We start from the raw sequence: 135,124 nt of genomic DNA, 5'->3' as shown, positions 1-135,124 counted from the left end.
GCCGCCTTCGTGACATCCTGCCACTGGCACTGCGGCGCAGCCCCCTTACTGTGGCATGGTTGAAAGAGGGCATGCCGCCTTCGTGCCATCTTGCCACTGGCACTGCGGCGCAGCCCCCTTACTGTGGCATGGTTGAAAGAGGGCATGCCGCCTTCGTGACATCTTGCCACTGGCACTGCGGCGCAGCCCCCTTACTGTGGCATGGTTGAAAGAGGGCATGCCGCCTTCGTGACATCTTGCCACTGGCACTGCGGCGCAGCCCCCTTACTGTGGCATGGTTGAAAGAGGGCATGCCGCCTTCGTGACATCTTGCCACTGGCACTGCGGCGCAGCCCCCTTACTGTGGCATGGTTGAAAGAGGGCATGCCGCCTTCGTGACATCTTGCCACTGGCACTGCGGCGCAGCCCCCTTACTGTGGCATGGTTGAGAGAGGGCATGCCGCCTTCGTGCCATCTTGCCACTGGCACTGCGGCGCAGCCCCCTTACTGTGGCATGGTTGAAAGAGGGCATGCCGCCTTCGTGACATCTTGCCACTGGCACTGCGGCGCAGCCCCCTTACTGTGGCATGGTTGAAAGAGGGCATGCCGCCTTCGTGACATCTTGCCACTGGCACTGCGGCGCAGCCCCCTTACTGTGGCATGGTTGAAAGAGGGCATGCCGCCTTCGTGCCATCTTGCCACTGGCACTGCGGCGCAGCCCCCTTACTGTGGCATGGTTGAAAGAGGGCATGCCGCCTTCGTGACATCTTGCCACTGGCACTGCGGCGCAGCCCCCTTACTGTGGCATGGTTGAAAGAGGGCATGCCGCCTTCGTGACATCTTGCCACTGGCACTGCGGCGCAGCCCCCTTACTGTGGCATGGTTGAAAGAGGGCATGCCGCCTTCGTGACATCTTGCCACTGGCACTGCGGCGCAGCCCCCTTACTGTGGCATGGTTGAAAGAGGGCATGCCGCCTTCGTGCCATCTTGCCACTGGCACTGCGGCGCAGCCCCCTTACTGTGGCATGGTTGAAAGAGGGCATGCCGCCTTCGTGCCATCTTGCCACTGGCACTGCGGCGCAGCCCCCTTACTGTGGCATGGTTGAGAGAGGGCATGCCGCCTTCGTGACATCCTGCCACTGGCACTGCGGCGCAGCCCTCTTACTGTGGGATGGTTGAGAGAGGGCATGCCGCCTTCTCATGCATGTATGTAGGCATCATGCATGTAGGCATCTGAAGCCGTTAAACGAAGCATAATCGGTTCGCGCTTCATGAGCTGCGCTTTTTTAATTTTGTCTCGACTATTGTGTTTCTGTTTGCTTTCGTGTTTGTGTTCGTATTCTTGCCACTGTTAAGCCAGGTTTCCCGTTGTAAATATGATGTGCATAATAAGAAAAACTACACAGAGGGACCCGCTGAGTTGTTTCTCAATTGTTTTGCAAGTCCCGTATTTGCTTCGCAAAGTTGATGCAGTTTGTTTATTGTGCCTCGCGGTCCGATTTCTGTTTTATAGATGCCATTGTACAGGAAATTTTTTAACGAGTGCGCTATAAATAAATAAGTAACGTTAAATAAATTCCTGTATAATGGCATGTATAAAGCAGAAATCGAGCTGCGAAGCATCCCATAACATAGGCATTGGTCATAAAGACTAGCCGCAAAGCCAAAAATGTGCACGAGAATTAACGGGGTGCACCCATAGGCATTATCATGGCAACATACTTTGCCAAGCGTTGTCCAATATTGGCCTTCCAGAGCTTGGCCAATTGTTGGCTTGTCACCTTTCCCAAGCGCCAACCAATAATGGCCGCCGAGGTATTGCCCAGCTCGGACACATTGGCCACTGATGATTTGCCGTGCTTGGGCTTGGCAATTTCTGCTGCTTGGGAACGTCTTGTACACATTGAGGTTCGTGTGTCTTCTAGTCATCTTAGTAAAGATGACTTATCAACATCTCATGGAGCTCAAGACGTCGAAGATCTTGCACAGGTGTCCTGTAGATATCTCTCTTAAGACATCTTTGAGACATAAGAAAATACACGTCTTATAGCTAACTCGCATAGCGCAAGATGTCTCAGACCTTGCAAGACCATGGTAGACATCCATAAGACGTTTTGTGTTCAGTGGGCCGCACGAGAAAGCTTTGCGATAAACTATCATCGTTGTTACACGGAGGAGTGCATGATTTTTCAAGCGTAGGTGGCAGCTTGTTAAACCCGACCGCAGCATTCAGTTGTGAAACTGAGGGCAAGTTTTTGGACCCCTCCTGTCTCTTGTCCTTCAGCCACGCAGGAATTGTTTTTTCAAAAATCATTCACCAACTAGTCAGCAACAATTGCAAGTCTTGTAAAGCAATGTTTTTTCACGACAAGCAATCGCTCTACTATCGTGCGGTATTTATTCTGTATAAACGATTCCCGGTTACTGTATTAAGCGTATTTCTGTGATGTTAAACACGTTTCTACCAAAGTTGATGAAGTTACGGAGCGTCGTCCATCACAATTCTTGTTTGGGAAAAATATTAAAAGCCCCTCCGCCTCCTCCCCCCAAACTTTGTCTTTCGCTTATGCACGACGGTGTTTCGTCATCAACTGCCAATGGCGAGCGCCACAGCATTCCTGATTCGGCTGCACACACCGGCTTTGTAAGAGCATCTGGCTGCAATATATTCCTCGATACGTCAAACTGCATGCATGAAAAATGGGCACGTAGGAACGGACTTGCACTTCCTGATTGACTCCCAGCTTGTCGCATGAGCGTCGTCTGCTATATGTATTACTGAGTATGGGCGTGAATACCACACTTGGCATGCCTCGTGAAGGTCACCTCTACTTGCGAGCTTTCCCGGTCAGAAAAAGTCCTTGTGTCTATCTACGTTTTGCAAGCCGCGCCGCAACAGAACGACAGAAAGCCGTGCACAACTACGCTGCACTGACCGCCACCGGCATTCCACTGATGAGCGGTTCGCCACGGGCGGCGCTGTTCTCTGAAGCGACGGTGGCGCCATACAACGGCCGCCCGGTCCCCCGCCTTATCGTTGAAGAAGTCATACGGATCGGCACTGAGAAACGTGCGGCCGCGAAACTGCTCTCCACTTACAATGGCACTATGAAATAGGATGGTGGTTAGCGTAGGTGTCAAAATGTACGAAAAATGAGTTGTACTTGTAATAGCGAGGGAATGGTAGATGGTGGTCCTGCGCATTTTTTCATTGAGTTGCAAAAATTGGAGAAAATCTTCACGTGTAAGCGTACTTTGTTACTCATGGGGCCTTAATTTCTCAGATCCTAGATGTAAATGGAGATAAGCAGTGGCTTCACGGGGAGTTTTTTTTTTCTTTTGGAAGGAGGGGGATCCGCCGTGGTGGCTCAGTGGCTAAGGTGATGTGCTGCTGAGCGCGATGACGCAGGTTCGATTCTGATGAAGGAGAAAAGTGAAAACGCCCATGTGTACAAGATTCCGGCGCACGTAAAGATCTGCAGGTGGTCAGAATTAATCCGGAGCCCTCCACTACGGCGCGCCTCATCGCCTGTGTTGCGTCGGCGCGTTAAACCTCGTAATCAATAAATCAATGGAAAGAGAGGGGGTGCTACACTCTGCGGTAAAGGGTGCGGACAGAAGCTCAGGAGTCAGGCGGAATTAAAGATGATCAGCCAAAGCCAAAAGCTCGGCGGACATAATCTCCTTCATTCTTCCGAAAGCTGTTGCGAAGCAACCAGTGCTAACTTTACGAAAGTCCAGGTCCCTGAACTTAATACCCGCTTTTTAATACCCCCTTCGCACTTTTCTCCAGGTGCCTGAACATACTGAACATAAATACCCGAGAAAGTGGAGGGGACCACAGTACCACCGGTAGCGTAATGGTTTTCGCACCAGACGCGTATTCTGGAGGTCATAGGTTCGGATCCTACCCGGCGGGCATTTTTTTCCTCCAGTTTTTTTTCTTTAAAAAAATCTGCATCACTTTCAAGGATAATAAATGACCGACCACATTTTCCCCTTTGCTTTCCTTGGCTTTCTTGACTGCCTACCGTTACCGTTATATCTATATTTATTTACACACGCACACACACACACACATGCATATATATTGTCACGAAGACAATGACGAAGCAGTTGTCTTGAATGAGAAATACGTTTATTGGAGCGAACTTGTGCTCCCCTAACAACTCAAAAGAATACAGAGGCGGCGAAGCAGCGGTCAACAAAGTGACTTGCACAGGCGAGTGTCGTCGAATCGAATGCCCCGGCGTCCGCACTGCAGGCTTTTTATCTTACGGCGCGCATGGTTCTCGAAACGTCGATTCGCATCGAGAACATAGTAGATCCAAGAAGATTATTCTGGGTTGTTCACGTTAGATCGGAATGCTCTCCCTATCACAACAGATAACACATGTGGCACAGAAAGAAAGAATGGACCACGCGCTTCCCTTGGCGCAGAGATAACGCAGACCGGCGCAGCCGGGCGGTAAAAGCAAAACACAAATAAACAAACCCAATGTATGGTTCGCGGCATTACCCCCCCTCTAAGAGTGCATCGACCCGATGCTAACATAAGCGACAGTCCGAACAAATGAAAATAAAAGTTCGTCATCGTCCGTAGAAAGGTTTTAGGCGAACCACGTGGACGACTTCAGGCCGCCTGCGTTGTCGTGATGTGCCGGAGTCACCATCAGGGATCACTTCGTAGGTAAGTTGGCCAACACGTCGTAGAATCTGGTAGGGTCCGAAATAGCGTCGCAGGAGCTTCTCACTGAGTCCGCGTCGTCGGATGGGAGTCCAAACCCACACACGATCCCCTGGTTGGTACTCGGCGTCTCGGCGTCGGAGGTTGTAGCGGCCCGCATCCACCAGCTGCTGGTCCGTTATACGAACTCGAGCGAGCTGGCGGGCCTCCTCCGCACGTTGAAGATATCCGTGGACGTCGGCGTTGAGGTCGTCGTCTTCTACGTGCGGAAGCATGGCGTCGAGCATCGTAGTCGGCCTTCTACCGTAGACAAGCTCGAACGGCGTCAGCTGCGTCGTCTCCTGGATAGCCGTGTTGTACGCAAACGTGACATACGGGAGCACTTCGTCCCAAGTCTTATGTTCAACGTCAACGTACATTGACAGCATATCTGCGATTGTCTTGTTCAGACGTTCTGTTAGTCCGTTCGTTTGGGGGTGGTACGCCGTCGTTCTTCGGTGATCCGTGTTGCTGTAGCGTAATACTCCTTGCATCAGCTCCGCAGTAAATGCCGTTCCGCGGTCTGTGATTAAGACTTCCGGGGCTCCATGTCGCAGCACAACTTGGCTTATAAAGAACTTTGCCACTTCTTGTGCAGTCCCCCTCGGAAGAGCGGCGGTTTCTGCGTAGCGCGTCATGTAGTCTGTCGCTACGACAATCCACTTGTTCTGTGATCGTGACGTAGGGAACGGGCCTAAAAGGTCCATTCCAATCTGTTGAAATGGTCTCGATGGGACGGCGATCGGTTGTAGAAGTCCGGCGGGTCTTGTCGGCGGCGTTTTTCGTCGCTGGCAGTCACGGCAGCTCCGGACGTAGTGGGTGACGTCAGAGGTAAGGCCGGGCCAGTAGTAGCTCGCCTTGATTTTTCCAATAGTGCGGGCTGTGCCGAGATGTCCGGAAGACGGGTCGTCGTGGCACGCTTCCAAAATTTCGTCACGAAGGTCCGCGGGGATGACGAGAAGGTAATTCGCTCTTGTTCCGGGGCTGAAATTCTTCTTCACGAGGACGGAGTTTCTCAGGCTGAATGCTGGTAAGCTGCGTTTGAAGGTCCTAGGAACGGCAACGTTGCATCCCTCGAGGTACTCGATTATGACGCGTAAGTCGGGGTCGGCACGCTGCTGGGCGGCTAGGTCGCTCTCCGTCACGATCCCGAAGAACGCGCTGTCTTCATCAGAGTCTTGTGGTGGTGGGTCGACGGGTGCGCGGGACAGGCAGTCGGCATCGGAGTGTTTCCTGCCGGATTTATAAACGACTGTAACGTCGAACTCCTGCAGGCGCAAGCTCCACCGCCCAAGACGGCCAGAGGGGTCCTTCAAATTGGCGAGCCAACACAGCGCATGGTGGTCTGTTACAACCTTGAATGGCCTTCCATACACGTATGGGCGAAATTTTGAAATCGCCCATATAATAGCCAGGCACTCTTTCTCAGAGGCAGAATAGTTTTTCTCCTCCTTCGACAGACCACGGCTGGCATAGGCGATTACCCTTTCGCAGCCGCTTTGCTTTTGGACAAGGACGGCACCCAAGCCTATATCACTGGCGTCCGTGTGCATTTCCGTTTCGGCATTTTCGTCGAAATGAGCGAGCACGGGCGGGCTTTGCAGGCGTTTTTGCAGCTCGCAGAATGCTTTTTCTTGGTCGTTTTCCCAGCTGAAAGGGGTGCTGTCTTTCGTCAAGCGCGTGAGTGGCTCTGCAATGCGTGCGAAGTTTGCGACGAAGCGCCGGTAGTATGCGCACAGCCCGAGAAATCTTCGCACGCCCTTCTTGTCTTTCGGCCTAGGGAAGTTCGCGATAGCTGAAGTTTTTGCCGGGTCAGGTAGGACTCCCGCGGCGTTGACGACGTGGCCCAAGAACTTGAGTTCCTCGTATGCGAAACGGCACTTTTCAGGCTTCAGCGTCAACCCCGACGTACGAATGGCCTCGAGTACAGACTCCAACCTTGCAAGGTGTTCGTCGAAAGTCCGGGCGAATACCACTACGTCGTCGAGGTATACGAGGCAGGTGTGCCACTTAAGGCCAGCTAGCACAGTGTCCATGACTCTTTGAAACGTCGCTGGTGCTGTGCACAGCCCAAACGGCATCACCTTGAACTCGTATAGGCCGTCTGGGGTTATAAATGCAGTCTTCTCTCGGTCTCTCTCGTCCACTTCAATTTGCCAGTAGCCGGTCTTCAGGTCCATCGATGAGAAGTACTTCGCGTGGCAGAGGTGGTCGAGGGCGTCGTCGATTTGGGGGAGGGGGTACACGTCCTTTTTCGTGATTTTGTTCAGTCGCCGGTAGTCAACACAAAACCTTAATGTGCCGTCTTTTTTCTTTACGAGTACGACGGGCGCAGCCCAGGGGCTTTTCGATGGCTGTATAATGTCGTCGCTGAGCATGTCGTCGACTTGAGTCCGGATGGCTTCCCGTTCGTGTGAAGAGACGCGGTACGGTGACTGTCGGGTAGGTCGGGCTCCATCTTCGGTTATTATTCGGTGCTTCGCTAGAGGGGTCTGACGTAGTTTTGCGCTCGACGAAAAACATTCGCTATTGGCGGTGAGATCTTTGAGTGGCGCCCTCTGGCTCTGACGTCGGCTTAGGGATTCGCGCCGCTGTCGTCTGCTACACTCCGCTTGTGAGGGGCAACAGTGCCTGGGCTAGAAATCACCCGCTTCGTTGCTGTAGTGCGTTAAAAAGCGTATTTCTAGCGACTCAGTTGTTTTGCCAGCTTCTGACGCATCTGAATAATTTGAAGCTGTATCCCCCACAAGTTTGCAACACACTAAGAGATAGAGAACAACTTTCTTCAGAGTATCGGTCAGAAGATGTGTGTAACTCGTCCTTTCTTGCTTATTCGCGAGGATCAGCGATCAGAGCTTCTTGATAAGTATTCAAAATACGTAGGCTTCCCTGCTGTATTTTTGAGATGCTCCTATGAAGACTCAACAGTCTAATACTACGTACCAAGCAGCGGCCTCTACACGCTCATCGCACAGCAGGAAATAAAGCGGCTTTCTTCTGTTTCTTTCGTTGTTGTCTTGTATCGGATTAATGTTTCTTGCTTTTTTTTCTGCCCAATGCATTAATTTTTCTGCGCCGTCACCAACTTCTTATTAGGAAGTTTCGGGATGTTTGGGAGCCTCACAAAGGTCGTGTGGATATTTCCTTCATTTTGTGTGGCATACATTCCCTTCTTCACAAATTGGCTTTCATTACGGCTGCGTGCAAAAAGGTTCATATCCGCAGCGTGCTTTGTTTATTCACATGCAAATACAATAAGAAGGTTTGTGCTACGCCACCGCGATCGTGCCCTAAACAACGTGGTCCACAGCACTTGAAGGCGGCTTTTGTGCTCCGAATTTCTATCATTATTATATAGTTATCAAACGAACTGACTCTCAACACGAACAATAATGACATGGTTACAGTGTTGAAGGCATGATATACTCGCTAACTAACGTAATAAATAGTATACCTGCATATATTACAAGACTCGAAACCGAAGAAGAATTCCATGTAGCTCTTTATTGACCCTTCCAGGCGCGAAGAACAAATCCTATTTTACTCGGGATGGCGTTCTATGATTTGAAGAAAATTACTTTTACTCTCTTGTCCTGGACTGAGGACCCGGCCCACTAACCAGATCGATTTAATTGTTAAACAAAGTTTTCCCCTCCTCCCCTTATTCCTCCTCCTCCTCTTGAGTGCAGTTTTCCTATAACGCATATCCGAATATCGGGAAGATGTGGCTGTGCAAAATGTTCCGAAATATCACTCCAGGTCTTAACAAACATATATGTGTTACTATAAATTTAACGAAGACGTGACTCGTTTTGCTCAATAAACCTCCATACTGGTTAGATGCCTGGTATAGAGTCAGCACGCGCGTATATACACACTGGGTTATTTGGAACTCAACCTACACTTTTTTGCAGTCTATAGTGCATGTCGGCAAACTTTCATGCCTTGACAACGTAAAGTGATGTGACAAAACGCGTTCGAGCGTTCGGCAAGGTTGCAAAAACTGTTTTACCTTACATATGATTACCGGGAATCGTGATACCTTCTGCCAAAGCCGACAGCCCTTAAGGACTAGAATTTGTTTTGGTCTTCCATTTTCGCTGTTGTCGGTTATTAGCAGATGACTGTTCCTTTTGTTCGAATGCTTACATGAGAAGCTGACGCGTAGCTCCGACTCTTCGCGCTCCGCACAGGACCGGCTTCGCAAGGAATGGGGTGGCGCCGGCAATGTTTCTCCCGTAGCGGTATCCAAAACTATACTTTAATTGACACCATGAGCCCATGAGCTAGTGTATGCGATTTTAAGCCTATTATTATGATAAAAAGTTACCCACACGCCAATTCTGGTGCGGTCAAGCATAAGACGTTGACCGAGCGCAAAGAAACAGCAGGGAGAGCGATCCTGAGTGAAGCAGACGACAAATGCAAGAATCCCTAAGCTGACGTCACGGAGGCGCGCTTCGCAGCGCCGCCTGTGTCGCGCTCACCGCCAATAGCGACGCAGCAAAGCCAATAATTTGTTCCGTTGTTGTTGCGGTAGCGCCGGATTCACGTCGAAGGGCTGCGGGAGCTTGAAGGTTTCTACGGGGGTGCGTTCAAAGTCGGCGACCGCGATCACGTCACTTGCTTCTTGCGTTTCTTCGAGGAATGCAATTGCCGCGCCCTTGTTTAAATGCTGGTACTCCTCGGTGAAATTAGTAACCAAAATGTGGGATTGGTGTTCCTTGAAGCGCGCAATGCCTCTTGCGACAGACACACCGCGGTCGAGAAGCAACCTTTGGTCACTCTCCACGATAGCGTCAACGTCAGGAGCAGCACCTTCACAGTAGACGGTGATCATCAAACTTGCGCGGGGTGGCAGGGTGACATGATCATCGGCTATCCTTACAGCTGCACGGTGTTCGGGGTTCGGTTCCGGCGTCGTGGAGTGATCGGAGGAAAAAGTTATCGACTTGGTCTGCAGATCAATTATTGCGCCGTTGTCCGTCAAAAAGTCCATTCCGAGAATTACGTCGCGGGAGCAGTTAGGCAAGATGACGAACGCGGCAGGGTACGTCGTGCCGTCTATGGTGACGCGTGATGTGCACGTTCCACTTGGCGTCACGAGGTGGCCTCCTGCTGTGCGTATATGCGGACCGTCCCATCTGGTCATAACTTTCTTCAGTTTAGACGCAAATGGTCCGCTCATTACCGAATAGTCAGCTCCCGTGTCTACGAGGGCGACTACGTCAAAGCCGTCGATGGACACCTTGACGTCAGATGCAGTCTTCCTCGAGTTCCGGGTTCGTCGGGGCGTCGTATCTCTGCTTGTACGTGTTGACGGTCGGGCACTGTGCATCGTCGTTGTCGTCGTCTTCTCAACGGACGTCTCGGTCAGGTCGGGTACGCGTCTCGCCGTGTAGCTGTCGTCGTGTTCAGAAGTCTCGTCAGGGCTGGGTCGGGTCGTCGGGATGAGGGCATGTCGTGAATCACTGTCTTCGGTGCGTCCTTGCGTCGTTGGAGGGTTTCCAGTATTTCGCCGAGGAGCAACTTCACCTCCAGAAGTTGCCGCCTTTAGTTTCCCCCGCGTGGGCTGGGGGACCTTCCACGGGCGAAGTCAGCGTTGCTACGGCGGTTCGGCGATTGGTAGGGGTAGGGCGACGGCGAACGGTTGAAACGCGCTGGGCCACGGCTGGTTTCAGATAGATACTCGTCGATCTCACGTGGTCGTTGGCCAGGGAGAGGGCGAGGTGCGTCGACGGAGAAACCACGCAGTCCGAGTCTCTTGTATGGGCAGCGACGGTAAATGTGGTCGGCCTCTCCGCAGTGGTAGCACAGAGGACGGTTATCGGGAGTTCGCCATACGTCCGTCTTCCTTGGCGTCTGGTTTCGGGCTACCGGGGGTCGGGCGGGTGACAGTGGGCGGCGGTACGGCGGGGCCTCTTGACGGCGTGTTGGAGCAGGGCGGGGTCGACGAACAGCCGCGGAGTATGTCATAGCTTGTGGCTCTCGGGGTACCTCGGATGGCGTAGAAGTTCCCAACGCTTGTTGCACTTCTTCTCTAATCACGTCGGTGAGGGAAGCGACCTGGGGCTGCGGCGGCGTTGGGAGAAGTTTCCGCAGCTCCTCTCTCACTATTGCGCGGATAGTCTCGCGTAGGCTGTCGGCCGGGATCCGCGTGCTGCCAAAGTCGTTCGCATTGGCCGCGCCAACAAAGTTGCGGTCATACTGCTTAGCACGCATTTCGAGGGCTTTCTCAATGGTGCTGGCTTCGGTCACGAATTCGGCGACGGTTTTGGGCGGATTTCGGACAAGTCCAGCAAACAGTTCCTCCTTCACTCCGCGCATTAAGAAGCGCAACTTCTTTTCTTCCGTCATTTCGGGGTCCGCGCGGCGAAATAGCTGCTTCATCTCCTCAACGAAGATCACGACACCTTCGTTCGGGTGTTGCGTGCGCGTTTCCAACAAAAGGGCGGCTCTTTCTTTCCGCACGACGGTAGTGAAGGTCTTAGTAAACTCGCTTTTGAACTGAGCCCAGTTTGTCAAGGAGCTCTCGTGGTTCTCGAACCAAGTGCGAGCCGAATCTTCCAAGTAAAAGAAAACGTGCCGGAACGTTTCTGCGTCGTCCCACCTGTTGAATTTCCGGACGCGCTCCAGTTTCTCCAACCATTCTTCTGGGTCTTCTGCGGGGGCTCCTCGGAACGATGGCGGTTCCCGGGGCTGCTGCAGGACGATTGGCGACGTTGTTTCTTGCACCATGGTGTTGGTTGCAGCGTTCCTTTTCTTGGGCCCTTCTGGCATCAAACCGAACTCGGGCGGTAAATCTTGCAGGCGGGGGCTGGCTCTTGTTGGACTGGCTTGGCGGCTTTTCGAGGTTGTAGTGGGCATGAAGGGTGCGTACCCCGCACCTCCACCAGATGTCACGAAGACAAGGACGAAGCAGTTGTCTTGAATGAGAAATACGTTTATTGGAGCGAACTTGTGCTCCCCTAACAACTCAAAAGAATACAGAGGCGGCGAAGCAGCGGTCAACAAAGTGACTTGCACAGGCGAGTGTCGTCGAATCGAATGCCCCGGCGTCCGCACTGCAGGCTTTTTATCTTACGGCGCGCATGGTTCTCGAAACGTCGATTCGCATCGAGAACATAGTAGATCCAAGAAGATTATTCTGGGTTGTTCACGTTAGATCGGAATGCTCTCCCTATCACAACAGATAACACATGTGGCACAGAAAGAAAGAATGGACCACGCGCTTCCCTTGGCGCAGAGATAACGCAGACCGGCGCAGCCGGGCGGTAAAAGCAAAACACAAATAAACAAACCCAATGTATGGTTCGCGGCAATATATATAGCGAATCGGAAATGGAAAATGAGGGGCTCGGTGAATTAATACAGAAATAAGTCAAGAAAACTTCGGAAAGCAAAGGGGGGAACGCGGTAGGTCATGGAAACATGAACTTTTTGAGTCAGAAAGAAAGTGGTGAAAAAATGCCCGCTGGGTGGGATCCGAACCCGGGAGATTAACAGCTTCTTACCGGTTCACGACAAAGGATAAACGAACGTGGTTGTTTTCTGCTATTGGAAACGAAACACAGTTTTAAAGAACGGGACGAAAGACAAGTTCGGGCCTGGTGGACAAACGGGGGAGAGGGGGCAGCTGGCATTCCCTCTCCGGACGCCCATGACCGACAGTCGTTTTTATTTTCGACGTCGCTGAGAAACACTAGTGGGCGGTTAAAGACGTACGTGGCGCGTACGGTATTTTTAAAGAACACCATTATTGTTTTTCTTGTCTTCACCAAAAGCATGATGGAAAAGAACATTCCCTAAGAATTATAATATTCCCGTTCGCTTTTATTCAATTTCTCACGGGTAAAAACTAGTCGCACATCATAGGGACACAAGTATACTGAACAATGGTTTGCTGTCATTCTCCCCACTCCCCGAAGAACTGTTTCTGCGGCCTCTCATGGCCAAAATTCTACATTGCTCCTGGACGAAACAGGGTACTTGTATATCTACTAAATTCCTACTATATTCAGTAAAATGTGCTGTTGCCCTAGTAGGTATTATGCCTTACAAAATATATCGCTAACTGGACGCACAAAGTGAGGAAGGCAAACAATGCGCATGCTGAAAAGTGATACGGACCGTGCGCTGATCCACCCTTCGCGATTTTCTAAATGAACTACGCTTCGTAAAGCTCACGCAAATTGTTTGTCTTCCTTTCTTTGTGTGCCCTTTTAGCGATATATTTTGTAAGGGCCGACTAAATTGATAGTGGGCGGTCGATAACCTGAAGAGTTGCCATTCATTGCGACGATCTTGAGATAAACCTTGCTAGAAATAACTACTGAAATAACACTCAGCGTTAAGTTCAGGCGGACAGCCCAGAACGCCTAGTTCAGTTAGAGTCTGTACTTCTGCTGAAAACTCTTGCCAGACGTCGTCTGCAAATACACCGCGCCTATTTCCACTGTTTCCTTGATGTGATTTTTATGTGCTAACGTTCGATCCGGAATTTTTCACGGCGCAGAAACAAAATTTCTAGTTGAATAAAGCGCTACTGCCGATGCGTGGTTGCACTTAAATTTTGGCGCGAAAAGCGTGCCAAAACAGCGCCGCGGCAGAGCGGTTGTTCACGTGACCATGCACGTGACACAATTTTGCCCAATCAGAATGCGCACTTTTTTTGTATAAGTTGACTGCTGGGAACGAAAATTTTTTATTTGGTGCTACGTCTGCTTTGGCGGCAGGAGATAAAAACCTAAAAGTAAGTACTCGACAAACTGGTGTGGCGCGCGTCGCAAGCGTTCGTGCCTTCTCGCGGCGTCTCTTTAATTTCGCGTACTCTCAGCTGGGGGGCGGGAGTCGCTGTTGACGCGGAAGCGACGTCTCGCCTCGTAGACGGTCCTTCCCCGCCAAGAGACGAAAAGGAGAGCGCGAAGCGTCGTCTCCATGGTGAATAGCTGAAGCCGGCCCCAGCGCGGCGTATTTTGAGGACGTCGGTTGGCGTGGGACGGCTCGGGAGCTCGTAGGCCTAAACCTATCGCTGGCGACGCTCGGCACGTCGCTGGGCCAGCGCTACGCTTGGGAGCCCGTCTCGCGGACGTGTCATCGCCCAAGTCTCACTGGATGGATCTCGAAGCGAGCTCGGTGGCCCGGTAAATAAGTGCCCGCCCCATATCCTTGCCGTCGGACGACGTTTACGGAGCCGCGATGTTGTTGCGGAGTCGTTGCGGCGAAAACTGTCGCTGCGAGGGGCCGCACGAAAAACACCGTACCAGGCATCGGTGAGTGAACGCAGTTTCCGTTTGCGTGTTTTAACGGACTTTTATCCCGGATAAGTGACCAAGAAAACGGAACGAAGTGGACCTAGTTGCGTGCAGGTGTCGTTCAAAAATACCGCAACCTGTTCCGTTTGTGTACATAGGCGCGCTTGAGACGACGTGTTGGGGCGCGCCTCTTTTTGGTTCAAGAACGCGGATTCCAACATTCTGGTTAGTCGTAACTGGCAGACGGAGTGGTAGCGCGTGTCAGTTACGCTTGGTACGTTATTCTTGTCTAGAACGCGAGACACCTGTCGTGGGTTGCTAGGAAAGGAGGCGTCCAAACTCGCCAGGTATTTATTAGCCGTTGTAGTACTTGAAACGAAACACGCCTCTCAGCGTTCCACCGTTGTGTTTGCGTAACCCTCTCGTTTATTCGAGAGCCTCGACCGTGCGGCGGATTGCGACGTGCGAGAGAGAACAGGCGATTATAAATTTGCTGGCCTTGTCACTTTTTTATTTTCGTTTCATCCGCCTACCGCGGCACCATGCGCACGTTGAGGACCCTTCAAGTGTTGTTTGTGGTGCAAAGTGGACGCAGTCTCGCTAGGCGTAAGATGGCGCGAAGTTTGGCGTCTTCAATCAGCGCGCGTGCAGCGGCTGCTATTTTGAACGGCCACTAATGAACGCGCCGCTCGACTTTATGGCTTCGGCGCTGTTCCGGCGGGGTCGTGCCGAACGGAAATAAAATGCGGCCAGCTGTCTTCCGAGGGATGATCCGTTGCGGTGATTGCGATCTGTCGAAAGTTCCGCATGTGGTCGGAGCGGGTTCCAAAAAAGTAAAAAACAAAAGACGGGGCACGGTGATCTATAATTAGTCTTGCGTAACGGTGCCGCTCTTTTTTTATTTTTTTGTTCCATAGCCGCTCCGGGGGTCTGGTGTTGCAGGGCGGTGCTTGCAGTTATTCAAATGACTCGTTGCTGCTCCGTGTGAGCTGACTCGCGACGTGTAGTGAAACATGACGTTTTCCTAGCGCTAAGTCCGTCATGACTTGTAGATGAAAAGCTGTTACAAGATCGTCGTAGCCAGGCAGTTTGAAAACGGGGATTTCAAAAAGGCCAGGTTGCCTTTGTGAGATCAACACTTTCAACTGCTTCGAGGTGCTTGGAACCCGTTTTTCGTTAATTGCGCTGGGCTACCGCCTCTAGCAATAGGCACTGTTAAAATAACTCGATCTGCTAGAAGGAACTGTTTGCTTTCTGTGTCTGTAATCTCGCTTCTCATTTTACTTGCTAATAATTTAGCTTGCAGGTGGATCACCGAATGTAAATCGTAGTGACATTTGATAAAGTTGCAGTTGTTGGTGCGAATGGCAAATTTAAAGAAAATTTGCTGTTCAAAACAGCAAGAAGTGAACAGAAAGAAGGCTCGGCAGCACAAGTTGGTGTCAACATCAACATGAACAATGAGTGGTAGCTTGCTTGAGCATGTGAACATATTTTCGTATATGTCAAGGCTGTCCATTGTCTGCAAAATTGATGTGTGGCGGCTGGGTTTGCCGTGAAGCGAAACCTTGAGCTTGGTGTCGGGGCCAAATTTTGAGTTTTCCTGCTTTCAGTGAGAGAGAGAGAGAGCTCTTTATTAGATGAAAGCAGAGAGGTTTGCCGGCATGTTCCCGCCTGCATGCTACTCTGCGGGGATGGGGAAAAGGGGGTAAAGGCCCTAAAAGAAGTAGGGCAGAAGAAAGATGGGAAAAGAAGAGATTAAAAGAAAAAGTGAACACGAAGCTTTGCGTGGTGACTTAAAAGTCCACACGATCTCACACGTAAAGTTCTAAATTATCTCTGCAAGGCCGATTTCGTGTAAATAGTCAAATAAAGCAACCAACACTTTTCTCTGGGACGATGGAGAGGGCCAGGGTACAAGATTTGAAGTGGTTGGTGGTGTGGCCCGGCTTTTTGCAGTTTCCTTAAATTCTACAAGTACCCTTCGACGCAAAAACAGTTTATAAGATGTTTTCTCGCGCGAAAAACTTCGATTGCAACGAGTCCTTTAGCTGTGAAGTAATGGGTCTTGAAACCTGTAGGTAGTTGCAAGTTATCTCCTGTCCATGTAGTTGGCACACAACATGTAACCACATTGTGCTTGGCTCGCAGCACTCTTGTTACGCTTTGTTTGCTCCAACCTAGCCTCAGAAATTTGCAGGATATGTAACAAACATCTGGGAAAAACGCTTGCGTGGAAACAAAATTATTTGACAGAGTATGATTGCTGGTATCGGGGAGCTGTGTTGAATCCAGCATGCGTACGTAGCGCAGAGAGAACATGAAAACTTGAGTAGCATCCCCCGGTGGTTGAAAGGAATCTGGAGCACTTCACGACGGTGCACCTCACAGCCCAGGAGTAGCTACGGTGCGTTAAACTTCCAAATTTGAAAACTTCTCTTACTTTTGGTAGGTGTTAGGTTGCATGTGTCGGTACCCGTGCCACGCGTACACAAAAAATGACATTAAGTGGTTAAGGCCTTAAGATACCGAATGACATTTGGGTGGGTCAGGCTACACGCGAAAACGCAAAGGCATTAGATGTGTTAGGCACCACATAATGACCAAAAAACAGAAATACATGTTATTTTAGAAGTTAACACAGAGAAAAGCATTTTGCAAGGGCAAAAAAATGTTGTTTGTGAAAGAAAACATTATTAGAAATAGTGTTTTCTAAAAAATGGTGCGAGCCGTTTCTGAAAGTGGTTTCAGCAGCTGCCATTGCCTGCCAGCGGTAGCATTGCAAATCTGAAAAATTCAAAATGACTAGTTACACGATGTTTTGCCTTTTGCTGCTGTTTTAGTGAACTTCATCTTCAGAACTTTGCGACCAAGAGGGCACAAAAAATCATATTTTGGAGTTCAGCTACGTCTCCACGTCAATACGCTGGTGCTGAGTTTCCTGGGTTCCATCAAGGGCAAAAAAATTTCTTTTCGCGCCCATTGTGCTCGATAGTAGCCAGATTTGAGGCGTTCGTGAAGGCGAATGAGTTGTGCGGAACCTTTTAAACAAAAAATGATATTAGAGCGAATGGCGTTAGATTTTTGCGTGTAGCAGTGAATTAATGGCATTAAAACTTAAGGCATTAACACTTAATGTCATTTTTCGTGTGTGGCACAGGTATTAGGTTGCATGTGTTGGTAGAAAATGGAGCTGAATTTGCATATATACAAATTTGTCATGACATGGAAAAGTGCTTTGGGGCTGTGCAGTGTGCTTAATAAGCATGTTGAAAATATAATTTATAATGCAGAATAGCCTACAGCCTGTTCTGTAATGGCCTTATTCATCACTCGGTTACAAAACCATTTCCCTTTTCACATGATGCAAATGCTGAAATTGCCAATTACGGCATGGTGGAAATTGTGATTTTGTTCGCTATTTGTTTAGCTTTGAAACTCTGGTACTGGGAGGGGCACCTGTTGCGAGCCAGTCGCTTGTCAGAGATGCATTCCTTGCATGGCATTTATAGCCTCTGTGTTATCCTACTTCTTGCAGGTGTTGTATTGCATGCGATAGAAAAAAAAAACTTCCCGCAGGCAGCCTAATTTTGATGAAAACCTAATTCTCACTCATTTTTGTATGCCTGAAATATGAAAAAAAAAATTCAAACAATTCTGGCTTCATATTTGCTGTCTTGAGAGTCAACATATTCCATTCTTCGTTTGGGATCAGTATGAAAGAATGGGAACACTATGAGGAGTCCAGAAATGTCCACGTTTGTTCTCAAGTCATGTGTCAGAAATCGAGGAGAAATTTGAAGGGCAAATGTCCACGTATGGTGTGAATTTCATTGTTAGCTGAAGTTATTATTGATTGAAATTATTCATTTAGCTACCAAGGTTTGTCAACCCTGCACTGCAGCTATGTTCTGTACAGGTGGTGCATTTGTGAGCAGTAACTGTACATTACAAACACTACAATCCCAGCACTGAGAGTGAATGGTGTAAAAAAAAATGCCCCTCAGAGGAACCTGTTCGAACCCAGGCGAAAAAAACAATTGGAGGCCCGATTGGACCTGTCGGAAACACAACTGGGCCAAATGGAACCATTTGCATTTTCAAATGGTTCCAGTTGCGTTTTTGTAGGCCCTATTGGACCTTTCGGAGGTCCATTTGGAGGCCTAGTTGGAGGCCCAATTGGACCTGTCGAAAACCAACTGGGCCAAATGGAACCATTTGCATTTTCAAATGGTTCCAATTGTGTTTTCGGCAGGTCCAAATGGTCCTCCAATTGTTTTTTTCGCCTGGGTTAACAAAGATTAGGTGCTATACATGCGGGCACATTCTGTTAGCTCTAGGCAGTGTACTTCCAACGGCCGGTTTTTTCTCTGGTATTTACAGTTCCAGAGATAGCGAGCTTGCCTTCCTTGTGGTCCTTATCAGCTAGTTCACACGTGCAGCCATGGAAACAGCTCAAAGGTTAACTGTTCTGCCAATGCTTAGTCAGTAAGCTCCCTCAAATGACACTGGTAGGATTGAGCGATTTGCAAATATCTTTATCATTTGGCATTCATGTTATTTTATGAAATTGGATAGAGCTTGTAAAGTTTCGAAAAATTTTGAAATTTTTTTTTTGCAGCGTGATACAATGGTGACATGTGGGTTGGGTTTAGGCAAACAGATTCCAGTTTTGGTCAAATTCTTGAGATATTTGGACTGTAAATATAGTCGCTTAAATGGGTTCTGAAACATGTTTTGATAATGGCATGGCAAAAGAAAGAGAGTTGTCGTTAATAAAACGTGCTCAGCGGAATTTGTGCCAAGTATAACTTTTTTTGCGTACAGTTAGAAAGCTCACGCTTCATCCACAAAAAGTGTAACTCGCATTTTTTTTCCTGTGCGTTTGAATCGTTGCCGTCATTCTGCACATTAATGCAGCATCCGCATGTTTATATCGCAGAGAAGGGATTTCTGTTTGACAGTGTACGCCGGCACATTTATTCAATTAGAATCGCATGCGGCATGCCTATCCACTGTTGTATTCATGTAGGTGTATCGTTTTTTAAACTTTGTCACTCCATCGCAAGATGTGGGCACAGCTTGTCAGAATACGTGTGTATCTTGAGTGCGATGATTGTCTGCCCTGTGCATTAAGGCTTCTTGTGAATGCTGAAATGGTAGTCTTAACAACTGACTGCATTTACAAAATTCTTGGTACAGTAATTTGCTAAAGTATTGTTCAATGCCATGCGCCACGTAGTGTTGGTGGCATAGGGTGCTTCAGAGTTCTGCTTAAATTGTGTACATAATGACATCTACACACACACACACACAAAAAGTAAGTTTCTTAAGAACCTTTTGAAAGACTCCTCTTCTTCTGTAATTAAATTGGTTTCGGACTTCTCCATCCAACTGGATATGAAATTCTGGGATGGCATACTTGAACTGGCGTTATTTCTTTTTTTCTTGCGGCATGTTTTTGATGTGGAGAAGATTTGCTGAAAACTAAATTGGAGCTCCTTTGTAGGATTGCACTGGGTGTAACGCAAAAACAGACTGGAAAGAACACACACACTTAACGTAAAGACTGCGCCGAAACCACCTTTCCTCTTCCACTAGAAATGACGAAACGAGATTTTAAAAACGAGTGAACACTTGCGAGGCTTTTGTTTGCTTACCATCTCAACTATCCTGTTATAAGCTGGGGGAAATAGAAAGCAAGCTCTGTTCGCCGAATGCATAGTTTATTTTTCGAAATTGTTCTGCTGCATTTTTTTTGCATGTTCTGTGTCTCCTGCATAACACACTTCGCTTGCGATGCAGCGTCAGTGTAACCGTCCCTAAGCACTAATTTCCTGTGTACTGAGGCCTTTTTGCCTTTCATGTACATGCCTGTTGAGTCACAGAATTGTTTCAGAGTAATAAATGCAGGGAATTTTGCCAGCTGTTATCTTCCAACCAAACAATTTCTCATTTTGGATAAAATCTGATAAAGAGCAGTTGTAGCTTTTTATCATGAGCATTCTATTCAATGCCTGTTTCAATTTATTTTTTACTACAGCTTATTTTTTTTTCTCCTCATACTTATCTTATCCGCGTGGTGAAGGTATCAAAGCTACGCAAAAGATTGCGTCGGTGTGTTCCTCAATGCACTTTCAAAGTCCTGTTAGTCTGTTATCACATTGCAGTGAACAAAGGCATGGCCCTCGTTTGAAGAGACTGGGAAAAGAATTGTAGACGTGGCCTGATTACTTTAGTATGTCCAAGTCCAGAATGTACTGTCTGTGATGAGAGTTGGTTCACCCAGTGGGTGCATGTTTTCACCAAGACAGGGCATTCAGAAGTTCAGTTTCTGATGCGCTATCCTCATGGCGTATTTTGGATTCTTCAACACACAGGCGGTGGCATTTGACAGATTGAAGGCATGTTTAACGTGTCTGGATGGTTCGAAAATAAGTAAAATGGGTAAGCATCACAATTTGGAATGCTAGGGAAGCTTTCATGCCAAGCAAAAAATCTGCCTGGATTTTTCTTTTGCAATGGTTGTAAAGGTGCAATGGATATAGTTTCTGACATACCGACCTGCTAACTGTGGGAAACTAGATTTAACGGGGCCTCTTTTGACCACCCCTCCATCTGTTAGTGAAATTGTACGACTTAAAATACAGGCGTACGAAAGTATTTGTTGGGATGGCGCGTTCAAGCTCAATGAATGCGACAATCAAGTGGCGCTATGTAGTGGTTGTTCATGATTAAAACCATTAACGAAGGCCGTTGTGAAGTATTGGCTATAGTAATGTGGTTTTGGAAGGTGGGGGCTGATTACACGAAGGGCAACGAGCCTTTTAATTTTTGCAAATGTGTTTTACGTTAAATTTTTCTAACATTGTTTGAGATTTTAGGGTTGCTACTTGTCTAAGGTCTCGAGGGATGCTTCCGACTCCCTTTGGCAATGTCAACAGTTCTAACGAACACAGCGCTGTACTGTGTAGTACCTGCAACTGAAACATTTGGGCCTGGAAAAATCAGTGCAGTAGTCTTTCCTTTTCATTTTTCGTTTCTTTTACTCAGGAGGATTATCGCTAGTGTTGCAAGCTGGGAAAGTAGTGTTCTTATCCAAACAGGAGTTGGCAGCTGTTTTGAGTGTGGCGTGCCATCTTTGGGCATCACTTGTGCATGCAAGCTGCTTCAAGTCACCATCCCTCCAAATGAGGCTGGTTTCTTTCTTACAGATCATTGCAAAAGACGCCCTCATACTCGGGCGTGGAGAAGGAGCAGAGTGCGTGGTCGTCACATCGGACGGAAAGCAGCGTGGTGGCGGCCTCTGAGCTCTCTTCAACTGACCTTTCCTCGCTGGCTGGCTTTTCACCGCCCAACAGCTCGACACCTAACTGGGCGGGAGTCTCTCGCCGGAGGACCGTTCAGGACCGAAGGGTCGACACTTCACTCTCCTCAGTTGACCTGTCTGCAGCGTACACCACAAGAAGTAGCGCTGTGCTGGTGAGAGGCTGCTTTCATTTCGCCTTGCTCAGAGTTCTTTCATATGGGAAGCTGCGAAACTCCCCATAGGCCCCATATATATATAAAAAAACTGTCTGTGGTTGGGCTTCTGCACCGGCAGCAAGCCACAGGCAATCAGATTAGCCTGCCATCTGTCAATGTCGACAAAAATAGTGTAATAATCAATTGCTTGCGGATGCTGCTGCTAACCATAAAGTAAACGCCATAAAAACAATATGAGCAATGCCCATTTATTGATTCCTTACTTTAAAGCACGTTTCATAAGTTTTATTTTAAAGCGAATGTTTAGCAAAGTTAAATTTTCCCCCCTCGAGATTCCGAGCTGTTACACTTGCCCGTCATTTGCAACAAAGCAGGGGTGCTTGCACGGTCCGGATTGGGAAGCAGAGTTTCACAACTGGTTTATGTTGAGGAACTTTGGTTTTTCGTGGATGTTGGGAAGGAGATGGGAGAATGGAATGAACTTCGTCGGAGGCAAAAGAACGGCGGGAGACCTGTGGACGCACACTCGCCTAAGTCCAATTTTAGCTTAAAAAGGGCACTCGCAGCACTGCTTTGGTTGCTTGGTTTCCTCTGAGTATGGCATTTTGCGGGCTCATTTTCTGTTTCTGCGAAAAGGCCTCTGTTCATGGCTTTTGCTCTGAAAAAAGCTGTAATTTCTCTCCACGCATTCCCACTGACCGGTCTCAGCCCTCTTGTTCATCTTCTGTTTCTCTGTTTTGCGTCGTAGCGCCAGGGCATCCTGAAGTCGCCGGACGAGACCGAGCTGCAGAGCGTCAAGCAGGTGCGCTTTGACGGCGTCCGGAACGGCAGCGTGCACTGGGGGGACCGCTACAGCGACGACTCCGACGCAGACGGCGCACAGGACGGACGGTGGGTGCGGCCCTTGCTCTGCCAAGGTTCATGCAGCTCCTTGTAAACCTTGAACACCCTTGGAAAAGCTTGTTTCCAAGGCCTTGGAAGTATACTACAACATTTAGACAGCCTTGAAAATCTTTGAATTTCTTGAATTTTTATTATAATGAGACTGCCGAAATGCAGTGTGCTATTGAAAGCAGGGCAAAAACGGAAAACCTGTGTGCCCGAGCATAAAGGTGCGCTAATTTTCCTAACTGATTTGCGGTGTGCATGCTAGAGGCTGCCAGAAACGGTGCCTGACGTTTTATGCTCTCTCGAGCTTCAAAATATTTTACCAGCTTTAAACTCCTGCTAGAGAATAGAGAAGAATGTTCGACTGCATGATGCAGCAGCAAGTAAAAGTGTGATGTGTGTATTACATTTTAGCCGTTGTGGGTTCCCAGCCTTGCAGGTGTCTTCTGTCAACGCTACATTTATGAAATGAGCTTTGACTTGCTTTTGCATATTTGTGCATCACTAGAGACTGTTCTTGTTTCCTGAACTGGTGCAGGTGAGTGCAGAATGCTACTGGAGCTATATTCTAGTAAAAAAAAGAGCGTATGCTGCACTGCTTGCACCTCTTCCACGAGTGCACTTAAAAAAAAATAGCTCTACTCTGCAGCCCTCCTCTGTTTTGCAGTGTGTCGGTGACTGGTCTGGTTCAGCCTGTCTGACTGCTGTCCTGCCTGTTGCAGTGCCTTGAACGGTGTGCTGAAGAGCAACGGCCACTTTGCCGGTGACTCGGCCACCCAGGCCACCAGCACGACCACCACCACCACCACCACCAGGACAGTGACCACAGAACTGCCCAACGGTGACACAATGGGTGACATCTATTCGGACGACGAGGACGAGGGACAGGCTGTGCCACGCATGCGTGGTGAGTCGTCCTCCCATTTTTTTTATATGCGAAATGCACTTAGGCCACTTGCCCCGCAACTCATGTGTCTGTGTTCACCCTGCCATGGTGGCTAAGGCGTTGCTCTGCCAAGACCAAGGATGCGGGCTCAATGCCCGACTGCGGTGGCCAGTTTTCTGGTGGAGGCAGGAAGTGAAAACTCTCGTGTGTTGGGCCTTTGGAAAGCATTGAAGATCCCCCCAAGGTGTTCTAAATTAACCGGAAGCCCTCCTACAACGTGTTTCATAGCCCAGGTGTGGCTTTCGACACATTAAGCCCCCAAAACTTTTTCTTTCTTTTTGTGTGTGTGGTGAACGCCACGTGTATAACATTGTCTGTCGCGTCAGCTGGTGCAACAATCTCTTTCCTGTTTGTTGTTCGGTGTATGCTTCCCTGCGCGCTAGCATTCTTTCCTGCTGCCGGCCACAGCATTGTCCGTCCACCTGTCAGCACAACTTCTCGAAAACCATACGAAACGATTCACAAAATTTCTCCGCCCTTTGCGAGGTAGTGCTCCTACTGTTCTGTGTTTAGGGACTCTAGGGTGGCTGATACCTTTGCATGCCATGGACATGCCTCAGCCATCCACCTCAGGCGTGCACCTCAGGCTCCCACTGGAAAGGGGCTGACGCGTCAGACTGTTATATAGAGGCAGCATCGAAGAGGGTTTCTAGCCAACCAAAGAGTGAACTTGGGCCACCTGTGAAGGGGAAGCTGCTCGTGTGGTGGCCGAATTGACGCATTGATTGATTGATTTACTAAAGAGAGAGAGAGAAAGCTTTTTATTAGAGAAGAAAGCCGACAGGCTTGCCAGAACATCAACACCAACATGCCACTTCGGAAGGGGAAAGGGTAGGGGAGGATAGAAAAGGCCCTATGGATAACAGGGCAGAGGAAAGAGGACAAAAGAAGCAAAAACAAAGCAGACAGGGCGCAGTTTGTGTGAACAGTTTGATGAACATCACGGTAGTATTATATTAAATCATTTCAGTGACGCCGATCTAGTCCAGGTACTCAAATAACCCCCACTAGTGCTTCGCGTTGAGCGGAAAGGGAGGGCCATGGACCGAGGAGTACTTTTAAGCTGATTGGTATTGGGCGTAGGTGCTCGATCTCCTGCGTCCAATGGCACCTTGCGAGCATATGAGCGGGGCACCCTGACAGTTCGTGTTCCACGGTTTCCTATGATCCGCAGTTACCACAGTAAGGATTTGAGGCTGCACCAAGTTGAAACAGGTATGGTTTCGTAAGCGCTGCGTTGAGGTGCTAATTCACTAGTCTGTCAATTATGCATGCATTGAGATGTCTGATTCTGTAGATGGACTCAGTTTGTGCATGACTTAGAACTCCGAAACAAATAAACAAACAAAAAAGAAAAATGTCCTTTTGGGTGACTTTTGAATCGTGGCCCGCTTGTTTGCCAGGGGAGCACGCCATCTGCTGTGCCATGCTAGCAGGATACTTTCTCTGTGCGAACAGTTGGAGGTGATGGCTGTGCATTGCATGCTGCTGTGAATGCCACAGTCTCTAGGGTGCACTGCTCATGGTGTGCGCCAAGAGTGTGCTTGGATGGAGTTGGATTTGAATGGAGCTATGAGTCAGGGAAACTGGGAGTTGCCAATGTTTTTTAAGTGACATGTGCTATCGTTGTTGGTCTCTGTTTTGTTATGCTGCATACCTGCTGCAGTGGCTCACTGGCTAAGGCGTTGCGCTGCTGAGCATGAGGTGCGGGTTCGATTCCCGGCCGCGGCGGCCGCTTTTCTGATGGAGGCGAAAAGCAAAAATGCCTGGGTGTAAGATATTTCGGCGCACGTTAAAGATCCCCAGGTGGTCGAAATTAATCGGGAGCCCTCCACTACGGCGCACCTCATCGCCTGTGCTGCGTCGGCGCGTTAAACCATACAATCAATCAATCGTTATTCTGCATTGCCAGTTGTAATTTGCCATTACTTTCCTGTTCCCCCCATCTGCGCTTTGCACAGGAAAAAGTGTTACACGTGCAAGTGACAGGCAATGCAGTTTGCTGTAATTACTGCAGTACTACACGCGGGGTGGATTTCTCTTATCACCCTTGCTTCTAGTGAAAAATCTTAAGGAAGTTTTGCGCACAGAAACTGCGCGCGTCATTTCTGTGTTTGAAGCTTCCCTGTGCTTAATGGCGTGTAGCGCCTGCCAAGTGCTTTCGTAGACATCTCCCCCTCTGACAGAGCGAAATTTTGTGAATGTCTGTATTCGTTTCTTCTATGAAGGTTCAGTTTTCAAGTGCAGCTCGAGCAATGGATCGTGCAGCTTGTCGTTACTGTTCTTGGAAACTTTTAACCGCTTGGCTCTGTGTGGCAGGTGCAGCAAGCTACTTTTGCAGTATCCAGCCTCGGATGGTGCAAAGGCTCTACACTTGTTTTGAAAGTGTTGTATTGCGTGAAATCTGTCTTAATATAGCTAGAGCATCTGCCATCTTAACTCTTTCGCTACCGCAGAAAATTGACCAATTTTGGGGGGTCCAAGAAAACATTTTTTTTCCTGCTAAAACATTATTTAGGCACTAATTGCAGGCGCATAAAATGTAGATTATTTAATGGCCTTTCCAATAACACCAGTTTTTAAAGGTTTTCATATATCATAGTTGTAAAAAAAATATCAAAATCAAACTTTTTGTCAAGTTGTCGAAAAAAAGGATAAAAAAGGAGTTGTGTATATCAAACCACCGGTAGTAGAAAAAAATTAGAATATACATTTTGTAGGGAAACATTTCAAAAACACAACCTAAAAAAAATGTTGACTTGCGCGGAACAGTTTTTCAGATATAAAAAAAAAAAATGTTAGCACGCACGGTGCTCGTGTCATGCGGTGAAGCCCAACCTCTAATTCAAAATGTGCAATTTCGGGTGGTTCCGTGGAATAAATCTGGCGGTTTGACGTTATCAGAGGCACCAATTTGCCCCCACATAACGTAAAAACTTCTTGTCAATGGCTGACTTTGCATTTACAGCGACCACAATATTTGGGACAAGCACGCGATGCGGAAAAAAACATGCATGAAGTTGAAAACGGAACGCCGTGGCTGATGTTTGTTGTCGTTCACGGTCAGTTATCTCTCAAAACATAAAGCTGAGCTTTATTATCATCTTCTTACTCGCAATTGTAGCCTTGCTCACAAAAATGAGGTACGATGAGCTAGAATCGTCCCCTGCGATCTTTGGCCGAGTAGCAGTCGCGCGCTGAAAAAGATCAGCACAACGAGCCTCCTCTATTGCAGCGCCACCTAACATTTTTCAAATGAAACAGTACAAAAACTTATCAGAGACTCCGTCCGAATAGATAGTTCAACTAAGCAGCAACATTAGACACCCTCGCATGAAAACGAAACTGGAAGGCGAAAAGCTGGCAGTGTAAGGCCGGTTTGAAGCGCTGTCCTCGGCGGAACAGATATCTGGCGACTGGGTGTGACCTTTTGACTTGCATCTGAAGTTCTTATCACAGAAATCGGGTTACGGTGGGGGGAAATGAGGAGCGGCGTGCTTTGTTCGAGGATCAGTCGCGGACGCTTCGGGCGCCATGGCAGTTAGCCTTGAAGTTGGGTAACTGCGTAGTAGCGCTAAATATGAATTTCGCGATGCAGAAACGAAACCGAAACTGTTGTAAACTGTTTGCGAATGGTCCTGGGGTAAGTAGAACTACCACAGTACTTACAACAACTTGCGCAAAGGCAATAAAACTGCCTAAAATCATAAAGTAGCTTTGCAACCAGGCACTGCTTGACATTTTCAGCCGATTTCTGGGATTATTACTGTCAGAGCGTGAACCTGACGATTGAAATCGTTTGCTAGTTCCCCATTCACGCCCTGATAGCAAAAAACAAGCGCTGGTGCAGAGTAATTACGAGTTGCACGCATTCTTCGTTGGTAGCCTTGACGCGCGATGACCACGCCCCTTTTCCACACCCAGGTGATTGAAAAGCGTGTCAAAAATCACGTTTCCGTTGCAAAAATGAAAACAAAACTGATTTTGAAAGGCCATTTTCTGATCTAACTCCGAACAGCTTTACTTGTTCGAGAAACGCCTGGAACGCTATGAAAAGGCGCTCCCAAAAGTATCGATCAAATTGATCGATTTTGATAGGCGCGGTAGCGAAAGAGTTAATTAAGCGGCCATCAAGGGGTCGCTCGCAGACTTGACATTCAGTCAATTAGTCGTTGCATCAGTCGATCAGTCTATCAAATAATGAGTGTAGAAAATATTTGTTTGCAGAGACACCCTGCTACATTGTATGAAATGCACTCACTACAGAACAGGCACCTCTTTTACAGGCTGAAAAAACGAGTAAAACGACAGACACCAGTTAAAGGTTTTATCTCTTAACAATGTGAAATATTAAGCCTCACTTATACTCTCTTCAGGTGGCTACAAGAGAGGAGAATGTGGTACGAGGGGCAACGTGATCTGAAACGATACTGAACTTAAAAACAGTGAGACCGGGCTGTTTCAGTGCAACTAAACGCAGCGACCTGGAATGCTAGGGGGGGGGTCTTACTGTGTTGAGAATGACGTCGCCGTCCCCTCACTGTCCGAACCGCTACTTGACCCAACAGACTGCACAGTTGAGACCCAGCGGAGGAAAAGCAACAACACTTGTGGTGGGGCCCCCTCCTTGTGCAGGGCGTCAGCGGCCGGCTGTCCACCGTGCGGTGTACGTCGTGGGTGCCCAGAACGCGGCCGCCGCAGGAGGGGCAGCGCGAACAGCGGGTGCCGACTGGCGTTACCGCCATGGTGGCACGCAGCGGGTGGCCTGGGCAGAGGCGGCAGGGGCCTGGGGAGGGCCCGTCGTCGAGCAGCTAGAGGTCTCATCATCGTTTTGGCGTGAGTGATTGGAAAGGGCTCTATGGGGCTGTACAGGGGCCAGTGACTTGTGCATTGCGGGTCGGACCGCTTTGCAGGCGAGGCTGCAGTTTTGCATTGCTTGCTTTCTTCTGGTAGTGAAGTCATCCTGCCAGTTTTTTGTTGCAATCGACGAAAATGGAGGTTGAAGCCTTTGTGTTGTGCAATGATAGCAGAAGTGCTTCCAGTAGAACAGATAGGGCTGTTTATTGAAGTGTTTGAAAGTGATGATCTTCAATTGGTGTGTGCATGAAAGCGGGCAGACTGTGCCTATTCAAATTATGCTGAGTTTTGAGTCTGCTTCGACTCTTATACCGGAGCCTGATGATACGGGTGGGTGTTTTGCTAAGACCTACTGCAGCAAAAATGATTGAAGCTCGCTGAAGGGGTGTCACTCAAGCAGTGGCTCATTGGTGGTAAAAAGAGTGCCTACTCTTGTCAAGTCCGTTTGGTTGTTCTGTCTGTTCATTTACAGGGGCGTTAAACAGGACTGGGCCATTTGTGGAAACTCTGGAGGAATTGCCAATAATGAAATAAGCTTGCTGAGCCTGGGCATTTTGAATGACCCTAGCGTTGAGCTGCAGTGCTTGGTTCAAATACTAGGCGAGAGTTCAGTGATAACTCTGCAATTTGAGTTAGAACATCGGCAACTTACTATACCGCGGTACTAGTGTATTCCCTCCTTAGCGCATTATTCTCAGTTTTGTCTGTTTTAAACAAACCATGACAAGCTTGGCTCATTAAAAAGGCTTCTTTGTCCCAATAAAATTATAACAATGTTATTGCAAAGCTCAAACAAATGACAGATGTCAGTGAAAACAGATAAGCAGTAATGACTCCCCAGCCATTTATGATGTCGCAGAATCCTGTTTCTGTGATTGGTGCCCGTCGGCCAAGGCCACCGCCCGACAACATGATTGGGTGATTGTATTGGGGCTTCTAGTTGCACTTGATCGTATAACTCGAATGCTAACGTGCAGTGCACACACTGTTTTTAGTGCTGGTCCAGGTTATGCAACTCCTGGCCATATTGCATCACTGCAGCCCGAAACTTAGTTTTTCAGTGTTTCTGGCGTATTTTTTTCATTTAAACATATTTCGTGGCTGGGATGTGTGTGAAAGAGTTATCAAAGGCTCGTTTTTTCTAATTAATCACAGTTGTATTCTTGATTTGGTTCATGGCCCCTGTTGATGCATTCGTTACGAGTGTCGTAGGCCACCTACCACCAAGATGAAACAGTCTCAAAGGTCAGGCCTGTGTTGTCACTCCTTGCATTACAGCTGTGCAAAAGTTTTTTTTACAAGGGGCAAAACTGGGGAATTGTGCTCCTGCACTTCTTATTAGCCTTGTGCTGAGTTACTTGAATGGCAGTTTGGCACTACAGGCTTGGTCTATTCCATGAATGGGGTGTCTTCTGCCTGGTGTGCAGGTTCCCTGTGGGACTGGCTTCTGAGCATCTGGAAGGTGGTGTACCTGGCAGCGGCAGCCCTGATTGTCTGCGATGCCTGGCTGCTCTCGAGGTGAGCCATGGTGCTAACGATGGCAGCAGTTTTCTACACTCTTGTTGTGTGTGTAGTGTGTTTATTCAAACATAAGGCGAGGTTTTTTTCCAAAATTCCGTAGTCTCAAAGTCGTACCCCGCCTTATAATTGAAGCTCAGTGTGTGCACGTGTGTGTGTGTGTGTGTGTGTGTGTGTGTGTGTGTGTGTGTGTGTGTGTGTGTGTGTGTGTGTGTATGTGCGCGTGTGTGAACTGCACCCCTGCCTTATAATCGTGACTGCCTTATAATCAAATAAATATGGTACTCGCAAGCCCCCTCAACCTGTATCGTGAAGTTTCTACCCCCAAAACTACCATACTTGTAGACACGGTGATGAGAAATTTTTACTGGCCATGGAGGAGGGATGACGGGTGTAGCATTCTGGAATAAAAACCAGGATCAGGGCAAATTTGCCTAGAAGAGCCTAAAGTAAGAAAAAAGAAAAGCTGCCAGTTCTGTTGTGCGAAAGGCCAGTGATAGCTGGACCACCCCGGTAACTGAATGGCATTTGTTGTACAAGCAAAGGTGAAAGAGGTGAGAGTGGGGCAGCAGTGTGAGAATGAAATGATGAAAAGGGGAAGTAGTTCAGCTGGGCTTTCAAATATTACCGGGAGCTTCAGCGTAAGTTGCGGTAGATGAGACCCCTCAACTTCGAAACAGGCAGTGTCAGGATTGAAGGAAAAGGCAGGTATACCAACAGAGCGCTTTATTCAAGGGGGTCCAAACATTTCAGAGCTCGCTCGGCCCCTTTATCAGGGGTGAATGTTCTCAAGCACAAGCACCACTTACAAAAGAAAGCCTCTTTTTGTATTAGTTTCTTGCCCTTGCGCATCGGGGGCCATGGGTGCAGATGAGGGCTATGGCAACTAGGGGTCTGTTCAGCCTTTCCCAAGTCCCTTGTATGTGCCAGGACACGAGGAGTTTTATTGTGGGTAATGTTTTTTTTTTTTTTGCCAGTCACCTGCATGCCATTGTAGTTGATCCTGTGGTCAGCTTTTCCACGGTTTTTGGCCAATGACTTCCGTGTACCATATTTGCATGATTCTAACGCGCCCCTGATTGTAACTCGCAGGAAAGTTTACTCCAAAAAAAAATTTTTAAGTTTTCTTTTGATCACATCTATTTGTATTTTTGGAGGCGTTCGTGTACATTGAAATGCGCCTTGCCGCTTTGAAGCCCCTTTCGGCTTTTTGCACGACTGTAAAAGCAAAAACGGGGGGTTCGCGTTATAATCATACAAATACGGTATGTCAGTCTTGCAGATGTCGTTTTTGTGCTGCCAGAGGCGTTTTGGGAAATTCTGGGTTTCACCCGTGTAATTGGCGGGGCATTGGGCCCATGGAATTTTGTAAAGGACCCCTTGAACTTTTTTGTTTTGGCGGACACTCTTTTGGTCGTGGTATCAGCTGTTCAAGGGCTAACACCGGCTTGTGGGTGACGGGAATACCTTCCTTCCTGAAAATGCACAATATTGTCTCACTCACTCCATTAGCATAGGGAAGGTAAATGCAGGTGGGTTGTCAGGTGGAAGGGAAGTGGCGAAGGCAGAGAAAAAGTTGTTGACCAGCGGCAATGAAGCGAAATTTTTTTTAGTTGCTGCTTGATCTGTGGAGATGGCATTTGACTCAACGAATAAAGTTGCTGGTGTAGCCATTTTTCTTCAGGTCTGCGATGGCTTTTACTTTTTTTTTTTTTTTTTGGTCCTTGGTTTAGTAGACAGTTCTTGCTCTCACTAGGAGACCCAGAACTACGGATGAATTGTAAGAATTTTGGTGGTTAGAATCAAATTGCTGGTAGCATCTGGAACAGGTAGGTTTCCTGTACACTGTGCAAGTGAATCGATCTGGCTAGACGTCTGTCTTTCTATCAAAATGTTGAGGAATGGTAAGGTGTTATTTCTCTCTTCATGGTGAACTGAATTTCTGGCTCGGTTGAATTGAGGTGCAACAGGTTGTTATCTGCTGTTGTTTCTTTGAGGATACAAAAAGTCATTTTTGTAGCATAGAAACACCTTGGGTTTTTTGGAGAAATTTTTCAGAATGGTTCTTTCGATCTTCTCCAATAGCAGGTTCGCTGTAGTTGCAGAAATAGCAGCCCCCATCGCAGTTCCACTTGCTTCCTTATAGAATTCTGGCATTCCACCAGACAGAGTTCAATCGAAGATGTTCATATTCTAATGTCGGGATTGTGTTCTGTGCTCCGACATAGCCTCCCACTGCTGGGGCTGCCCTAGCTAACCGGATACTGGGTGCAGTCAACCGGAGATCAACCTGTAGGTGGGTCGTCGGGTTGCCATTCCACTTTGGCCTTGGGAACAAGTGTAAGGGGTATGCAGGAGTGGTACCGAGTGTAGTTGTCGCTCTCTCTCTGTCCCAGGATGAGCCCGCGATCGCGCAAGCGCCTGGCCGTGGCAGCATTCCTGCTGACAGCACTGCCACTGCTGGCCTGGGTGCTCTGGGAGGAGTGGGAGGGGGAGGCCTGGGCACCCCTCGCAGCGGTCACTCCCACCCTGTCATCCATTGGCAGCTCTGTCTACCAGGTGCGTGTGCCTATGTTGGCTCGAATGGCCCCACTTGTTATCTCTCTCTCTCTCTCTCTCTCTCTCTCTCTCTCTCTCTCTCTCTCTCTCTCTCTCTCTCTCTCTCTTTTGCAGCGTGTGATTGATGCCAGAGATCTTAATATACACCAGTTGTGAAACTCCACTTCACAACCCAGGCCATGCCTCCCTGCTTTGTTGAAGCTGGTGGGAAAATATATTGGCATGGCACCCTGGGGACAAAAACTGACCATTGCAAAACGTTTACTCAGTAACACAACTTGGTAAAAAAGAGCTTTCTTTTCAAACCAGAGAACATTAAATCAAGTGCTGTTTACTTGTGTGTCTGCAGTTTCTTGTTGACTTCCAACAGCAGTCGGCAATGCTTGAATACTACAACTTTCTGCTGACAGTTAGCGGGTTAAACTTGATCTGTGCTTGCTTCTGTTTGCACCCAGTGCAGGGAACCCACCGCGAACCGTGTTTTGACACAGAAGGCCTACGGGGAGTTTCGCAACTGGTGGACGTTGAGCAACTCTGATTGACGGCTGGCTGCTGCAAAAAAGTTGCCCAAGCGCAGTCGAAAGCAAAAGGCTCGGAACAGGTTGCTAGCACGTTTAACCTGTACAAGTTGAGCGTGAATGAACAGAAAGTCTGTGTTCACCGTGCAATTGGTGCAGATTAAAATTTCAAAGGCTGAGGTAGCATAAAGACACGTTGCAAACTAGTAGGAAATCATCATGGGGGGCGTTTTCGGTTCTGCCGCCTATTACTTCCACTGAACTAAAGTGTACAATGCAGCATAAAGGATGGTTCGACATAGAAATTGCATTCCCATGATCAGGTGCCACTCGTGTTTGCAGGTGTTGTCACGGTCTTTTAAAACTCGGCAGGTGATGTTTTTTCCGGTGAACAGTTCTTGCTCTCTTTGCGAAAAATTCCTGACTTCATGTCCTTTCTGTGACAAGTGTGTGGCGCCCCCCATCCCTGATATTCGTTGGCCGCTAAGTTCAGTGGCCCCACCAGGCTCGGTGGGCAACATTGTGGGTGGCCGGGCAAAAAACACCGCCGAGCACGGCTGCTCGGGGGTCAGTCACCGTCACCACCAGCACGCTGCATGTCGTCTCTCGGCTGGAGGGTACCCCTACCCTCCCAGGTTCACGAACGCGGGTCTAAATCGTGACACTGGCGACGAGGGAAGAAGCCCGCGGAGCGGCCGAAGCCACTGTGAACGCAGCCACCGAGCTTGGTGGGGCCACTGGACTTAGCGGCCAACGAATATCAGGGATGGGGGGCGCCGCCACACACTTGTCACACTTTCTGAAGGTGAATGACATCAATCGAAAAGTAAGGATTCAAACACGTAACTTTTTTTATGCTGCCTGGCAGTCATGTTAAAAAAAAAAAGTGAGGGTAAGAAGTTCTTAACCTGTTGCATTGTTAGTCAGAGGACCAACCTCTTTCAAATGATTGTTGCGGCTTGTACATGAGTAACACTCAGCCATATCCCCCCCCCCCCCTCTCATATTTCAGTTGTATCCAAGTTTAGGGCGAGGCCTTCGTGCAAGTGCAACTGTTTCCAGTACGTCTGTACGGCACTCTGTCTTCCAGGCGGTGTTCAAAGTTCCGGGCATGCTGGGTGGCGCTGTGGCGTCGCTAAACCTGTCCCTTCCGTGGCTGGCTAGAAGGAATGACCAGCCTGCTGTCTCCCAATCGATGACCGATGCCGGACCGGGATTGGCCGCCTCGCTGTCGCAGCTCTCGGACGAGCAGCTGGACACCCTTGCGCAGAAGGTGTCCGACCGGCTGGCACTCGTGACCCCTCCCAGCAGTGACCGGGACCACGACAAGCAGAACGTGAGTGCTTTGAAAGGGGGCCATGAAGACTAAATGAAGTCTTGTTCAGCTTGGAAGAACTAACCTTTAATAACTCACTCAGCTCCATTCCAGCAACGGAGGAGGGTTTTTTAAAACCAGAAAAACTCTAGAAATACTCAGATTTAATTAACAAAACTTGTATTTTGTCTTCATGGCACCCTTGAAGCGTATCATTGAAACTGGGGGCGCTGTCAAATTTGTGCGATGCCGTAGCATTGCAACGTCTTCACCGACACTAAGGCGATATGGTTAGTGTTCTGCTTGTGTTTTGCTCTCGCTCGGTCAGGCCCTTGCATAAACCTTTCTTATGCTTTAGAGCAAAGCATGCACTGACTGCATGGAGGGTAGAATATTCCGGAGAGGCCCTAATGTTACTCCTTGTGAGGCCACTCCCACCATGTCAGGATGTCCACGGACCCCTATATATACCCTTACTTGTCCTCGGACCCCTATACCCTTGGCCCCAGTTAACCTTGCGCCTCTAAAATCCAACCATTATCATCATCACCATCGTTGTGATCGTATACTCTTTCTAATTTTCCTCTGCTGTGCCTTGCATTCTGTGCTGCTACCTTCATTCAAAGGACAGCTGGAAAGGCACGTTGGGGTACACGGACAACAAGTAAACGTGTGAATGCTGTGGACTGTCTTGAAAAATTCGAAAACAGCCGTACTTGCTTCCTCAGCTGTTTATTTCATTCACACCTATAACTCTGCCAAAGGGCTGTAAAAAATTGTCCATGGAATTTCACCAAATCTAGCCGCCGTAACTGTGAAAAATCAACCTGTAGTGGTCACTGAATTTTTGGGCACATTTTTGTTGCCGAAGTGTGAAAATTTGGCATTGCCATTGTGTGCATCACACGATAAAGCATGCCACTGGTAGTTACGGTGCATAAGCATCAGATATTATGTGGTCGGGGCACAAATGGTGAATGGGGAAAATTGTGTTCAGTGTAATTGTTGGCCAGATACTTACTATGTTGACATGTGCCCGATAGTAAAGTTAAACTTTGATCCCAGTGGTTTTATTGTTGTTGCGCGTGTTGTCGTAGGTTGTACTGCAGTCCTAAATAGCGTTAGGAGCTTTCGCAAACTGTTTGCAACAGTTATAACTTCAATTCTGTCCTGTGAAATACAATTAGCACTGCTGTGCAGTTATTCAACTGTGAGCCGATTTCCCATGACACCTTTGTACGTTATACAGTTAATCGAAATGGTAATGCTGCTTGTGATTTTTTTGCATCGTCGCCTTGTTCAGTGATAAGTGTTCAAGCTACAAGTTCGTTCAGAGATAAGATGGAGTCATTAGATATCAGTTTGGGCAAGCGTAGCTTTTGCATGGCTCTGTAAGTGTGCCACTTGTTTGCCTTTAGGTTTTGTTTCTGCGAGGAGGTATTTCTAGATGTCTTGTGTATTCTCACAAATCATGCAAAAGTTTGTTGCGATTCAGAAGGCTTTTGTTGCGTGGCACCTTCTTTGTAACAGTGCTTTGGCCTCCATTCTAGCATGCTGTACCTCATTTCTGAAACCGGGCAAAAACTGAGTCATGATGACAGTGGGTTGCGAGTGTAAGTTCTGATGGGCGAAGTGCAGCAAACTGACTGAACATCGAAAATGAAATATACTTTGTTGGTCCTTGCAGGCTAGCCCCGAAGTTTTGTTCTGGACATAAATATTAATTCAGTCATGTTATGTTGGCGTCTGGGAGCTTGGGCAGCGAGAACAACTCAACACGGGTGCCGGGAAAAGATTATTAAAAAGCGAATATGAGGTTGCTTGAAGCGAGGGGGAAAACCTGAAGGGCGCATAGCTGGCAGGCGTGGTTGCTGTTTATTGGAATCATCCGGCTCACAAGTGCAGGAGTGGTTAGGCCATGGAGTGGCCATGCGTCGCCTGCGTAGGCATACACAAGACATTCACAAGGTTTTTATATCAGTGGGGAGGATTAGCCGGTATTAGTGGCAGAAAAATTCTTTTTTTTTTTTATCAAGACAATCTAAAATTGTACAGCCAGCCTAAAACGAAGGACTGGCATCACTGCATGGAACAAGCACCACAAGCGTGATGTTTATCTTTTTTTTTATCTGGAAAACTGTTCCACAGAAATCTTCTTTTTCAGGAAGTCTTCTTGAAACATTTATCTACAAAATGTATACTTTAAATTTATTTTGCCGTCATTCGTTTGTTTTATCGAACAACTGTTCTACCAATGTTTCAAAGTCTTCACAAAAATTTTGATCATTTTTTAGTTCTGCCAAATTGCCTTGCTTGTCTTGGAGACACCTCAAACTCGAGAGCTTGCACATAGAAATTGCCCATCAACACGAACTTTGAACAGGCGTGGTAGCAAATGAGTCTACCAGGGTGACACCTGTCTGGTGTCCTGTGTGTGGCAGGAGCATTGGGACTATTCGGAAGTCCGTCGCACGAGCCCGTTAATCCGGATGGATGGCTTTGCAGGAGGCCCGGATGAATCGGCTGGCACTGGAGCTGCAGGCACACAGGACCACGTGAGTATGGATCGCCTCTCCCTCTGATTTTCAAGTCCTCCACAGTTATCTGCTGTGTTTGAGGCATTTGAGAATGCTGGCACCTAACAGGTGTGACCAGTTTCGCGATGTAGTTTTGTGTTGCCAGAGAATGGGAAAAGCAAGGAAAAATAGTTTAGTAAAAAAATGAAGGAAGCTTATACTAATGCGCAAGAGTTGAAGGTAGGGAAGCTGTACACAACCTTTGTGACCATCACAACAGAAGTCCACGATTGCAGCCAATTTGCTTCTTTTTCGCTGCCACAATGACGTTTACTTCATCGTTGTTGCTTACGTGTGAGCTTCTTTCTTTTTTTCTTTTTTTAAGTTATAATTGTTGGACAAAACCTTGAAGAGGCGCATGCTACGACTTCTTTCTCGTACCGAGCGAATGTTGCCACAATTACGACAAATACTGGAATTCTTTTTTTTTTTTTTTTTTTTTTTTTTTTTTGGGCCAATCTTGGCTTGGCTTGACAAACGTGCGCAGGGGACTCTGGGCAGCCGTCGCGAGGCACACACACACACGAGCGCTAGGTATTTTCTTGGTTTTATTGACTTCCGGGTGGTCGTCGCGAGGTTCGCGCTCACGTGCACGTGCTCGGCAATTTCTCGGTATTTTTAACTGCGGACACGAAAAATTACGATTAGTTGCTAAAATAAGGGGTGGAGCGGTGTAATTTGTGCTGTAGCCAATAGACAGTGCACAATGTGGCAATAACTGTGCGAAGGCTATCGGGGGCTGTAAGAATGGTCCGATGCCTTTGTATATGAATCGTACATGAGATTCAAGAACAGACTCTTCTTCACTAGGAATTAGATTGTCGTTTACTTGATGTATTAGCACATTGATTGATTTTATGAAATTCTCCATTTTACGGGGAGGTTTGTCTTTTTCGGCCGCCTTTGTAAACTTGTTTTTCAAATGTGGCAAGCTAGAAGAGGCTGTAGTGCATGTGCGCCCTACAGGGCCTTCAACTTCACGTCCTTTAAAATGGCATAGTGTGTATAAGGCTGGCTTTCATTGACCACATAACCAGCCCTGTGCACAGTCTCTAGGCATCAGTTTGGAAATACCAGCAGTTGCGAAATTCCGCGGACAGCCAGTGCCTCAAATGCTAATTGGTAATGAGATGGGGGATTCCATTTCATTTAAGGTTGGGGCTAATGTTTATTTTTTGAAGGTGCCCTAGCAATAAGTTACAGCTCCTCTAGACAATGCAGGATAAAAAAAAGTGAGTAGGTCAATAAAGAGACATGGCTTCATAGGGCAGGGGGTAGGAGAGCTTGTATTGTAACCAGTATTCTCCTTCCCTGCATACACAAGCGGGTAGAGTCATTACAATCACTGAAGGTGGATGACCAGTGAAGTTGTACATAAGGTAGACATCACACAGGTGGTTATAGAATGCACATGTACTTATTGATATCATTTAATGATGTTGCTATGGCATTGTGTCGACTTAATTAAACTTGGAAAGACTAGTTTTATCCTAGGAGGTAAACGTGGTGCTGTCCGTGTCCCTCCTGTTGAAGCCCACGTGTTTACAGCAGACGCGAATTCCAAAATGTTTACAGCATCACTGCAAACTACCTAATAATGACAAGGGAATTAAACTCAGTCATGATAATGTCCCAGCAGCGAGGGGTCATATTTGGTTATTGTTTTGGGGGAAGTTTTGGTAAAAAAAGTGTTACATCGATTTTTGCCAACATTAACGGATGGCTTTGCTGCAAGACGTTTTTGCCGCCCCAGATTGGTTGAAGGACACGAACAATCTGCAGAATGCTTACCTTAACCAGCTTCACCGGGGGATAGGTGTTGCGTGCACATCACGTGGTGCTGTCTCAATGGCATAGTCACCATTGGAGTAAAACTTCCGCTCAAAACTTCCGCTCTCTTTTACGTCGAATTTTTAACGGGAATGGTGTTCGGTATTTCTTTATGGAATCAATGGTGTCAGAATTGCATAGAAGGTGCGGGACACGCAGAGGTACAGTAGAAGTTGTGGGCACATAGGCATGGAAGGAACCAGGACAGTCTTGTGTATCTCAGCATGGGAAAAAGGAGATGTCTGCTGTTTCAGGGTGGACCGCCTTGTTCAAAGGTTGGGCGACCGGGAAGACTGCTGCAAGGACGTGGCAGCGCTCCTAGCAGGCCTGGACACCAGAATCGTCGCTAAAGTGCTCGAGGTGAGAGGCGCCTGTTGTGTGGGCTCTCTATGTACGCAAGCTGGCAGGTTTGTCTGATACTGCTTCAACAGGTGCTGCGTACTTTGGTAGTGTTGGGGGCCCGGGGAGGTTAGAAGTCTGTGTTGCCGAGCTTCCGTTTGGAATCGCAGAAGAGTCCTTCGCTGGCTATTCTGCAGAGGCCTGATGAGTGCCTAATGGTTGGATGAAAATTGGTCTGGACGTTTATCAGGCATTGTAAGCATTCTTTTAGAATATTGACAGTAGGCCATAATAGCCACTTTGACAGCTTGAGGAAAATTGGGTTGATGTGCTGGCTATCTGCGGGCATTGTCTGCTAGTTGACAGATCCTGTTGACAGGTCAGTCCTGTTGACAGATTGGCGGCCAATGCAGAATTGCAACCTAGGAGATGATGGGGGCTTATGTTTCAAAAGAGGGAACCCCCACCTATCTCCTACGTACATACCTTTATTTCTTAACAAATCGTGGACTTGTGCTTTCTTACCTCGACACAAAAGTCAAGGCGTGTGCAAACCTGCCGTGGTGCCTCTGTGGCTAAAGCATTCTGTGGCTGAGCCCAAGGATGTGGGTTCGATTCCCGTCTGCGGCGGCTGCTTATTAGATGTAGGTGAAAAGGGAAACGCCCGTGTGCTCGAGATTTCAGCTATGTTAAAGTTCCCCAGGTGGTCAAAATTAATCCAGAGCCCTTCACTACGGCACGCCTCATCGCCGGTGAAGTATCGGCGTGTTAAACCCTCGTAATCAATCACGGCATGTGCAAATACTAAGTGTTTTCTATAAAGCAAGTGAAGAGCAAACAATGACTTGCTTCGAATAGTTTGGAAGAAAATGATTCATGGATTGCAAAAAAAAAAAAAAAACAGGTAGCCGGCCACAAGCATGAACATGGCAATGAGAACTCAGCAGAACTCGGCTGGTTGTTTATGTGCGTTGCTACACGTGCAGTGGTTGACCTCATCGGGAAGTGTGCAGGACAGCTCAAGATCCCTGGATGTGGTCTTGAAAAAAGCTCTGCATTCAATGCACTAAGCCGTACTTGCGAGCAGGGTTTTTCTTTCTTTCTTTTTTTTTTTTACTTTTTTTTTTTTTCCGATAGCTCAAAATGTGTTAAGGTATGCAATGTGGTTAGTTGCCTAATTTTTTCTGACAGGATTTTCTATAGTGTTCTATTGTATCCAACTGCTAATAATGGCCCGTGTGCTGGGTTTCGTTGCCGTTTTGCGACGTTGCTTGAGCGGGTCAAAGGATATTCGTAGCTGATATTGCGAAAGGAAAAACAGGCTCACTTGCCTTGAATAGAGAATGTACCCTAAATGTGTGTCGTGGTGGGGTGGAAAAAAAGAGCCATACTTTCAGTGTTCTCTAGTACGGAACACTCGAATGCTGAACTCTGATTGAACTTAGTGTTGGTTAGCGTGCTATTCAAATCGGTATTTAACTCTTTCGGAACTGCTCCATAGGCCATCGATCACATATGATCGATGGTTTCACAAGCCTGCAGAATACAAATTCTCGCTCGATGGAACACCTAGCGACATCTAGGAGATAGTTTGAAAACTGGAGTTTTCAGTTCTGTGAAGTTTCTTTTTTTATCGCCAGGTGGCAACGCATCAGATATTTTATTCTGGCGGGCAATGGTTTCGAATGTAAACAAACATGGTGTCATACTCGCGCGAGCGCGATAAGAAATCCGCCTCATCTCGTCTCGCATATATTCGCCTTCTACTGTGGATTTTAACGATGAGAGTGGCAGTTAAGAGTCGGAATGCGGCTTTAGAGATCTGATTTCAGCTCGAGTGAGGATTCAGGTGTCGATCAGCCTGGAGCATCAAATCGCGCTCAAAGGTGGGTGTTGGTTTCGGTTTCAATTGGCTCTGGAGTAGGTATATGCGCTTGAAATATGTTCTGGCTGGTTTATATTTGTTCGCTAGGGTGTTAACTACCTATGGTGGTGATCTCCTGCCATCATCTCAGAAAGGGATCAAGTTTTCGCCGAGACGAAAGCCCGGCGTGTACCTGGGTGACGACGTAGCCATGGCCCTAGTGCCAAAGAGATCACGCACAAAACAAAAAAACCAGTTACACCTAGCCGCATCAAACTTTCGCGATGAAGAAACAAAGCATTGTGTTAGATTTTGTATATCCTGAAATAATTTCGTTCTTTTTTAAATTTTTATTTTTACGCTTTTTTCTATCTTTTTCTGTAGTTTTTTTTACAAAGTTCTTACTTTAAGATTTTTTCATGGTTCTATCGTCAGTGTTGAAGTAAAACTTGGTATTGTATGTCAAAGAACATATAATTAGCTGCATTTTGGTATATGCTAAGGTAGGATGGTGCCTTTGCTTTATGTAATAAAAAATTTGTAGGGAGACCTCACTTTTTCATCACTTTTTCGGGCGGTCCCGAAAGAGTTAAAGAGAAAAGTAAAACTGCACTTGCGTAGTGTTAGACAGAGCGTGATGAATCTGCTACTGATTATTGAAGAGTATGCATGTATGCTGTCTGTGATAGTATCTGGCCAGTGTGGCCGTACTTTACCTGTAATCAGACTGTCTGCTTGTAATGTCCTAAAGCCAGGTCTGTCGTTGAAAAAAGCTGCGTAGGATCACAGCTTGGAAAAACAAGTCAGAGGCTGGTGACGTGCTGCGCAGTTGGTAGCTGCTAGGCATTGACTGCGAATAGATTGCAGCAAGTGCAAGGCCTGACTGCGAATAGAGGATGCTGGAACTGGAAATGAGTCGCTGCACATGGGGGGCATTTCCCATTCCCCTCTTTTGCTGTTTCGTGTGCGTTAGTGAATGCATTCACCTTTTCGTGTTGTGTCCCCACCTGGCTTAGGCTGGCAGCCAACACTTCACTCGGGCGCAAGTTGAGAACAGCAGTAGCTCATGTAGTGGATCACTCCGCTGAAGCGATGGACCCGGACATCAATGTGCGCACGTGTTTTGAAAGGAGAAAGCGCTTAATGTGGGACATTGTCTGCCTTTTCTAATTGCGTGTGTTTGTGACCGCTGCAGTATTTTTTTTGTGTGTGTTTAACGCTCCTATGCAACGCAGGCGATGAGGTGCGCCATAGTGGAGGGCTCTGGATGAATTTCGACCACCTGGGGATCTTTAATGTGCGCTGAAATCTTGTACACATGGGCATTTTTGCTTTTCGCCTCCAGCAGAAAAGCGGTTGCCGCGGCCGGGAATCGGACCCGCGTCCTCGTGCTCAGCAGCACAATGCCATAGCCACAGAGCCACCGTGGCGGGTCATCGCTACAGTAGGCCATAAGCACGTTAAGTTTGAAAAATCGCTGAAACGACTCATGTCATGTTGGCTGCAAGGTTGCAAGATCTATTTTTAATTCCTACAGTAGACTCGCGTCCCCTACAGCGCTTTTGCATACTGCGAATTTAGAAAGTCTCGCAGTTAGACGCTACCGTGAAAGATTAAAAACATTTTATTTGCTTTATCACCACAAATTTCGAATCGACACCAGCCCATACATCACCCCGTTTATGCGTCGGCAGACACGCTCGCACCACCCGAAAAAAGTCAGCGATTACGCATGCCAAACTAAATCTTACCAAAATTCCTTTCTCCCCCGAACAGCACGTGAATGGAACCTGTTGCCTGCACATGTTGTACAATGCCCAGATGTTTTATCATTTATGCGTGATCTCCCAAACCCACCGAAATGTTGATTTGTGCTTGAATGATGTGCTATTTTTTCTTTCTTTGTTGTGCTCTTTCCTTTCGTTGTACCGCCCACTCCTGCTTAAAGCCTTGCCCCAAGGCTAGCAGTACCCCAATAAATAAATAAATAAATAAATAAATAAATAAATAAATAAATAAAATAAAATACTCGTAATGCATCCTTTGCTCTGCTAGGAGGCACAACTGGCTGTGGTGACGACACACAGGAGCAGTTTTCGTTGTTCTAAATTGTACTTAATTGAGTATAGTGGTTGGAGTTGAAACTGGGGTGCAGTTTTGTAAATATTACTTGAACCCACGTGCTCGTGTCCACTGACAGAGGCATCCAAAACGAACAAAAACGCACAAAAATGCATGCACGCATGCATGTGCACACGCGCACTTACACACACACTCTTCATCTAAAAGTGTGCTCCCGGATGCTGGTGCAGGTGCTGAACGACTCGTCACCAGCGGCACCACGGAGCGTCCTTCTGCGCTCATTCCTGGAGGCAGTGGAGCGAAGAGAGGGCCACTCGGCCACCGTCCTCAAGGCCGGCCTGGAGGAGCTTCGCCACAGTCTGCAAGCCGAGCTGGCTCTCGCCATGCAGTCGGCGTCTCAAGCCCAGCAGATGGCGAGGGAAGCCAAAGAGGTAGGGGAGGCCGTCCTTTGTGTGCTTGTGCTGGTTGCTTGACATCAGTGCTGTGCAGACCTTCTTTGCCTGACGCTGTGTTCCTCTCCCTGCTCTTCCTTTACAAGATTTGAATCTGCTACCTTTAAACCCTGGGGCTTTGGGAAGGCAGAGGTTTCCCTGGTACAGGTTTTAGATGGATACAATCGCGTTCTGTCCCAGTGGGCCGAATCGTTTCAAATTTTTTTTTGAAGCAGGCCATGTTTTGTCATTTTAGGTATACTTCCCTTCAAGGCTGTTCGTTCTAATGCAACCGGTTCTAGCCTCAAAAAGAATTGCATTGCCATTGAAATCATCATATTATCCTTTCTGAAATCAAATTTCTCTGCCCTGTACATCCCCGAGGACGTTTTCGTTTCAGGAACAGCACCTGTTCTTGGGTTGGCTTCCCTGCATCACCAGCATGTGCTAACCATGGGAGGGGGTGTTAGCTGAAGGTTAATTGTGTTTGTATGTGAAATATTGAGAACTACAAAAGGCGTTGCTCCTTATGGTGGAACGAGGGGGTAGCCTAAGAGTAACTATAGTTGGCTGTACTCTGCAACAGAATACTATTTATTGCTACCCACTGGCATGCCTGGCAAGCATGCCTCTTTCCCTGATGGGAAGGACTGAGGTACCGGTCAGCGATGCCTCCTGCGCTCGAGAGAGTCTTATTTTTGTGACAATGCCAGCCAAGTTTCTTGTTCACCTGCTGCTTTTTTCGCCATTAATTTATAATTTCTCGGAAAAGTTTTTTTGTGTCGAGCGTTAATGCACGAAATGACAGATGGGCGTAAAGTCATGAGTGCTGAAATTATCCTTTTCTTGTTGCCTATGTTTAGAAGCTCTGTACACACTGAAGCAGCAATATTCTCAATTGCAGTTGGTCGCTTGTTAATTATTAGTGTTGGCGGTTGCTGGTCTTCTATTTGGACACCTCCAGTGCCCTTGCCTGGCAAGTCCTGGTGGTGTCCTTGCTAAGTGGGGGCTGGTTCTGGCCAGAGAGTGCGGGTGTGTCAGCCTAAGCTAGTTGTCTCAACAAAGATGTCGCTCTTTAGCAATGCAGTGTGTGCTCATGTGTAAGCTCTAATGGAAGCAGGCAGCAGTGCTCCTCCTAGTCAACGTTTCTGCTGATCTTGAATGCCCTGGTGCTTTTGCTGGAACTAAGCTGTGGTATGGAGGGAAAGAGGCTCAGGCAGCACATCCGCATGGTGTCGTGCGTCGAAGGATGTTTTTAATGGTGCAGGAAAAAATACACGGCCAAAAAATGTATGGCTTTGTCCGCAACAAGGTAGTTTGGCCTTTTGATCTCGTACTTGGCATCGGTAACTTGGTTTCCTTTTTTCCGCCTACAGCTCTTCCTTTTCTATGTTTAGAGTTGGGCATAGTTGTGGACAGATTTCTATAGCGTACCGTACTTATCCGATTCTAACGTGCACTTGATTTTCCAGGCAAAAAACCGAAAAAACTTGCACCTCCTATCGTAACGTGCACGGAACTTTGTGAACAAGAAAAACGAATGCAAGCGAAACAGGCGATTTACCGTAATTACTCGCATAATCCTCGCACGTTTTTTTCGGAAAAGTCAATGCAAAGTTAGGGGTGCGAGAATTATGTGGGGAAAAAAAAATCCGGTGCACAGTGTTGCCAATTTGCCTTATGCCTTTCCCGCTAAATGTAGTGGTCGTTTTTTGTATAGGTAAGCTCAGCGTTGCCAACAGCAGCTATTTCTTTTTATTTTATTATTTACAACGTAAACAGTCTTCCGTCGATCAGCGATCATGAAATTGCCGCCTTTGCTTTCTGGCGTGCGCCCTATCTCGTCGTCGTATGTGCGTGCCCTACTCCAGTAACGCACGTTGAAGTCGGTGACGCCGAAGTGCCTGCCCGCGGCACGGTTGCCGTGTTCGATCGCGCACTCTTTCGCTTTCAATTTGAAAGCGGCAGTGTAGCTGGCGTTCTTTCCCATGGCGAAGCGGCACCAAGCACAGAACAATTAGATCAAAAAGTTCTCAAAACGGCAGCGAGCTATCCACCACTGACGCGAGTGACTCACTGACTGCTGCTGCTCAACGGCGGGACCACGACGGCGACACGACGACATGACAGCGGGCTGCGCGAACACCGTCTAGTTGCGCGCACGCGAAACATGCGCGAAACCGGCTCAAGGACAGTGTGAGTAGAGTGTTAGGGCGCCTGTTTGGGAGTAGCCATGCAGGTTGTTAGGGCGCCTGGATGGCCTTGGATACACAGCGCTCTCCGCCGCACGGAGAGGCGGCGGGGGAGCGGCGGGGGAGGGCGCGCGTTGGAGAGCGCGTGCACCATGCGGGTTTCGCGATCAGGCAACTTTCGCCGCTGCAAAGTTGGGGGTGCGAGGATTATGCGAGTGCGAGGATTACGCGGGTAAATACGGTATTTCCCGAAGTAATCTCGCTCCTCGTCGCTTTCCGATGACCACAACATCTCGTCCTCGGTGCCGTCAAGCACGTTCGCGATGCCACACTTCTGAACGAACGTTCAACCATGGTCGATGGGATCGTGGCCGACGCCTCACACGCCCACCCCGCGAGCTTCTCCAGAGGCCCGTGCTTCAGCAGACCGCTCGTTTTGAGCGCGTGGGAGCCGCTCGTAAGCCGTGGAAGCGACGCACTTTCGTTGCCGCTGCTGCCATTGCTGTTATCAAGCGCGCAAGTGGAACAATTTGACGATTTCTGTGAACGCCGATAGAAAAGCCTAGGCACCTAGCCTTCCTGTGTTCGAAAAATCATGATCGATGCTGAAAGCTTTGGCGCCATCTTGAGATGGCGGCGGGTGGGACGAAATTTCCGCTGTTTCGGCAGTTTCGGTTTCGTATCCGATTCTAACGCGCATGCAATTTTTCGGCCTATTTTTCCGGAAAAAAATGCGTGTTAGAATCGGGTAAGTACGGTATGTTGTTTGTCAGACAATGCTGGCCACGGGAGTTCCATCTAGTCTATGCGGTTCGTGTTTCGACTCTTTCTTCTTGTCAAGGTAGCTGTTGTACAGCACTTTAGCACAAACATAACTCGTAGTACAGCGAACCGTAGGCTGGGCTACGACCCACTGTGTCTCACCCGTGGTATGTGGCACTGTTTTAGACTCCCGTAGCCTTTTACTTCAGCTCACAGAGGACGTTTGTGTTTATCCACTCGCTTGCTGGTGCATTTTAACATGGGGAAGTAATAAGTGCGCCTATGCTGGCTATCGAAATTTCAGGTTTTTTCCCCTTTACAACAAACATGTCACCCTCTCTAGACAGAAAAATTTGTCTAAAATGCGGCGTTGACTGTATGCCCATTGCACAAGTTGCCCGCTGATAGCCATTGGGGTGTAAAAAGCACTCCAGCACTTGGAACCTACTGCACCTGTTAGTCACCCTCCGTGAAAGCTAGCTGGTAGCAGATATAAGGTAGCGCTACGAAAGTAAGTCTGCCATACAAAAACATAGAAGGTTGTGGCTTGAAGTAAAGATTTCAACTTTTACGTGGTGCTCGATCGTACCCAAGTTCTGGTCACGGCATTTGTGCTTTGTGTGTTTAGCTAATGTTCGATGACCATGGTCTTTAGCGTGCGAAAAAGATCCAATGCTGATATCTTAATTAAGCTAGCTTAAATTCGCTTTGAATAAAGTTTTGCTATTTTTAGACCCACTCACTTCAAAACTTTCAAAATTGGATAGTGTTATGCTATTCAGTATTACTGAATGTTTGTGGATGGTAAATAGAAATTTCTTTCATCGCAATGCTTCGCAAAAGTTTTAAGTTTGTGATACACGAGTTGCACGTTGACAATATAACAAAGTCAGACTTGTGGATGACTTTGTTAAATTGAAAAAAAAAAAAAAATTGCCACAGCTTGTGGTGCAAGGCTGGAGAAACAGAGGAGCTGAATCGTCTCCATGACAAGGCAGGCCCGGATCGTTGCGTCTGCAGCTTTTCACATCTTTCCCAAGGTAGATCGCATTAGCATGCGCTAGAATCTGCAGCAACTGGCTTCACAAACTCTGTGTCTGCAGTGCGAACGGCATTTGTAGGGAAAACTCGGCGTCTGTGGAGAGATCATGCCACAAACGCAGGGGCAGAATGTTCTCGAAGATTGAGCTGGCCGACTGCGGGCGCTCCTCATTAGGCACATGCTAACAAGCACTCGGTACTTTTTCTTGGTATTTTTTTGCGATCTCCTCACATGGAGCAAGCCCATGCGCAAGCCTGGACGACGCAGGGTGCTCCTCACGACGCAAACGCTCACGTGCGCTCAGCTGGGCTGAGTTTTCTGGTAACACCTCACAGCGGAACTAAAAGCCTCTGTTGTTGAAATTCGTGAAACTGAGAAAGCATCAAGCCTATTAGCAACGGTAGGAGGAATTGAGATGTGTTAATTAAATTACGAAAATTTGTAACATTAAGGTTCAACTGCACCAATTTATTCGATATATCAACTCACTTGTAATACATTTTTAGGGTATTAACTCCCTTGCTAAAAGGTAATTTAACTGCATATAGAAATAACTTAATTTTAATTGCTTTATCTTCAAACTGTGCTGAAAATCTATGCCCATTGCACAAATTTCCACTGACAGTAATGGAAATTTTTCATAAATGTCTGCTTGGCGTTTCTGCTTTCAGGTTATTAGCATGATCAAGCCTCTGTTTCCTCCCCCTTTTTTTTTAAACGAAAGTGTTTTATTCCGGGGTTCACAAACATTTGAGTGACGTCATATCCGTCATGGAAATGGTGCCAGTACAACGAAGCAAGTGGCCTGTGAAGGGTGCACCCCTGCACACAGGGTCTTCTTGCTGGGAAGCAACCTTTAGAACCAAAGAGTACGTTATACTAAGCGCTGTTTGTTTTTATATTATATATATTTATATTTTAGCACGAAAGTGTTTTATGCCGGGATGCACCAAGATTTCACTGACGTCATATCCGTCACGGAAATGACTCCAGTACACCTTTGCCGAAGCGACCTGCCAGCAGGACGTTGCTCGCCAAGCACACCCACAAGACAGCCACTGACCCGCAATGTCGTGCTCAGCTGCAGACTTCGCTGCACATTTCACTTTCGTGTTTTACCAATTTCTATGACAGAGGAATCAACCACAATTTTTTCTTTTGTAGCCTGTCCCTCTCATCTCTTTTTTAATGCTTGCGGTCGCACTTTGGGTTGCTGTGGTGCTGACGTTGGGGCACCTTCTGCTGCTTGCAGGCTGTGCAGGAGGCAGTTGAGAAGGCGCGCCTCTCCCCTCCGACGGTTGTGTCGACCAGCGTTGCAGAGGCGGGCGGCGGCAGCAGCACGGAGGAGGTGACGCGGATCGTCAAGGAGATGCTGGCCAAGTACGACGCCGACAAGACGGGCCTGCCTGACTACGCCTTGGAGACTGCCGGTGAGCCTGCTCTGGTCATCTGTGTACGTGATGCACGACTAAGGTATTCGTATTCGTGAGGTATTCGTTTGCTGTCGTCTGAGTTTGGACCTTGACTCGCAGGTAGTTTGCACTTTGATCGTTGACTTTTGGGCTTCACCTCTCAGGTGGTTTGCACTTTGATTGTTGACACTTTGACTCCAATTTCAAGCTTAGACTCTGGCACTTTGTGATTTGAGTTTTACACGCAAGGAGGCTTCACTTTTCAACCGTCGTCGTTAGACAGAGGGAATTTAAGTTTTCTTAGCTCTTGTGACTGAGGTGAGTGAGCAGCGGTAATCTGTTCGCGTGTGTGTGCAGGCGGGACCGTGGTGAATACGCGGTGCACGGAGACCTACGTGGACCGTGCCCCCAAGTACTACTGGTACGGCGTGCCCCTGTGGACCTTCGCGCGCACCGCCCGGGAGGCCATTCGGGTGAGTGGCAGTGGTGGTGGTGCACGACCTTTTCACTCCAGTAGCTTGCCTAGAATGATCTGTAGGCCTGCCAAGTTTCCTGAATTTTTGGGGTGACTCCCGAATTTTAATGGTTTTGTACGACTGTACGTCCGAAACAAGCCTCCCAAGTCTGGGCATAATTGCACTCGGCTACCTGACAATCCAATACAATGCAATCCTACATAACGTTACCAGTAAATCATAACGTTACTAGTAAAGAGCTTGACGCTTCCTGGCCGAGGAAAAACATGTGGTTTTTGGGTAGTCCAAGAAATATTTTTTTTCTTGCCACAGAAAATGATTGATGCTAAAGTGTAAGGTATGAAATGATAGAGCAAGGATAGGGCTTTCCAACAGTAATAATTTCAGACAACAGATTTATTACAAATTTTATCAAAATTACCAAAACAAAAAAGTAACAAAGAAAAACTGATGAAAACAGCAATGTTACTTTGCACAGGGTGCACAAAGATTTTTTTAAATGTACACTTTGAACATAAGGCCCTTATCGAATAATACTGCAAATATGAGCTGTGTAAGTACAAAAGTTATTTACATACACAAATATAAACAGTAGTGCCCCTCGTGCTACCGCGCGAAGAAGTGTCTCGACGCGGTAAAACAGAGGTTGGCTGCACATGTTTTGCAGAGAACATTTGTATCCTGCTCAAGCTTCCTTTCTTCATAGTACAGTTTGCAGTTCGGGTATTTTTCAATTATTTGGGGCTGGTGCTGAGAACCCTGAGGTGCAGTTTTAGGGGACAGAACAGGAGGGACGGTGGAGCCCGCAAGATGTTGTCATCACAGCCCAGCAGCTGTTCATTGAGCTCGAGCCCGAAAGCGAACTGATCGAAGTGCAAGCTCCATGACAGCTCCGGAACTTACGGATGCTGCCAACGAAATCGGCGGATCTGACGAACCACCGCGCACTACCCCGGAGTGCTATGCCAAGGTCAACTCTGGGCCGTCTTCGCTAAGAGAACCAGACTCTTTGTGCAGCCGGCACCAACTGGTCTTGCCGAATGAAGCCGAAACCCCGAAGATAAAAGCTGTGACTTTTAGAACAGGCTGGATCTGTTTACATCAATGCGCGCCTGCGATAAAACGGCCAGTGGAGAAAGCGAACTCGCTGGCAGATACGTGTTGGTGTTCCGGGGCACTTTGACGCTTTTTCGGCATCTGTACTACCGGCACACTTTGACGCACTTTTGCCGGTCGTACTAAAGTCTGATGAATCGAAGTAATCTTCTGTGTCTGTGCTGCTAGCATCATCCACAGATTTCAGCTCAAATTCATCGGAACCCTTCGAAATGCGCTGTTCGCATGAAGCATTGGCGAGCAGCGTCGATGCCATAACTGAAACCACACGTGAGCTCGTTATCCCGCAGGCGAAGGACATTAAAAAATCCCCCCCCCCCCCATTTGGTGAAAAGAAACTCTAATGTGAAACTGATGAAGTACTTCTTTCTTTATCCTTTGGATGGCAATAGCGGCCCAGAAGTGCTCGGTGCACCAAAATTTGAATTTGTATTCATTGATAACATACAGTAGGCACGGTGTTGGGAATCGGACATCCCAGTGCTGTCCCCACTGTTGCGACTCAGGCATCCAAGCGCTGTCACCACTGTTAGGACTGGGTCTTCTCGCCACAGCCACCACTGTTGCGACTGGCCATCCAAGCGCAGTCCCCGGTGCAGCGACGTTGCCTTGTTCCGTCCGCTATCGATGCGGCGCAGAGCAGATCGGTGAAGTTTTCGAGCTGACAAAAAGTTGAAGCATCATTTACATACAGTATGTACAAGAGACATTTATAACGATACGGCAGATGCTATGGAATCGGAAACCTTCAGTTTTGATTTCGGATAAGTCTTAATTAAAAGGTTTAAAAAATGATCATAACTTTTGAACTGATTAAGATAGCAGCATACTGTACTTACCCGATTCTAACGTGCCAGCTCCTATTTGATTTATTGCGCTCCTTCTAAATAATTCTGGCCAATTCAATTTTTAATGCAGTTTTTGGATTAGTTGCTATTAAAAGTGCACTAAGCTGCATTATTTAAGGCCGTCAGTGTGCTCCAAAAGTGCTCCGAAATAGCCCCTAAATTGCTCCAAACTTGCTCCAAAATGGGATTTTTGCTGCTCCAAAATAAGACTTTTGCTGCTCCCGTGCCTGCTCCAAAAACCTAGACCCTGCTTCAACCCCAGATTGTTGTCATTGTCAGGAATCTTGGAGCTTTCTCACGCTCACCTAGTTAGTGCCACTGCAGTTGTTAGTAGCACTTGAATAGCAGCCAATGATTGCTTGGCAGTGCTTGCAGTTGTGCCTCAACTTGTGTCATCCTAGGTCGTGTAAGTATGGCTCCTTTGCACTCAGGGACACCAGAGGATGAAGCGTGCTGTGTTCACTAAAAATTGTCCGGCTAATCAGGGTGGACGTTTGTTTGACACTTGAGCAAGCATACCCGCGTGAATAATGTGTCAGCAAAAAGTGGAATGCTGCGCGAAAGCAGGGCAATTGGAGATATCCATCTTGAACTAACCCATACCAGGTCGTGCCCCTCCCTGCCACACGTTGGCCCTTCTTAGTGTTGACGTGCCCTAGAATGTGCATGCTTATTAAGTGTGCAAGTGAACGGGGCTTTCCCCCCCTCCCCTGTGCAGCCCGAAATGCAGCCTGGCCAGTGCTGGCCCTTCCGGGGGTCCCAGGGCCAGCTGGTGGTCAAGCTCTCCCAGCGTGTTCGGGTGACCGCCTTCACGGTGGAGCACATCTCGCGCTCGGTGGCCATCGGCGAGAGCATCAGCAGCGCCCCCAGGGAGTTCCAGATATGGGTGCGTGGCTGGTTGGTTGGTTGTGGGGTTTAGCGAACCGAAGTTACACCTCGGCTACGAGGCACACTGTAGGGGACGTGGAGAAAGGGGCAACCCCTCCTGATGATGTCCTTAATTGAACACGCTTATGATGATGAAGGTGAGGCATTGTGAGGTATTTCACAATAGGGGCTGTAGGATAATTTTGACCACCTGGGGACCTTCAGTGGGCGTTTCCTTTTTTTGCCTCCATCGGAAAAGCGGCCACTGTGGCTGGGATCGAACCCGCATCCTTGGGGTCAGCAGCACTATGTGGTAGCCTCTGAGCCACCGCAGGAGGGGGTACGGGTGAGTGCAAGAGACCATGAAGGTTGTCTGTCTGAATCATTAGTGCTGATTTCAACGTACAGTGGCACTCCGGTAATACGACTTTCAAGGAGCCGCGTGAAGGCGTTGTATGACCGGGTTGTCGTATGGTCGGGGTATGGGTAAATGCCAGCCTAGTAGACGGTCTGATGCAACCGGTGGGCTGGGAACATATTTAAGGGGGGACACTGGTCTTGAGGACTTTTTTGTTATTTTTTAACCTATGTGCTTGAGATTTACACATTGAGTGTATTTCAACATCCTGAGCACAAATATGCAGTCAGTTTTCGTCTATGGGGTGTAAGTTTAGAGTTGTGCAACATGTTATGTCACTCCGTTTCGGGCAATTTTTTCATTACGTACCTATGAAATACTCAAATAGCTTTTATCCCTTTGTGCTCTAGAAGGACCAGGGAGTGCAACTATACCACTGCAGTAATTTTAGCATGGTTTCTGCAAACGCTGTAAAATTCGTAAATGTCGGGTCATCAATTTACAATGTTTTTGTGAAACTAACTGCATAAAATCTTGTGCCAGCAAAAAGAAATTCTGTACTTTTGTGGTTTTATTGCACTGTTCAGTTCATAAGCTTTCGAATGCAGCAAAAATGATGTAAATCGAACCAGTACATCCCAAGATATTGTACCCGACAGCTGACCATGTGGGAAAAAAATTGGTTCTGAGAAAACAGGGCACGAAGTTTGCTAACATAGGCAAAAATGGTCATTTAGGCGACTTCAAAGGGCAACAGCTTTGTGAATACTTATGATACAGCTATGATATTTTGCAGGTACATTCTTTGGGACCTGTAGACGGCAAATAAAATTAATACAGAAAATTCATTTTTTGGCAAATTTTCGGTCCTCAAGACCAGTGTCCCCCCTTAAACTACTATATCTAGCACGTTCTCATGTAATTTGCAAACCCCCTAGCTAAAATCCAAAGTCTGTAAAAAAAAGAAAAAAAAAATGAATGTGAATGAATGACTTGATTGCAGACAGGAAGCTATAAAGCCCTGTGGGTAGAGAATGGAAAAGATGATTGAGAAAGGCAACACTAAGTTGTTGTAGTACATCTAAGTAATGTTCAAGCTTCACTGCAGGTATCACTTTAGCTGTCGCTCAAGGTCCGGTTGGAGCAGAGCACACACACTGGCCTTGCCCAGAGGGGAGGGGGTGTCCGGAATAGTTCTTGATGGCACATTACGGTTGGTGGGGCAAGATGGATGCGCACTGGTGTTCATTTGAAAAAAGAACCTTATTTTCTGCCCCCCTCCTCTCCCCGGCGTCTGTGTTAGGCCGCCAGCCATGTGCCGTGCGCCAACGACCCCCATGGCACTACAGATTGCCAGCCTTGCGCCTCGCATGCAAGATAAGCTGGGAAGGCCAAAGCGGCCAAGCAAATTGAGAGGGGCAGAGGCGAGGGTGTGAAACCGCCAAGGCCAAGCAAAACAAACCATAGTACCAGGCGACGATTGAAAAAAAGGTGGGAAAGAAAGGAACAGAGTGACAGTGTACACTGCTTAGCTTATCAGTGTACACTGATGAGCAGAGATGAGGTGGCAAGAGTAAAGGACCATGGGGCAATGCAGAGGTTGAAACAATGCACATGGGGTGGGGGGGGAGAGCGTCGTGACGGGGAGAAACTTGGATCGGGCGCCAAGGAAAGCGGGTGTTCAGTCATTGTCGTGGGGTTGCAGCGTTGTTTTCATGTTGGTTGGCTCAGTAAAAGCTTCCTTTGACTGCTCGCGGTTGGTGCATTGGCATTCTGCTGCCGCTTGGGGCCATCGAATGTGAACTCTCGCCTGCCATTGCCCGCATGCTTGCGTCTGTTATGCAAGCGAGCGGTTAAGAATAAAGAAAGGTCGGGACAGTGCAGCAAAGTGGCGTTAAAAGGTGGTAAAAATGCCGGTTTATTCCCGCCAGGGTCCGTCGTGTGAAGCAGATCGCGTGCAGGCGAGTATTGTATATAATTTGGTTTTTAATACATTGTTTCTAAAGGGAGTTTGCCGGTGTCGCGGAGATCCATCGTAAGAAGCAGGTCGTCATAAAATCAGGAGACTGTTCATCAGAGTCTTACTGTATGCTATAATAAAAAAAGTTTAAAGCCCTTGTGCTACTGTCAAGATGGGAGACCAGTAAGGCTGTATTAGTAGATAACTATATTGAGTTACGTTGGGTGACCTGCTATGTCAATCAAATAAAGACGCTAATAATTGTTCACCATTAATTCTAATTTTTTTCTCGTGTAATTTGCTTTGGGATAGTTTTAATAAAAGAGTTGCAGCCATTTTCTGTAATCATGCTTATTTCATGGACAGCCATGTATCGACAGAAGACAAGAATTCTCTACGTTTGCACTTTCACTGTGAACTAACTAATGATGACAAGCAGATGAAACTCAGCGCAATAAGTGTCAGCGACAAATTTCAGTAATTTTTTCCAGGAGCTACAGAGAGGTTCTTTGTCAACGCAACCCAATAGGTCTGCATGATTTTGGTCACCTAGCACCAGACTGCTTCTGAGTAAAATGCTGGATAAGGATGAATACAAAGAAAAATATAGAGACTCACCAGTTATTTTTCTGAACTTGTTGTCTGCCGTCAAGAGGCTTATTTTGGATAATTCATGGCTTCCATTCTGCAAGTTGCTTTTCACAGAAAATTGACTATTGAAGTTCAAGGTGGGAAGAGGATTGGAAACGGGCTGCTTCCGTTTGAGCTATAGGTTGTATTCACTGGCGAGGCACGCGTGCAGGCAACCATGTGAGTGCGCTGTCACTGGTTACGGCGGGCTTCGTGGGAAGCCGGTATTTGCCCGTGCTAAGCACATGGCGTGTGTTGTACGTTCCAAACTATCCCCCACCGAACTCAAAGTAATGCCTCGACTCCAGCGTGTGTGATTAATAAACATCTCTGTTGACACCACCGTTGAGAATCGGGTTGAAAAGGTTCAGCAGACGACTCGCGCCGGTGTTATTTTCTGCGGCATACAGGCGCAGTGGCGCAAGCCGTGCGATGTCCGTGGCAATTAGGCCATGTCCGTGGCTGTTTCCAGTGTTGCCAAGCAAGTAAATTGACTGTTAAACCTTTCAGTGAATACCATCTATTGGTGTGTTGGTTGATCGGCCTACGTAGTATCAGCATCAGTTACGAAGAGCTTGGATCAAGCTCTTTACATCATTGCATTCAAGCACTCCAATACACGGGTACAACGTAAGAACGACAACGGAAGTTGCTCCCGTTCCTCGTCACTGCAGCCGGTTCTTCCTCTGCATGGCACAAAGAGTGCATTACTGCGAGCGTTTCGAACGTGACACGAGTCGTTTCTTCGATTTTTTTTCAGGCTCTATCTGCTTCGAAACTACTGCAGCGACAGCAAACGAAGTTGGCGAGAAAAAAAAAATTGCAGACGATGTCGCGCATAAAGTGCAACCTCCTCTCAAAATGTGCGCACGTTGACATCTGGAGTCGTCGTCTCTACCTGGATTATTGCTGTACTGAACTTGTACCCGAATATGTGTTCCTGCAATAAGTCCCCACCCATTTAGCTGGCAGCAAGCTGCGATGCTTGGAGACGCATTATGCATGCCCTTGAACCACTACCGAAGGCTGAGTACCAAGTCGGTTGGATGATTAGTTCAGTAGTTTGGCGTTCAGAAACCATGATTTATAGGAGAAATGCGTTTTTCTTGCAATGTTTCTTGCTGCTCTGAAAAGCCTGTTTTGCTGTGTTGAAAAGTTCTGCACAATGGTTTGGAACAGTCGCATCATTGCTATTCATCAGTGAACTTTTTGTTGTTGAGAGACACGTGTATTTTCCCAGATTAGTGATTAAAAAAAACCTCCCTGTTGGTAGCCATTGGTTTTTGTGCGTTTTAACTCTTTCGCTACCGCAGAAAATTGACCAATTTTGGGGGGTCCAAGAAAACATTTTTTTTCTGCTAAAAAATTATTTAGGCACTAATTCCAGGAGCACAAAATGCAGATTATTTAACGGCCTTTCCAATAACACCAGTTTTTTAAAGGTTTTCATATATCATAGTTGTGAAAAAAAATGATAAAAAAGGAGTTGTGTATATCAAACCACCGGTAGTAGAAAAAAATTAGAATATACATTTTGCAGGGAAACATTTCAAAAACACACCCTAAAAAAATGTCGACTTGCGCGGAACAGTTTTTCAGATATAAAAAAAAAAGTTAGCACGCACGGTGCTCGTGTCATGCGGTGAAGCCCAACCTCTAATTCAAACTGTGCAATTTTGGGTGGTTCCTTGGAATAAATCTGGCGGTTTGACGTTGTCAGAGGAACCAATTGGCCCCCACATAACGTAAAAACATCTTGTCAATGGCTGACTTTGCATTTACAGCGAGCACAATATTTGGGACAAGCACGCGATGCAGAAAAAAACATGCATGAAGTTGAAAACGGAATGCCGTGGCTGATGTTTGTTGTCGTTCACGGTCAGTTATCTCTCAAAACATAAAGCTGAGCTTTATTATCATCTTCTTACTCACAATTGTAGCCTTGCTCGCAAAAATGAGGTACGATGAGCTAGAATCGTCCCCTGCGATCTTTGGCCGAGTAGCACTCGCGCGCTAAAAAAGATCAGCACAACGAGCCTCCTCTATTGCAGCGCCACCTAACATTTTTCAAATGAAACAGTACAAAAACTTATCAGAGACTTCGTCCGAATAGACAGTTCAACTAAGCAGCAACATTAGACACCCGGATATACCCTCGCATGAAAACGAAACTGGAAGGCGAACAGCTGGCAGTGTAAGGCCGGTTTGAAGCGCTGTCCTCGGCGGAACAGATATCTGGCGACTGGGTGTGACCTTTTGACTTGCATCTGAAGTTCTTATTGCAGAAATCGGGTTAGGGTGGGGGGAAATGAGGAGCGGCGTGCTTTGTTCGAGGATCAGTCGCGGACGCTTCAGGCGCCATGGCATTTAGCCTTGAAGTTGGGTAACTGCGTAGTTGCGCTAAATATGAATTTCCCGATGCAGAAACGAAACCGAAACTGTTGTAAACTGTTTGGGAATGGTCCTGGGGTAAGTAGAACTACCAGAGTACATAGGACAACTTGCGCAAAGGCAATAAAACTGCCTAAAATCATAAAGTAGCTTTGCAACCAGGCACTGCTTGACATTTTCAGCCGATTTCTGGGATTATTACTGTCAGAGCGTGAACCTGACGATTGAAAATCGTTTGCTAGTTCCCCATTCACGCCCTGATAGCAAAAAACAAGCGCTGGTGCAGAGTAATTACGAGTTGCACGCATTCTTCGTTGGTAGCCTTGAGGCGCGATGACCACGCCCCTTTTCCACAACCAGGTGATTCAAAAGCGTGTCGAAAATCACGTTTCCGTTGCAAAAATGAAAACAAAACTGACTTTGAAAGGCCATTTTCTGATCTAACTCCGAACAGCTTTACTTGTTCGAGAAACGCCTGGAACGCTATGAAAAGGCGCTCCCAAAAGTATCGATCAAATTGATCGATTTTGATAGGCGCGGTAGCGAAAGAGTTAATGAAAGTTTACTGCAAATGGGTATAGCAGCACCCAGAATTTGCCACTGGACGCTTACAGGGACAAGGTTCGCCCGCTTGGAAGTTGTTAGCTATGGTGACAGGATTTGTTCTGGGCCGGTAAACAATGGCAAAAGGTGCTCAAAGCCAGCACATCCGTGTATGGGGAAAAAAAAAAGGATGGCAGAAGGTCAAAGTGCAATCAAGTAAATGGGAAGTGTGAATGAGATTGACAACCGGGCATTCCGTTGCCAGGGCCTGGAGTCCGAGAATGACTCGCCCGGAAAGCTGCTGGGCAGCTACACGTACAAGCTGGATGCCGACCCTCTCCAGCAGTTCATAGTCCAGGTGAGTTTTCTTCAGGAGGGCTGTAATAGTTAAGGGGGACCATGAGTTTAGTTTAGTTCATTAAAACGACTGCTTTGTCCCAGTCACAGTGATGCCAGTCGTATCGCAAACTTGAAACAAACAATGGAGATATTACAAAAAAACAGAGGAAGCAGTGGCGACTCTCCAGCCACCCTCCGGTGACATCTGTATGGCGTCATGGAATCTTGTTTGAGCAATTGGCAGTTGCTGACCTAATACCCCTGTCACACGGCAAATCTAATGTCATTCAAACTGAATGACATTAGCTGTGAACGACATTGGTCTACAGGGCGAAACAAATGTCATTTGATTGTGATAGCGGTGATAATTAGCGGACTCGCAAAACCTCAATTATATTTCAAGTGCATGTAGAATGTTTTCACACATAATATTTCATAAAAAAACGTAACAAAGGAATATTTTTAATAAAAATAAAACCACCAGCTTTGGTGACATCAGTAGACATCCCAAGCCGAGACAAGTCCGCAAAAAATCCGTATCAGGGTGGCGCACGCACTGTGGACGAGAGCTTCTTTTTTGTTAGTACTTGTTTGTCTTTCTTTATTTGAACAAAACAAAGAAAATATAAGTTTACTGACAGTTTTAAGAAACACACACACACACACAACTACAAAGAAAGAAAGATGCATTTATTCACAGACACCTATTTGTGTTGTCGTTGCACTTGATTGATAGAGCGGATCTCAGCTTTGAAATTTCGTGTCAGTACTCCTTTAAGCGGGTGCATTAGCCCTTCTCACGCCCGATTCCTGGCCAATCCCCCACGTGGGTACGTGCCATGTCAGCGGCCAGGCAGCGCGCGCCCATCTCCCCCCGTTGCCAAGAGAGACGAGGAGCGCGCGCACCCGCAGCTGTTGCTATGCGGACGGTGGCGGACGCTTCAGGCTCGCTTAAGAAGTGCATTCGCACTTAAAAAATATTTAGAACGCGATCGGGCCGGGCTACTTTCCACATTGCTTTGTGTGGCAACTTTGGGGACCTGTAAAACGAAGTGAAATTTTTTCGAAATTTTCCTAATTTTTTAATCAAATATTTGCAATATTTATATTTTTGAGAAAGTTTTCTCAAACTTAGTAGCGAGAGCAATGTCGTGCAAGAGTGGCACTTCTAAAAAAATTTTTGTTACACATCGCCCTAAAGGCAAGCTTCTATTTTTTTAGATGTGTTTACGAGGGGCTGTTGAACACCTCATACCCTTCTCAATGCTCTACAAAGAAAATTAATCAAAATACCGCTTCGTGAAATGCGACAAAAAATGAAAATTTGAAAGAAAGGTCCACCTTTCAAAGTCATTAAAAAAAATCATGTTTCTCAATTTTTGGGATATTTACACAAAATGGCACTCAATTCCTGAGTATTTTAGAAAGCTAAACATTTGTTGCATTATTTTTGTTCTAACTCGGAAAAATGAGGTCACATTCAACACACTTGTTTAATGTCCGATCGACGGTTGAGTAGCAGTTTGCAGTGAGAAAAGACAAATAATTATGGCTGATTTTTACAGTCTAGAAAAATAAAGCGACTGATATAAAGAAAAGTGATCATAGTATTCATATTTACCCATTGTTCAACTTGTTAGTTGCGGTAAGCATTAAAATAATTGGGAGGTTTCTCAGCTTGTTTCTCCCACCAGAGTAAGGCTACCATTTTATTTCTTTATCGCCTTGCCCTAGCTGTGTCATAAACGCATATGTAGGGGTGGAACAGGGTCCATGGGTTTGGGAGCAGTCCTGGGATCAGGCAAAAGTGCCTGCTTTATTTTTAGTTGGCAAGCAGCACTTTCCAGCCAGAAAGTGAGCTGGTTTGTGTAATGGCCGTTATGTGAGAAAGAAAAAATAGTGGGATTAAAATGTCGTGTGTTCACTTGCAGCAGCTGTGTTTTCCTACTTTTTGGCGCTCTGCAGAAATGACTGCAACTGCGCACAAAAAAACGAGACCGTTTTTTTTTTGTGCGCAGTGCCAGTCATGAACCATTCTCAGCTAGCCCGACTTTCCACTCTGTGCAGAAATGTTCGCTAACATTGCTGCTTCTTGCTTTCACTCCCCCCCCTTCAGGATCCGGAACCGGCCATTTACGAGTTCATCGAAATGAAGATCCTCAGCAACCACGGGAACCTGGACTACACGTGCCTGTACCGGCTGCGTGTCCACGGGGTGCCACCGTGAAGAATCCCTGCGGCGCACATCAATCCGTCTCAAGCCGATCCGTCGGCCCCATCTTGTGCCACCCCAACGGTGGTCTTCCGTCTGAGTCTGCTGCCAAGCCATCCCCACGTTACCTGGAACCTGCAACCAGTGCAACCTGGGGCGGTGGAGCCTGGAGCCAGTGCAAACCTGGGTTGTGTTCTTCCCTCGGATACCTCGAACAATACCTGCGCATGGCCTCAGCTTGCTACTTCAGCAGTGATAAAAATGGCAAGCTTGCCTTTTCGAATCTCGTCGTGCACCGAATGGGACGCCCGAGTGAAAAGTTGGTGCATTATCTTCGAGACGCCGTGACCTGTGGGCATGACTGAGGCCCCTGCAGTGTTGTGCGGTGCATGCCTGTCGCAGTGCACGGGAAGGAATGTTCTAGAGTTGTTGCGAGTGCTTGCTGTCCTTTTTTGTTCTCAGGCATGCTTCTTTGGGTTGCAGGATGTTTATGCTTTGTTTTTAGTTTTCCAAATATCTCAGTGACTCGGTGCGTGGTTGTTTGGATGACTGCTTTGCTGCGGCCCAACCTGTTCTAGCACCTTGACTAAAGTGACCTTAAAGCGATTTGTTTTATTGTTCCTGTGTTAGACGTTGCTTAATGTACTGCTTCAATCAAAAAACACTGAAAATCAAACATTGTAATCATTTCACTCTTCCTTGACACTTTTGCTGTAGCGATGTTTGTTCCCGTGAGGTTCCTAGGCCTTTACAGTAGTAAGCGCACAGTTGTTCTGTGTTCAGTGTGATTTGATCTTAAGTGATGGATTTTTTTTCCCCTGATGTTGCATCGCCCTAGTGGAGCCATTGTGCCTTTGTGGACTAGTTATGTCATATTTCGCATCTACCTCCGGGCAACATTGGGCATTTCTTTTCCTGCGTTTTTATACTGTCATTTTCGTTTCTCAAGAACCTCACCAGGGCTTCTGGGCCCTGTTTCAAGTGCCATGAACTAGAGAGACGAAAAACTTGATTCTCTCTTTTTGTCAGTGTTGTGTTTTTGACACGTGGTGTAAACCAGCAATCCTAATGTTCTTGAAAGTTTTAAATCGATTTCTTATCCGTGGTGCAGAAGTTGCACGGCTTTCGGTTATTTCTGTGCGATTGCTTTGGAACAGTGGTTTACCGTTTGGAAGGGTGGGGTGGGCGATTGTCTTGGGTGCCCCCTTTGCAGCCTGGGATTCTCGGAAAGTGTGTTCCTGTTTGCTGTTGCCTGTGAAGGGTGCTTGCTGACAGTTTGTACAGTACTGCCTTCAAGCTGGAGGTGTGTTATGGCCTTATGAATGAGAACCGGAAAGTGCCTCTGTTTTGTATCAACTGCTTCCCATGTAGTGCACAATAACAGCACTGAAGTTTTGAAGTTCCAGTTTTGATAGTCTGGCATCAGGAAGCTGGCAGTGCTCTCCCGTTTGGTGTGCGGCTACCCACATTAACGTTGTAAGGTCTACAAAAAGTGAAACCTACTCGGTATTGAAAAAAATTGTTTGAGTTCTTTTCCACTCGCAGAGTCCATTTGATGAGCATCTAGGACTTCAGTTTTTGCTGTACTCTGCAACAACATTGACCAGGGCACTCATGGCTCTCACTTGCCACTCGTAGGGCACCTTATAAATGCAAGTTTGCAGAATGGTCACACCTGCAATGTTTATAAATGATCAACTTCATGTCTGGTTCATTTAGCTAGTATTTCTCTTTTTTTGTGTGCGTTTGTGGGTTGCAAGTTGCGTCCATTTTGTTTTTTCGAGCTGGGAAAGCTGTGAATATGTGTGGTGTAGCGGTTTGAGTGTACTGTTGTATGCCATGATGTTTGCACTTTTAATATATATTTGTTGCGTATGCCTACATGTTCGCACAGTGCTGGAAGCTGTATGAGACCTGTACAAAAGCTTTTCTGTGCGTCAATTCTCGGTATGTTTTGTGGGGACTTTATTAGGAATACCAAGTCGAAGCAGTTGGGAGCGTACATGACTGGTGCGTTTTATCAGCTTAGAGGGTTTTTGCAAACTGGCCATAAAACGTGTTTCATCATCAGATAGGTTTCGTGTAATAGCCATTAAAGCCATATTTTATCATTACACAGGCTTTGTGAAACAGCGATCAAAGCTAAGCATAACTGAAAGCAGAAGGGCATCGACTTGTTGCCTTGGACAGCGATTGGGGTAATGTGGTGAGCACACTTGATAGGTGAATTCTCATTTGGGGGACAACTTAAGATCTCCCTCCCAACCTGAGGGTATCGTTCGGGGCAATATGAGAGGTATTTTGTTTCGAACAAGGAATGAAGAGTTTCTGCAAGCTAAGTAAATTGTCGCATCCACAAAATATTTGGTTGTTTTCAATAACCGGCTGCGTTTCGGAGTATATAGCTTGTCCAGTATTTATATTTTCCGATGACTATGTACGGGAATGCGCGTAGCACAGTGTGGAAGAGAGCTTGCTGGGTAGTATTCAGCTGTGAAGTTTCATGAAAATATTTGGGCTGCTGCCATTCCACAACAATCTATTGATGTCCGACGATGGCTGCTGTTGGAGATGAGGGGATGAGCAGCTGGTTACCTGTAGCTGTGTTCATAGTACACAACTGTGCAGACTGCTAGTTGCCAGTTAAGGTGACCCAATCTCCCCCTTTTCAGCAGGGGCCATTGTTGGAGATTGTTTGCTTGTGTGGAACAGCTTTGGCTCATGTTCATCACTTCATAAATCTTATGACTGCACTTGCTACGTTGGAATAAGTTTATTTCTAAAGTCAAAATTGGGGGGGGGCTCGGGGAACCCCTAGGCAACGATAGGGAACGCAGTTGTTTTTTATTTGGCACAACCCTTGTTATTGCGAGAAGTTTCAAAGACTTGTGTAGGTGCCACATGCCCTTACAGAGATATGATGAAGGCACCTCTCATAACATTTTGATTGCTTCGATGCGAATCAGTCGTGTTGCGCTGCAGAGAAGGGTGGGTGCTCTTACTATAGTTTCAGGAGAAACTTGTACATACAGCTCTAGTCATAGGCTTGAAACGCACATTTTATGCAGAATAGCATTGCTAAGTAAAAAATTCAACTGAATTTTTTTCGGAAAATGCGTAGTGCTGGTGTTCTAGTTTGTTTATAACAAGGTGTTATTCGTTGCCTCGGCTTTTACTCAGCGAGGCCACACTGCCTGGTTTGATCGGATAGCTGTGCCTTGGGATGCTTGGGTGATGTTTCCTCATCACTCTAGCTCCAAACACAGTCTCTATGTACCAGTTGCCTTGTTACAAGAGGCAAGTGGCCACAAGCATTCACCCATGCTGCTTAGCCGTAAAAGCCTCGCGCCTTGCATAATGAAAGTGGTCGCACAATTGTCACACTGCCATGAACCTGCCCACAAGTACAAGCAGTCTTTCATAGCCTTGCATAGTCATGTATAGCTTTGCTCTCATCAGCAGCCCATTTTAGCGCAGTGCACTGCCTTGACTGCATTTGCCAAAAGTAGCATGCATTTGTATATATGCTATGCACGCACACTTCTGGGCACGCACAGATATATGTGTATATATGAATATCTAGAGTAAAAACGAGCGCATAAAAATAGTATGAGTGAAATGTTAGACACACGTGAGGAACAATAACAAGTACGTTTACATATGTATCGGCAAGGGACTTGCCTTCATCAGAGTACGGGTACAGATATACATCAGATTACATTTAGAACACATGGAATGGGATTTTCAATCTACGCGTATTCTGATGCAGGCAAAGTCCCTTGCCGATACATTAGTGAACGTCCTTGTTATTGTTTCACTTTTCACTGAGTGTGTGTGTATGTATATATATTATATGGACACACACATGTAGTAATTCTCAAATGACCCAAGTGAATTTTTATTCAAAAAGTGAGGGGAAACTCGTTGAAGAGGCATTGCGTATGTTATGGTTGCCTGTGAGCTGTTTGAATGAAATCTGAAATTGAGAAATTAAAGGAACTGACTTTGAAAGGTAGTTCTGTGCTGCAATGTGGGAACCTGACTAGCTGTTGAATTGCTTTCAAGCTGCACATAAGTTGTAAATGTTTGGAATTGAGATTTGTAATTGTTTTGCACTGTGTCATGTTCTTTGTATGGCTCTCAAAGATGTGTGCCCATGGTAACTTTAAAATTTACCCGCCTTAAAATAGGGCATTAAATAGGCATAATTGAAAAGAACTTGATAGCTGTTAGGAGGTTGTCAATTGCATTTCAAGTTCATAAAGCATAGGAATTCATAGCATTCAACTAAAAGCATATCAGAACTGTCATCGTGGTCTGGTGTGGTTTTACTGCCTTGTTTGAAGCATAAATTTTATTCAAGTTTTACTAAAATGTTATTCGAAACACACTTCATTCCAATCACTTTTGTAGTCAAAATATTTGCTTTTTGCCAGAATTTTATATAATGTTGCAAAACAATCCAAAGCCATGCAGAATAAAAAACAAGATGGAACAGAGCTTTGATGTGAAGGCCTTACAATCAAAGAATATAGTTTGCATAGTCGCACGGTGGGGCACTGCATTCGTTTTCACTGGTGGCATATATGTTTGTGCTGTTGTGTAACACCATTCTCTTCAATATTCACACTGCCTTTACGTTGCACATGCTGCACTGTTCAAGGTGTACGAAAATGCCACATGACGATCACTGTCACCCGTTGTGTGTGTATATAGTGGCTAGTGTGGTAGCACACATGCATTGCATCCCGGTAACTGCATCTTTATTTATTCAAAGGTTTGGTTGAAAGTACGCACATGTTTATCCACAATGCTTCTACTGTTACGCGGTCTTTGTGCGGTGTTGTTTGCTTTGTGTTGCGTTTATTTTAACTTAACGAGTGCAATCGCAGAGTCGCATCTGTTGCCGTTGAAAAAAAATTAAAGTTGTTTTGCCGATGTTGTGGTTGCGTCAATATCTGACTTATTGTGTGGTGTACCATCCGCTTCCAAAGCATTTGTTAGTATCGCGATAATGCAGGCTTGTCCGAAGAAAAAAATTAAAGCCGTCCCACTCAATGTGGAAGCTGTCAGAAGCATAGTTTGATACTAATCTATACTAGAGGTAAATCTGGCGCCACTGTCTAGGGGAGCCGCGCTTCAACGAGCGTGCTGTCATGTACCCGGCAGGTACGTTCCACTTGTCCTTGGCATGACTCATCAACAGGCTGAAACGTTGCCTATGGCTGCAAAAAAGCAACAATATTACCGTAGATAGTTCATGAAATTTGTTTTGTTATAAAATTGAACCTCCAAAATGTCAGTAGTTTTTTAGAAGCTTAATTACGATGAACAAAAAAAAATGTTACTTTTTTTGTTGATTTTGGCTTCGAGACAAAAAAGAAGCTGTATGGCTAGCTAAGCCAAGCAGACGAGGATGTCGCTAGCAGCAATGCTGCCGCCCACGGCGGCCCGCGACTGCAGCGACAGATTTCCCTCTAGTATACATTAGCATGAAACTCTATGGTTGGAAGTGCAGAGCTGTGATTCAGCCATAATGGACTGTAGTGCCATTATCTGCTCACTGCTACCACCCAAGGCAATTCAAATTTCCCGTCTTCGGAGTGCTCACGCACCCCCTGCCTAAAACTGCGCCAGAGGGAGTTCCGTTCGTCTTGTGCTTGCTTTTCCTTCCGCATGTGCTGGTGTCGCACTGCCACCTTTTTTCGCTTGATATCGTAAAAACCAGTCCAAGGAGCGTTCCTAACTAAATGATCATGGGCGCTGCCGGTTAGTTATGTATATTTTGCCTCAAATGTACCTGCAGTTTTCTTTGCGCTAAACAATGGGGAGATGCATGACAAGCGCCAGCGGTTCACGAGTTTCAAACGCTTTTGACTAGGTATATAAACCGCTTGGCTTTCGAAGCCTCTGGGTTATGCCGCGACGACGGAACACCGCGTGTTTCTACTTGGGTCCAGCAAGCGAGCTACAATGACAAGGCAAGCCCCTAAAGTGCTCTGAACTTAATACAGTTCCTGTCAATTGTTGCGTAAATCTGCGAAATAACAATGGCTCCTACTATAGTATTACGGCTGTAGGTGCCTCATCAGTGTCACAATTGAATGTGGAGAAGGTGCAGGAACAAACTTCTAGAAGAGCTCGTGGTCTACAACGTGTGCAGTGGTATCCCTATAGGCGGTATTCGTTGAAAAGTTTAGCGGTCAATTTCTTCGCTGGGCAACACTGGAAACGGCCACAGACATGGCCGATTCGCCACGGACACGGCGCAGCTTGGGCCGCTGCGGCCGCACGCCGAAGACAAAAAAACACCGGCGTGCGTCATCTGCTCCCTTCCAATTCGATTCTAAAAGGTGACGTCAACTGAGATGTTATTAATCCCACTCACAATGAACTCGAGGCAATACTTTGCGTTCGGTGTGGCTGCAAACACATTCCTGGACGCAAACACATGACTGAAACACAGTCACGTGTTTCAGAGTCGTGGTTAGAATGGACAAGTACCGCCATCCCGCGGATCCCGACGTAACGAATGACTGCGCACTCGCACGGTTGCATGGAGGAGAAGAGGGGTGCCTTATCTGCGGGCAGTGCGGACAACGTCACCTAGCAACAGACGCTTGGCCACAGATATGGCGGCGCACACTTGGTGGCCTGCATGCATTCCACGCCATTGAATACCGGCTATAGGGTCCTGTGTACCCTCAAATGAGGTGGAGTGCTATTCAGTAATGGCAGATGCTGAAGTGATGACAAGTTCTGCAACATAAAGAAAAGATGTAACTTATGGCTGAATTTTTTGGCACTTTTGAGTTGTGAGCTCTGCTGCACTGCAATAAGGATCGTGGTGCCAAATTCGACGGATAGAGACAGACCTGAGGTGGTAGTCGTTATAACAACCTTCAGGACATCGGTCCTCGTATTGCTCGTAACCTTGTGGGGATTGGGATAACATGCTACCTGGAACTGCGGAAAGAGGGCCACCACGCCTATATGGTGTGTGCTTGTTGAATTTTACAATTGGATGTAGTAGGGCATCTACATAATGATGTACGATACAGATGTGATGAGTGGTTTCGGACACCACACTTTGTTAACGGTGAACAGACAGCAGTTCAATTGCACGGTGTACCCAGGAGCTTGGTCGCCACAAAGGTGTGTGTCCACGCAAGTATGCCTTTTTATGTTTGTTGAACTGAACCATGGAAGTTTCCTTGCCAAAGTCTGCCCGGTCAGTTTCTCTACAATAAAAAACTGGTGCATTCCTCTGTCATTGGAATCGGTAAAACACGAAAGTGAAATGCGCAACGAAATCTGCAGCGAAAAGAGCATAATTTGTGGGTTGGCGTCTGTCTTGTGGGTGTGCTTGGCGAGCGACGTCCTGCGACCACTTCGGTCCTGCTCCGTGGCGTGTATGGCAGATGGTTGTGTTGCGACGAGCTCAGCTTGTGGAACGCAAGAGGTAAAGTCCATGGCTTGGACCGTGAACGCATGAACGCGTCCTGCTTCCCGCTAGAGTGTCTTGTCACACCAAAGCTGTCACGAACGCGACATTCATCGGTTAGAGTCGTTGCCTTTCAGCGGTGCTTAATGCAAGTTTTCTTACAAGGAGCTATCACATCCAAAGCAGTAAGCAGTAGGGTGCCTCAAATCACGTGCGTCCCCCGTACACCAAGGTGCTGGCATCGAGGTGCCAACTGTCGGCGCTCATTAGCGCCATGATGCACTACTTCGCTAAGCCTCTCCTAGACGGGAGCACCATCTGAATGAGTCATAGGGGATAATATAAACTGCGTTTGTAGAGCTGTTTAGGTCTGAGCTCATAGCCAGTTGGCAGAGAGCCTCGTACCTCTTGTTGCAGCGAGAGAGTTCGTGGGCTCGAAGCCGCGTGCCACCGCATCAATGGCACTTTTTGTGGCGACGTCACTTCCGTGACGGATATGACGTCAGTGAGATCTTGGTGCACTTTGGAAAGGGCTCACTATTGCTCTACTCCCTGATACGAAATTCGTGCGCAGCGCGAACTGCAGCCTTCTCAGTCACGGCTGCTGCGTCTCGGGAATTAAGTGATCGCGTGATCAGTGAACGCACGGCGGCGTGCGCCACCTGTATCTCTCGGTGCCGCGGAGCATGTATTTGTAAATTTTTTGAACCTCCCGTGCAAATGTCACGTGGTTCGGATGAGCCACGCAACGAGGAGGATGCGAAGCACATCCACCGGTTGCCTCACTCGATGTTCGGCACCCAAACCTGTGTGGTGCAATGCGCTGAGACAGGACTCGTGGGTTCCTCGGCGGCAGAGATGGAAGCCTCTCCGTCGGCGGCGCAAACTAAGCCTCAGGAAGTGAACACATATCACCGTCGAGGGCACGACGGCACGCAGTGCTATGGTGCCATCTCGCAGCGCGTTGCCACCACCCAGCATGTCTCACTACCCCCCCCCCCCCCCTCACGCTTTCGCCATGCGCGCTCGTGCGGGCCCAGCATATCTCACAATTTCGCCACACTTTCCTCTGCCGTTTTCTTTCTGTCCTCGCTGTGTAGAACCCCAACTCCGATGTCAAACCACAGTAGCGACTGCCAAAGTCCTGCGCACTAAACCGACAGCGACAAGCTTCAGAAGCTCCAAGGGGCCTCCTCTTCTACTTCGACGTCTTCAGAAGCTCACGAGACGACGGTAGTGAGTGCTCACAGTGTGGAACATTCGACTATAGTCATATATATCGTCCGGTTGACAAATTTCTTTGGCGGATTTCGCTTAGATAACTGGCCCAGCCTAGCTAAGCTGCAGCCATTCTCTTGTGAGTGGAAAGCAAGATGGAACGGTAGAGTCACTCATTAGTGACTCTTCAGGGGTGTCATTTGTGCCTTATTTGAAGGCGTTATCCCTGCACCACATGGATTGGGCTTCACGAGCAGAAAGGCGCAGGTGCTTTATCTGTTAACATTCATCTTTACAGCTTCATTTCACAAGCAGAGAGTAATGATATGGCGTCTGTGCATGCGGCTTCTTCAGTCGCGGTTGGTGCACTGAAAAAGAAAGAGGTCAAGGGATGTGCAACTTCAGTTTTTAGAACGGGGGGGACTTTGCGAGTGCCGTGTAGACAAAAAGGTGGTGTCACCTCCAGAAGTACTCATTTGCGCTCCTATAGGAATCGAATGGAATGCTTCTGCGTACACATGGCGATCCCGATGAAAACATTAATGAGTAGGAGGAGTGGCGTTACACCACGCGGCTGATACGTAGGCAGGGCAGCCACGTGAAAAAAAAAAAAAAAAAAAAACACTTTTCCGATCAATTTATAATACCAGCCGCCGAGGCGCGTGCTGCTCCCTGGAATCAGAAACGTTTCCCAAAGTGTAAAATGTTAATGCATGTTAACATTCTCATTCGAAAACTCCAGCACAGAAGCGCAGAAAAATTTTGCCGAATAGAAGTACCCAGCGTTCCCAAACTGGAATTTTGCCTAATTGGTTACAATTGCCGCACTGGGCGGCCGGTGCCTCCGCAATTTCACCACCAACATGCGTGGTGGGGTCTTTAACGTGCACTACAAGCACGAGCACACGAGCGCGCATGCATTGACCCAAACTTTTTGACCCAAAAAATTGACCCAAATGGGTGAATTTCGCCCTTGCCGCAGCCGGGTGGCCGGTCCCCGATTTCGGCCCCAGCAGCTGCGCGCGCCATGCAGCCACTGAGCCGCTGCGGTTCGGGGGGTGGCGTCCCCTGGGAGAGGGGGCTGGCATCTGTGGCGGGCAGCCGTTTCGGGCGCGACTCCCACAACCGATGCAAATCCCCCTGTTCTCCAGCTGGCAATTCGAGGCGGCGCACCATGAGCAGGGTTCTTGCCGCTGCCAGGTGATAGACTGAAATGCACACCCCTCCTTGCTGTGACACTGCAGGCAGCCAGCCCGCCTGTCACAGGGACGTCCCCAGTACATTATTGTTCTAGGGGCTTTATGAGAGTAACAAAACAAGTGCGGAGGAGAGACAGGAACAAACCGCTCTAGCGGCATACCACACATCCTACAACGCGTGCAGGGATATCCCGATTGGTGTCCTCGGTATCCTGCTTTGCGATGTGTCGCCAGGCAGGGAGGGGAGATGTACAAGTGGCGACACGGGTTCTACGACTTGAAGAAGTGATGTCACTTCTGGTTGAATTCATTTGCCCTTTTAACTTGTGAACTCTATGCCACAGCGCTGCAATGACACGGAATGTGGTGCCAATGTCTTGTAGTGAACATTTGTGGTCCTCGTTATAACGCCCTTCAGGATATCTGTCGTCATAACGCTCATTGTTCCACGGCGGTCGGGATAACATGCTACCGGCTGCAACGGAAAGAGGGCCACTACGCCTATACTGGTTGCGCTTGCTGAATTTTACAATAGTATGTATAGTAGGAAATCAGAATACGACGATGAAGACAGTTAAGCGTAGCCCTGTCGTCCCATTCTTCGACGACAAAATGCTCTGTGTGTTCGCTCAGCCTGCGCGGGCTCTGTCATGGTGCTTGCACGAATGCCATAGCGTCATCAGCCTCATTTTTTCGACTTTTCCGTGGCTACTATCCGCTCGCTACCAGTCATGGTCATCAAGCGTTTACGGAAGTACGTTATCGGTCTTAGCAGGACAATTGTGAGGCAAATCGATACGAGGGCTCTCTGGAATCTGCACACACAGCAGAGGGAACTAGATTGTGACAAGGAGGACAATAATACTGGGTGATTTTGGATAAGCGAGAGGGGAGCCCTACCTGCCCGGCTGTCCACGACATACATAGTGTGGCTGGCGGACCTCTTCAATTTGATTGATTTTTTATATCATTACCCTTGTTATTCCAATGTCGAGATTCAGCAATATATTCTCTGGGAAAAAAATTTATCGAACTGAAAATTTTTGGAACCCAACAAGGTTGACCCTCGCTACTGTATATGAGTTCGATAGCGAGGCACGCATGCAGGCAACCATGTGAATGCGCCGTCACTGGTTACGTCGGGCTCCGTGGGTTGGCGCTACTTGTCCGTGCTAAGCGCATGATATGGCTTGGTCATTCCATGCTCTAGCCCGCCGAACGCAAAGTAATGCCTCGACTCCAATGTGAGTGCGATTAAGAACAACTCTGTTGACACCACCGTTGAAAATCGGGTTGAAATGGAGCAGACTACGCACGCCGGTGTTACTTTTTTTTCTTCGGCGTGGGCCCGCAGTGGCATAAGCCGCGGCATGTCCGTGGCGCTGCGGCCATGTCCATGGACATTTCAGTGCTGCCAAGCGAAGCAATTAACGGCTAAACTTTGTGGGATATATGTGAGGGGTTCCTCGGAGGCCCAGCCAGTCCTGGCGTAAGCCACCACGCTAGCTCCCGGCGTGTCAACCACGCGGGCTCCCATGGCTACGGCAGCCCGGCGAGGTTCGCCGATACGAGAACACAGTAGACAGTAGTGCCGAAGCACAGCCGTTTATTTGGGGGATCCCAAAGCATGCGAGCACAAGGCTCGACGGCGTTCACGAATCACGCCGTCCGGGTCGTGACCGCGAAGGGAGGTAGGCACTCACGGCGCGCGACAAACAAAGCTCCCACCTAAGATGCATGGTATCCGCAATCGCCGCGATGTTCCGCCGATCTCGCCCCAACCGGGTCTCCGCCGAGACTCTCCCGTCTCCCGCGCCGCCCGCGCGCCTATCCCCGCACACATAGGTGGTGCCATCTCTCGGGGGACGCCGACGAACCAGCAAAGCGCCGGACCGGTTTCAGCGCACAAGCGTCTCTCCCGAAGCGCGCGCTGGCTCGGGATCGCAGGTCGCGGTTCTCCACGATTCCCACAACTTTTGAATGAATACCCCCTATAGGACGAAGGTGTTTCGAAAGCAAAGCTGTATAATGAAACCCACAACAATTGCGCATGCGACGCCACTTGAATTCATCGCCGGGGCGGCGTCCCGAACGCAGCAGCGTCGGTCACGGCCGGGCTAGAGCGGCGGACGCCGCCGCTCTAGCCCTGCCGTGCGTCGGCGGAAAAAAACGGAGAGGAGCGTCTTTCGAAGGTTGAGGAGGGGGGCGGCACGTGCGGCTACTGTGTCATGCATGCCTCTCACTGCCTCCCACTCACTCTTAATTGTTTCATGTGTCGCATCCAAAGAGCCCTACCCATCCCCAGCCGCTGAATCAAAGCCACCGCCATCTCTCTGCCTCCACGTGAGGGCGTAGCTTAGTGGCTAAGACGACGGCGCTCTCTCTCTGCTACTCTTCGGACCCTAAAGCCCCTATATAGGGGCTTTCGGGTCAATCCCTGGCGGTGTCAGTAGTTTTATTTGGCCTGGTTGGGAGTTTCTTGTGGCGCACGCCACGACGAAACTGTTGGCTGGCAGAGGTAGAAGGCTTTGCTTTACAAAGTTTTGCTGCTGTCACGAATATGAATATTTCTAAAAAATGTCAAATTCGGCTCACAGCGCAATTTTGTGAGACTAAATGTTATAAAAAGTACTAAAATTATATCCTTAACACACGATATTATAACATACGAAATATTATAATTCGGGGACGCAAGTTAGAAGAAAAAACTGAAAAACAAATTTCAGGAGCAAATAAAAAAACACATTTTCGAGTTTTGTAAGATTCTCCGCAGATGTAGGCTACATTTACTAGCATAATCGACAAAAAAATGTTGCATCATTTTGTTCCTGTAGAGCGTACAGAGATAGAGAGGGGCCTTACCCGCTTTAAATCTCTGGCGCTCCCCATTTTGATATGCTATTTTGCCTTACCGAGCTAATCCATATCGCGAACACACTGGATCCCTTGCACACCGCAATTCTAAAGGCGCTGTACTCGCTCTATAAAATCAAATATTTCCAATACTTAGTTTCCCACATCTTTGCTTTTTAGTTCGCCAGGATTACCGCGTGTCTGCCTCCTCGTGGCGACCCCTCTCTAGCTTACTCGCACGCATGCACACACTCGTGAGCCGCTCAGAGTGTTTGGGGGCTGCAAAGGCGGGCGGAACGGGAATACGTTCTTCGCAAATGATAAAACGGAGTTCTCAATGCAATATCAGACAAAACATCATCGTGGTTGTGCGTGATGGCGAGGAAACTTGTGAAGAAGCAATTAAAAATTTTGCAGTGGCTCAGCTCGGCTGTGCCAGGATATACGTGGCGTGAGCTAAAGTTCAGCTGGTTATTCTTACTTTTCCTGGTTGTCTAGGATTAGCTGATTATCGTGCTTACTGCTGCTAAAACGATTTCCAATCCAATCTAATGCAGTCCGGTCCAGTCACTGCTCCTCGCGCATGAGCAGCATGGCTCTCCAGGAACCACGCGACACGTCTTTCAAGCGGCTCCGGCGCAGTGACAGACTTGGCCACGGAGCAATCTTGCTCCTTGGACTTGGCTACTGCGCAACGGAGCCGACAGCTGGGCTCGCGCCGGCGCCAGTGCGTCTGCCGCGGCTATGACGTCACTCCTCTGGAATGCGCAGAGTGGCGAATGTGGAGACCCGGCCAATTCTCTACCCGCCCGTATTACAATTGAATTGAATTTACAATACAATCCAATTCAATCCAATCCAAGTCCAATCCGATCCAAACCAATCCAATGCTCCTCGCGCTTGCGCAGAACGGCCCTTTAAGGCACACGCGAAAATGCTTAAGCTCGGGCAGTGTAACTTACGCTACAAAACAGCGTCATTTGGGGAAGAATTCCGCATGTACAAGCAAAGCTATCTTTACTATAGCACTGGGCTAAGCAAGTTTAAGGAGAACTGACACGAAAATTTTGTTACACTTTTATTGCTTTTATCGATGCTTAATGACCTGGCGAACCTGAAACAGCACTTCAAATACTTCAGCGCGCGATAGTTAACTACATTGAACGGCCTGAAAATCGTTTGTTTCAAATTCTTGCGCTTTCATCCCGAACGGCGCATATGACGGACTCCCTGCCTGACCTCACCGCTTTGTGCGGACGTCACCGGCGCCCGCTGAGAGGGTGTTGCGCCCGCTCGCCGCTCGTGGGGCCGCGCACACGAAGTGACGTCACGAGTTTTTGACGAGCGCTGTCGCGTCACTTCTTTTGGCTTTCACTGGATGATGTCACGCTGATGTCCATTTGCTGAGTGCCGCTCCGCGCGCTGCTCCGTCGGCGCGATAAATGAGACCCAATTAAACTATGTTCTTCGCGTCGCAGGCCGCTAATATTTCACCCAGGGTATTCCGTTGAGTGAAGGAAGTGAACTGTGCAATAATATAATATAATATAATATAATATAATATAATATAATATAATATAATATAATATAATAAATATAATATAATATAATATAATAAAATGTAATATAATATAATATAAAGTTTCAAGTAATATAAGTATAGAAAGCTGCAGCGTATGCCACACGGCTTCATCGGCTTAACCTGTCAGCGAGCATTTACTCATCCCTCTAATGAACCTAAGTGGGATAAAGGCGCCCTGCGAGAATCTGAGCCAAAAATGAATTTTAGCGCTCATCATTTCACACGTGCCTTAAGTTTGATTCGCATTTAATTTGCTGAGGGAAAATATGTGCGCTTGCAATATTATTTAGTGTTCGAGGCAACCGCGAATTTCTGAAAGTTCCACAATGGTCTCGGTATAGTTTTTTTTGTTAAAAACAGGTCACCGCCAGAGTTAGAGCTGGGATGGAATGAGCGCACCTTCGCAGCTGGTTGTGATTGAGTCTAGCTTTGCGCAGGGTTGTTGAAATACAGCACTCGACGCGAAGTCCGAAAAACGAATGGTACGTACTCTGCAAAAAAGTATGTAAGAAATCTATATTCTGTGTATTTTTGTTTTGTTTTTAAGATAAGATAACATTGACGTAACAGTTAAAGACAGCGGATTTGGATCAGTCAAATATCCTCCCGTTTTTTGTTTGCACCGCGGTGTTCTATCTCGCTTTCAGGGGAAGTTCTACGCCTTATCTGAAAGGACGCCTTTTTTTTTTCCATGACCTCGTAACGAATGCTCCCCGCTCTATTCAAATAGCACGAAATGGATACCCAAATAGCCAATGGATACCCAAGCCCGACAGGTGGATCTCAAGTCCGAGCACCCGCAGCTCTTCTTTGGCTGGTATTGCGGCTGTAACAATTTTAGGTTGCAAGTTAGCCTTGGAGGCTAACTTCTTTTACGCCTTATTAGCCACTTTACCATAGAAAGACTTCTCAGCTGAAATTTCCAGACCGGCTGATTACGCAAAGGCATGGAAAACGTCTTGGGCTTGCTGCAGAGGACGGCACTGCAAGCCGAGATCTCGGTTTGTAGACCACAGCGTGACATCTTCCGCGTAGATGAAAAATCTCACGCACATAGATGAGAAATCTCAAGTCTTGTATCTTCCTTGCCAATGGTGCGAATGTGATGTTGAACAGTAGAGGCGCTAGCACGGAACCTTGCCCTACCTTACGGTTCGATTCAAACAGGCCAACATGCTTTCAGTCCACTCGTACTGAAAACGTCCTTGAGAACATGAAGGAGTGTACCACTTTGGTTACATCAAATGGAACCCTCAAAGACTAAATGCTTCTAAGTATTGTCCTGTGGTCCACGCCGCCATAAGCCTTGGCAATATCGGTAGCCCCGACAGTTCGCACAATGTGGGTGAAACATACAAAATGTCGTCAGCCAGAACAGACGGGCTCTCTTCGGTACCCAGGTGCTATCTGGATCTGATTTGAGCAGGATGGTACATTCTATTGTGCTCCAGCCCCCAGGATAATCGAGTGACCCATCATCGTTCAAATTTATTGCATACTGTAGGTGCAAACGAAATGGATCGAAGTGCAGCAATATGCGTGGGAGGTTTTCACGGTTTAGGGACAGGCACCAGCACTAAATGTTTCCATTTGGTGAAATGACACCTATAGACCAGACATCATTCAACGAGTAGAGTAGTGCTTCCAATGCCTCCCCCTCTAGGTTATTGAATGGCTCATATGGGATTTCATCATACATTGGAGAAGAGGGCGCCTTTCATTCTTCGATGGACGCTGTGAGCTCGGCCATCGTAAATGGGTCGGTTGTTCCTGAGACGTCCGATACGTCAACACAGGGAGGAGTGGCCGGAGGTTGTCGGTAGTTTGGAAAGAAACTCACAGCCGCTCTGTCCGCAAACTGGCCTGATGTTGAGAGTCAGGCGAATGCTAGCTGATGGGTCAATCTGGCTGACACTCTGCTCCATGGCGTGGAAAGTTAGCCATGAGGCCTTGTTTGCAGTACCAGAGTCGAGACCAGCGCACCAGTGGTGCCACCGGCAACGTGACAACTGCTTCTCGTTGCGTCGAGCTTGTGCCGCGATACGGTTTGCCGTGGAACTTGTGTAGAGTTGCGTCAGGTGGCGATTAGCATGGAGCTCTGCTCGGCGGCGTTCTGCCCAGAGTTTAAGGAGGTGCATATCAAGTGTCTCCTGGTCCTCATTCACTGTTGTATGTACAGTGCAGTTCGTGAGGATGGACTGCAGCGTAGAAATAAGGTTCTCCGCAGTTAGCGAAAAAGCTCGTACATCAGGCCGGACTTTGTCCTAGTAAACAATTCTTACTTGGCGACAAAGTTTTTGCAACTTTTTCGCCTGCAGGCCAATCAAAATTGGCGAATGGTCGCTTGCCCAAGCATCTGGCTCCGGATTTCAGGAAGGGTTCCCGGGGCCAAGTCACCACGGAAGGTCCGGTGCATGAGACCGAGTTGAAGGGATAGAGTTAAGCGGTAGAGTTAAGCAAAGAAAAGTTCACGTCCGTGAAGGTGTCATGAACCTGTACGCCTCTTTCGGAGTCATGCTCGTGTCCCGACAAAGTGTGTGTGTGACGTTAAATTCCCCTCTTACGAGTATGGTAGTGCTGAGTACGTTGCCCTAAGGTGGTGGAGCCAGCCTAGGTTAATACCCCTGCTACACTAGCGTCCGAATGTCATTTGACTCAAATGCGAAGTTCTGCTGCTCCACTGGGTTTTGAATTGCCATTCGGCTTAAATGACATTCGAGCCAAATGAGCACCCAGAGAGACATTTGGGATCTCAAATGCCATTTCTAGCACTCTCGCGCACAGCGTTCCAAGTCAGCATAAACAAATACATTACTGGCGTACTTAAAACAAACAAAATATTCCGAATTGTGGGACTTTGTTTACTCATTGTTTACTTACATTGTGGTATCAAGATGTAACAATCCGTACTCTCAGCACCATGCAGTGCGAGAAAGCGACGAATCAGTGTGGCCAGACAGCACAAAAAACCTTGATTTCGATTCAGTATTAAAGGGGCCCTGAAAGGCGTTTTGAGCACACTAAATGGAGTAGCGCAATCGTCAGATTGGGTCGTCAAGGTCATCTGGGCCAAGTATTACTCTTTTACGCGCAGCGGAAAGCTCACACTTTTGTTGCAAAGTTTGTCGCTTTTTTCTCACCCTTTCCTTCGTGTTTTTGGACGCCGCCATCTTCACATGTCTACATCATCGATTCCCAGATGTTCGTCATGAGCTAGACATCCTGCTATTGGGCGGCTTTTTCACGCACTTCCGGCAAAGAGATGAGTCGTCTGCTCAGCGTCGGCTCGCAGGCTGATCTGCCAGCGGAGTGTCGGAGTGCTTGGACATTTTACGACAAACGAAACAAGTGTAAACAAACGCTTAACCGTTTGTATTGAATGCAACATGGCCATAACACGACATGGATATTCTCTTACCTGAGTATGTTCCGTAAAGAAAGCGTTGAAGCCCCGTGGCACTTCTTTCGTGCAATCGCAGAGAACGCCCTGAGCCGAATGCCCGGGTTTGACGGATACATTTTATTCCACTTCAAAACAATCCAGAGATGCGTTTCGAACGAACACAACGTCACAACATGCGTTGCAAGTCTGAACCGCGATTGACAGACGATAGGTTGCCTCCTCCTGCCCGTCGTAAATTCGGCACTCACCTCGCGCGCGGTTTGCGGGGACGAACAGCAAGTCACTTAACTCTGGCGCGCAAGCCGAGATGGCTTTTAGCCACGCACACTGCACATACCCCATGCGAGGTTGAGTCGTACGTCGCTCGAGAAAGATAATCCAGACCATGGGAAGCACTATCCACCCACAGAAACACAACGTCGCATTTCATCGCGAAACAAAGGCGTCCACAACACACACACCATCGCCTCCTGTAATGCCAAACGCATCTCACACTTCCCAATGGCAGTGAGTGGTACGCCTGCAGTGCCCACATGTCGCGAGGTGGGGCCCCGAGTTGAACCGGGATCACGCAACCGTAACTGACTTCTGGGGAGGTTTGTGCCTTGTTGCCAAGGCAACCGATGTTTGAGATTGTCAAAGAAATGGCGCTCGCTCCAGCACTAGAAAGCTCAGAGCCGCGGTGGAGCATGTTTTGCCAACGTTGGCGCTCTCCACCACGCGTCGCCCCAAGCTTAACTGGTCACATGATTAAAGCGTTTTGTGCACGGGTTCTATATTGGTTTAAAATGTCTTTTTCACATGCCGCCGGCAGGAATTACCACCACCGCAAAATAAGACCCGGCACCAGCGGGGCCACATCTGATACGGCGCTTTTTGGATAAACAGTGCGCGGTGCATGAAAGGGACCGAGCGCACGATCCACCCCGAGCGGCTGCGAGTTCGCCGCCGATTAAAAGTCACGTGCTGCCCTGCAGCAAAGCACACCGCGAAAGGGCAAGGCCAGGCCAGGCCGCCGCACAGATTCGGCCAGATTTTTCGTTCGCTTTTCCTGCCTTGAGCGGAGTGAGGGATTCATGGTGTCAACAAAGCTTGCCCGTAGTAGACGGCAGTATGCGGAGGACCATAGCGGAAGTACGTCACCGCTGAAACGCGCAGCATCATGGGAGGGAAGGCTCACGCGCCGTCAACAGCGAAAGGAGGAGGAAACGCGGCGCGACGATAATGCGCGGTTTTTGATTTACGATTTCTCAGCTAATACTCATCGCTTTAACAAAATTCTTGCGGGAGGAGATTGCTAGTACATTGTAATATTTGGTTACATGTACATCCATGAATCGGGGGAAGGTATCTCAGGACCCCTTTAAGCAATAACCGCGTGAAAGCTTACGTTATTGATAATTTGATATCATATTAGTGCCAAAGACTGCCACTAAGTTTGATTTTCGCATTATTGTGTAAATAATTAGCCGTGGCTTAGCTCGGCTATGTCGGCTATGTACGTAGCGTGAGCTAAGGTTGAGCTGGTTATTCTTAGGTTTCCTGGTTTAGGGTTAGCTGATTATCATGCTTACTGCTGCTAAAACGATTTCCAATCCAATCCAATCCAATCCAGTTCAGTCCAATTCAGTCCAGTCCGGTCCAGTCCAGCCCAGTCACTGCCCCTCGCACATGTGCAGCACGGCTCTCCAGGAGCCACGCGAAGCGGCTATCAAGCGGCTCCGTCGCGCCGTAAGACTTGGCTACTGCGCAGTGGAGGCGCACAGCTGAGCACGCGCCAGCACCATTGCGTCCGCCGCGGCTTGACGTCACTCCTCTGTAATGAGCAGAACGGCGAATGTGGAGACCCAAGTCTATACGCACCCGTACTCCAATTGGATTGGATTTCCAGTCCAATCCAATGCAAATTCAATCCAATCCAAGCCTAGCCAAGCCAAGCCAAGCCAAGCCAAGCCAATCCAACCCAGTCCAATCGAATCCAATCATATGCTCCTCGCGCTTGCGCATCACGGCCCTTCAAGGTCCACGCGAGACTGCTCAACCTCGGCCAGTGTAGCTTACGCTAAACAGAACTCGACAGCGGCCCATGCAGCACGGCGAGCGATTGTTAAAGCTTTCAAATACCATCGAAATTGTAGTGGAGCACGGTGGATTCTGAATGGCATTCAAAGCAGCCCATTTGAGTCAAATGACATTTAGTTTAAATGACATTAGGACCCTGTGCAGCCGGGGTATAAAACCTGCTCCGCATGGATTCCCGTAAGAGGGCACAAGAAGAGGTGTTCTGGCTGGTCGTGTTAGAATCGCGAGTCCGCGACCGCCTCTTGCTGTTGCTTACACCATTTCTGAAGGTTAATTTGTATTTGAGGAACACTTCTATCAATGTATACTGTCTCTTTTCCTGGTACATCACCACTGCGGTTACCAGGGATGGATGGAGTATGTTAACCGATGAAGCGGTAAAAGGGGTGCCCGCACTTGAAGATTAGCAGAGTGAATTTTGATTTTTTAGCTCTCCTAATTTGTTCCAAAGACCTCTACAGTTCCATTGCAGGCAGGGCCGGATTAAGGAAAGTGGGGGCCGTGGGCTACTTCGATAGTATTGGCCTGGACTCCCCCCCCTCCCTCCGCACCCTCTACGCCCTCCACTACTACAATATGCCATTTTGTTTTATTTTAGTTAAAAGAGATTTTTATTTTTAAAAAATATTTAAATAAAAGAACAACAAAGTACGAATAATTGGATTCATGCGATACTAATACGTCAGATCTGTTTTTGCAGCACACAACACAAACGCAGCCACTAACACGACTGTCGGAACGCGCGATACGTGTCCGTTCCTTGGCCGTAGAAAACAGAACGGTCATTGGTAGAGTTTGGTCCAGCTCAAGAAAAAAAAGAAAAAAGTCCAGTGAAAACACCAACACCTATGTTTACAATGTGCATCCGCTTTAGCTATATATGTTTTCTTAAGCACTTGGTTTTATTTAGACCCTTAAATGTATAATCTCGTGAGGAGACATACCGTTGTATCAAAAACAGTGTATCGAAGCATCACAGTGGGGAAATTGTTATACATGTTATGCAATAAGTACATATCAGATTCTGTATATAATCATCTTAAGGGCTTGCAAGCACAATAAAGTCGGCAATATTGTCACGGGCTCTTGTCACGGAAAGGACCTCAACGGCAGAGCTAAGAGTACTTGTTTCAGCATGCTGGAAGTATCAAAGGTCTCTACCATAACGCCAAGACAACACCTTGTCACGGGGGAGACGAGACCTGGACTCTGCACAAGTACACCCACGCAGTGAAAAAGAAAACCAGAGGATAACGAGGAGAGTGGCCAGGAGGAAAAGGACACCTAGCAACACCGGTGGTCCTTGTCCTAACCTGAGCAGGCACAGACGAGTCAGGATGAGCGGCCGCTGTGTCACCAGCGAAGAAGCCCGACGCCAACAAGAGTCTCTAATGCAGTATTCACGCGAAGAAAAAGACGAGAGGCGGCCGATCTTACGTTGAGGTCTCTGGACGCCAGCTTGCTTCGTCTCCGCGGGAGGGCCCTTGGGTTCAGTTCTTAGAAGAGGTGATAGGCAACGGTCACGCAGGCTCCCAGCAAGATGCTGATAAGAGCACCAAAGAGCACCTTTGCAAAAAGCTTCGACTCAGGGGCGCAGGGTTAAGCGGGTCTTCTGTGCCAGAATCGCTCGGAGAAGCACCTCGGAATCCGTCGCCCCCACCGGCACCGGCTTCCCTATCGCTCATACCGCTGGAGCTGCTGGTTTTCCCGTCGTCGCAAATAAACGCCTCCTTCTTTTCCTGATGCGTGATACTCTTGCGTCGCGACATTTTACTCAGCCTAGCGGTTCACTGTTTGATTGAATGCCTGCCCAGCGACACACGCATGACGTCAGGTGCATGGCGCGAGGCGCGTGGCAAAAGTGCTTTATTCTCTTCACTATTTGCTACGGTAAACGTGCGTGAAGAGCAGATTCTCGAAGAGCAGATTCTCCCACATCTTCCTCTTTCAAGAAAGGTTACGATTCAAACAACGACGGCGGAATTGTGCTTGCAGAGCGGATACGCGAACACAGTGCCACTCCGCCTTGGTCGGTACAAAAAACAAAAGATAAGCGGCGATGCATTTGGACATACGAAATGTGTTCGCTCAGCCGTCAAGCACGCCGTAATGCGCAAATAAAAAGCAAAAAAGAAATGAACACATCAAGTGACGCAAAAAAAATTCCTGAATTTTTGCGGCCTATATATGGGCGATTCCATGGCGGCAGGCGTGAGGCTAGGGCTCGTGCCCTCAACAGGCTACTGGAGAGCGAAGACGGTGTCGTCTTCACGGACGCCTCGAAAAACAAGGGGACGACTAGAGCAGTGGCGGTGGTGACAACTAGGGGCGAGCTGCTTACAAGCGCATCGTTTCAAGTCAGAGATGTGGAAGAAACGGAAGAGTTGGCAATTGCCCTAGCCCTGACCCTTCCGGGAATTTCCAAGGTTGTCACCGACTCACAGCAGGCGTACAGGAACTTCCAGTCAGGCTGGGTGTCCCGGCGGGTACTTCGCATCCTGAGGGACAAAACACCTCCAGAGAGCCATGTTGAATTAGTATGGGTTCCAGCCCACTCCTTGGTGGAGGGCAATGAGTTTGCCCACCGACAGGCCCGCGCGTTAACGTTCCGGGCAGCTTATTTCTAAAATGCAGGGAGCCCAGCGCATAGCAACCATACCGACACAGGATTGGCTGGTTTCAGAGGAGCGACGCCGAAACGTCACACATAGCAACGCCGGCAGGTACCGTACTCTCGGCGTCAGGGACGTTGGAGCGGCCGCGGCTGCCCGATTCCGGAACTAAGCGAAAGTGACTATTCGGGGAGCGAACCTGCCGCTGCGATATTTCTACTACTTCGCGGAAGCGGTGGAGCGCCGAGCGACGGCATCCTTTGAGCTTGAGCGCGCGATTTAGACCGCAGCACGTGAGCGTTCGAGTATCGAGGAGCGATATCGCCGCTAGTTACGTCTGGGGAAGTCATCGGAGCAGAGCCGTAGAGCCACCGTCGGAGTAGCGCCCAGTGCTGCAACGAAGGGTGAGTGCGCGAGACTCACACTGCCATTTTGGCTTGCTGCTGAACTGTTATAATCACAGTGTGCTGATGAATTGTTTTTGTGTGAAATTTCTCTCGTCCTTGCGCGCACGGAAGGGGGCAGCGTAGTGTGGATGTCTGTAATGTAGATCAGATATTGCACGGCGTAAAACACTGGTTTCTTTGCGCGTGGTTACGAAGATGATCTCGAGTCAGCGCGAACGGACTATTAAGCTGAAATGCGATCTCAGCTTGTTCTGCTGTTTTCTGTACACGCACTCGTGAACTGGAGCTGTGCAGTGCCGGTGTCTTAATTAAAAAAAAAAAAAAAAACGTGCATCGAGTTTTACAAGCCGGCTAATTTTTGGCACTAAGAAAGCCGGCTAATTTTAGGCACTAAGAAAACTCATTAAGAGGATCCTCTAATTTTGTTAGCTATGATGCCTTTCAGCACAGCTTCCGACGTTGCAAGTCAGGCATCCTGCCAAGGAGACTTAAATTTTTCAATACATGAAACCACTTCATCTCATTTAATGCACCCTCCCGGCCCCTTTCTTAATTGAATTTGAGCCGCTGTGGTTCAATTGAAGCTTCAAGCTTGGCCTAAATAATGGCAAACCTGCAGGGAAGTTCTTGTTTTGATATTTGTTACACTTTTGAACGATCCAAGCAGTGCAATGTTTCTGCTCGACAAACATGCACTGTATAGGCGTGAATCTACATGTAACTTGTATTTTGGCGAGGTGATGCTTGCATTTTTCATGATGGATGCATTTTTTTGAACTCCTCTCCTTCAGGTGGTGCCCTACGGATGATGAGCACCTAGTGCACGTGGTTCCTCGGGGCCCAGCTGGCACGAGGTGTGTGCGACTGGTTCTTGCGCTCCTTTTATGGAGCGTCCCTGTTTTGGCAGTACTTGTCAATGCCATCAAGCAACACAAAATATAGTGCCTTTGCAGACATAAGAGCATTGGATAAAAGTGCAACCTCTCGCTGTGCTTGTGAATCACAAACATGGCAGCTATGCCGACGTCAGGGCAAGCTATCTGTGGTTCCTTGTGTTGTCCTATCTATACACATTTGAGCAGACATTTTAAACAAAGTTCTACCTGCCGGTATCACTGATAGTTGGGCGCTTTGTAATAAATATCTGTGCCTCAAAGCTGTTATGCTTGCATTCTTTTGCAGGCTTGCCACCATTTGCTGGCATAATGTCTACAGCGGAGCCACCAGAGTGCATCAGAGATGACGCATCTTCATCCAGTGAGCTCGAAGTTTTGCGCGCCAACCTGCAAGATGAAGGCTCAGCTTGCCACTGGGTGGAGGAGTATGGCCTCCGGACAAACACATCATGGATTGTGGAGTCTGTGCAGTCAACAGCAAGGTGTCAAAAGTGAGAATTGTAATAACTAGCGGGATCACAATTCTGCTTCTTTGAAAGACCATAGTGCACATGCAGATGGGTGCCCCACATTTCTTGAGGAGTGTTGTGGTAATCGTCCAACTTGAAAACACCGCAGCTCTACATTTTGTGTTCCACCCCATTCCTCTCGAAAACACCATGACAAACAAAGTATATGTGCGGGTGATTGGGTCAGAATAACAGTGTTGTCACGTTAGTGCACACTTCAAAACCAAGCTACACGTTGTTACATTGCGGTAGGACAAGTTCCCCAAACCAAGGTTAAAGGTGAAAAGATGTATTCACCTGTCAGCCATCAAAGAACTGAAGCAAAGCTACGTGCCACACACAGCTTTGTGTATGTGGCGGAGGAGGGTTGCACATACATTCGCAGGAGGAGGCTAGCTCAGTGCTATGCCTCACTGCCCTAGTGGCATCTTCTCATGACATGAGAGCCCCTTAAGAAAGAGAACTGCCAAACTTGTAAGAGCACCATAACCTGCAAGTTTGTTAGTTCCTTTAATTTGATATTGTTAGTCTTACAGCAAATATTTACACGAAGCAAATTTTCACACAAGCTTCTGCATTTGATGCTCATGGACAAGATCCAAGGAAAGGACGGAGGGTAGCTGTAGTCATACACCCAAACCTCCATATTAGCTCCTGTGGCTCGCTATGTCATCGTACCGTGACAGATGCCAAGGAGCTAGCTGTCGCTTTAGAAGCAGCAGAACACTTCTGGACGGGCCATTCACACCAATTTCCCATTTGCAAAAAAACTTGTAGACACTTTCTGACCAGACAAGTAAGCCACCGCACACTTTGTGTACAGCCTCCCAAATTTTTAACAATATAGCGGGAGCGACGATTGATCGGCATGTTAGCGCCTTATCAGCAGCGAAATAGGCAAGAGTACGCACATGCGCATAGGGCTACTGGCTGTACGAGTACCGTCTGCTATGCTGTCTCCTTGAGAGTGGTACACTCCCTGCCACTGCATGTGAATAACTGTTCATGAGAAACCGTGGTTATTGGATGCACATGGGCATATCAAATGTGCGTGTGATTTTTTTTTTTTCCGGGTCATTTGCCCCCTCCTAGCGTGAGGAATGTCATGGAAAAGATAAATAAAAGTAGAACAGGACCAGTGTTATGGCTGGAATAGCCATAGGCTGCTTCGCAATATAATGTGATGAATAAGAAATCTGATAACAATAAAACACGGTGCTTAGCTACTTTTTGCGGTACCGAAACGACCTTGCAAGATAAGAAAAATCAGGGGGTGTGTTGTCTTGAGGAGAACAGCATAGCAGATGACACTCCCACAACAGATAGTTTTAGGCGCATGCGCGTACTCTCGCCTGTTTGGCCAGGGAACACCGTGATAAGGTGCTGACATGCCGATCAGTTGTCGCTCCTGCTATATTATTAAAAATTTGTGAGGCTGTACTCTTCCAGACTAAAGGCGGTGTACCCCAACAACCTCAGCATCCACCTAAGATACAACACAGGAGCCTGTGGGGCCCAGCACACTCGGGAATATACTGCAAACCAAGCACCTGATGATTAGGACCTTGAAGAACCCATGCCACTCCCCAGGGCAGCATATTACCGTGGTATCAGGAAAAGATACCCTGTGCCACACGAATCCCTCACGAGGGCAGAATCCACCAACTGGAGACAGCCGCAGACAAGTACGTTCTCAAACTTAAAGGAGCCATGAAGAGAAAATACAATTTCGTTTAATTTGAAAGAACTAGGATTCAGTATCTCACTCAGCTCCATTACAGCCCTGAAAGATGTTTTTTAACCAAAAAAAAAGCAAGAAGTATTTAAAAACTTTCAAATTTGGCGCCACATTGACGTGTTATGAGCAAGAATCATGTCATGCGGGCCAACAATAAAACACAATTTTCAGTGCGTTAACTGCACTTTAGCATTCAAGTGATGCGGTCAAATGGAACTAGAGGCCCCATTACAGACGTCCAGTCATGTGCCATCACGACGGCTCAGTTAGGCGGCCGCCAATCGCACAAACAAGGTTCCGTGACGTCATAGAAAATTGGCTTGGGAAATTGGCTAGGGGGCCGCGACTGCTTCACACGTTTTCTTTCATATCTCCGTTATTCGTTCAAAGATTGCGATGATATTGGTATCATTGTTATTGGAACTAAGCAGTCTTTCTAATAAACCCAGCTTGTATTTTGTCTTCATGGCTCCTTTAAACACGCTGAGTACAATTTACCCTACACTATATGCCCACTGGGCCATCAGGAAAAATCCACACCGCATGGGAATGCCAAAGCACAATGGCTGTCCCCAAAATCGGAAACGCTAATGCGGAGCAATGGGTGGCACTGCTGGCCAGCAACTGCTGTGATGACCAGATCGGTCTGACCCAGCGGGCACATAAAGCAGTAGAGGCCGTTGGAGCCCTGAACCAGTTGTAAATGCCCGTGCTGACCCCATCGTGAGCTGCAGCACGTGGCACAGGAACCCAAGTGGGGTGCCACCCAACGACTAACAAAATATAAATAAACATTTTCCTAGTCCAGTCTGTTCAAATCAACTTTTTAACTGCAAAGCTGTAGTTACTGGCCTTAATTCCCATGTTGCAAAAAACTCCCAGAGTGCATACCCACTGAGAGAGATTGGCTGAAAGAGAGGGCCAAAAAAAAAAAAAATCTCCAGTGTTCATTCTATTTGTGGCAACACTTGCTCGAAATGACAGACACGTCATAGCGTACACCCCTCGTTCATTTGTCCTCGTGTTGTTGTGCACACAAGCTCAGTAAAAAGAGCCCTTGCACGTAGCAGTGTTTAAAAGACATGCGGCTTGGGAGAGACCACTGTGGCCACCGCATTTTGTAGAAGCCATTATGGATCATGAGAGACATTGCTACAAGTGTGCCCAGTCCTTCCCGAGACGACTTACAGATCCAACCGCTGACTCGAGTCGATGACAAAGAGCTGATGAAAGTCTACGATGCTGAGAATGACTTTTCATCCACCACTCGCCGCAAAGACAACAAAAACCTGTTCAATGCACATGGCGACAATTGCTAGCACCACGCCTATGCAAATAAGCAACAATACTGAAACTTAACCATGTGCCCGGCAATGCTCACCTAAAACAGCCTCGCCCTCCCAGTCTTGTGCATGAGTGCAAGCTTCCCTGGATTTATTTTTTTGTTTGTTTCCAGTCGTTTACTGAACTATAAAAACCAATCTGTGCCCTCTTACCCAACATTGTCGGCTGAAAGTGGTAGACCAGGGACACAAGACAAAATTTCTTAAGGCATTTAAAGGGGCCATGACGACAAAATTCAACTTTATTGAGTTTGAAAAAGGGACCTTTAGTAACACAGCTCTATTCCAGCCATAAAAGACGCTTTTTAACATAAAAAAGGCGAGAAATATTGGAAAACTTTCAAATTTTGCACTAAAGTGACATAATATGAGTCATGTTGCCTGCACATTAGCATTCACATGGTACAACCAAACAGAACAACACGACCCACTACAAGCGGCCAGTCACATTTCTTGCCAGTGGCTGTGGTCGCTACCCACCGATCGCACAAACAAGATTCCACAATGTCGTAGAGACATGTCAGAAAGTTGCTCGGAAGTCGCCACTTCCTCGTCTTTTTTAACAGCGGAGCTGCTTAAGCTCGAGTTACCTCTGTGCCTGGTGGGGTTCGAAACTTGCCGCAGCAAAATGGAGAGAAGGAAAGTGCTACAGCCAGATGTGTGAGGGAAAGTGGCCAGGAGGCAAGGAGCCCGCGAGCAGGGGTTGGGAGTGCATGCCTCAATGCTTTTCGTCTTCTGAATCAAACCTGGGTCCCTCGTGCAATGAAATTGGAGCAGTGGGAGATACTGCTGTCTAGCTCCCTACCTTGTGATCAACTTCTGATGGCTGTGACGGCACACAGTTACCTGAAATAAGGAACCACCCCCCCTCAAACCTAGCTCAATAAAGAAGTCTTGTCTTTCTCTCTCTATCCGATTGCGCGCTATCATCACGTTCGTTTCGGGCGCTTAGCATTTTCTTTGGGTTCAAGCACGGGCGTTGCCTGGCATTTCACAATAATTAGTGCAGCAAAGTGGAGAGGAGGAAAATACTAAGCCAACAAGTGTGAGGGGAAGTGACGTGGAAGAAAGGAGCTGGCAAGCAGGTGCGGGGAATGCGTGTCACGGCACAGATGTTCGGGTGGGGGAGGCGTGCATCAGGATTGGCTGTGCCTAGTGACGACATAAGATCCGACATGCAGGTGCTCTCCAAGCTGAGGGATGCGGCATGCACTCAACGGCATCAGTGACCGTTACGATAAGCATACCTGTGAAAAGCCAAGTTAGAGCTAGTGAAGACTGCCAGCTCCACTGTTTCCTCAGCGTTTACATCTCAACTGCAAAGGTGGCACTAGCATTACTTTCAGACAAAGCAGTAGTTTTAATGAACAGAACTTGCTTTTTGTCTTCATGGCCCATGTATAATACCTTTTGTAAACTACCAGGAAAGCCCTTGTTAACAGCACATATTTCATAATAAACATTCACTGCACAAAAAGATGACAAGGAAGAAAGTAATCGACATGATACACCCACTTCGCCCAAACCTATACCTTATTAATACATTTTATGTCTGACACTGCAAGCAAAAAAAAGATTTTAAATGGGGTTACACCAGACACAACGTGATGAGCATTTTTTTTTATTCTGCAAAAGGCGAACTTTATTAAATTGTCAGTAAGCCAAGAGATTTTGTAAAAATTGTTCGATATTTTAAAGGAGTAGACACTATTTTACGAGTCCGTCTTAACCCATAAAACTATATTTAATTAGTTAAGACATGTTGCCACTGATGATCTACAGCTTCATTCATGGTATCAGTTTCTGCTTTGGCCGCTAAAAGCCCAGGAGCAGGATGCTGGGTGCTGTCGGGCACACCTAACTTCTTTGCGTCTTTGTCACTATTTTGATGCCTTGTCGTGTGCTTCAAAGGAATGAAGGGGCCACCTTTTGAGACCAGCTATACCTGTTTCCCCTTTATTTCAATTAAAAACTAGTCTCTGAATTGAGGCACTCTGAAACTGCCCAAAGGTGGGGGTGGTAAGGCTGAAGGGACCAAAAGATGCCACAAGCCCCCCTGAAATGTTGACTGTGTGGCTATTTTTGCAGTGAATGTGCTTGTTGGTTTCCTTCTTGACTAATATACATGCTGCTGAGAGGGAAAGGGGCAGACCGCTTTGAGTCTGACAAGCTGGAAATTTTTTGCAAAATGCCTCTCTAAGCTAGTTTTATGTCACAGAACAGCTGGCCCAAGCTGTTTTCTGGCTGCTCAAAGCTGAGGCAATGATACTGCTTTAAATTGTTCCAAGCAACTTCTATGCCCATCACCGCAGGAAGGCATCTTGACATCTTCATAAAGTGCACCGCATTAATTTTTAGAAGTCATACTGCAGTGTCAGTACTGTACTGCTTTAATTTGTAGTGGTGCATCATCATCTGCTTGCAGCGCCACTATCCTCATCATGAACAGGACTGTGCTCCAGGGCCGGTCGCATGTCTACGCCGCTATCTAAGTTCCGGCCGGGCCTTACGCACCTGAATAAATGTAGGAGAGCCACACAGCGTAACCGAGTCCATGGCTCCCTTTCCTACAACACCGTTTCAAGCACAGGGGCACGCAGCTCAGAAATGACCCAGACACTCAAGGAACACACGCTACCAAAAGCTTTTCACTGGTGCAGTGGAGGCATGATTTGCCCCACATGCCTCCTCAGTTACACATGCTGCTGTAATCTTTTCTTCATTTTTTTTCTTTTCAGGATGGTGCTCCATAAAACATGGCGGTGCAAGCAGAACGCACGAAAGAAGCCATCTGGCAGCAGCGGTGCCTCTTGCCCGGCTAAGATAGATATAAAAATAAAAAAAACGAACAGACACACAAAAAAGAATGATCCCTTCTTGCGAAGGCCGAGCCCCCTGCCTGCAGTGATTAGGCTGTGGCACCAAGAGGGCCACAGCCATAGCACCACATCTGCCGATGCCCTGCGGCGTCTGGGTCCCGCCACCACCACCAAGGAGGCATTCGTGGGCTACTTCGAAGACGCCATGTCCCCTGCGGAAGCCATCCGGCTCCACGAGAGCAAGCTCCTTGTGCAAGAGGGAGGCTTCACCCTGCTGGCCAATGCTGCTCTCAACCCCCTGCCAGCCGCAGTCTACTACTGGCACAGACTCTGGCGGCAGGAGAATTTTGGCAAGCAGGTGGACCCCCTGGACAAGCTGGCAGAGAAGATGCCAACATACGAAGAGCAAGGTGAGCATGCTGTGTTAACTTGTGCCACAGCTACGGAATGTGGCACTGGAGGAAAAAAAAAAGAAGTTTTGTTCAACTCTGCTCAGCATAGCACATGTAGTTCCTGCTCGTGTTAACGGCAGCCATAGGCAGGCTGTGAGAACGCAGCCAAGGAGATTAGAGAACTTCGTTGCAAATGCAACATGGTATGTTACCACTATATTGTTTGTCAATGTGTTGAATTATAACCTGTTCGCTAATGTGCGCATAATTTGAACCGCCATTGCATTACTGCCTCCAGCATAACAAATGACTGAGGGGGAGAGATACAAACATGCACTTTCTTTCTATGAAATAGCTGTACATACTAAGAAATAGCTCTACATACTAATCACATCGACAAAAATGATGCGGGAGAGTACTAACTGTCCCTATGCAACCCTGTCTGCTCCATAGCATTGGCAAAGGGTACACCAGGTCCCTCTAGGCCGATTCCAATTGCTGCATGGTCTAGCATGGTTTCTCAAAGTGGGTTCCGCAGGCTCCTCCTCAGGGTTCTGTGAGCCACCGATAAATTTTTCCTTGTTCCACGCTCGCCAAGTAACTTATATGGCGAACCCGAGGTGCAGTTGATCTAAGCAACCTCCATTACTCATGCCCAATTGTCAGTAAGCGCATCTCGGTGCATAACACAAATGTGCGAGCTGCGCAATAAATACCGCCAGCAGCTTGTAGGCAGCCAGACTCCGAAAGCGGGCCGCGTGGTTAAACTATTGCACTTGAATCTTGGCCTTATATTACCCCGATGCGGATTTCTCCTGTTTGGAGATAGGTGCAGCAAGCTTATGTGGTCGTGTAAAGTCAACATTCAAGAGCAATAAATTGGCGAGGGGGGGGGGGGGGTGTTCCTTGGCACTTAGTGGAGCTTTGCAGGGTTCCCTGGGACCAACATGCCTGAGAACCCCTAGTCTACTGTATCTGTAGCAGGACTCCTTGGCAAGGGATTCATGCTTTTGGTGACTCCTATAACTGAATAAATCTTATTATTTAAAACTGCACGGTGTTATTACCTGCTCGTCATCTACTCTTATCTTTATGCAGGGATTGATGTCCGGCTGAACCGCACCAAGGATGGCGCCTCCTGGGCAGTCCTTGTTGCCACGCCAATTATGAGGCGGGCCCAGCAACTCCACGCAGCACGCGAACTGATTTTTGTTGACTCGACGTCATCCTGTGATGCGACACATGCCACAGTCACAGTTCTGCTGGCTGCAACGAGTGCTGGGGCAGTCCCCATAGCTGTCTTGCTCCACAACGCCCAGACAGCCGAGGCCTACGCCACAGCATTCGCACTCCTCAAGGAGGCCTACCCACTGTGCTTCGGCGGACTCAGCGTAAGTGACATGCACGTGTGGTGCTTTCACTGACAATGTCTTGTCATTTTCTTTTTGAAAGGCTTGTCAAATCTATGTCACAAGTCAATAAGCATGTGTTGCTGAACCTAATGGAAAGATTATAAAAACAATGCACAGGGAAAAGGACCAGTACAATCATGAGGGCATGGTGCAAAATTCTTTTCTTATTGTTTGAGCTTTCAACCAAAGCAGACATTTACTGCCAAGTTTGGTCAAAGGGCAACATTATTGGTCAGCCATTTTCTTCAAGTGCAAAAGACGATAAATTGAAATTGTTATTAAGGGAAAGAACCACCTGGAGGGACAGAAGTACATGTAATTTAAGTATGTGTCTTGACTTTGATATCTTGACACTGGAGGGTGCATAATTCTACCTTGACCAGGTGGCACGTGCTGGTAGGTCCAATTTTCTGCACAATATAGCAGTGACTCGCAAAGAAAAGCCAGTGCCAACATCTGTAATAAATGGGCGTCTGCCCTTATGTCTCCACTCGGGCACGACATGCAGCTTGACAGGCAAACACTAAGAAAACATGGACATGTAGGAGCACCACCTCACAACGGCTAGACAAACCCTGCGAATTGTTTCTTATAGTTTCCACGAAGTGGCGCTGCCAATCGGGTGACTGCCCAAGCCGGGAGCACATGCAAAATCTAGGAACAGGAGAGAGCAACAGGGATGTGGCTCTTTCGCCATTTTCGGCTTACACACGACAGGGAATGTTGGCCTGAGAGCATTCATATTTTTGCCGTCAAGAGCAGTGCCATGGTTACCAATGGTGCCACTTTCTGTAGCAGAGGTGGTGCTGAAATCGAGTGCATATTCTGACATGCCTGCATGCATGAAGCAGCGATGACTGCTTGATGCGCCCCAATTTGCAAAGATGTTCCTCACAGTAGTCTAGAAAGAGACTTGTTTTTTATTGCGCCGTTTTGCCACAGGGCATGAAAGTAACGGAAGGTTAAAAAAAATTGGAAAGAAACTGGAGGCAAGTGGTTTTATGCACCACAGAATGCTGTATAGGCCAGTCACAGCAAGATAGTCCTACAGCAGCTTGTAAAGCTGACCATGCGTCCACTAATGAATATCGGGTGGACGGCCTGGGCGATTTCCTAGGGCTACCAAGTGCTGGGTTCGGGCTGATTGGAGTCCTGGGCATGTCCCCAGGGGGTGGTCCAATGTCGATTCCGCAGCAGAAGTAGGGCGGTAGGGGCAAGTTGAATTAGTCACCACAAGGCTAGAAGTCCACGTTGCATGAACACCCAAGCAAATTCTCCAGAGCGTGACCACCTCACGGTGGGTTCAACCGCCAGGAAAGTCAGCCCCATGCAGAGGAAGACGGCCACGCGTGGAGTGCCGAAGAGAGGCTGTTTTAAAGGGACAGACAACCAATTTTTGTAGAGTATATATTCTCTATCCCAAATGAAAGTGCATCACTTAAAGCACCTTAACGATAAACGGTTTTGCCGATAACGCCCTAGAACTTTTCAAATCGGAATTTTTTAGATCTACGAACCGTATGTGTCCTCCCAAAAATAATGCTGGCAACCATGACACACAGTAGCGTGGCAACATACTTTTGTCTGTATGCCAGATGAAAAGCGATATTTAAAAATTCGTCCCCAGTTAAAGAAAAGTGTGAATCGCAGGCTTCCTTATTCCTTTATGTGCTTTTTTTAATTCACCAGTCTATTTTGCACGAAGGTGCCATCTGCTGGGATGGACAATAGGTAGAATCTGGCTTCACGTTGTGGGGGTCAGAAGTTCGCTTCTCGCCAGGCTTGTCTTTTCTTTTTTTCTTCCGTTGGATTATTTGAAAACTGAAATTGAATACTTTGGCAGAAGAAAGTCCCTGACTCAGGCAGAATCATCAAAGCTTCTTCACTGGGTCTGTTTACTGAACGCTGCCATTGATTCTGAGCATGGATGCTCAGTTATCCACACTGAGAGGAACCCAGCGGCAGCGGGTAGCGTGTCTCAAAAATTTACAAAATAGTGTTTAAAAATACATATACAATTTTAACTATTACAAATACTTGTGTGAAAAGGTTTTCAATAAGTGAATAAACGTTTCAGCAGTTACAGTAGCAGCTAGGTTTTCAGGTCACGTGACGGGGACACATATTGTAGTGTCAAGTTTCGAGAACCGCCACCCTTCCGATTTCAGGAAGTTTGCTGCCAAATTAAAATTATTTCCGCCAATTTGTTTAGAAATTTCTTGTGGTTACCGGGCTATATCAAATGCTGACTTTTATATGAGCTAGAGAGCATATGCACGACAAAAATCGGTTGTCCGCCCTTTAAGTAGAAGAGCATCCTGCAGTGACAGCTGCAGAAGCGGGAGCGGGTCCGTAGCTTACGGATTATGAGCAGCCAAGTTGGCCTCCAAGTGGGCAGGTGTGCTGCAACATGTCCAGAGGATGCAAACAGGGCACGGGAACGATTTCAGCATCCGGTGCACGTCGAATGTAATGCTCAATGTGCTGTGTACACGCCGCATCTCTCGAGTAGCCTGTTTTGAGTCTGTGTAGATGATCAGGCAAGACGGTGGGGCAACACAAAGACAAGGGCCTAGGGCTGAGCTCTCCTAAAACAAATGGAAGAGGTGCCTCCGTAACATAAGTGCATGTCTGGTTTACAGATGGCATAGCACGGCAAACTAGGCTCGTGTGGATGATACCATTGCCTTCACATGGGCCTAGAGGCCATGGTGTGTCAATAGGGAGGGGTGGGTAGGTCTGATGCACTGGGCAAATACTGGGCAAAAGGCCGGTTGTGAGGGAGTACAGTAGAACCCCGCTGTTACATTCCTCACTGTTGCATTTTCCTGGCTGTTACGTTGTGTGCCATCGGTCCCGGCATAGCTCCCATAGGATATAACATATTGCGAACCCCGCTGTAACGTCGCAACTGTGGGCCTGTTACCGTATAATGCGTCGCAACCTGACACTCCAAAGCGGCTTGGGCACCGCCATTTTGGCTTTTGATGAGTCTTGGCCAGGATTTGTTACTAAACAACCTACAAGAAGCTGCAAGCGAGTTGGAGAGGCCGTCACTAGATGGCCATCTGTCGAAAGTGCTATTATGATCATCACTGAGCTTACAACAGAAGTTTTACTTCGGAACGCCGGAAGTGCGTGATGTTAACGCCGCCGCACTGTTGTAATGGTGCCGTGCAGCGTTTTTAGATTGGGTCAGTTGGCAAAGAGCATGGCCTTCCAGTACCGCGGCACGGGCCGATGCTGCTGCCGGTGCGGTACCGTTGAGATCGGTCTCGATGCATCGTCTGCTGCTCCTTCCTTGCCACTCTCGGCACTTTCTACACCACCCATACCGTCACTTGTGCCAGTCCTTCTACACCGCCTTTCTGCAAACTGCACTTTCTACACCACCCATACAGGCGGTCGGAACGGCTAGCACGTGGTACGGGGATTTCACGACGCTCGATTTTGTTGTCGACCTTCATGAGTAAGGTGACGACGAGCGAGTAGTACAGTGATTTTGCGACGACTATCATGACTTGACGCCCGTCTTAATTGCTCTTGGCAACACTGAATGTGCACATGAAAAATGCAAAAAAACACCCCTACATTTGGCGGAACGGGCAGAAATGAAGTGGGCAACAATGGAGTTCCAGATAGGGGGTCATTTAAAGGAGTACTGGCACGAAATTTCAAAGCTGAGATAACTATGTAGAATGCTTCCTTTTTATCAGGAGATATCTCCCAGCAAGTTTCAACAGCAACCGTTCAGTGAAGCGTATTTAAAATCCATTTTAATCTTCGCCCGCACGAGAAAGCCCAGAGCGGACCGACATGACATCATCTGCTACTTGCCCCAAACTGCCGACGTTGGGGCTCCCGTGACGAAGCCGACGCACTGGCTGTGGTTGGCGCACGCTGCTCGGGCGTGTGTACACGTCATGATTTTGGGACTGACGTCATGCTGCCCGGGCCTGTGGGGACGGTGAAGACCTCGGCCGGTCTGAGTGCGCGCACACTACCAGAGCGGCAGTGATACGGCAAGAATGGTGACGTTACGCGATACCTCCTGTCATGGCGGCCGCTCGGCGTTCGTTTTGTCGAAACCGAAACTGACACGAATAAACGATGCCGTAAATGAATGTTTACACTGCGCTCGACCGTCTAATCTGTCATTCTATGATTAGTGGGCTGGTAGGCATGCATAGCAGCGAAAAAAACAACACAACAAAATTTCGTCTCAGTACTCCTTTAATGACGCCAGTAAGACGCCGACCCATTTTCGTGGCTTTCCTCACTCTTTCGTTTTCCCAGCTGTTACGTTTTCTTTTCCCGGTCCGGTGGAAAACGTAGTAATGGGGTTCCACTGTATTATGGTCAGGCTGAGGGCTCTGTGGACAACCTAAGGTCACCAACTGCTGTTGTTTCAATACGCATGAACATTATGAACTAGGGCCTAACACTGAAAAGAGAGCTTTTGGCATTCTTTGAGGTGGAAAGCATCACGCAAAAATTGTGAGGAAGAAGTGGAAAGAAAGGAGTTTGCTTGATCGCTAGCTTTAACAAAAAGGGTGAATGAGGTGAAAATGCCCTTAATATCATTTGGAAGGTGACAGCTGCAGCAAAAAAAGTGCCTAAACTAATTGGTGCGCCAACGAGCACCGACAACGAATGCTAGCACAGTATGGTATGATAAAACAACGTACAACTACGCTGACGAAAGCTATTTGGCATCAGCTGAAAGGCCCTTGGCAAATGGTTCAGCCACCACCTAATACCGGACAGGCATCCCAATGTGCCGTCGGCACAACAGTCAAGCTTCTATAGGTTCAAAGGCAACAAAAAGCTCCTGCAACTGAATGAGGACACCTGCACTATTCAGACCTTCCCAAGTAGACATTATACCGGGTCATGCTGCCAATATCCAGTATTTTACAATTCCAACTCATTGACTGCACCAACTGTTGTTGCCCACAAGGTGTCCCAATGGACGGACTAAACACTTTGCTGCACAGAGTGCAGCAAGGCTTAATGAAGGCACATGGCTAAGGCACAAGGCTGCTGCGTAACCGGGATTGCACTTGCATTGAACCAAACATTAAATACAAGGCACAGTGTTCACACTGGCTTACCTGGCTGTTGTAATAACCCCACAGGCATCATAGGCTGTAGGGGAACAATGTATGCGCATTCAGAAGGCAGTGTTGAAGATCACAAAGCAAAGACAGAGATTTTCATCCTTAAGTCACAAAGTGTGGGATCCACTATCCTAGCAGAAGGCTTCCCTCTTTAGTTGGCTGTACATGCTAGAGCAATCAAAGCAGCATTAGTGTGAAGAAACAAACACATGGCAGCATGGAAGCAACCGTTATCGAACGAAGGCAGCAGTTCCTTAGTCTCTTGAGCACTATCCGTGCTTTGCTCCTGTGTAAATGATGTCGCCATGAGTACTTAATCTTTTTTGAACTCACAAGCTAGAAATAACAGCGCTTTATCTTCTAAATACCAAACCCAGTCCACCAGCATTATTTCTTATCAAGAACACCCAACATAAGCTCAGCGTCCTCCTTTGGGCAGTATTTACACGTCTCAAACACGTCTATGGGCAGATATTGCGTGGCACCCTACCTTTGACTTCACTAAAAGAAAGCCTGGAAGCTTGGGTTATTCATGAATGCACTAATAACTCTACAAATAACCCACGCATGAATGCTTGGGTTATTCGTAGTAACAATGTGTCTCATTAGCGGCATGTTTGTCTGCTAGGTGATGAGGAAATTGCTTTTGAACTACTTGTTCTGAACAACACAATTACCCTTTTCGACCACTTGTTCTGAATAACGTTTTTGCATTTGTCGTAATAAAGTCTAGCGATGGAGCACTTGAGGGCTGCTAAACTGATGCCAGGCACGACCATAACTGAGATGATAACGTCACCTTAGGGAAAGAAATCAAGCACTACGCAATCACACCTCGCCACTGCTCTGCGTGCACTACAGCGATACTGCGGCAGGGTTATTACAAGCGTGCCACAGTATACCGTGGAGATAATCTTGACAAAATATAGTTCACAAGTTCATAATTAGTCCTTACCGACCGTCTGTCGCCGGCGTTCGCCGTGATATAATTGCCTGTGTGACCGTCCGTAAGGGCGCCGCCATCTTGGAACGCTTGACCTGGCTTGGCTGAAGCTCGTCTAGCGCACTGCGTTCCCACAACACGTTCACAGAAAATTTCTTTACATGTCTTTGCACGTGACGCCGGTTGTTTCCCCTAAAATAAACTTACGTGGTTATTTTTGAATTAATGAAAAAAACTGCCGTCGCAGGAGTTCTATTCGCAATGGCGGCGCCATCTATCCAGTGCTAGACCAAACAGTGCTGGTTACGTGTTTTGTTTTCGTGTGGATAGGTGGCGCCGCTTCCAGATGCGCGCACAGATTTATAGGCTGTCCCTATCCGCACGCCTCGCGCGGATTATTTTTAAAACTGTCCGCACGCCTCGCGCGGATAACTTTTAAAACTGTCCGCACGCCTCGCGCGGATAATTTTTAAAACCCGCACGCCTCGCGCGGATAACTTTTAAAATTGTCCGCACGCCTCGAGCCCGAATGCAGCCAATGCAGCGCCGTGTGCCGAGTTTCTTTTTCCCGGTGTTATTATGCACGCCCAAGTTTCTTCCGCACTCAACTTGGATGCTATCCCCGCGTGTTACGTTGTCGTGGCTGGTTACTGTAGTGTTCGCTAGTACGATGATTTCCTTACTTAAACAAAGTGCAGCGTCGATCTGCTAACGCTCGGCTTCGCGTTGTGTGCTGTCCTGAGCCAGCCAGCTCACGGGTGAAGCCGGCCCTCGTCGGAGAAACAACGACCACGACGACACCGACCCATCTCCTGAAGAATCGAGGACGAAGTTTGCCATCGCTAGTTCTGCACTTCCTATCCTACAAGCCACGTTGCAACAATGTGCCAGAGATCACCACACGAACAAATGCCGTGCTGTGATATGGCGAATACTGTGAGGTGAAGATGATTGTGTGCATCGGGGCGTAGAGCTCGACGTACTACCACATTCGGCTTGTGATTGCGGTGACGGCGTAGCACATGGTAAATGCGCGAATGAGGTGGGGCCGAGTGCAGGGTGCGTTCTCTGCGCTATCGCCCTTCATGTCGGCGCATTCGGCGGCTGAGTTCGATGCTTTCATGGGCAGCGATTGCTGCAGGCAGCCGTTGCAAGCAATGCGCGGTTGCACTAGTCAGCTACGGTCGCCTTGGCGTTTGTTTATCGCCCGCACTATACCCGAGGTTCTTTCTTTAAACGTAGCTGCTACCTGCGTAACATTGAAGGGGGAAAAAAACGTGATTATCGCACGGAACTGATAACCTGAGCATGCGTGTGTGGTATATTCTGTGCAGACCTTGAGTTCTTAGTATTGTTCTGCTTGCTTGCTTGCTACTGCGCGTATTAGTTTTCAGGCTAGAGGAACAGGCACAGTGCCAAAGCGATACTGAATCAAGTGTTCATGCATTGGTTTTGAAAACAACACGAGGTACGTAGAATAACGCTCACAGCACAAAATAGAAACAACTAGTGGAAAAAAAAAAACTAGCGCTGTTTGCTGTCCTTTAATGTGCCCGTTTTTTTTTTATTGTGAGCATTATGGTTTACCCACTAGCTGGCCCCCTCATGTCCTAGCTGTGCTAGATGTGATGAGGCGTTAAAGACCCTTCGAAAACACTGCGTATGAAAAATCAGTCGACTTCTTGCCTATAAAAATTTAGTTCGAAATTACAAGCGCTCCATTTTAAAGCACTCGCTTTTGTGGAAACTGCTGTCGTGAGAAGCGAGTCTGATGCATTTAAATAACAGACATCATTGCCACATTCTTGCTAGGTAGCGGCACATTGTATGCACTGCTATTATGAGCGCGTTAAAGCATTATAAATGCAGTATTCATGCCGAGAGAGCGAGAGAGAGAGAGAAATCTGTACTATATCGGCAGCCATAGTCCAGGTTGCCTGGCCGTCTCCTAATCTTCATTAGAAGACGGCCAGTCTGCAAATCTCACAGAGTTCCTCACTAACCCGAATGCCATGACCACCAGAAGTTCTTGCATCGACTTCACAACCACACCATGATCCGCGCTCAGCCAGTCTTCCCAGGAAGCGTGTGGCGGCAGGTATAGTGGATGGCACCCCCAGAAGAGGGGTAGTACCGGTGGGGTGTGAAGGGCAGTTGGTTGTCGGTCAAGTGGGGCAGGAGGATTACATTTATATAGTGGACACGAGGCTGGGCAAGAAGGGAAGGGGTTTGTGCATTTCAGACCATAGATGCAGCTTCACGAGACAGGGTGAGGTGGGGGACCCGGAAAGACTGCCTATTTTAGCACATGTGCAATATGTGGGCTTGGATATACAAAGCTTCTCAGCAAAACTGTACACAACTCAGGATCTGCTATCATGCCAAAGGGGGCACTGGCAAGCATTTCATCACACGAGTTCTTGGTGTGTTACGTCTTTCCTTTGTCATTGTTCCAGCCATGCTGTTTTTTCCTGTTGTGCAGAACCAACACACTGCCACTGTTGTGTATTTTATCACATGATGCGACATGCATTGACCCCTAGCCAAAAATTCTGTGTGCGTGCATCATGTGTCGGTCCACATTTTTCTGTTCAGTATACTCTATATGGTAATAGAGGAGCTAGAGCCAAAAGCAAACACTTCAAAAGCTGATAATTCCAACCTGTGCCACATTCACTCTTGAGAAGGGGAATTATATCACAGTCATCACAGTGTGTGCCTTTGAAAGTTCTTTCCAGAGAGGATGTATTCGTTACTCTTTTGTATTATGAGTGCATGAGACGGCACACATATTAAAAGAGTAGTTACTCATAATGTTCAGTTCTTCCTACGAGACTGAACTGGGCCAATCTTGTTAGACCATAGGCAGTGCAAGTGCTTCAAGATATGTACTCGCTCGTGTTGTGGTGTTTATCAATTTCCTTTTCTTGGGTTGGTGTTCTGCCTTTTTTTTGCACCGTTTTGCCTTTTGAATTCGTGCGAAGCTTGAAATTGTTTTATGAAACAGTAAAGTTCCAACTTCTAAAAGATTACATACACAAGAAGCTATTTGCATAGTTGCTCAAATTGGAAATTTCATGTCAGTAGTCCTTTAAATCACCTTTATTCTTCACAGGGGCAAGGAATATGAGAACAGGGCTGCTTTCGACATAGGTGCCTTAGTAACACCACTCTTCAATCAGCACAAAGGAAAAAGTAAACACAAAATTTCGTTTCAGGTTGCTATAAAAGGACCATTACCTTGTTCATAATTTTGTAATTAAAAGGGAAATAGGTGACATCAGTGCCAAAGAAAGGTGCCCGGAAATTGTTTTCATTCATGTCAAGGGCAGGTAGAATGCAGTAGCTTCTGGTGGTATTATGCAAGGGGAGGGGTAGTAATGTGGAGTCATATGCGTGATTGTTAAACACATTATTGTTGCATTTTATTGAGTGCCGGAAATATCACAGTTGAAACACCTTACATGATACAATTTTAATGTCGAGGCAGTGCTGTTGCCTAGCTCACCGTGCTTGTGATGTCAGCTTGTGAAATAAATGAGAGCAGCCTTAGTAAAACTTTACTGAAAGAAATGCTGAAGATAAACTAATCTGAAATCCACTTTCACTCGCTAGTAACTTTTTTCCGAAAGAAATTGAGCACAATAAACCTTTTGCCCAAACAGCATAATATTGTTTTCATTTTTGTTCTGGATCATGCTCCTCACCTTTTCACCCACAGACGATAGCTCCGGGTGGTTGATGTTAGCCTCAACTGTAGCTTATGGTCTAGTTTTTAGGTGAAACTGTGCAGACATTAGAGGGTGTTTTTTGGATGGAATCGGTGCAACAGAAACAAAGAGAGGGGAAGAAACATAAGGACGGTCGCTGGTCTAACAAGTCATGTTACACATGTTGGATTTATCACGTAGCCATAGCTTTAGTCATGAAAAACATTATGGCTTCTGAGTGCACGACAAACTTTCCCACTGCACTACAACTAACCTGAAGTTGATATTTGAAAGTGTTTGGTATTTTTCAGCAGGCTATTCGACCGAAAATGATACCCTGGAGCCAATGTGCAGCGAGTTCATACATAGTTTCACTAAGCCTGCCTGCGCAGAAGGAGCTAACATGAGGCGAAATGTGAAAAACATGCAAGATTTTTCAAGTGACAAAGATTTAGTGTCATCTATATGCATTAAGTTGACTTAATTCCTGAACCATATACTGGGTCTTTACAGTGACATTTCACCCTTTGTCCACGGGTAGTCACAAGATTCTCCACACCACAGGAATACATGCGAGCAAGAAATGCCAGATTCCCTCTCGGGGAGTTCGTAGAGAGTCCACGACTGATAATTGAAAACCTCTACCGTTGTTGCATAACGACTTCTGTTGAGCACTTTTTGGCTTGCAAGTTTTTTCTACTCCCCCTACGCATTTTTTTTCTTCCTTTACAGGTTTCCTTTTAGAGTAAAAAAGGGAGACCTAAATGGGATTGAGAAGAAAGTGAGCGAAAGGCTGGGAAAGGCAGTAAAGGAGAGGACAGTGAAGAGTAATCATAGCGGGAATGGTGCAGTGCTATCAGCAGTCTCTCACACAGGTCAACATCCAATAGACTACCTTCACTGCACACACTGCCAAGAATGGCCTTGGTCCCACAGTGGATGATCAGCACCCTCCTCAGCAATAGGTCGGCCGGTCAAGACTGCATTTGTGTGAGAGGAGCTTCCTCCTCCTGGAAACAGCGCAAGGCAGGGAGTACGACATTAGAGGGCAGAGATTTTTGAGCTAAAGAAAACAACAGAACCTGACGGTGGTAACTTGGCAAGGATTCACATAAGGCGAAGGGAAAATGTGGTCGGCAAAGCGGTTACAAACATTCAGGCTGTGCTCTTGCAAATACCTGGATAGAGATCTTGAACAGCGACCATGGATACGCTGACAAACTCAAAGCATCACCAAGCTACTTCAGGTGCTTCACTGTGTTGATTGAACTAGCATACACGTTATCTTGGGTCGTACAATGCTTACAGCATTGACAGCACAACATACGTCTAAGAGTACGAGTACAGGTGACGACGTCTGGGTGGGTGAGGTTGCGGGGGTGATTCCCCCTCCTCTCAGTGGAATGGATACTTCTGTGTGCAACACAAAGTGGGCCTGAGAAATAGTAGCAATGACTGTACACCACCACGAGGGAAGGTGTTACGGTCAGAGAAGGCTCGCTGTGAAAATGAGGATAGAGCACCAAGGCCACTAGCAACTGGAGGAACTTCGCTCTTTTTTTTTGCTCTCATTTACAAAGTTTACGCCTTCACCGCAATCACAAGACGAATGTGGCAGTACATCGAGCACTACACCCCGATGCACACAATCATCTTCACCTCACAGTATTCGCCATATCACAGCACAGCATTTGTTCGTGTGGTGATCTCTGGCACATTGTTGCAACGTGGCTTGTAGGATAGGAAGTGCAGAACTAGCGATGGCAAACTTCGTCCTCGATTCTTCAGGAGATGGGTCGGTGTCGTCGTGGTCAACGTTACTAGATGTCGTGGTCGCCGTTTCTCCGACGAAGGCTTAGCACGCCGGCTTCACCCGTGAGCTGGCTGGCTCAGGACAGCACACAACGCGAAGCCGAGCGTTAGCAGACCGACGCTGCACTTGGTTTAAGTAAGGAAATCATCGTACTAGCGAACACTAAAGTAACCAGCCACGACAACGTAACACGCGGATAGCATCCAAGTTGAGTGCGGAAAAAACTGGGGAGTCCATAACATTTTTCTTCCTCCATGATAATAACAATAATAACACCCGGAAAAAGAAACTCGGCACACGGCACTGCATTGGCTGCATTCGGGCTCGAGGCGTGCGGACAATTTTAAAAGTTATCCGCGCGAGGCGTGCGGACAGTTTTAAAAGTTATCCGCGCGAGGCGTGCGGACAGTTTTAAAAATAATCCGCGCGAGGCGTGCGGATAGGGACAGCCGATTTATATGCTTAGCTTTTTTTTTTTTTTATTACTGTGTTGTCTTGCAGAAGATATCAGCTCAAACGTTGCCGTTTTGTCTGAAAAATGCTTTCATATTTGAACGAGCCGACAACCCCCGAGGTGGGGGGAAGGAGGTTGAACGTCGGTCTGATTTCTGGAAAAACAAAGAAACTAATGGAAAACTAACCTCCATTCTACAAATTCCTGTGATTTATCCTTTGGTCACAGGGCGTTGTGGGAAGCTATGGTGGGAAGGGTAGAGGTGAAGGGCAGGAGATTGGAAAGGGGAAGTGAAGAGTAGGATAGGGAGTGGAGATGAGGAAGGGAAGTGGGAGGAGCAGGATGAAGTGGGAATAGGAGGGAAGGGGGGGGGGGGCTTATTTGTTCGACAGGCAAGACTGAAATGCTTTTGAGCTTGCAATTTTGGGAAATACGTTCGTGTACTGCAGCCTGACTGGCACCTCATTAAAGGAGTACTGACACGAAATTTCTCGCTTTCAGTTTTTATGCTGTAAAGAATACCTATGGTCCCAGTAATTACGAAAATCGAACCGAAAGGCGTCAGCCACCAACATATAATTAATTATAGCACGTTTATTGCAACCACTTTCAAATTCGGTCGCCGCGCGGGAAAATGGCCGTTCGAAGGAGAGCCTGCAAGCGGACTGCCTGACGTCACGGTCTCCGTGACGTCGGACCGTGACGTAATGGTCTCCGTGACGTCAGGGACGTTCGCTGCATCGTCTGCTACGGATTGCACGCGGTTCACACTAAAGCGCTGGACACATGTACGACTAGTGCACGCGATTCGCATGCGACTGATCGTTACGATTGATCGTTAGGACCCGTTTTGGCGTCGATCGCTGGTCGGAGGAGGCTCACGACGTGCGTCTGGCAAGCCAGATGCAGTCGTGCCATCGTTGCAATCGTCGTGAGGCCACAGCCAATGAGAGCCCGCTGAGCCCCAACACCCCGCAACCGGCGTGCGTTGCTCTGGTCGGCTCGGGTGTTGGAAACTCTAGGCTTAGCATCCTGGCGGATATTTGATTGCCGCTATCTGTCTAACTGCGAATGACAATCCGTAACACAACTTTTCACCACACTATCATCCCTTTTCTCGCATAAGCTACTTCTTTTTAGCGATCAGATTGATTCAGAAGAGCAGCGACAAGCGCGGTTGCTACCGTGGTCTGCGCCGGTTCGAGCCGCTGAGTGTGCCGAGCTGGCAGGCGCGACCGGCGTGTGCGCGGACTGTTTCCGAAGGCAGAAAACACTTCGCGATTGCCTGCTTTATCAATTTCTTGCGAACAAACGCGCGGAATCTACAAATTCAGCTCAGCGATCGTCGTAGTTGAACATCTGCGTAGCCTGTTTCGATGCTTCCGCGCAGGTATTGCCATCTCTCGACCGGTCGGCGCACCGCCCGCCGCGCGCCGCGGGGGCCGGTCAGCGTATACGCTTGCATCGCGGCAGATATCTGATCGCCGCTTTTAAAATAAGCCCTGATAACAATCCCAAGCACAATTTTTCACCACACTAACACCTACTTTCTCGCATGTGGAACTTCATTTTAACGACCAGATTGATTCAGAAGAGCAGCGACAAGCGGTTGCTACCGTGGTCTGCGCCGGTTCGAGCCGCTGAGTGTCCGAGCTGGCAGGCGCGGCCGGCGTGTGCGCGAACTGTTTCCGAAGGCAGGAAACGCTTCACGATTGCCTGCTTTATCCATTTTTTGCGATTAAACGCGCGGAATCTACAAATTCAGCTCAGCGATAGTCGTGGTTGACCATGGAGCAAAAACGGTGGGCGGAGCGACGCCGACGGCGCGTCGCATGCACTCATCGGGTCATGTGTCTCAAATTCACGCTTACGACTAGTCGTGGTGACAGTCGTAACGATCAGTCGCATGCGAATCGCGTGTACAAATCGTACATGTGTCCAGCGTACACTCGATTCGCATGCGACTGATCGTTACGACTGTCACCACGACTAGTCGTACGCGTGAATTTGAGACACATGACCCGATGCGTGCATGCGATGCGTCGTCGGCGTCGCTCCGCCCACCGTTTTTGCTCCATGGTCAACTACGACTATCGCTGAGCTGAATTTGTAGATCCCGCGCGTTTAATCGCAAAAAATGGATAAAGCAGGCAATCGTGAAGCGTTTCCTGCCTTCGGAAACAGTTCGCGCACACGCCGGCCGCGCCTGCCAGCTCGGACACTCAGCGGCTCGATCCGGCGCAGACCACGGTAGCAAGACGGTAGCAACCGCTTGTCGCTGCTCTTCTGAATCAATCTGATCGTTAAAATGAAGTTCCACATGCGAGAAAGTAGGTGTTAGTGTGGTGAAAAATTGTGCTTGGGATTGTTATCAGGGCTTATTTTAAAAGCGGCGATCAGATATCTGCCGCGATGCAAGCGTATACGCTGACCGGCCCCCCGCGGCGCGCGGCGGGCGGTGCGCCGACCGGTCGAGAGATGGCAATACCTGCGCGGAAACGTGAAGTGCGCACTTCGCAAGCCTTGCTCACAGCGGTACCGCAGCCAAGCCAAACCTCCTATCGAAGCGAGACCGCCCACAACAACAGCGCAGGCTATCGCTTCCGGTTCCGGAAACAACTGTATGACGTCATGCTGAATCGGCCGCAAAATCGCGGATAGCCTGACGTCACACCCTAAGCGATTTCGCTAGTGCTGCCGATTTGTAATAGTTCGCGGCCAGGGCAATTAAAATCGATTTTTGATGCGTTTCCAGCCTCGGATCGCTCCAAAAATTTCTGTGGGTAATCTGTACAAACTACTGAAGCCAATTATATCGTTATTTAGGCCTCTAAATTTGGTGTCAGTACTCCTTTAATCTGTACTAAAACGTAAATGTTTGTAACTCTCCATGAGTTCTGTAAATGAATGGTGGTTTTCGAAAAGCTAATGGGAGCAGCACACTCTCCTGCTGTTTGGCACACAACTGCCTTTTGGACAAATTACCATAAAAATTTTAAGGAACATAACAAAAACCTATTTAGAGCAAATGAAATTGACCTATGAAGAGAGCTTGAATTGCATTTTCATAAGCACATCATCATCACCATCATCACCAGCCTATCTACGCGTCCACTGCAGGGATAAAGGCCTCTCCCATTATTCTCCAATTACCTCGGTCCTGTGCCAACTGTGACCAATTTATCCCCGCAAACTTCTTGATCTCATCTGCCCATCTAACTTTCTGCCGCCCCCTGCAGCGCTTGCCTTCTCATAAGCACAGGCACACCTTAAATGATACGCGCACCACAAATGTTACGCTTGATTTTAAAATTTTACGCTTCGACAGCTGCACACGTAATCATGTGCATACAGTACATCACTTCATTTATATTATCATTGCTATTTTTGTTGCCCCATTTATAGGCCCCTGGAGCATTCATGACAGACAATTCTGCTGCTGAAAAAGCAGCTCTGAGGACCACCTGGCCCGAAGGAAGGCAGCTTCTGTGCCATTTTCATGTGGCACAGGCAGAATGGCGGTGGTTGACGGCTGCTCGAAACAATGTTGAGAAAGACCAAAGGAGAGCTTTGATGACGAAATTTCAGCAGGTTCGTGTTTCCCATGTATTTTCGTGGCAGTACCAATGCATGAGTGGCAATGACATGGCCATGTTACGGTCTTCCAGGTAACTAGGCACATTTATACAAATGATGAAAGCAGTGTACATTTTCATTGTACTACGGACTGGCTGTTAACATGCTGCTAAAATTTAGTCCGGGCAAGAACACTGATTTCATTACACTTTATGCATTTAAAATGACAAATTTTAAGTTTTTAAATTTACTTTGTAGATGTTAATGTTTGCATGTTTTTATGTATAAATGTTTATATTTGAAAGGACCTGAAAAAAGCTATAATGAGTATGCAGACGTTACACAAGAAAGAAGTCTGGCAGGAAATGAACATGGAACCATTGCCGTTGAACCTAGCCAAATTCATGAGAGTAGTATCAGCGTAATGGTTTAGATACAGGTCTTTGGCTTGCCTCAAAGGTTGAGTGCGAAACTTAGTTTTATGATTAGTAATCTTTTGCCCACTTGAGCCTACATGAACCCTCAATGTCCTAATGACACTACAGGCAATGGTTTTTAACATTTCGATTCAGAAAGCATAGCATTTTTATCAAATTACCTCACAATGCAGGCGTAGATTTTATGGCGTCCACACATGCAGGAAAAAATGCAATGTGGAAAAAACCAGTTTATAAGGACAAAGCTTTTTGCGAAATCAAACATATATCACCACTTGCACCAAACCACAAATTCCTGCCTGGAAAGTTAGGGTTAAAGAGGTCAGAACAAACGCAAATATGTATCACCAAAGCAAGTGCATATTGCCACTTGTGTCAAAGCTATGTGTATCTGTGAATGTATGATGTAGTGCATGATTTAATGTGCGCTTGATAAGGCAAACAAGCACGTGGGGTTGGAAAACAAACGCCCTGATGTGCATGCTATTAGCAGGCCTGCCGTTCAAAATATGACTTACAGTAGAAGCTTAGACATCCCGTCGCTTAGATTTGTGTATTATGAATAGATTAGTTATCAATAAGCACCATCTTCAAAATCAGTATGGTCAAGATAAAGGTGTGTGTGTGTGTGTGCAGTCAATGCTCAAGGAACGTGAAATCCCTAGAAAATTTTCACCTAAATTCCGTTACGTCTGTGTGATGTGCTAGAATGCTTTGTGTTCTAATTTTTTATGCATTGACTTCTCTCAGATCATGTATGCCACCAGCGTGGAGGGCCTCAACAAAGCCATCGAGGGCCTTCGGGGCAGCAGCCACGAGGGCTACAAGGCGCGTGTCGAGGCCTTCTTGCAGCAGCAGCAGGGGGAGTGGTTGTTGCTGTGCCGTGCAGACCTAACTACACGAGGCCACAACACCAACAACTTTGCAGAAGCCTCCATCAGGATTCTGAAAGACATCGTGTTGTCGCGGACGAAGGCGTTCAATGCTGTGGCACTTGTGGAGTCGGTTGGCCAAGTGATGGAGGAGTACTTCAAGAGCCGCATCCTGAAGCACGCCAACAACCGGGTCTCCACGCACCACCTGCTCTACCACAGCCTGCTGAAGAGGATGCCTGAAGAGGCTGCAGCGGACATTCGAGTGCTCGGAGACGGCTGCTTCTCCGTACCCAGCTCCAGTGGCAACGGCGAGTGGTACGAGGTGTGCGGCCACACAGGCCTGTGCACGTGCCCAGCTGGCAACTCAGGGGCATTCTGCAAGCACCAGGCCCTGGTGCACAAGCACCATGGAGGGCTTTTCCCGAATTGCCCTGCACTGACGGCCGAGGACAGACATGAGCTGGGGTGGCTTGCACTTGGCAGTGAGTGCCCGAGCATTGACTATTTCATGGCATCGGGTGACGAAGTGACACCAAGCCAACGTGCTTCCTTGGCGAGGTGTCAGAATGGTGAGCCCGTGGCCTGTAGCAGCCAGGACTTTCTGCCAGAACCGGCGGCCAGTCCGTGCCAGGAGGAGCAACCGGAACAGGATGCCTTGTGTGATGCGCTGCCATCCACATCAGGTTCGCAGCAGCAAGACAGGAAGGTATGTGCGCCATTCCACAAACCAGTCTCATTTCACTAGGCATATTAAATTGTCCACGCAATAAATAGCCTAAATGAATACACCAAAAAGGTAACTGCCACAATATTTCCTAGCTCGAAAAACGCACTGAAGCGCAACAAAAGAACACAAACAAGACAAGCACTATCCCATATGTGCTGTTATGCTCTCAAGTATTTTCTATCAGTTATCAGGAAACCTATGTCCAATGTTGCGCTAGGTTGTGATACCACCCACGCACTCCTTGGTCTTTTTTTCGCGCTGTGTTGCTAATGGATTACCAACTAGCCGGAACCCTCGCGCTTTTATTTATATTGAACACCATTCTGCTGAATTTGCCCCAAGTTCTTTTCATTTGCATGCAAATGTGAAACAAGTATGAATGAATTGCTAGGCAAACTGCAGCTTTCAAACCACTTGTTAATCTTTGAACGCACGTGCGTGCAGCTCTGGGCAGAATGTACATTTGTGAAAGGCTGTTGTGCAGTGTCATACTTTCAGAGCACAGTCAATAAAAATATAATGCAATGTAATAAATTTTTCTGCAGTCAAAAGCCACTGGCGCTATGCATTTATTGCATACCAGCCCAAAAACTAGATGGGACAACGAAAAAGAAGTCAAGAAGCCTGCTAAGTTGTATTGTGTCTTTATGGTCCCGTCAAATCTTCCGGTGTTATGGAATGAAGGGTCCACTACTCGCATACCGATACCCCATTCCTCAATACAATGAATACGTATAGCAAGTGTCTATTAAATCCGAACACTATTGACGTGTGCTGTGATAGCATTTTTTGTACTGTAGCAAAATATTTATTTCTCCGATAAAATTAGTGTCCTGGTTATAAATTGCTGTCTTTGGAAGCAAGTATTGCTTTAAAACCCATCTAATTTTACTCAAGATCAGGTAATCCTCTCCCTTTTGCCTCTTTTGTGAAAGTTTCTTATGAAACTGTTTGTGCAGGATGCAGATGACAACCTGGAAGCCCTCATTGCCGAGATGAGAAAAATTCATGAGGCTGAATGGCACAAAGACTCGTACAGAAAGCACCTGACAAGTGCAAGCATGCGCTTGCAAAGATTGTGTAAGCAGCAGCGTGGTGTAGGGGCCATCATGGCGATGAATTCGGCACTTGGCCTCGAATTGAGGCGTGGCCGTACTATAAAAGTGCAGCCCACAGCCCTGTCGAGGCGCCGTCCAGGGCTTACCAAGGGGTCCAAGAGAGTGCCGGCTGGGCGACCACCAAACAATGCAGCATTGAAGGCAGCCCGAAAGCGCCCTCATGTTCTTTGCCGCAGTGTTGGCGCAAATGTTCCCCATGCGAAGATGCACGGCCAGGGACATTAACTGTTTCCTTACTTCGTCTCCTCTCTGAAAACACAAGCCCCTTGACCACGCCTTCTCACCCCCCAGCATTTTCTGTTGTTTGTTTTGAGGTACTACTTCCTGTTTGTTGTTTGTTTGCGGGTGTGTGGTGCCGTGTTTTTTCGTTTTGCTGTGACAGTGCTTCAGTGCAGCGGGCAGACAGTCACGTAGACGTAGCCCTGTGTGAAGTCCCCTTTCCCAGATTTTTTCTGTTGTTCATTCTGGGGCGTGCGGTGCCGTGTTTTTTCGTTTTGCTGTGAAGTGCTTCAGTGCAGCAGGCAGACAGTCACGTAGACGTAGCCTTGTGTGAAGTTCTCCTCCCCAACTTCTTTCTGTTGTTCATTCTGGGGCGTGCGGTGCCGTGTTTTTTTGTTTTGCTGTGAAGTGCTGCTTCAGTGCAGCAGGCAGACAGTCACGTAGACGTAGCCCTGTGCAAATTCCTCACCCTCAACTTTTTTCTGTTGTTCATTCTGGGGCGTGCGGTGCCGTGTTTTTTCATTTTGCTGTGAAGTGCTGCTTCAGTGCAGCAGGCAGACAGTCACGTAGACGTAGCCTTGTGTGAAGTTCTCCTCCCCAACTTCTTTCTGTTGTTCATTCTGGGGCGTGCGGTGCCGTGTTTTTTCGTTTTGCTGTGAAGTGCTTCAGTGCAGCGGGCAGACAGTCACGTAGACGTAGCCCTGTGTGAAGTCCCCTTCCCAGATTTTTTCTGTTGTTCATTCTGGGGCGTGCGGTGCCGTGTTTTTTCATTTTGCTGTGAAGTGCTGCTTCAGTGCAGCAGGCAGACAGTCACGTAGACGTAGCCTTGTGTGAAATTCTCCTCCCCAACTTCTTTCTGTTGTTCATTCTGGGGCGTGCGGTGCCGTGTTTTTTCGTTTTGCTGTGAAGTGCTTCAGTGCAGCGGGCAGACAGTCACGTAGACGTAGCCCTGTGTGAAGTCCCCTTCCCAGATTTTTTCTGTTGTTCATTCTGGGGCGTGCGGTGCCGTGTTTTTTCATTTTGCTGTGAAGTGCTGCTTCAGTGCAGCAGGCAGACAGTCACGTAGACGTAGCCTTGTGTGAAGTTCTCCTCCCCAACTTCTTTCTGTTGTTCATTCTGGGGCGTGCGGTGCCGTGTTTTTTCGTTTTGCTGTGAAGTGCTTCAGTGCAGCGGGCAGACAGTCACGTAGACGTAGCCCTGTGTGATGTCCCCTTCCCAGATTTTTTCTGTTGTTCATTCTGGGGCGTGCGGTGCCGTGTTTTTTCATTTTGCTGTGAAGTGCTGCTTCAGTGCAGCAGGCAGACAGTCACGTAGACGTAGCCTTGTGTGAAGTTCTCCTCCCCAACTTCTTTCTGTTGTTCATTCTGGGGCGTGCGGTGCCGTGTTTTTTCGTTTTGCTGTGAAGTGCTTCAGTGCAGCGGGCAGACAGTCACGTAGACGTAGCCCTGTGTGAAGTTCTCCTCCCCAACTTCTTTCTGTTGTTCATTCTGGGGCGTGCGGTGCCGTGTTTTTTCGTTTTGCTGTGAAGTGCTTCAGTGCAGCGGGCAGACAGTCGCGTAGACGTAGCCCTGTGTAAAGTTCTCCTCCCCAACTTTTTTGTATTGTTCATTCTGGGCCGTGCAGTGCTGTGTTTTTTTCATTTTGCTGTGAAGTGCTGCTTCAGAGCAGCGGGCAGACAGTCACGTATATGTAGCTCTGTGCAAATTCCTCACCCTCAACTTTTTTCTGTTGTTCATTCTGGGGCGTGTGGTGCTGTGTGTTTTTGTTTTGCTGTGGAGTGTTTCAGTGCAGTGGGCAGACAGTCACGTGGATGTATCCCTGAAAGTCAACCCCCTCCTTGTCTTTTTTCATAGTTGAAGGGAAGATTTATTCTTGGACTGAGAGGACTAGTCCCAAAACGTTACGATGGCCAAGAGTTGGTGTCCTTTTGTTGTAGGAGTGCGGATAGTGGCTCTTCTGTTGTGCATGGCCATTCATGGCGAATGCCCGACGCTGGTTATGTCTGTCAATTGTTTAAGTGGACATGGTGTTGGTGACAGTCTTTCTTGCAGTTGCCCACAAGAAAAAAAAAGCCATCCTCTAGCAACATGGCAGATGAGATGATAAAAGGGTCTATTTAAGGCTTCAGGTGATGGAAATAGACGTCATGGATGTTTTGGTGCTGGAGAGGTGGAGTAAAAGCCGAACCACATATTTGCGGGATATGTACATTTGACGACGCGGTAGAGGCCATGATAATGCGAAAGCAGTTTACTGCTCTAGCCAGGAGAACTTGGTGGCAACCACAGCCTGATGAGTGAGCTTGGTAAATAGGTAAAATGAGGCGTGCTGCCATCGTGGTGTGGCTTCTGACACTCTTGATCTTGCTATCTTTGTTAATGATCAGGCCAGTTGATGAAATTATCCTGAGTGCTTAGCAACATCAACAATAAGCGTTCACTTTGAGTGATCAGGGCAATGGTGTGCGGGGGCTTGCGTTTACACGAAGAAAAAAATGGAGATAGGCTGGTTGTAGCATGTGTGGCAGTGTCAGGATGGTATGCACTGGTGCTGTAAATGGTACAGCAAGCTTTGAAGAGAGCCTTGATAACTTTGAATGAAAAAACCCATTTTAGGTTACTAGGCTTTTTACGGGATGCTCTTTGTTGCACAGTTAATTGCCACGGAACAAAGGAGGCAGCTTTGCGCACAGTAGCAGCAGGCAGTCTCTGCATACCACATCAAGTAGTCGACAGCACACTGAAAATAGTAAAGGCTGCATAAGACCAGTTCCGTCAAGGAGTAGAGATTTTTTGGCATCGGCATGGAACACAGAATGAACGTATTGACAAATTGAAATGTACGTGCCTCACCAGTAGAACTGCAAGTGTTGATATATTTTGTATGCCCCAGCATGGGCACAGTGCAGTTCTTTATGAAAATAGGCACATATTTGTGAGTCTAGATGCCACGGAATTAGACAAGCCATTTGCTGCCTTTGGTTCAATGCTTGTACTGGAGCAGCATTTCATCATGAATGGCAAAGTGTGATGATTTCTGGCATAGTGTCTAAGGTGCACCATATGCAAATAAGCCACACAGGAAGCTCAAGATGGAGGAAATCCATGAATCTTTCTTTTACTCTGATAACATTTAGTATACAGTAATCCCTCAATAACACAATCTCAGCTATCTTGAAATATTGGTTAAGTCGAAACTTTTTCTCGTCATAGGCGCTATGTATTTGCACCCCTTTATCTCAAAACTTTTTTTTGCAAGACCATGGATATCTCAAAATGTTGGCAGAGAGGACATGCAGCAAAGCCCACTACAGGCAGCTGATAAGGTCTCTGTTCGAACGCTTAGTTCCCCACTATGTGCCAAACAGTCGGGAATGGCGAATTCACAAGGAGGACGAGTTGTAGGAGGCCGATGTCCTCATGACCGGAATGCTGACAAATGCCTGCATCGTTGACGTAGCTGTGGCCAATGCAGCTTATCGTATGGATGATAAGGAGCCTCGAGAAGTGCCTATTATGGCACAAACAAAAAACATGCTGCACCCGCTTCGCATCAAAGTAGAATGTAGCGGTGGCAACCTTTGATTTATGCGCTTGCATCGAGCAGTTGAAGAACACCTTTCTAAGACCAGATGCGAAGGCGAAATGGGCGAGCATCACGCCATTCTTATGAAATCATAAAAATTTGTTTCCCTGCAAATTATTTTGCCTTTGTTAGCAGCACTAGCTCTTATATCAGTGACCTGGCCAGAAGTTTTCTGCATTTCGGTAACTCGAAACAAAATTTTCAGCGGATTTTATGACTTTCAGTTGACGAGTGATTACTGTATCTCGAGTGACAACATGTAGCAATCAGTGCTTGAGACTTCCTCATTGTCATGCAGCAGCAGAGAACGGTAAAGAGCGTCAGCATCATGGTGCCTACAGCCCGAGCAATAAATGGCTTGTATGTCATAGTCCTGTAGTTCTCAAAGCCTAACTTGCTAGGCAATCAAATGGATCTTTTAGCGGGGACAGCCAGAAAAGCACATGGTGGTCCATAACTACTTTGACAGAGCAGCTGCAACGGTATGGGCAGCAATTCGCACTCAACCAACCATGACCGGGCGTTCCCTTGTCATCATTTTGATATTAACCAAGTACAACTTGCATATGTGACTACATGCCCATTATATACTGCCTTGCGTACAACGAGAACTGCCCCCAAACCAACACCACTTGCACTGGAGTGAATTCCGGTTGGAGCACTATGGTTTAAATAGTGCAGGATTGGCAGGGATGAGAGGAGATGGCACAGTTTAGTAAATGCATCCTCACTAGCTGTTGACTACTTAGAGGGGCCGCTATACTTGCTGAGGAGCTGGGTCAGAGACCCAATGAGATTCGTAGTTGATCACAGGGTGGGTGTCTTAAGTACGAGCAAATGTCAGTAAAGCTGCAAAAGGTAATCAACATTTTCTGCTTCTGGAATTCCATTACAACAGGCAATTTGGCAGGATCTGGTAAAACACCATATTTGGGGACAATGTGGTCAGCTTCTGGGCAGCAAAACAGCACTCTCTGAGATTTAGCTGGAGTCCTAAGGCCATCAGGCCTTTGTTTCCTGAGTCTTTTGAGTGAGCTATTAAAGATATCTCACTGTTATTAAGCTAATAATAGCATAGGCTTCTCATTTCTCATTGTGGCTTCAGGCCATCCCTTAATAAAGATTCTTCGTTACTTACTCATTCAGCTAATGTTATGCTTCTGACATGATGTTATTAAGCCTTCTCATTTCCCACCAGCTCTACCACCATAAGCCACCACTGTCGAAATGTCACCTGCTCACAGAAATATTCCTACGATCTGTGCAGATGTCTTGGTAGCTTCGTAGAACACTTAGCAGAAAACCATGACAATATCTAATTGTCACCGAGTACACGGAGTGCCAGGGGCACTTGGTGTAAATTGAATACAAGGGTGCTGATTAAAATGAGATCGCCTTCACTTGATATGTATGTGTACAGCAGCTAATGCCACAACGAGGGTGTTTATCCCATGTTGCAAATATTCCAGCTTTAGTCATAATGGAAGAGGAGGAAGGGCTTTAGTCCTGATTGGAGGGAGAACAAGAGGTTTATCACAATATCTTCACATAAATGAAATCATTCTAACTTGCTCACTAACTCTTCGAGAAAATGTGCACATTTCTGTTCCGTGTGCTAAATGAAGTTGTCTCTGGCAGCAGTGCACTTCAAAATTATTTCCCCTCTAGCAGCATATCTTTGCTTGCGGGTGGTTGTATTACACTGCAGTTTGCAGTAATACAACCACCCTGTAGTGTGGTTGTATTACTGTAAATAAATCCCTGTAGCATGGTGTTTGGTACACATTTGTTTACTTAACTGATGCGGTTTGTTCTCTGTGTACTGTATTTTATGTGGCTCTGGCACATGAATAAAGAAAGTGCAACATTGATGCCGTACCAGTTTCTGTTCCTATCGTCGCCTACCAGCTGCTGTACCCTCACATTTTGAACATGTTGTACTCAGCTGCCAGCAAATCAAAAGGTATGTAAACTAAGGCGTTAATAATAAACAAAGTTGAACTTCTTCAAAGCACCCTATACGGCAAAATAACGGGCCATTTTGAGGTGGAGAAAATGGCTGAGGCCGCCGATTACTTTTCAACACAGCTCCTGGAGAATCTTTACACGCCGAAAATTGAAGCTATCTGCCACAGTTCGTCTTTTCAAGTCATATATAAAAGTAGATCGTCCAGTATAAGAGCGAAGTTAGCTGCTGTAAAAATACCATTCCAAATTAATAGCTGTCAAGCCGTATAATTTAACAAATTTGCTTGCTGACCTTACGAAAAAAAAAAAAAAAAAAGACGAGTACGCAGCAGCAACAAAACAACAGGATGCGGTCAACGGAAGGGACCTGACCTCGTTGGGAGTTCCAAATTACAACCCGCCGCGGAGGCTCAGTGGCTAAGGCATTGCGCTGCTGAGCACGAGGTCGCGGGTTCGATTTCCGGCCGCGGAAATCGAACCCGCGGAAAAAAAACGCCCATATGTACGAGATTTCGGCGCAAAAGATCCCCAGGTGGTCAAAATTAATCCGGAGCCCTCCACTACGGCGCGCCTCATCGCCTGCGTTGCGTTGGGGCGTTAAACCCTACAGCCAAATCAAATCAGTTCCAAATTACAGCTCCTTGCTGCATTCGCACGTCCATTGGGGCACCAACAAAATAAAGGAAATTATGTGCGGCACACCTGATGTACATACATAATGTGGAGATTTTATTTACGAAGTACGCCGACCCTTGGCCAGGAGAGTGCAGACATTGAAATGGTAATTATTAGTAACGTATGAACAAAAGTACAAGAAAGCCACTGAAGGGTCGCGAACGCGTCCGTGGTGCGGTAAAAACTCACTTTTCGGCGGTAAGGCATCGCGCACTTGCTCCTTAGCATTCACAGGCCCGCTCACCGCTGGCATATAAAGATTATTATTATTTGCTCCTAGCATTGCCCGCACACACTCGTTTCCTTGGCGCTTACCTTACCCAAGCGCCCCTCTGGATTTGAACTCTTTTACCACGGCAGCTGGATGAGAGGCGCACCAGCGGCCGTGCTTTTACCTTCCCAAGCGTGCCCAAAGCGCTTGTGGCCCGCTCAGTGGTTCGAACTTCGCACAGGCGCTGCGCCGGTTGCGCCCATCTAGGGTAGCTGGTAACGAGAGTGTTCTCCTCATCGTTGCTACGTGTGACGACATGGCGTCGCTCCTGCTCACCAGCCAATCCTGTGTCGGTATGGTTGCTATGCGCTGGGCTCCCTGCATTTTAGAAATAAGCTTCCGGGCAACGGCTGAGGAGGAGGCCAGAGGTGAACCTATGGTGACCTACAGAGAGATAGTGCGGCACTATCGAGAGGATAGGCAGAAACTTCCTGCCCCGCACCCAGAACTCACGCGGGAGCAGCAAGTACTGTATCGACAGATTCAGTCAGGATCTTTCCCTCACCCTCGCTTACTGAACAGCATGTTCCCAAATCAGTACGACAAGACTTGCCCGTTATGCAAGCAGCTCGGTACTCTTCGCCACATGATAGGAGAGTGCGACGTCAGCCCAAAACACCCACCCCTCATCAGCAACTCCTCCACTAAGAACCCCACCCTTACCCCTAGCGAGCGATGGGAGATCTTGCTGTCCAGCCCCGCCTTGGAGGATCAGCTACGGCTGGTTACCAGGGGCCAGGTGGCGAAGGCAGCATATGGAATCCTGTGAAGAGGGATCCACTCTCATCCAGCGCGTTTTGCGCTGACATGCTGTGTAATTAAAGTTGTTCCTCCTCCTCCTCCCGTGCAAGCCGGGTGAACTTCCCAAGCGTTGTAGTCCCACACAAGGGCCGAGCGCCAGGCCGGGAAGTCACTTGTACCTATTTTACCGGTAGGTGCCCGGTGCCACCAGGGCACACGAATGCACATGGTGCCTTTCACAGCCACGGTGGACGCTCAACTCGCAACCGCCTGTGGCAGGACATGCCGCCAGACTCTTTCACCCCCGGCAATGGCGCAACGCGGCATGGTGGCCGGGGTCCCCGCCAAATGGACAAGGGTCAGGGGCCCCTCTCTGGGGTAAAGGCAGCTTTCCAGACGTGAGTTCCCCTTTCAAGGGTCCGCACTCGACCAGGGACGCCTGTACCAGTTAAAGAAACCGGTGGGTGCCCAGTGGTACCAGGATTCGAACCCAGTACCTCCCGCATACGAGGCGAGTGCTGTACCTGTGAACCATCGCTGCGGTTTTAAAAAGTTGCGAAGCCTCCCACCGGGGCATTTCCCGACAAAGTCGGGTAGCTTCCCAAGCACGAGATCCCCTGTGCAGGGGGTGCCTGTACCAATATTTCACCGGTTGGTGCCCAGCGGTACCGGAGTACCTCCTACATTCTCGTACCCCATGGCACAAACCGACGTGGTGGAACGGTTTCCAGTACACTGAATCCCCCGTTCGGGGGGCGCCTGTCCCCAATTTTATTCTTGTGGGTGACCAGCGGCTCCAGAGGAACCTACCACGTCTGCCGCAGTGGTAGTGCGTGCCCAAGCCCTTCATCCCCCGCCGAGACCGGGGGCGCTTGTACACTTTGAACTGGTGGGTGCCCAGAGGTCCCAGACCCCGCCCGAAGGGGTTCGAGGGACCTCCCGCGTCGCCTCCCACGGCTGCTTGAGGTCAAGCTCCAAGCGTTTGTTCCACCGTCGAGACAAGCTTGTACCCTTTAAAGAAACCGGTGGGTTTCCGGCGGCCCAGGATCGAACCTTGTACCTCCCGCTTACGATACGAGCGTTTCACCACTCGACCATCGCCGTCTTTTTTTAGACAGAATTAGACAAAAAATAGACAGAAAAATTATGCACACCTTCATGACGATGATAGTTGAACGCGAAGCTGTCTTCGTGTGAAATGAAATGGTGAAATTTCAAAGTCAAAGCCACTGCGATAAAAAGTCCTATCTGGGTGGAGTCAAAGTGCAAACTCAGACTATAGTGCCTAGAATATACTAGTATATTCTAGGCACTATACTCAGACGGCAACCAAGGAATCTCTTACGAGAAAGCTTGGCATTAGGCCAACCATCGTCTTCGTTAGACGGAATGGTGCATGATATTTTGAAATGCTGCTTATACAGAACAACCTGAATGAACACTTGAACTAAACCGTGGGTTTCAAATGCTCAAAGAATATGTTAGTGCCTCACTCACCCTCCATGGTTTCCTACTTTACTTTATTTGTTCACGGCACCAAGTAGTTCATAAAAATTCCAAGGCAAGTTTTACGCATACCTTTTACACGTATATACACAACTTCGATCTTTATTGCAGTAAACCGTTCGGTTAAAGTCGCACATCTCGCATATGCATCTCCATATGAGCAGCTAGCTTTTTTAGTATAATATTATATATAATAGCTTAGTTCAACGTGCTAAACATAAAGCACACGAGAGATTTTTAGAACCTTCTAATAATGTGAAGGTGAAAGCTTAGTTTAGCCATCTGTTGATCTCCTCAGAAGTTTCTTTTGCAGTTTGACGCCTCAGCCAGCACTAGCTGATCAGCCCCTGGACAGCACCCTGCGAAGCTCGGTTCGCCCACTAGCCATCGCCAGGAGCAACCTGTAAGCCCCGGTCGGTGACGCCAACCCCGGCCGCTGGATGAGAGCGCACGCAAGCCAGCGCGCCTTTCCTCCAGCGGCCATGCGCCAACACTAAAAGCGGCTTGTGCGGCACTACTCCACTTGCGCACTCGTTTCCCTTTCCTGGCACGCCATCCCCGACTCGCGTAACTTCAACATTTTTTTGCAGGATTCCATGCATCTCAGCACTTTTTTTGCATCTCACGCGTTTCATGAAACATAGATCTAACGCTTTCGCCCTAAATAAACAGCATTCAAAAACGAAACTTAAAATAAAATTAAAGCAAGACATCATATGGAGATGAAAAGCACTGCCCAACGAAACACTTTTGGTACCTCACATAGTTAACTACACTACCAATGACGGCCCGTATTAAACATAGCGTATATTGCACTACCGCACATGGAAGGTTTTTACAACCGTTATGGACGCAAATAAAGTCCCAGCAATGACCGGGAGAGCGGATCCGAAATTTCAGCCATGGAGGGATTTTGCACCCCACGAAAGGCGATAAAAAACAGCTCTTCGCTGCTATCATCCGCTAAAGTGGGTCAGTAAATGAGTCCTTTCGTTTCCACTTCAGTTTTCATAATCACTTTTAACAGAAATAACCAATAGAACAAATCATGTCACCTTAGCAATTTAGTAATATATCGTTCGTTAAATTTATCTTTTTATGACTACCGCACTCTTTAATTTACTGCAAATACAAAAACAAAACAGTCATGGAGGTGCTGGGTATCGATCCCAGTACCTCTCGCATGCTAAGCGAGCGCTCTACCATCTGAGCTACACCCCCGACGGAGTTAGAAGTCTCATACGGACAATACGAAGGAAACCGGTGATGTTTTACGTGCTCCGTTGCGCAAAGTCAACTCGGCGCTGAACTGGATTTAATCTGGGTCAAAAGCAAGAGCGGCGCAGCCAGGAGGAGATAGACTCTTTAAAACTCTGTACGTCGTGCACTGTTCCTCGTGCGGGGGTGTAGCTCAGATGGTAGAGCGCTCGCTTAGCATGCGAGAGGTACTGGGATCGATACCCAGCACCTCCACTTTTTAACTTTACATCGATTGCTTTAATTTTGTGCAGGTGGTGGAGAGACTTTTGTACGCTCCTTCCTTGTGCTCGAGAGAGAGACACACACATACGTATAGATAGATAATGCGAACTTATTGGTCATATTTGTTGAACGTAACCACCCGACAGGAAACTTCTGGGTGTGCGGTTCGTCAGACGACGGCCAGCAGCCCGTGGTCTTTGGCGGCGTCTTCCGCCGGGTGTACGACCGGAACTCGTACTTTGGCCTTCAACTTCTCGTAATTACTGATGTGAAATTTTCTGTTGGCGGCCTGTGGTTCAAAATTACGGGCCCAAAACGTGTGTGAGTAAAACGGCTAATAGTCCGCACTATGCGCATGTATTCTGGTATTTTTCCGGGCACTGTCGATGGCATAGGGTTTGGTGAGAAAAAGTGTATGTTTGCATCCTACCGCACGCCAGGCTACTGATTGTCCTCTTGTGCGCGATCTGTGAGCTACTGAAAGTTTCAGATGGCTGAACCTATAGTGTTGTGTAAATTTATGATATGTCCAGAGCCTCTCCCTCCACCCACCGTGTCAGACGGCAGGTCTTCGGGCTCAATGTCAGCCTGGCAGCAGAATCCTCGGTGTGCTATCTCGTTCCCCAGAAAAATGAGTGCGCTGGTTTCCAAATCGGACTGCACGTCTTGCTGTTACTGAGCACGAGAATATCGCATTAACTTGAGGGTCATCCAGGTGTTATGGTGTAATGGGTGCCCATCTCTAGCAGCATGTCTGTGTCTGTGCTGATGCCGCCTGCTGCCTTGGTGGCTTTTCGAATAATTCTATTTTCCAGTATTCCTTATCTCCTGACCTTGAGATACGAGGAGACGTACGTAATTCTGCGAGGTTTTGTAATAGCGAGGTTTCGAGGTCGACGGAGGTTCTTCCGTCGAAGGGAGAGTGTCCCTTATATACCGACGTTCCGAGGTCCATGGAGGTTGCTCCGTCAGAGGGCAAGGCCGCAGAGTGTCCAGCTCCCAAGAAGTGGGCCCTACTACGCCCACTCAATTGCAGCTTAAGGCAAAGTCGGAAATCAAGGAGGCTCTATCTGCCGTTAATGATAGCATCAAGCAGATAAACGACCGACTCACCATTATCAAGCACAATGAGGAGAGCGTCAGGGCTAGGCTGCAAAACATCGAGGCATACTTGAATGGTACGGTAGTTCCAGCTATGGTGAAGATATATCCCAACCTTTTAGCAGACCAGGCCAGATCCCACACTAATACGAAACTAAATAACGCAATCCAGCAAGGTCAAGATGGCCTCGATAAGTAATGCGTTTAGAGCCTGCCAATGGAACTGGTGAGGATTTAGCTCAAAAAAGGCGGCCCTCCTGCAGCTAATTAGACCACCACAGACCACATTAGACCAGAAACCACATCGTATTATGCTTCAGGAGACTCTTGCACCTGACCTCCCTTTCACGGGATACAAGGTGGAGAGTCTCCGGGAGGATAGAGGCCGGGGTGTGGCTATTTTGATAATTCAGAAGATCCCTTATATCCGACATAAGCTCCTTACGTCGCATTGTAAGGTGGAATTCATCGCTGTCGAGATCATTCTTAATAATTATGTAGGCAACAGCAGCAGCATATTTCTCCTCAATTTGTATAGTAGCCCAAAAGAATCGAGGCAGAGCTCCAAGGCCATCCTAAGTAAAGTGGCACGGCTAGCCGGTGACGCTCCTCTGATCGTTGGTGGGGATTTCAATGCCCCTCACCAAACGCGGGAATACCTTTACTCCACCGGCAAGGGCGAAAGGTTATGGACGCACGCCTCGAGCCTTAGTCTCACTCTCATTACCGACTCGGGTCACCCAGCTAGATGCGGCACTTCTACGTGCAGGGACTCGACGCCGGACCTAACTTTTGTCCGGGGAATCGAGAAACCTAGCTGGGTAAATACTGATATACACCTCGGCAGCGATCACTATATTCTAATCATCAGATTCGAGGTAGTCTCTAAGAAGCTGAGAGTTAAAACTGATTGGGATGAATTCCGCACATTGAGGGCCCATCCCAATACCTCTCCCGATTAGGCAGATATCTGCCTAATCGGGAGAGGTATTGGCTATCCAAATCTCGAGCAGAGGATATCCTCTGCTCGAGAGTTGGATAGATCAGCTTGGGCTGGACATTCGGGCGTCGGAAAAAGCCATCCTCATGGATGTTAAAACTGAAAAGATGGACCCCAGATTAGCTAATCTCCTTGAGGCTAAGCAATCAATACTAGCGTGGTGGAAATGCCAACGACTGAAGAGGAGACTTAGGGAAAAGATCACGCTGCTAAACAGAGAGATTGAGGAGTACTGTAAAGTTCTATGTAGGCAACAATGGGATGAGATTTGCAATTCTTTAGACGGCCAACTTCGCAAAGGGAGGCGCTGGAGTCTCCTCAGACATCTACTAGATGAAAATGGCTCCAGATCCAAACCAACCCTGTGGTCGCTACTGAGTAAAATAATTCACAAGGCGGAGAAGGATGCTAAGGATGACGAGATCTTAGAAGATCTATCCATTCAGTACATGCCACTTCTGAAAACGCAGACTTTCGTCCCCCCTTCAGTAATGTAGACGGTTCTCCCAACCACGCGCTTGACGGAGATTTTTTTGGAGGGGGAAATTCGTTTTGCGATTCAGGAACAGTACATCTGCTGCTGGCCTTGACGGTATTTCAAACAGAGTTCTTCGTAATCTTGAGGAGAATTTCATCAGCTATGTAACCAGGCAAATCAATAATATCTGGAGGGAGGGCTTCGTCCCAGATGCATGGAAACACGCTAATACGATACTCATTCCTAAGTCGGGCAAGCCTCTTCGATTAAAAATCCTCAGACCGATATCTCTGACGTCCTGCCTCGGCAAGATTGCGGAGCATGTTGTGCTGAACAGGCTCTCCGGTTATGCGGAGGACAACCAGCTCTTCCCTTATACCATGATCGGCTTCAGCCCGGTTCTTTCGACCCAGGAAGCTATGCTCTTGATCAAAAATAAGCTACTAGATCGCGTAACTCATGACACGGGGGTCATTCTGGGCCTTGATGTAGAAAAAGACTTCGACAATATACGCCACACGGCTATACTCCAGGCCATATCGTACCTTAGTCTCGGCGAGCGTTTCTTTTCTAACTTTCGATTTTTTCTTAGCGGCAGAACCGCCTCCCTACGCATTGGTGATATTATATCAGAACTCCTCGCGCTTGGAGACAGGGGAACTCCTGAAGGATCGGTATACTGTCTCCCTTTTTGTTCAATCTGGTCATGTCCAAATTAGCTAGAACACTTCTTGATATTAAGGGGGTTGAACACACCATCTACCTGATGATGTTACCGTATGGAGTGCGGGGGGCAGTGACGGCGAATTGGAGGCTCGACTGCAAGAAGCTGTCAGGGCCACAGAGCTCAACCTCACCCCCGCGGGTCTTAAATGCTCCTCAAAGAAGTCGGAGTTGCTTTTCTATAGCCCATCTAGACCAGGGCGCAAGCCCAGGGGTTGGGAGAAGGACAGGAGGACAACATCGCGCTTTTTGGCATGTACGGCAATCGCATTCCGGAGGTCACTTCCATCAGAGTTCTGGGCTTAATTATTGAAGGAAACGGATCCAATAACTCAGTGTTACAGAAGATTACCGGGGAAGTGAAAAACGCGTTACGTTATGAATTTTTCGACATATTCTCAACAGGAGTAGAGGTATAAGCGAAAAGTGCGCCATCAGGCGTATCCATGCATTCGTCCTATGCCATATTTCTTACGTTGCGGCTATTCTCAATTGGAAGAAAACCGAAGAGAAACGCCTCTACACCATGATTCGTCGGGTTTTTAAGGTAGCTTTAGGGATTCCTATCAATGCATCCACAGATCTCCTACTGAAACTAGGTGTTCACAATACGTTATCAGAAATCACAGAAGCCCAGCACACTGCACAGGTAGTTCGACTGTCAGGCATAGGGCAGGCAGAGACATTCTGACCACTCTGGGCATCTTTACCGAACAGAATAGGGAGAGTGTCAGGAACCTTAGCAGAGAAATCAGAGACTCAATCGGGGTCCGTCCTTTCCCCAGAAAAGTCCACCCTGTCTTTAAGCAAGGGGGAGACGGTCTCGCGCCAAGGCACTTCTAGCTGCGGCTCTCGAGAGCCCTCAGGAGTCGGCTTTTGTAGATGCTGCTCAGATAAATGGAAAACAGGCCTTTTCGATAGCCGTAATTGATGCTCAAGAACGGATGTGCAACGCACTTTCCGTGTTTACCAAGAATCCTGAGGTTGCTGAGCAAATGGCCATTGCACTTGCTCTGCTTCATCCTCAACATAGCGTAATTTATAGCGACTCCAGGGCTTCCACTCGGGCCCTCGCCAGGGGAGGGGTTGATGCCAAAGTCTCCAAGTTATTGGAAGGTAGAAACATTAGTAATCATTTCATAGTGTGGTTTCCATCCCACATAGGCGACCTCGGTGGAGGACAGCGGAACTTCAATGAATCCGCACACGAGGCGGCGCGAGGACTCATCAGCCGCGCTCCCTCCCAACTACCCCCGTCTCCACACAGGGCTTTTAAGGATCAACTTCGGGCCTACAACGAGCTCACCAAGCACTTCCGCTTAAATTGACGTGAATTTGCACTCCCGGGACTTGACAGGCCGCAATCAGTCACTCTCCGCATGCTACAAACGGACTCATGTGCCAATCCTTGGAGGATGAACCACATCGGATTGGACTACGGCGGAACTGCTACGTGTACAAAGTGTGATGGGCGTGTGAACTTGGGTCACATGTTGTGTGGTTGTGCTACGCAAGCCTCCTATCTGGAGGATAAGAGCAAGTGGGACAGTGCTCTCAGGAGCAGCGAACTTAAATATCAAATCTGGGCTGTCCAGTAGGTCCGCGTAGCGACGGAGAGTCTCGGGCTTCCCGTCTCGACGTTGGATATGCCCTCTACACCTTGACACCTGTCAGGTGTCCTTCAGGACCCTTTTTGGAAATAAAGTTTCTGCACCACCACTAACACGGATGAGGATGTGCTTCTTGAGGCCATGCACGAAACCCCATTTTTAAACTGGTAGTTTTTAAAGGTAACTGAAATTTTTCGTGATATCTACGAGCGTTCCAGTAGGTGTGTAAAATTAAAGCAAAGACAATTGAAGAACCGAAATAATGGAACTTCCGAATAATGGAACTTCCGAATCACAACCGAAATAATGGAACTTTGTTATTCGAAAGATAAAGATGGCAAGAAATGTCGGAAGGAACCGCAGGATACGCTGAAGAGGCAAGAGTTTCGAACTTTTCGGAATTTGGTAACAGCCAAAATACGCCAGGCTGGAAGCAAATATCACTTGTCCCACTTTTCCCAACAGACCAATGACAGTTAGAAAACGCGGAAGATGGCGAACAAATTAATGGGAAGTATTACACAAGCGAGCGTAGATGACACAATCAGAAAGAACTTTCCGAAAAAAAAAACGCATGAGTTGTGCAATAAATTTAACGACACGTTTATACAAGCCGCTGAGGCATTGATGGAAAAGGGGGGCGAAGATGGAACGCGCACGCAAGAGTACAAGCCACTACGCGCGTGCGCTAACACAGCTTATCTGCCGCTGATTACCGAAAGCAGAGCTTTGAAGCCCCATCCGCGGAATGAAACCATTTAAACAGCCCTGGCCCTGATTTGACAACATTCGACTAAGAGACTTGTTGTGTTACTATAGCAGATTAAAACATGTGCTTTTAAAGATTCTTAATGGAATATTTGAAACGGGAAACATATTCAAAGAAATGAAACTTTCCATTGTGAAACCGATTTACAAACACGGAAAAAAAGCCATCTAGGTAACTACAGACCAATTGCAATATTAGTGTTGTCTCATGTAGTGGTGAAGCATAGAGCGTCTGTAATGCAATCCTTTTGCGAAAAGTAGAACTTAAATAATCCTGCACTGTTTGGTTTCACTAAAAACAGAAACAGTATTTTCCTTTTAGAAGAATTTTCGGACCTCGTTAACGCGTGTATTGAAAATAACGAAGCCGTATTAGTGTTATTTTTAGACCTATCTAAAGCATTCGATACAGTAAACCATAAATTGATGTTACAAAAACTTAGCTCGTTGGGGTTTCGTGGGCAATTTCTTAAGTTCTTTACGAGTTATTTCTCACAACGCTATCAATGCGTAAAACTCCATGGGGAGTACAGCGGACTTAAAGAAATACAATGTGGAGTGCCTCAGGGCAGCACGCTAGGGCCCATACTTTTTAATATATACGTCACTGATCTTAGCTTACTCCCACTGAAGTCGAACGTGTTCCAGTTTGTAGATGACACTGCTCTGGCTCTAAAAATCACCGACTCCTCTTGCGGATGCTCAGATCATAAACAACAATGTATAAACCGAGTAATTAACAGAATAGCAAATGGTATTGCCTATGGAACAAAATTTCAAGATGCAAAAATGGAGGACAAGTATTCTTATTTAGGTATACTTCAGGTGCACCAGCTTTTTTGGTACGAGGTACTAACACGATATTACTTCTGCAACCAGTTCAAATTTCCTGTTAGGAAAAGTAGAGCGCTAAGAAAAGCAGAAAGGTTCGTGAAGCCGTGAGTGCTCACAAACTACGGGAAAAAATGCGGAAACATTACGTGCCAGAATTTTTTAATGCTCTCCGAAACAATTTGTATAATATAAAAACACGGAGGAAAACGTTTAAGAAAATTCGCGAATATTGTGTCTCAGGTAACTCACATGGGTGAAAAATGGTATACATTTGTGCTGTCCACAAGTACGTTTTTGCGGTTTATATTGTGTTTCAATGCATAATTCTGCTATGTGGTTTTCGAGCAATAAGTATTTGTCATGTTCAAACTTGAGAGTGTACTTATTCTCTTTTGTGTATGTTTACACCAACTGCCTGGAAAGCCAACAAGCATTCGGTGCTTAGGCAGACCAGAGAAAAAAAACTATGTAAAACAAAAGGTAATAAAGCTGAAAGAATGAATGAATGAATGAATGAATGAATGAATGAATGAATGAATGAATGAATGTAGATCTAATGCTTTCGCCCTAAATAACAGCATTCAAAAACGAAACTTAAAATTAAAGCACGACATCATATGGAGATGAAAAGCACTGTCAAAAAAAAAAAAACACTTTTGGTGCCTCACATGGTGAACTACACTACCAATGACGGCCCCGACTAAACGTAGCGTATATTGCATTACCGCACTTGGAAGGTTTTTACAACCTTTATGGAAGCAAATAAAGTCGCGGCAATGACCGGGAGTGCGTATCCGAAATTTCAGCCATGGAGGCCTTTTGCACCCCAAGAAAGGCGATAAACACAGCTCTCCGCTGCTATCATCCACGTAAATAGGGTCAGTAAATGAGTCCTTTCGTTTCCACTTCAGTTTTCATAATCACTTTTAACAAAAATAACCAATTAAACAAATCACGTCACCTTAGCAATTCAGTAATATAGCGTTTGTTAAATTACTCCTTTATGACTACAACCCTTTTATGTACCGCAAATACAAAAACGAAACAGTCGTGGAGGTGCTGGGTATCGATCCCAGTACCTCTCGCATGCTAAGCGAGCGCTCTACCATCTGAGCTACACCCCCGACGGAGGCCGATTTCGAATGCGGACAGTACGACGGAAACGGGTGATATTTTACGTGCTCCGTTGCGTAATCTCCGCTCGGCGCCAAACTGGATTTAATCTGGGTCATAAGTAAGAGCGGCGCAGCAAGGAGGAGATAGATTCTGTAAAACTATGTACGTCGTGCACCGTTCCTCGTCTGGGGGTGTAGCTCAGATGGTAGAGCGCTCGCTTAGCATGCGAGAGGTACTGGGATCGATACCCAGCACCTCCACATTTTAACTTCATATCAATTTCTTTTATTTTGTGCAGGTGGTGGAGAAATGTTTGTACGCTCCTTCCTTGTGCTCGAGAGAGAGACACATACATACGTAGATAGATAATGCAAACTTATTGGTCATAGTTGTTGAACGTAACCACCCAAGAGGAAACTGCTGGTTGGGCGCTTCGTCAGACGACGGCCAGCAGCCCGTGGTCTTTGGCGGCGTCTTCCGCCGGGTGTACGACAGGAACTTGTACATTCGCCGTCAACTACTCGTAATTACGGAAGTGAAATTGTCTGTTGGCGGCCTGGGGCTCGAGAGTACAGGCTCAAAACGTGTGTGGGTGAAGCGGCTAATAGCCCGCACCATGTGCATGTATTTTGGCATTTTTCCGGTAACTGTCGATGGCATAGGGTTTGGTGAGGGAAAGTGTATGTTTGCATCCTACCGTACGCCATGCTACTGATTGTCCTCTTGTGAGCGATCTGTGAGCTACTGAAAGTTGCAGACGGCTGAACCTATAGTGTTGTGTAAATTTCTGATATGTCCAGAGCCTCTCCGTCCACCCACCGTGTCAGACGGCAGGTCTTCGGGCTCAATGTCAGCCTGGAAGCAGAATCCTCGGTCTGTCTAGTGTGCTATTTCGTTCCCCAGAAAAATGAGTGCGCTGGTTTCCAAATCAGACTGCACGTCTTGATGTTACTGAGCATGATAATATCCCATTAACTCGAGGGTCATCCAGGTGTTATGGTGTTACGGGTGCCCATCTCTAGCAGCCGGCCTGTGGCGGTGCTGATGCCGACTGCTGCCTTGGGGGCTTTTCGAATAATTCTATTTTCCTCTATGCCTGCTCTCCTGACCTTGAGATACGAGGAGACGTACGTAATTTTGCAAATAATAAAGGTCTGCACAACACGAATGAGGATGTGCTTCTTGAGGTCATGCACCAAACCTCATTTTTATACTGGTCACATACCCTTCCTATGTGCGTGTGGGCACAGTTACAAGGTAATTACGACTCCTCAACTGACTACCCCATGGTCCTGCAGACGTTGCAGGAGGTAAGCCTCTCATGGTGTAATAATTCTTCGGAGCTAACCCTCTTGGTGGTGTATATGGTCCTACATGGAGCCGTCTGTTGTTGATGTAATGTTGTCGTCGCACAGTTCGCCTGGTTCCCGACCTGTGTTCCGTATGGTACAGTAATGCATAAAACTGCTCTTATCCCACCATTTGAATATGTGTAGAAAAAATACCTACGCTGATCACCCACCCCATGCTAAGTCACGTGGAAGACGATGACTTCAACGTCGACGTCCAAGGATACGTACGACGTGCGGAGGAGATCGATTGTGCGACAATCCGCAGCACTGAAGATCAGCTAGTGGACCCGAAACGGCGAAAACGTCGAGAGCCAAATTTCTGAGTACCACTAAATAAACCGAGCATGTGTTTTGACTTCGATCCTGCCTCGGCGAGAAGCTCCTGCGACGATGCTTCGGGCCATACAAAATTCATTGCCCTGTTGATCAACTTGTTCAAGTGGTTGTCCTCGATTGCGATTAGAGAACATGAAGGCAACACGCCTGACCTAAGGTGGCTCGCCTCAGTCGTTCCTGCGCAGCATAACCGACTATATTAATGCGGAACCCTTACATGTACGTCCCATCGTTCAGTTGACCCTTAACGTCCTTAAGCGAATCATCATTTAAAAGAAGATTCCCCATCCAAAAAATATTCTCCGTTCGTTTTCTCCAGTGATATATATTTGTAAAATAATATAAGTATTAAGTGCCTGAACTTCGCCTATGATATATTTTTTTGCAAATGCAAGATTTTGTGTAGAATTCCCTTCGACCAATCACCCCAATTCGTGGTATTATACCGAATAAATGCGTTAACTCCCCAAATCAAGCATTTTTTGTGGAAGCATGGCGTTTCACAGTTAGCCCATTTTCACGAGAGAGAGATAGAGAGATAGAGAGAGAGGAGAGAGAGAGAGAGAGAGAGAGAGAAAGAGAGAGAGAGAGAAAACTTTTATTTGAGCCATGGTTACTGAGGGTTGGTGGCGGCTGGGCGGAAGCCAGCCGCGACTTCGGTAGCTCTGCGTACCAGGGCCTCCTGAATCTCCTGGCTAGAGCTACCCAACGCCTCTCTCCATAGCTCGCTGCTGGAGATTTGAGGGAAGGGGTCGTAAGGGCAAGCCCACATGGAATATTCCAGAGTGGCACGTTGGCCGCATTGGGGACAGTTGGGAGACGGGAATGCTGAGGGGTGGATGTGGTGCAGACGAGCTCTGCATGGGAAGGAGTCTGTCTGCAAGAGTCGCCAATAGCGGGTTTAGTGAGATGTGAGGAAGGAATGGGCGGGGGATAAGGTACGACGAGAGCGTCGGTAGTGCTCCACGATATCGTTGAACGTGATGAGGCGTTCTTTGGAGGAGCGCGCGCCATGTCGGGGGACGATGCTCACGCCAGCACGGAGTGTGAGATCCAGTGTTGCGGAATGGGCATCACCATTCCATTCCAATTCCATTCCGAGGAATTAGAACTTGTCGTGATTCCATTCCTTTCAATTCCTCGGAATTACAGAATTTAGCCAATTCCCATTCCTTGAATGGATGGGCAGGTCAATTCCATTCCTTTAATTCCTCAACGTGAGAACTGCCTCAGGTGCTCCATCGAGCTATCGAGGAACACAACATGAATCTTCATACGCGTTGAAGACTGCAAAAGTGTGCAAAATGTGCCTCTTGTCACCGATATTGGAGATGGTAGCAGCTTGGTTGCATATCTCGTGCAGAACAACTACCCTTCTAATGCAAACATTTACATCCCTTCCTAACGAAAGTAGAGAAAAGTGCGAAAGCTAAAGGTTCGTCCAAATTTCGCTGAAAGTGCATCCAAACTATCTCCAAACATTGAAACTCCCAAATCGCAAGCGAACAACGAACCCATGCGACGATTTCTCGCACACAAGTAACGCATCTACGAACGATCTAAATGTACACTGTTACGTGGTTTATGAGATAAAGATATACTATTGCACTTCGTCTTCAGTGTCGACGCGTGTGAAGTCTTATTTAGAACTGTTCTTTTTTTCGCTATTTTCAAGTAACCTTTTTGACACAATGGAAGCCCCAGTTCAGAGAGAGAGAGAGATAGGAAGGCTTTTTTGTGGTCCCCGGTTTCACGCACGCACCGTGCGTTCATAGATGTCAGTCAGCAGAGCTTTACGGTATAGCAACCGGTATATGTGTAAATGTAATTTTTTTTTGACAGAGTGCCATTGGTCCAACTAAGAAAGCTTTCGTTCTAAAAGGGAGCTTGTCACACTGTCAATTTTTACATAATAAGTAGCTGGATCCCGCTACTGATTTTGGTGTGTGCATGTTGTTTTAACGGTTTTTTCCTGCGCGACGCGAGGGGAAGCAGCTGTTACGTTGATGTCCGTTTCGTTCCCCAGTCTGTCGCGTTCTGTCGTGCTATCTGCTTTGCTTACCGTGATACCAGCGTAATTAGTACGCTGTGCATAACTCACACGAATGTAGCGCGGAGCTTTCTCACATGTACACGCATTCTAAATGCTTACTTGAATGATTTCCAGTGAATTTACAGCACTGAGCACTAATGCTACTGTACCAACGCGACAGACTGGAAGGCAGCGTCACGGAACACCGTTAACAGTTTTGCATTCAACGTAGGAAAGTCACCACCACTTCCACGTTGGCCTCCATTTCACTTATTTATTACCCTGGCACTACCTCAGCCCTATCCGTTCAATACAGGGAATTATTTATGACCCCCTAATTTAAAATGACAGAACCATATCGTGACGAGAGCCCTGGCAAAATAAAGAAGTATGATCAGGCAGTTTGTTTTGGTGAACGCGCCTCTAATATGCACGAGTACCTGAAGAAAATTTTGAAATGAGGCCTCCCTACCTGAATAGTGGCGATGCTGCAACTTTCGCGCCGATGATTAAGGCTTCAGTAATCAGGTACGTTTGTACTCCGGGCGCAAAGGCCCCATGTACAGAAACGCAGCAACCAAACTACGAACCAGTTTGGAGCAACTGGAGGGGAAGGCCACCCTTTCGGATCGAAGCAAAGCACGGTGTCACACTGCAGAGAGCGGTCAAAGCACTCGCAGAGAGGGGCGCTGCTGGAGCCGGAACTGTTAGAAACAAACGCCTTTTGGCAGCTAAGTCTTCTGAATTGTCGTATTTAATATCTCATGCAATTGTATATCACAGCTTCCCACTACCGTACCCCAGTGTGGAGGTAGAAATCCCACTAACGCATCCGAAGCTCGCTTCTTATGCCTATGGCGGGTGCCTTGCGCGCAAATCCCACACCCACAATTTTATTTTTACTGTCTTGGTTTTGATTTGCTGGAGCCCTGGGGCCCCGCTGCAACAGACGGACGTGTGGGTCCACAGGTTGGCGCCGCATTCCCGGGAGATGCCTACCAGGTCGGATTACAAACTACAACGCTATTCATTCTGCGCCGGGCACGGAGGGTGGGAGGAGAACGCCAAGCAGACTCGTTGTTTCATGTTTCATGAATGCTTTATGTTGCTAGTTCCAAGGTTTCGCAGCATCAGCTTGATATGAAAACCACCGCGGCTTCGGATGCGTGCCATTCGTATTCCCCCCTCCTGCTTCTCGATGATATTCCCCGCCTGCTGGCCTGCACACATGGCGCCCGCAACTGACACGCCGGTCTGCCATCGGCGCCACGGACAGTCCATGCCTCAAAAAGCCTGCCAGAGCACGAAGAACCGACCTAACATCGTCACCGGCCCGGCGGCCAAACGGGCTTTCGGTGCTCGAAGTTCAGTTGCACCAGCGCTGCCGCAGGCTGGGCGGATTAGGTTACTTGAGATGCCGGGTATGCGTTCTCGTTTTCGTCGCCGGTGCTCCATTTGAAGTATACCGACGCAGTCGTTGCCACAGACTAATTAAGCAGCCGGACCGCGCCAGGGATGTTGACGTCGTCGTCTAAAAATTACAATTCCATTCCCATTCCATTCCGGGAAAAATGTGCTTAATTCCAGTCCCATTCCATTCCTCCAGCCATTATCCTCATTCCATTCCCATTCCATTCCGGCACCTCAAAAAGGTGGAATGAATCCGGAATGATTCCAATTCCGGATTGGTAACTCCGCAACACTGGTGAGATCTCGGGCAATGGCATGGGCAAGTTCGTTTCCCGGCAGGCCAGTGTGAGCCGGGGCCCACACCATCTCCACCATCTTTTGAGGCGGGTTACTCTGGATGATGCGGAGGGCTTCAGAAGATATGGTCCCCCGTACAAAATGCAGCAGAGCAAGCTTGGAGTCAGTGACTACCTTGGGCGTGGTTCGACAATGGGTGAGGGCCAGCGCAATGGCCGCTTCGTCCGCACACGTGGGGGAGGTAGTTAAGATGGTAAGCGTGCTGAGGGGGGCGCAAGCGGAGTTGCGCGTTACCACCAGAGCGTAGGCGTTGTGATGGCGGTATTCCGCCACATCACAGTACACCGCTTCCGGCCATTTTGCCAGTTCTCGGTCCAAGGCGCGTGTGCGGGCTTGGCGGCGCGCTGAGTTGTAGACGGGGTGCATGTGTCGGGGGAGGGGCCTTGTGAATATGTTTTCCCGAATTCCAAGTGGAATATGCATGGCACTTTTAGCTTGTTCGGACAGCGGAATGCCTTGAGTAGCGAGAATAGACTTGCCCGTTTCTGTTAGTTCTAGGCGATTTTTCTGGGATGATAAATGGGCTTCAACTAATTCGGTGGCGGTGTTAAAAACTCCGAGCT

General features: G+C 47.6%; 2 protein-coding genes and 4 non-coding genes across 7 annotated transcripts; 4 read left to right on the top strand and 2 right to left on the bottom strand.

Moving 5' to 3' along the window:
• Positions 1 to 13,465: 13,465 nt before the first annotated feature.
• Positions 13,466 to 65,256, top strand: LOC144138679 (uncharacterized). Of its 2 annotated transcripts, XM_077671077.1 has the most exons (16): positions 13,467 to 13,977; positions 21,174 to 21,441; positions 22,193 to 22,335; positions 23,055 to 23,239; positions 27,914 to 28,114; positions 29,563 to 29,653; positions 32,050 to 32,212; positions 33,821 to 34,066; positions 36,551 to 36,600; positions 38,706 to 38,811; positions 42,967 to 43,167; positions 48,416 to 48,593; positions 48,933 to 49,048; positions 51,734 to 51,901; positions 58,030 to 58,122; positions 60,220 to 65,256. In XM_077671077.1, the coding sequence occupies exons 1-16, from the start codon at positions 13,904 to 13,906 to the stop codon at positions 60,328 to 60,330; spliced, it is 2,394 nt and encodes a 797-aa protein (XP_077527203.1). In that variant the 5' UTR covers positions 13,467 to 13,903; the 3' UTR covers positions 60,331 to 65,256. The 2 variants fall into 2 exon arrangements, with proteins under 2 accessions (XP_077527204.1, XP_077527203.1); XM_077671078.1 differs by lacking the exons at positions 58,030 to 58,122; positions 60,220 to 65,256 and adding an exon at positions 55,591 to 56,108 and having other exon boundaries at positions 13,466 to 13,977.
• Positions 65,257 to 83,911: 18,655 nt separating this feature from the next.
• Positions 83,912 to 109,725, top strand: LOC144139854 (uncharacterized). Its single transcript, XM_077672100.1, has 7 exons — positions 83,912 to 83,969; positions 84,298 to 84,502; positions 90,340 to 90,830; positions 91,911 to 92,203; positions 107,670 to 107,855; positions 109,028 to 109,670; positions 109,718 to 109,725. Exons 2-7 carry the CDS (start codon positions 84,321 to 84,323, stop codon positions 109,723 to 109,725), a joined length of 1,803 nt encoding a protein of 600 aa, XP_077528226.1. The 5' UTR covers positions 83,912 to 83,969; positions 84,298 to 84,320.
• Positions 109,726 to 121,110: 11,385 nt separating this feature from the next.
• Trnaa-agc (transfer RNA alanine (anticodon AGC)) lies at positions 121,111 to 121,183 on the bottom strand. The gene has a single exon. It is a non-coding gene; the product is annotated as a tRNA-Ala (tRNA).
• A 179-nt stretch (positions 121,184 to 121,362) lies between these two features.
• On the top strand, positions 121,363 to 121,435 carry Trnaa-agc (transfer RNA alanine (anticodon AGC)). Its single transcript has one exon. It is a non-coding gene; the product is annotated as a tRNA-Ala (tRNA).
• A 7,574-nt stretch (positions 121,436 to 129,009) lies between these two features.
• Positions 129,010 to 129,082, bottom strand: Trnaa-agc (transfer RNA alanine (anticodon AGC)). The gene has a single exon. It is a non-coding gene; the product is annotated as a tRNA-Ala (tRNA).
• A 179-nt stretch (positions 129,083 to 129,261) lies between these two features.
• Positions 129,262 to 129,334, top strand: Trnaa-agc (transfer RNA alanine (anticodon AGC)). Its single transcript has one exon. It is a non-coding gene; the product is annotated as a tRNA-Ala (tRNA).
• The last annotated feature ends 5,790 nt before the right edge of the window (positions 129,335 to 135,124 follow it).

This window comes from Haemaphysalis longicornis, unplaced genomic scaffold (assembly GCF_048455015.1).
Source record: "Haemaphysalis longicornis isolate Haplotype H1 unplaced genomic scaffold, Haemaphysalis longicornis Haplotype H1 scaffold_5, whole genome shotgun sequence".
NCBI classification, from domain to species: domain Eukaryota; kingdom Metazoa; phylum Arthropoda; class Arachnida; order Ixodida; family Ixodidae; genus Haemaphysalis; species Haemaphysalis longicornis.
The sequence above is the reverse complement of the archived record's forward strand: the minus strand, read 5'-3'. Positions and strand labels throughout refer to the sequence as shown.

Bases quoted from the DNA above. Each gene is read 5' to 3' on its own strand.
- LOC144138679 (XM_077671077.1), top strand. From the start codon at position 13,904: ATGTTGTTGCGGAGTCGTTGCGGCGAAAACTGTCGCTGCGAGGGGCCG. The intron at 29,654-32,049 runs GTGAGCCATGGT...TCTCTGTCCCAG, and splicing joins GATGCCTGGCTGCTCTCGAG to GATGAGCCCGCGATCGCGCA. The intron at 34,067-36,550 runs GTGAGTGCTTTG...ATGGCTTTGCAG, and splicing joins GGGACCACGACAAGCAGAAC to GAGGCCCGGATGAATCGGCT.
- LOC144139854 (XM_077672100.1), top strand. From the start codon at position 84,321: ATGTCTACAGCGGAGCCACCAGAGTGCATCAGAGATGACGCATCTTCA. The intron at 84,503-90,339 runs GTGAGAATTGTA...TTTTCTTTTCAG, and splicing joins TCAACAGCAAGGTGTCAAAA to GATGGTGCTCCATAAAACAT. The intron at 107,856-109,027 runs GTTCGTGTTTCC...GACTTCTCTCAG, and splicing joins TGATGACGAAATTTCAGCAG to ATCATGTATGCCACCAGCGT.